This window comes from Schistocerca cancellata, chromosome 5 (genome assembly GCF_023864275.1).
Source record: "Schistocerca cancellata isolate TAMUIC-IGC-003103 chromosome 5, iqSchCanc2.1, whole genome shotgun sequence".
In the NCBI taxonomy this organism is placed as follows: Eukaryota; Metazoa; Arthropoda; class Insecta; order Orthoptera; family Acrididae; genus Schistocerca; species Schistocerca cancellata.
The window spans coordinates 207415853-207560031 of NC_064630.1; the positions used below are offsets into that span (position 1 = coordinate 207415853).

The 144179-nt window shown below is 39.9% G+C and overlaps 1 protein-coding gene across 1 annotated transcript; it reads left to right on the forward strand.

Annotated features, from left to right (window-relative positions):
* The first annotated feature begins 7361 nt into the window (after positions 1 to 7361).
* On the forward strand, positions 7362 to 114019 carry LOC126187820 (isoleucine--tRNA ligase, mitochondrial). The gene is made up of 17 exons (XM_049929112.1): positions 7362 to 7638; positions 17706 to 17828; positions 33066 to 33225; positions 51046 to 51194; positions 59415 to 59464; positions 62920 to 63242; positions 74630 to 74799; positions 86616 to 86852; positions 86941 to 87107; positions 87188 to 87317; positions 87399 to 87556; positions 93515 to 93649; positions 96681 to 96897; positions 96992 to 97098; positions 97179 to 97324; positions 111461 to 111645; positions 113639 to 114019. Exons 1-17 carry the CDS (start codon positions 7429 to 7431, stop codon positions 113882 to 113884), a joined length of 2913 nt encoding a protein of 970 aa, XP_049785069.1. The 5' UTR covers positions 7362 to 7428; the 3' UTR covers positions 113885 to 114019.
* The last annotated feature ends 30160 nt before the right edge of the window (positions 114020 to 144179 follow it).

The following is a 144179-nucleotide window of genomic DNA, read 5'->3' on the forward strand; positions in this document are numbered from 1 at the left end:
CCTCAGTGTTTTACAGTAATCATTAAGTCTTTCAGTCTATATTAGTGTAACAGATTACCTTCTTTTATTATGAGTGCTCTTACAGTATCAAAAAGATAAAATTTCAAACAGCCACTTCAACTTACTATAGGAGAATTAATTAGCAAACTTCTTGATCTACAAGCCCCCATGTACATCTGTGGTCTCATTAGTTGTCTCAAACATATATTTCAGTATCCCTGTGGATCTGGTCAAAATATTGTCAGTGGCAGTTTCAAGCATCATAGTGGCAGGCCACTAGAGGAACTAGAGGATGTCTCATACTCATGGATTTAGTTTTAAATTTCAGTTATTTCAAATTTAGTGTTGATGTCTACATTCAGACCCATGGCCTTGCTGTGGAATCCTCTTTGTCGTTTTGTTTGCACACTTTTTAAGACTAACATGGAACATTATATTTCCAGTGAGTAACCTGTGCACTATTTTATGACTATTGACATCAGGGAGTAACCTGTGAACTATAATAGAGTCATGCTTTGGTAACTCTATGTCGATGCCAACTTCCTTCGATGTAAGGATTCACCCTGGAGTGTGACGACTCCCTCCATCATCTTAGTTGTTTCAATGAGCTTGTAAAATTCACAATATAACATAGTGTAAATGGGATTTACGATTTTTAGACATATCACTCACTTTTTCAGGGAATTCCTTTCAGTATGACATTCATAGCAAACCATCAACCACGGATTTGGCCACCCACATCTCTTCCTCCCACATTCCAAAGTATAAAAAAACAGCTTTTCAGCCAATACTCTGTAGAGTACATAACACATTACTATCTAAAGTAGCATATGAATGTAGATATAGGGTCATCCAGTTCATAGCACATTCTAATAGGCACTAAGCTGATTTTGTACCAGATATTAGCAAGTGTCTTTTAAAAAAGAAAAGGAAAAAGAGCCATAAGACTAATCTGGCCCAGAGTCAACAGGATATTTAACCTACATTACTCCCCATACAGGAAAATGACCCTAGGATAGTTTCTTATCATAGGATTCCATACTATAGAACAGTTTCAAATAGATTGGATAGACAGTTGGCTACAAAAGATAATGTCCCAGTACATTTCATTCCTAGGAATAATGGGCTGGAAATCAAACACATCAGAGGACAGAACGGGAGCCTCAAGATGTCAGTTATTTATGACATCACCTGTGATGATAGGCAGTCTAAGTATACATGCCAGACTGGAATATCCTTAGAAGTTAGGTTTAAGGAACATATTTCTGGTTCAGGTTCCATGTCTACCTTGAGTTCACATTCATCTGAAACAGGTCACTCAGTTTCTTTTATTACATCTGGTGTTACAATTTCACATACGAATGCACAGGTAACGTTTCTAATATCTTGGAAAGGCTGGAATTTTTTTCTGTGCTAGAAAAATCTTCAGACCAGATACTTAATTCTCAAGCTCAATTAAGGCATAAAGCCATTTTGTCCAACTTTGATTACTTAAGGGAAAAGTGTCGTTCGTTTGCCCTCTCGTCCTTACCTGCTTTACCTTGGTACCTTTACTAGGGATATTCCCCTTTTTGAAAAAAAAAATCCTTAAAATTTTTTGATTATCAATGTTATGATTATAAATATAGCACACAGGATCTAGGCTTTTTTCCCTGTGAATATGACTTATTCACTTGACATTTGATATCTTTTCAACTTGCTTATTTTTGCATGCCCAGTTTCTGTTTCCTTAAAGTTTACCAGATATTATGTATGCTTCTGCACATGTACCATTTTGCTCAGGGCCTATATCTTGATATCATGCTGGATCGTGTTTGGCAGTTGCAGCCCTCCATTTTGGTGCAGCTTCAGTTGAGGTGTTATTTATTCTACACTTTGTCTTTTCCATCCCTTCCCCTTCTTTCTGGCGTTTTTTCCAACCTTTCCTCTTGTTCCATTATTTCATAGAATCCAGTTTCGACAGCGTGTTTTAATTAATGATTATCACTTTTGCAAAATTACCCAGATTTTAAAAAATTATTAGGATCAGTCTGTAAATCTCTTATAATCTCTGTGACACTGTCTTTGCGCAATACTGTTTATAGTCTATGTTTGCTTTTTATTCAGATTTGCACCTGATGATGCAATTTAAATTACAAAACCTGCCTTTAATAAAAGATTTACAATGCCTGTAGTAGATTTTAATGAACATCTAAAAATTTATCTGTGGATGCCTGTCCAATAAACTGCATATTTACACATTAACAACAAAAACATGAAAAAACTCAAATATGTTGTACACTGGTTTGTGGTAGTCCATAAATTGCACAAAAAATTTATTTACAATGCAAGATACTTCTCATATTTCAGCATTTGTTTTATTTCCTTAGACAGAGTGTATTCTTTACCAGAAGAATAGAGGGGGATGGCAGATTGAACTTTTTGGCTGCACTGCATCGAATTTGCACTCATAACAATTTATTATGGCAGGGTTTTTATTAAAAACATGAATTTAAATGGTTAGAGTGTCTTTCAGGTTGACATTCTGTTTATTATTACTGTGTCTCAATGCAATAAGTCCATTTGTAATGGCCATGGTTAAATCATTGACAGACCAAGAGCCTGCAGTGCAAAAACGATTGCCTCCAGTTTTGGTCCCCATTGTCATTACCTGTATCCTAGTACAGAACTGGATCTGGCATTAGCTGAAGTTAGTAAGTCTGTCTCTATGATGTGGCTGGCCAGTTGTAAGACAAATTTTACTGCAGAGAAGTCTACTATCAGCTACTAAGCTGTAAATGACAAGGGGTATGTGTTTTACATACCTGTCCTTTAAATCTTATTGTCAAACTGGCCTGTAGTTTTACTGTCTTACTTCACATACTTGCAGTACCTTATATTCCACATGTAGTGACTGGTAATGTAGGCACTATTTTCTTTTCAGAAATCCTTGTGGAAAGGCGGTCAAAACTGAATCAAATTTGACTTCAGAATTAATTATTTCTACGTTATTTATGTCCACTATCTGAATAGCAGTAGCCAGTTGTCTTTCAAATGTCCTTAACTCTAGAGAGTAGTCAATTTAGCGACTACAAATTATTTCAATTGTGTCTATTTAGCCACCAACACATTATTTACTTTTCATTTAAACAGTGATCCCCAATGTTGAGAACAAAAACGTGTAAATTCATGTAAGCCACATGAAGATTTCAGAAGCTGGAAACTAGTTGTGTGTTAAATAAAATCACCTTCTATTGTGACTGGTAGTAGCTACTGTTCTACACTCTATGTGTCTGTGCGTTTGTGTAGGCTGTGAGCTGCGTATATGAAACCCTTAACATTTTTCAAAGTAAGAGAGTGCCAGTTGCAAAAGAGTTAAATAAAATGATATCTATCTTCAATTTACTGGCTCAGTTATCACTGATCTGGACAGTTACATTTTAAAATACATGCATATAGCATGTGTAGAAAACATGCCACCAAGATTTTTGTATAAAAAATTATTCATAGAACAAAATTTATCTACTGTTCCATTGCTTTATGTATTTGAAACAGCCATATGGATAAAAATTATCAATGCTGTTTTGTTGAACAGACATACATGCACACATACATACTTGTAATATAGGGTTTAGTGTGGTGTCACCGCCAGACACCACACTTGCTAGGTGGTAGCCTTTAAATCGGCCGCGGTCCGTTAGTATACGTCGGAGCCGCATGTCGCCACTATCAGTGATTGCAGACCGAGCGCCGCCACACGGCAGGTGTAGAGAGACTTCCTAGCACTCGCCCTTAGTTGTACAACCGACTTTGCTAGCGATGGTTCACTGACAAAATACGCTCTCATTTGCCGAGACGATGGTTAGCATAGCCTTCAGCTACGTCATTTGCTACGACCTAGCAAGGCGCCATTACCAGTTACTATTGATACTGAATCATGTACAGTCAAGAGTGACGTTCACCATTAATGGATTAAAGTTAAGTATTCCACCAGCTACGTCCATTTTTCTAAATTCTAATTTCCTTGTCCTCTTCCAGACCTCAAACCAGCCTGCGTGAGCTAAAACGCATGCCTTTTGGCTTCCTCTAGTAACCCGGTATTGGCTCTCCTGCCAACCAAAACATTTAGAAATATAATATATGTGCGAGACAACTTCATTTGACTAACAAGATACCTATAAATGCCACTCGCATTTTACGAAACAGACTTCCAAACTGTGCAGAATGATAGACATTACTTCAAAGGTAAATAAAAATGTTGCTTAAGTAAGTATTTAGAGCTGAGTTATCAAAGAATTATTTAGAACAAATTAGAATCCTCCAAATATTGAAAAACGTTCAGCTGAAAAAGTAACTAGTACTGTAAGATGGGTGAAGTGATAGTTTGCAAATTAAAATGTATTAACACATTTAATTTTTTTTAATTTATTTATACCAGTGACTTATTAGATCTATGATAGGAGTATCTGTCCATACAATCTTTTTTATTTTTGTATTTTTTTATCTATTATTTTTTTAAAAACCCCTTTTATCACTTCACCCCAGTTAAGGGGGTGAAGTGACACAACATATGGAATGGCTGCTGTATCATGTTCTGACAGTGTTGGGGTGAACTGAGACACATAGCATATTTCTAAAAAACTATTTATTCACAAAAAATTATAAAAACTTTTTTTTTTTTTTTTTTGGAAATGAAGGCAACTATAGTGAAGAGTCGCTGGCTTTGGGAGATATGCAATAACTTCATGAGGATATACAACACCTGACTCCTTAATTTCTGGCCATACAAAACCGTCTCTATGGCATCTCTACTGTTTTAGAAAACTTACTTCTATAACCTTATTACTAGCACTGCTGGTTTGTGACACACCTGAGACTTGCAAACAATATAACTTGTCCGTTTTGTTATTTGGTATTTTAGTTTTACAAGTGAAAAGTTTCCTACAGTGAGGGTCACGTAATCAACTTCTGTGATTGGCTCAACCACATCAGTTTCTTTCTCACTTTCTTCTGAGGCAGCCATATAGTATTCCTCATCCTCATAATTGCTGTCATGAGACGTTTCCAACTCTCCTTCTGATTCTGGTTCATCTTCCCCAACATTCTTGACACTTCTTCTTGGTTCAATGTGGAGCTTTTCCATCTGCCTGGTTATTTGTCTCAGTGTTTCTTTCCCGTAGCATAGCTCCCAAAGCAGACTTTTTACAGATTCATCCATTTTTTCTTCAATACCAACAGGATTTGAGTTCACTCCTTTGTTAGGCAGCAGATTCAGTATTTCCTGGTGACATAGTGGAATAATACCCATTTTTCTTAAACCACTCTCCACTCTCCACATCTTTCACTCAGCTCTTCAATGAGTTTCTTCAACATAGGTGGAAAGTGTATCTTAGACCAGAGAGCCTCAGCTACCCTGGTTTCTCCACATTTGGAGGAAATGACCCACTCTTCACCTGGTAGATCATTTTTTGAAATTCTTTACAATCCTGCCCTTGCTTGTCCAAATATCCTTTAACAAGGTCATGCAAATACATGTACGTTAATGGAAAACCCCATTCTCTGAGAAGAATGATTTTATTTGAAAATGCAAAATGTTTAAATAGCATTGTATGTTTGTGTTATTAGATAATTTAATTATAGTATAGGACACTTGGCCTAGTTGGATTCTACCTAAACATGGTATCTACAATGTTGATACTGGTACTGTAATTATCTACAGTAACTGTTTAATAACTTAGAATGAAACTGGTACTTTACTGTACTTCAGCGCAGCAAATTACTAGGACCTACGTTTCAAAACAGACTCTTCCACAGAACTCAAAATTGTCTGCCCACTGTGAGAGTTTTGATGGATGTTTTTGCATTTTCGATATATTTTCATCTTGTCTATGTGATACTTTTCTGGAGCAGCACGCAAAGTTAATTTTCCGCTTTTTACTTCATTCACAGCTTTAACTAAATCAGCATCATTGTACTGATTCGACGGTTTTGTCCCAGGGGTCATCTTGTAATTTAGGCATCTTTTCTAGCCAAAACAATTAAAAACATAGAATTCGCAGAATTTAGGTTCAATGGAGTGAAATGATACATGTGCCACTTCACCCCAGGCAAGACGATTTCTTTTTAAAGTTTTAAAGAAACCTTTTTTTAAATGTGTAATAACAATAGAAAGTTAATGATCTTAGATGTATTCCTCATCTTTAACAAGAACTTCAGCTTTATTCAAATGCAGGATATGTGTTAGTTGAGTAAAGTTTCCAGTACTTTAGGGGGAAAAAAAGCACAATATATGAAACTTCCTGGCAGATTAAAACTGTGTGCCCGACCGAGACTCGAACTCGGGACCTTTGCCTTTCGCGGGCAAGTGCTCTACCGACTGAGCTACTTTAGCACGACTCACGCCCGGTACTCACAGCTTTACTTCTGCCAGTACCTCGTCTCCTACCTTCCAAACTTTACAGAAGCTCTCCTGCGAGCTTCGGTAGCTCAGTCGGTAGAGCACTTGCCCGCTAAAGGCAAAGGTCCTGAGTTCGAGTCTCGGTCGGGCACACAGTTTTAATCTGCCAGGAAGTTTCATATCAGCGCACACTCTGCTGCAGAGTGAAAATCTCATTCAAGCACAATATAACCTGTCAGAGTAAATAACACAACTGAGCAGCAAAATTGGCGGGAAAAAACAGTAGACTGTCTCAGCTTTAGAATAGACCTAAATGGTCAGAGAAACATCATTGTTGCCAACATTTAATTTGTATTGCTAATACAGAGTTATAACAAAAGTTGTATTTTGTCTCAGTGCACCCCATTATATCACTTCATCACAGATTACGGTACGTATTTTCGTTTCTGCATGAGACTGCAATATAGTACTTTATACGGTTCGAGACGATAAAATGATTGTGCTTTTCGTGACGTGTATCTGCTCCAAAAATTGTGGCTAAATTTATGCAAAATTTAGTGTTTATGAATTAAAATATAGCTACAAATACGTAAGAATATGATTTCGGTTCACGTTGCACAAGCCAGAGTCTTCAGGCTGTAATGTCGTACCAGTCATGTGAAATGCAAGTCTTATCGTACATTTTAAAAACAAGCTGTGCTATTCTGTAATAACAGATTTTATTATTGGGGTATCGCGTGTGCACGAGAACGATTCACTAATATAGACAAGATTAGAATGATTCCATTATTATGAAACGCCAAAAAATTACATTGTGTGTAAAACTGGGTATAATTAATGCGTATGCAACTGAAGTTGGTGATTTCTGTACAATATCGGTCCAAACGTCGAGTATCACAATATATCAAAGATGAAAATACAGGCCAAGGGGGTTTAATGTTCTTGAAACTCTTTGGTATAAATGTGTATGTGTCTTTCTTTCAAAGACTTTGCCAAGTGTAATTCAAATCCAAATGTAAATATTTTGGTTTTGTGATGTGCTATGCATCAAAATGACTGGATTTAATTACTTAGTGAGGAGGCCAGCGCATTATCGTTGTTTCAAGAAGTTGAACCGTTACAGTTCTTCAGATACAAGCGTCAAACACGAAGGAAAGGCTGTTAGAAAGAAGTATTCGGACACAGTGAACCTTCCTAACACAAAGTTTCCAGCAAGGATAGAAGGCAGAAAAAGAGCTGAGCGTGACAGGTTTATTTACGAAGTACGATACATATTGCCTTATAAGCGTTAAAAAGAGGCTTATTGTTAGCTATATACTTCAAATGTTTCTCAGTTATTCTTGCTTGAAGCAACAGCCATGGTGTAATGTTCGTACCGGTGAATTCTTCCTTCGTCTAGACTCACCTGAAAATGTTGTATCCGTATTGCGCACTTCATTATTTTTCTGTTATATTTGCGTCAATTAGGCTAGACTACAAAAGACATTATGTAGATACGCCTAAAGTCATGTTTCATGTTATCACATGGAACATGTTTCGTAAGAAGACAAACTGTGTCGTTTGTTTGGAATTGCAGCTGTTGGTAATTGCACTTGACATGTTAAAAGATGCTGAACAGCATTTATCTTAGTTGTGGGTGGCCCGGGAATGTCACGGTGGGAATAAATCATTTGCTCGCACTACATTTGATTTTCAGTCAACGGAAATTGTGACTTGCTACCCAATTACAGAACATTTCACTACCATAAATGAATAATGCATCGAATATTATGATGGCGACTACATGCTTCTTTAATTTCAAAATACTAATAAAGGGCGGAGAATTTGAATGTTCAAAGCAATTATTATATTATTAATTTAAAATACTAATGAGGGACAGTGAATTTGAACACCCACCAGAAGATGGTATGTTTTTATTTTCACCACTGTGCTTGTATTTATACTGGATAGGACTTTGTGATATTTTTGTGTTGGTTTTCCCCGTTTGCTGAACTGCAATGTAGCTTTGAGTGTGAATAGTTATTTAACTGCAATATTCAAAAGGAAAGAACAGAATGATGCCTAATAAATGCAATTTACTTCTCTTTAATTGTTTTCGTATGACTGGTTTGATTCCCACCTCTGCATCTTCAGTCAGCATCACACGTTCTTTAAAACTAATAAACTACTGGCCCAATTTCTGTAGTTGTTGTCAAGGAAAGGGAGACTTATATAGATTTAGTACAGTGAATAATCTTGGCTTATTCCTTTTGTCAGTCACGATATCTTTTTTTTATTGGGTTTAATATTACATTGCATTACATTATTGTACAGACAATTTAACTTTCTGGGATTCTTACATTTTGCTGCCATAGTTGTGGATGGAATTAAGGAAGTGTTTGCAAGTTACCGATATGATGCAGATATAAATGTTAGTCTTCACTACTGGTCAGTTTGTTACTTCAACCAGATTTTCTGCTTTCACGTGCATTGACTTTGCCAATTCACAACCAAATTGTGACCTTCCACTGTATCCTAGCCTGGGCTGCACTACAGATCAATATGTCACCACAACTAAGATTTCAGAGTTGGGCCAATATCACACTTTAACTGATAATTCCAGATACTATAACATGATAAAAAATATCACTGAAGCATTAAAACTGTGTTTAAAAATGTGATAATGGCCCACCAGTGATAATATTTAGATCATAATCTTCATTAGATACAAGTTTTTTTTCCAAGTGATTGTCATTTGGTAGGGTGATCTGTGGTAAATTTGAACTGCTTACAGGTGTAGTTTGTATTTCACATAACTGACCATGGTTAATTTGTGCATTAGCTTGCTGGCTCTACAGTATATTCAGTTTAGGATCCTCTTACAGCCATTTCTCATCCATGTAAAGTCCTAGGTGTCTACTGGTAGTTGTTTATTTTGGAAACATTTCATGTAATGGATGTTCCCAAAGTTTCCCATTCAGTACCAAAGATGCAATTTTGTGCCGAATTTCTTCTAATTTGTTCCAGCTCACCATTGGCATGCTCTCATAATATCACACTACCAATATATCACATGTATTTTTAGCGATTTCTTTCATTCCTTTGTCCTTATCGATTTTTAAGGAGGTTACCAGACCTCAGAAACATGTTCCACATATTGTTCTTTATGAGCACACTTTTGCGATCTGCACGATAGTTTTGTGCAGTCTGTTCTATCATGTGACCTTTACAATAATCTGTGAAGCATTGATACTATGTTGTGGTAATCAAGAATATGCCAAGAATCCATAGTGGTGGTGGTGTGGGGCGGGGGGGGGGGGGGGGGGCAGTTAGTTTCATAGAGCTTAGAGAATGATGGAATTGGTCACACACTTCATCCTGGCTCCTCTATGATTGGTGGAAGTCGACTGACTTCACACTGCTCTGGAGTGTTTACACTCATTGCCAACCTTAGCTGTGTAACACTATTGTGTGCCGTAACAATAAATAACCGTTGAGAATATAGTGTCGATCCATTGTGGTGTTGTGCATAGTGGTTTTTAATATTATTTAACAAAAATATGAGCTAAGATGCTGTAGCTGGTGCTTTTAACGACTTAACCAACATCCATGTCAATTCTGCCATGAGCTGCCTGCTCTGGGAGAAGTTGGGGCTTGTCTCAGTAGCCAATGTGCTAAGAGCAGATTGCAAGCTTCCACTCGTAGTACCCACTGCTCAGGGGCCAAGTAAAAGCTTGTGATCAGTAGTTGTGGTATTTCACAAGATATGGCTCTGTGTACTCTTGCTACTAGCCAGTATCCATTACCTACTGTAGTTTTCTTCAGACTGATACTGAACTGATACATATGCCTGTTAGGCAGAGAAGTTACACACCATCTACAGAATAATGATACAGGTCCAAGGCTGTTATGTCAGTGAGATTCTGAAATTAGTAGTAAGAAAAAGGTAACTGGATAATGAGCAAATTCAGTTTCAAGAAAAACTTCTGTCTCCTTTTTTGAAGCTGAAGTAACTGACAGTTATAGATTCACATAACTGTGCACCATTACTTTTTGTTGACAACAACTTAAGTGGATCTGATACCCGGTTAACATATGCCATCACGGCACTAGAAGCAAACAGGATTTTAATATGGCAAGGCAGAGACTAACAAAGACTAGAAACTCGCATGAAATAACATGTTAAAATTTTTCAAGTAACTTCTAGGTCACTGACCTTATATTTCTAAAGTTAATATTTACACCTATGATTTACTGTTGGAATACCTGCTCTGCAAGATAGCAGAGCTTTTTGAAATAAACACTATTTAACATGGGTTTTTAATACTATTGATACTGAAGTAAACTGAATTTTTAAGGGTCTTCCTGTAGGGAAAACCACTGCTGACAACTGTGTGTTTAATAGCCATGCAAATATTCTCCTCTGAATGGTCAGTGTTTTCTTATTTTTTCCTGATTCATTCAGTCTTCGCGTAACACTTATTTTGAAATGCTCAGCTGCCACTGACTGTTTCAATTCATGATGCAGGTCTTCTGTTTTTAATTACCTACGTTCTGCAATTTCTCCAGTTTTAAGCTATAGTCTACAAGCAGTAAATTATGATCAGAGTATACATCTGCCCATGGAAATGTTTGCAGTTCAAATTGTGTTTTACCAAAACATAATCTATCCAAAGTCTTCTTGTATCTGCAGGTCTCTTTCCATGTGTACAACCTTCATTCACAAATCTTTTTTTAAAAAAAAGTGCTTGAATTAATTAAATTGTTATGTATGGGTCTGACATTCTACTAGGTTTAAAACGTATTATGTATAGGCCTAACATTATATTAGGTTGCTTGCCCTTTCATTTCTTTACCAACGTCCATGTTCTCCCATTGTTTTTCCGTTCCCTTATTTTTCCTGCTGTTGAATTGTAGTTCCCAGACCACGGTTAAATTTTTGTCTCTACTAATGAATTGAATATTTTTTTTTAATGACATCATACATTATTTAGTCTCATCATAATATGCAAAGCTAGTAGGCATATACACTTGTACTACTGTGGTTGTTATTGGCTTTGTGTCTGTGGTGGCTATGATAATGTGTTGACTCTGCAGGTAATAGGTCACCTGCAGTTCTATTTTTTATTCGTTATTGGTCCTACTCCTGTGTTATCCCTATTTGATTTTGCATTGATAACGTTATATTCGTCTGACCAGAAATCTTAGCCATCCTGTCTCTGCTCTTCACTACGTCCCACTATATTTAACTTCAACATATCCATTCCTCTTGCAAAAGTTCTGTAATCCACCTGAATGGTTAAGAATCTGATGTTCCACTCTTACAGCCTATAGAAAACCAGATTTATTTTTTCTGGTGGAAACTTCTTACCAAGCAGTTCTCACCTGGATATCAGAACAGAGGACTTTTTTTTACCTCCAGAGTATTTTATCCCAGAGGATGTGTAATCATTAAGCCACACAGCAGAGTTGCATGCCCTCAGGAAATATAATGGATTCAGTTTCTCTTTGCTTTCAGATGTTCAAAGTAACAATATAGCAAGATCATGTGGACTAAGGTTACAAGTTCAGATCAGCCAGTCATCCACTATGTTGCTATTGCAGGTACTGAAAAGGCTGTTAGATATACACAAACACCTTTCTCTAAATACCAAAAAAATATATGTTTAGTGGGAGATCTGCTAAATCACACACACATACACACACAGATATCTGGTTTGATGCAGCTTCTTCATATCCCAGTAACTACTGTATGATTTTGACCCTCCATGCTGCCTTCCAATACCAAATTGGTGATTCCTTGACGCCTCAGAGCATGTCTTACCAACCGATCCCTTCATCTACTCAAGTTGTGCCGCAAATTTCTCTTCTCCCCAATTCTATTCAATACCTCCTCATTAGTTGTGTGGTCAACTCATCTAATCTTCAGCATTTTTTTGTGGCACCACATTTTGAAAGCTTCTGTTCTCTTTTTGTCTAAACTATTTATCATTCATGTTTCACTTCCATACATGGCAACACTCCACACAAATACTTTCAGAAAAAACTTCCTGACGTTTCAATCTATACTCTATGTTAACAAATTTCTCTTCTTGAGAAGTGCTTTCCTTGCCATTACCAGTCTACATTTTATATCCTCTACAATTCGACCATCATCAGTTATTTTGCTCCCCAAATAGCAAAACTCATTTACTACTTTAAGTGTCTCATTTCCTAATCTAATTCCCTCAGCATCACCCAATTTAATTCGACTACATTCCATTATCCTTGTTTTGCTTTTGTTGATGTTCATTTTATATCCTCCTTTCAAGACACTGTCTATTCCGTTCAGCTGCTCTTCCAGGTCCTATGCTCTCTCTGACAGAATTACAATGTCATCAGTGAATCTCAAAATTTTTATTTCTTCTCCATGGATTTTAATTCCTACTCCGAATTTTTCTTTTGTTTCCTTTACTACTTGCTTAATATAATAGATTGAATAACATTGGGGAGAGGCTACAACCCTGTCTCACTCCCTTCTCAACCACTGCTTCCCTTCTTCCCTTTCATGACCCTCGACTCTTATAATTGCTATATGGTTTCTGTACAAATTGTAAATAAATTGTAAATAGCCTTTCGCTCCCCGTATTTTACCCCTGCCACTTTCAGAATTTGAAAGAGAGCATTCCAGTCAACACTGTCAAAAGCTTTCTCTAAGTCTGCAAACGCTAGAAACATAGGTTTGCCTTTCCTTAATCTATCTTCTAAGATAAGTTTTAGGGTCAGTATTGCCCCATGTGGTCCAACATTTCTACGGAATCCAAACTGATCTTCCCCGAGGTTGGCTTCTACCAGTTTTTCCATTCGTGTGTAAAGAATTCATGTTAGTATTTTGCAGCCGTGGCTTATTAAACTGATAGTTTGGTAATTTTCACATCTGTCAACACCTGCTTTCTTTTGGATTGGAATTATTATATTCTTCTTGAAGTCTGAGTGTACTTCGACTGTCTCATACATCTTGTTCGCCAGATGGTAGAGTTTTGTCAGGGCTGGCTCTCCCAAGGCTATCAGTAGTTCTAATGGAATGTTGTCTACTCCCGGGGCCTTGTTTCAACTTACATCTTTCACTGCTCTGTCAAACTCTTCATGCAGTATCATATCTCCCATTTCATCTTCATTTACATGCTCTTCCATTTCCATAATATTGTCCTCAAGTACACTCATGCTCATAAATCTAAGGATAATTGCAGAATGTGGTGCCACACAACGTGGCACTACACAAAACTGGTGCGAATTGCATAGGCACATAGGGAACACACACACCACAGATCTGCAAGTCCACAGTGTTAGTGATAAATTGAGAAAACCGTACTGAAACACATGTGGTACAAAAAGCCATTGTTTCCTGCACATGTACCCCGACATCAATATGGGATATGATCACCAAGCACACGTACACAGGCCGCACAACAGGTTGGCATACTTTGGATCAGGTGACTGAGCAGCTGCTGGGGTATAGCCTCCCATTCTTGCACCAGTACCTGTTGGATCTCCTGAAGTGTCCTAGGGGTTTGAAGACATGCAGCAGTATGTCGACCGACAGCATCCCCGATGTGCTCGATGGGGTTTAGGTCTGGAGAACAGGCAGGCCACTCCATTCACCTGATATCTTCTGTCTCAAGGTATTCCTCCATGATGGCAGCTTGATGGGGCTGTGCATTATCATCCACCAGGGGGAAGGTGGGACCCACTGCACCCCTGAAAACGCAGACATACTGGTGCAATGATGACGTCCCATTAAATCAGACCTGTTACAGTTCCTCTGTCAAAGACATGCAGGGTTGTACGTGCACCAATCATAATCCCACCCCACACTATCAAACCATGGCCTCCATACAGAGCACTTTCAACGACATTAAGTGGTTGGTATCTGGTTCCTGGTTCATGCCAGATGAAAACTCGGCGTGAATCACTGTTCAGAGTATACCTGAACTCGTCCGTGAACATAACCTGGGACCAATGTTCCAAATACCATGTACTGTGTCGATACCAGGCTTTGCGGGCTCTCCTGTGTCCAGGGGTCAGTGGAATGCACCTTGCAGGTCTCCAGGGAAATAAACCATGTCTGTTCAGTTGTCAGTAGACTGTGTGTCTGGAGACGACTGTTCTAGTGGCTGTGGTAAGGTCCCGAGCAAGGCTACCTGCAGTACTCCGTGGCCGTCTGCAGGCACTGATAGTGAGATATCGGTCTTCTTGTACACTGCGGGCGTCCCATACTGTAGCTCCTGGACATGTTTCCTGTCTGCTGGAATCGTTGCCGTAATCTTGAGATCACACTTTGTGGCACACAGAGGGCCCATTCTACGACCTGCTGTTTTTGACCAGCCTCCAGTTGCCCTAGTATTCTACCCCTCATAACGTCATCAATATGTGTTCTTTGAGCCATTTTCAACACACAGTCACCATTAGCACGTCTGAAAACATCTGCACACTTACTCGCTGCACCGTACTCTGACATGTACCAACACACCTCTGCATATGTCGACTGCTGCCAGCACCACTGCGCGACAACCACAGGTCAAATGCACCGCATGGTCATACCCGAGGTGATTTAAACCCGCAAACCGCCCACCAGAATGTTGTGTCACAATGTATCAACATTATCCTTAATTCATGAGCATGAGTGTACATCGCCCTTGTACAGATCATCTATGTAATCCTTCCACCTATCTCCTTTCCCTTCTTTGCTTAGAACTGGGTTTCCAACTGAGCTCTTGATATTCATACAAGTGGTTCTCTTTTCTCCAAGGTCTATTTAATTTGCCTGTAGGCAGTATCTGTCTTACTCCTAGTGTTATATGCCTCTACATCCTTACATTTGCCCTCTAGCCATCCCTGTCGATCTCATTTTTGAGACATCAGTATTCCTTTTTGCCTGCATCATTTACTGCATTTTTATATTTTCTCCTTTCATCAGTTAAATTCAATATTTCTTCTGTTACCCTAGGATATCTATTAGCCCTTGTCTTTTTACGCAGCCTCTGCTGCCTTCACTATTTCATCTCTCAAAGCTACCCATTCTTGATCTACTGTATTTCTTTCCCCCATTCTTGTCAATTGTTCCCAAATCCTCTCCCTGAAACACTCTACAACCTCTGGTTCTTTCAGTTTATCCAGGTCCCATCTCCTCAAATTCCCACCTTTTTGCAGTTTCTTCAGTTTTAATCTACAGTTCATAACCAATAGATTGTGGTCAGAGTCCACATCTGGCCCTGGAAAAGTCTTACAATTTAAAACCTGGTTCCTAAATCCCTGTCTTACCATTATATAATCTATCTGAAACCTTCCAGTATCTCCAGGCCTCTCCCATGTATACAACCTTCTTTCATGATTCTTGAACCAAATGTTAGCTATGATTAAGTTATGCTCTATGCTAAATTCTGCCAGGCAGCTTCCTCTTTCATTCCTTACCCCCATTCCACATTCACTTACTATGTTTCCTTCTCTTCCTTTTCCTACTATCGAATTCCAGTCACCCATGACCATTAAATTTTCCTCTCCCTTCACTATCTGAATAATTCCTTTTATCTCATCATACATTTCATCAATCTCTTCGTCATCTGCGGTGGGCTTCGTGTCTGTCTTGGCCACAATAATACATTCACTACGCTGTTTGTACTAGCTTACCTGCACTCCTATTTTTTTAAATTCATTGTTAAACCTACTCCTGCATTACCCCTATTTGATTTTGTATTTATAACCCTGTAGTCACCTGACCAGAAGTCATGTTCCTCCTGCCACCGAACTTCACTAATTCCCACTGTATGTAACTTTAACCTATCCATTTCCCATTTTAAATGTTCTAACCTACCTGCCCGATTAAGGGATCTGACATTCCACGCTCCGATCCGTAGAACGCCAGTTTTCTTTCTCCTGATAACGACATCCTCTTGAGTAGTCCTTGCCCAGAGATCCAAATGGGGGACTATTTTACCTCCGGAGTATTTTACCCAAGAGGACGCCATCGTCATTTAACCACACAGTAAAGCTGTATGCCGTAGGGAAAAATTATGGCTGTAGTTTCCCCTTGCTTTCATCCGTTCACAGTACCAGCACAGCAAGGTCATTTTGGTTAGTGTTATATATACACATGAAAACTCCACATATTTGGAGACCTGGGTAGTAAGTATAGATAGGCAACAATTATTTTAAGAGGAAAAAAACAAACAAACTAGAATTAATTGTGAAACTGGTCAATTTTTATATTGCTGGAAGGCAAATGTGTATATCTTAGATTGTTGATAGAAGCAACATGGCATTTTTGATCACAGAATTGCAACAGCGTAAGGAGCACACCCAGTGTGCTCAAGTTTCATCAGGTTTAAGGAGATATCCCCTGTACTACAATCATTGCTGTTATTTTTAAGGGCAGGGTGTTTATAAATTAGGTATACAAAAGTAATCTTTAATTGTGAAAAAGGTAAATAACTTACAGAATTGTGTGATACAGCACTGAATGTTGTATACATTTAGGTTTTATTTCCGTGTAACACTATTAGTTCCCAATGTTCCCACCAGGTGGGCAAGCGTGAGTAAGTTATTCCAACAGTTGTCATGGAGTCATATAACAGTGCAGAATGAGCACAGTGTTATTTATGCTTTCACAAATCCAAATCTACTACTACGCTCCAGAAACAGTTCAGGACTAAAAATAACAAGCCACCACCTCAAAGACAAGCTGTTATTTGTGAAATTGTTTCACTGAAACTGGACGTACATCTCATAGCATGCTGCATTTGGGACATTAGGATCGGTCAGCACTCTCCAACGATTGTACCAGTTAGTAACAGTTTGTCTTTGAGGTGGCAACTTGCAATATTTAGTCCAAAATTGTCTCTGAACAGTAGCACTGTTGTACAACTCCATGATGACTGTTGGAATAATTCATTTGCACATGCCACCTATCAGGGATGTTAGGAATTAACAGTGTTAGGTGGGAATAAAACCTGAAGATATATTGCTTTCACTGCTGTATCAAACATTTTTGTGTTATTTACCATTTTCACACTTAAAGGGTACTTTTGTACAAGTAACTTAATAAACCTTATATTCCGCACCTGTCTCAAATTATAGATAGATACATAGATAATGAGAATGTATATTTTGGTTATTCTGCTGTGTTGACAATTCCATTCTTCTACAGAAAATTTTGGCAACTAGATGAATAATCAAATATTGTGTTGAACAATGAAAATGTTATCTCAGCTATGCAGCTGATAGTATAAACTGTTTTAGGTACTATCTTTTTGAAGATGACCAGTGTTCTGTATCATCTTTGTTCATCATACTCATAATATATGGTTTTATTTAGAAATGCAGATTCTCCTCATTATATTCATGGCAAAGAGAACACACTGAGGATCCAGAATTCATACTGCATGATGGCCCTCCATATGCCAATGGAAAACCACATATGGGACATGCCATTAACAAGGTGGGGATATTAAGTGTGAAAGAGAAAATATTTACTTATCATTGTAGCAAAAGTATTTTAAGGCTAATTAAATCAGGTGAAATAATTTATTTATAAAATACTTAAATTAATTAAATGTAAAGCAACTGAAAGTATTGCTTGATTTTACTTGCATTACAATAAGCAGACATGTAGAACAGTCTCTTCCAAAATAAATGCTACTTTATTGTTAACTTAATTGTCATTGTATTTATTTACTTCCTTGACCTCTAACAAGCATGTAACTATATTTTTGTAACAGCATAGCTGTTAAATGTCAAACTAATGTTTCTCACTTTGTAGAGTAAACATATTTGAAAATTAAACAGTGGAAAGTCCATATTGGGATATCAACAACTTTTCATATTATTGTAGATATATGAAAATTATTTGTGTGTACAACATCAAAAGTTATTGTAAAATGTTTAGGATAGTGGTCCCTTTTTTGTGGAAAGTAAAAAGTCATGAAACAAAAAAATGGTTGTTGAGAATTACACTTCAGTAGTATTCAGACCAAATTACATTAACAAAATATAATCGAGGTTAAATTAAAACTCACTGTGTTTATGGGGGGCAGTTTTTAAGTATAATTGTATGAATAGGATTAAAAATAGTGTGTTTGTTAATGTTAGCACTAACATTATATACATATTCTGTAAACTCACTTGTTCCACATCTTTTTGATAAACAAATTGTTCAAATGTTCTATGGTACATGTAACTGTCTAACTCTCATTTTTCAAAAGACTTCAACCTTTCACTCATGTAATTTGTAGCCCTTGTTAGGCAGACAACCAAATTACAATCATGATTATTTCATTAGCACTCTTTTTCATTGTGCTTTAGTATTTTGTTGTGTGATACCTTTCTTTTATTTTCATCATTGCTTCTTTGAAGTACAGATTGACTACGTACCTGTCTTTACCCTTTGTAATCCAAGCTTTTCGTTTTTCTTCTTCCACTCGTATTATTCCCTCTTGGTTCTTGTACATATTGTATATTATCCATCTCTCCCTATAGATTACCCATATTTTTCTTAGAATTTCGAACATCTTTCAAAATTTTACATTGTTGAACACTTTTTCCAGGTTGACAAATCCTATGAACATGTCTTATTTTTCTTTGGTCTTGCTTCCATTGTCGACTGCAACATCAGATTTGCCTCTCTGGTGCCTTTACCTTTCCTAAAACCAAACTGATCGTCATCTAACACTTCCTCAATTTTCTGTTCCATTCTTCTGTGTATTATTCTTGTCAGCTATTTTAATGCTTGAGCTGTTAACCTGACTGTGCGATAATTCTTGCACCTGTCAGCTCTTGGAGTCTTCGGAACTGTGTGGATGATATTTTTCCGAAAGTCAGACGATACATCGCCAGTCTTGTACATTCTACCCACCAATGTGAATAGTCATTTTGTTGCTACTTCCCTCAATGATTTTAGAAATTCAGATGAACTTTTATCTATCACTTCTCCCTTATTTGATCTTAAGTCCTCCAAAGTGCAGTGTATTGTCATGTTGTGGCCTGCACTTAAAGGAAGACATATGTTGCCGATGACAAAAGAGGTCCTGACTATTATTCATTTATTGAGAATCATACACTGCATTTTATGTTGCACTCTTCCAATACATATTGCATTTGTGTAAGAACAGACTAATTATAAGTGTAAAAATAATGGCAAGAAATAAATAGCTAAGGGCTCATAAATACTTGAGTCATACGTGGAGGAGAGAGTATACAGTCCTTGAATATACAGTGCAAGGAAAATGGTGTAGTTGGTGTGATTTGACCCAGGACAGGCATATTATTGGTTTCACCCAACATATTATTTAATCATCCTAAATCATGGTGTGAGGTTGGAACTGTGGCAGGTCACGGAAAGCACTCAGTTCTCCGTCATCTATACAGAAATCAAGAATAACTGGTAGCTACAAAAAGCTGAAGAACTGCAAAAATTATCTGATGACTGTGACCTACAAAACTTCTATGCAGGTGTGAAGGAGATATATCACCCAATTCAATCCTCATCTAGAACACTGAAGACTGCTAGCAGTTCCATCATTTTAACTGAGAATGAAAACTTAGGGTGTTGGAAGGAACATTACTCTGTGCTCCTAAACTGTGCCTTCAATGTTCTATATAATGTCTCTCAGCAACCCCAGCTATCATGGATGGTGCTTCCACCCACATACGGAGACTTTATCAAAACACTAAATCAGTCGAGACCAAGAAAGACTCATGATCCTGACAACATTCCTCTGGAACAGATACAAAGTAGAGCTACACCCTTCAAGATTAGACTTTTTATACTGATCCTATTAATTTGGGAAACTCGAGAAGTACCTGATGACTGGAAGAATGCTACTATCAGCACTATCTCTAAGAAAGGTGACCGTAATGTGTGTGGGAACTACCATCGTATATTGCTGTTGTCAGTTGCAGGTAAAATTCTCTCAAGAATTCTATTAAATAGGTTCCAAGATAAGATTTTGGCAGAATCTCGGTGTGATTTCCAAACCTCCAGAGGCATGACAGATATGATATTTTGTGCTAGACAGCTCCATGAAAAATGCAGAGAGCAACAGTAGTACCTATATTTAGTTTGTATGTCCTTGAAAAATCCTTTGATTCAGTGCCTAGATCTGCCATGTGGAAGGTAATGGACACTTTGGATGTCCTGAGCACTATGTGGATATGGTTCAAGATCTACTTGATTTCGTGTCTGGGCAAGTTCTTCGTGGTAACACTGCACTGGGTTTGTTTCCAGTCAGTCAGGATTTGAAACAACACTGCATGCTTGCTCCAACCCTCTTTTCTCTGTTCATGGCTACCATGCTGTATTAGTCATCTGCAAACAACCCAGGCATGATGATTAAATTTCGTTTTTATGGAGGTCTCTTCAATCTGGCAATACTTTGTTCACAAAGACGTGTTCAGGTTACCTGGGTGACAGAACTACAGCATGTTGATGACACTGCATCTCCTCCTCTAACACCGCCAGAGTTACAGCTGTCAGTCAGCTGCTTTAAAACTGCATATGATTGCTGTGGTTGAATCATCAATGCTGGGAAAATGAAGGTACTCAGAATTAACTCTCCCTTAATTCAATACCTCTATCGTAGACACAGCACTAGAGCAAGTTGAGCACTTGTCATATGTTGGAACCATCTTTTCTAAACCTTTACCTCTGAAGATGTTGATAAAAGAACAGGGGTTGCCCATGCAGCGTTTGGACAGTTAACAGACAGAGTCTTCATAAAAAAAGACCTAAAGCTGCATACCAGACTCATGGTGTACAGAGCTGTTGTCACTTCTGCGTTGCTGTACAGCTGTGAAACTTTGACACTCTATTGCCATGATATCAAGAAACTTGAACACTTCCTCCAGCAAAAAGGCACACACATCTTGAACATTAAGTGGGAGAACCATGTTACCCACAATGCGGTTCTTGAGGAAGCGCATCTAAGCGGCATTGAGGCCACCATCATCACTCAACAATTGAGATGGTTAGGCCATATTCATCACATGAGTAATGCGAGGCTTCCCTGCCAAATCCTTTATGGTGAACTCTGCTCAGGCAGTAGCGCTTTAAGGACCAGATAAAACACATCACGAGGACAACTGGCATAAAGATACAAACATGGGAAGAATGTGCTGTGGACTGCTTACTATGGAGGATCAAGACATCCACTGCTGTCAACTTTTTTTGAAGGAAAATGTGGCGAAGAGGCCAAGTGACAGGCAAGGAAGCTCTGTCAGTTACAACTCTACCCTCCTCCAACTATTCTGTGTGATGTATGTGGATGAATGTTTTGTGTCAGGATTGGTCTGTTCAGCCACCAGAAACACATCCATACACTGAATCGAAATGCTCATAATTCACAGGAAGAAGCTTTGCATACTTGTAATCAAGTTGCAGCCGACTCGACCTAGGGTGTCATATGTGGTTAAGTTATCTTGATATGTCTCTTGGTCTGAACTTGCAGCTGCCTCCCACCTATTGCGCCACAAAAACCCTCCTGATAATTTACACTTAGCATCCAGTGGATGAAGATAATGTCAAAATTGCCAGATGCTTTTGGGCTAATTGCAGAACAAAATTTCTTGTTTTACTGATCACATCATGGTCAGGCAGAGATTCTGAAATCAGATGCTGAATTGTAAGGCATACCCGGGAGCAGATATAGATTCAGAACACAATGTAGTAGTGATGAAGATTAGGCTGAAGTTTATGACGTTAGTCAGAAAGAATCAGTATCCAAAGAAGTGGAATACAGAAGTACTAAGGAATGACAAGATACTTTTTAAGTTCTCTAAGGCTATAGATACAGCAGCAAGGAACAGCTTAGTAGGCAGTACAGTTGAAGAGCAATGGACATCTCTAAAAATGGCATCACATAAGTTGGAAAGAGAAACGTAGGTGGAAAGAGGCTAACTGTGAAGAACCCTTGGGTAACAGAACAAATACTTAAGTTGATCAATGAAAGAAGGAAGTACAAAAATGTTCAGGGAAATTCAGGAACACAGAAATACAAGTCACTGAGGAATAAAATAAGTAGGAAGTGCAGGGAAGCTAAGATGAAATGTCTGCATGAAAAATTAAACGAAATCAAAAAAGAAATGATTATAGCAAGGACTGACTCAGCTTGTAGGAAAGTGAAGAAAACTTTCGGTGAAATTAAAAGCAAGGGCAGTAACATTAAGAGTGCAAGAGGAATTCCACTGTTAAATGCAGAGGAGAGAGCGGAGAGGATGTACATTGAAGGCCTCTATCAGTGTGAAGAAATGTCTGATGTGATAGAAGAAGAAACGAGAGTCGATATGGAAGAGATAGGGGATCCAATATAAGAATCATAATTTAAGAGCGCTGTGGAGGTCTTAAGATCAAATAAGGTAGTAGGGATAAGTCCATCAAAATTCCTAAAATCATTGAGGGAAGTTGGGGGAAGTAGCAACAAAATGACTATACACGTTGGTGTGTAGCATGTATGAGACTGGCGCTGTACCATCTGACTTTCGGAAAAATGTCATCCACACAGTTCCAAAGACTCCAAGAGCTGACAAGTGTGAGAATTATCACACAGTCAGCTTAACAGCTCAAGCATTCAAGTTGCTGACAAGAATAACATACAGAAGAATGGAAAAGAAATTTGAGGATGTGTTAGATGACGATCAGTTTGGTTTTAGGAAAGGTAAAGGCACTAGAGAGGCAATTCCGATGTTGCAGCCAATAATGGAAGCAAGACTAAAGAAAAATGAAGACATGTTCATAGGATTTGTCAACCTGGAAGAAGTTTTCAACAATGTAAAATGTTGCAAGATGTTCAGAATTCTCAGAAAAATATGGGTAAGCTTTAGAGAGAGACAGGTAATATACAATATGTACAAGGACCAAGAAGGAATAATAAGATAGGAAGACCAAAAACGAAATACCCAGTTTAAAAAGGATGTAAGACAGGTATGTAGTCAATCTGTACTTCGAAGAAGCAATGATGAAAATAAAGGAAAGGTTCAGGGGTGGAATTAAAATTCAAGGTGAAAGGATATCAGTGATACAATTCACTGACAACATTGCTACCCTGAGTGAAAGTGAAGAAGAATTACAGGATCTGCTGAATAGAATGAACAGTCTAATGAGTACAGATATGGATTGAGAGTAAATTGAAGAAAGATGAAAGTAATGAGAAGTAGCAGAAAGGAGAACAACAGGAAACTTAACATCAGGATTGATGGCCACAAGTAGATGTAGTTAGGGAATTGTACTACATAGGCAGTAACTAATGACGGATGGAACAAGGAGGACACCAAAAGCAGACTAGCACTGCCAAAGAGGGCATTCTGGCTAAGAGAAGCCTACTAGTATCAAACATAGGCCTTAATTTGAGGAAGAAATTTGTGAGAATGTATGTTTAGAGCACAGCACTGTATGTCAGTGAAACATGGACTATGTGAAAACTGGAACAGAAGAGAATCAAAGCATTTGAGATGTGCTACAGACGAATGTTGAAAATTAGGTGAACTGATAAGATAGGGAATGAGGAGGTTCTGTGCAGAATCAGAGAGGAAAGGAATATGTGTAAAATACTGACAGGGAGAAGGAAAAGGATGATAGGACATCTGTTAAGACATCAGAGAGTGATTTTTATGGTAGTAGAGGGAGCTGTAGAGGGCAAAAACTGTAGAAGACAGAGACTGAAATGCATTCAGAAAATAATTGAGGACACAGGTTGCAACAAGTGCTGCTTTGAGATGAAGAGGTTGGCACAGAAGAGGAATTCATGGTGAGGCTCATCAAACCAGTCAGACGACTGATGACTTAAAAAAACAGAAAAAGTATATATTCCACTCTTTATCCACCACTACAATTCTTGTTCTCTATGGCTCGCTCTAGTACCATAGAAGCTATTCTCTGGTGCCTTAACATAAGTCAGTGGTTGCATCAATGACTACAAGTGTAATAAGAAATGCCAAGAAAGGAAGGAAAATATATTTGCTTAACAAGAGTGATAGGGCACAAATCGCAGAATATCTGAGTGACCACCATCAAACGTTCATTTCTGAGGAAGAGGATGTGGAACAAAAATGGAAAAAATTCAGAAACATCGTCCAGTACGCCTTAGATAAGTTCGTACCGACTAAGGTCCAAAGCGAGGGGAAAGATCCACCATGGTATAACAATCATGTACGAAAGGTACTACGGAAACAAAGAAAGCTTCATCATAGGTTTAAGAGTAGTCGAATCATAGCTGATAAGGAAAAGCTGAACGAAGCGAAAAAGAGCGTAAAGAGAGCAATGAGAGAAGCATTCAACGAATTCGAACATAAAACATTGGCAAACAATCTAAGCAAGAACCCTAAAAAGTTTTGGTCATATGTAAAATCGGTAAGCGGATCTAAATCCCCTATTCAGTCACTCGTTGACCACGATGGCACCGAAACAGAGGACGACCGAAGAAAGGCAGAAATACTGAATTCAGTGTTCCGAAACTGTTTCACTGCGGAAAATCGTAACACGGTCCCTGACTTCAGCCGTCGCACGGACGCCAAAATGGAAAATATTGAAATAAACGATATCGGAATTGAAAAACAACTGCTATCACTTAGTAGCGGAAAAGCATCCGGACCAGACGAGATACCCTTAAGATTCTACAGTGATTATGCTAAAGAACTTGCCCCCTTTCTATCAGCAATTTATCGTAGATCGCTGGAAGAACGTAAAGTACCTAGCGACTGGAAGAAAGCGCAGGTCGTTCCCATTTTCAAGAAGGGTCATAAATCAGATGCGAATAATTATAGGCCTATTTCGCTTACGTCAATCTGTTGTAGAATAATGGAACATGTTTTGTGTTCTCGTATTATGACGTTCTTAGATAATACAAATCTCCTTCATCATAACCAACATGGATTCCGCAAACAGAGATCATGTGAAACTCAGCTCGCCCTATTTGCCCAAGAAATTCACAGTGCCGTAGACACTGGCGAGCAGATTGATGCCGTATTCCTGGACTTCAGAAAGGCATTTGATACGGTTCCGCACTTACGTTTAATGAAAAAAATACGAGCTTACGAAATATCGGACCAGGTTTGTGATTGGATTCAGGATTTCCTAGAAGAAAGAACACAACATGTCATTCTTAACGGTTCAAAATCTGCAGATGCAGAGGTAATTTCGGGAGTACCGCAAGGAAGCGTGATAGGACCTTTATTGTTTACAATATACATAAATGACTTAGTTGACAACATCGGTAGCTCCGTGAGGCTATTTGCAGATGACACGGTTGTCTACAAGAAAGTAGCAACATCAGAAGACTCGTACGTACTCCAGGAAGACCTGCAGAGGATTAATGCATGGTGCGACAGCTGGCAGCTTTCCCTAAACATAGATAAATGTAATATAATGCGCATACATAGGGGCAGAAATCCATTCCAGTACGATTATGCCATAGGTGGTAAATCATTGGAAGCGGTAACGACCGTAAAATACTTAGGAGTTACTATCCGGAGCGATCTGAAGTGGAATGATCACATAAAACAAATAGTGGGAAAAGCAGGCGCCAGGTTGAGATTCATAGGAAGAATTCTAAGAAAATGTGACTCATCGACGAAAGAAGTAGCTTACAAAACGCTTGTTTGTCCGATTCTTGAGTATTGCTCATCAGTATGGGACCCTTACCAGGTTGGATTAATAGAAGAGATAGACATGATCCAGCGAAAAGCAGCGCGATTCGTCATGGGGACATTTAGTCAGCGCGAGAGCGTTACGGAGATGCTGAACAAGCTCCAGTGGCGGACACTTCAAGAAAGGCGTTACGCAATACGGAGAGGTTTATTATCGAAATTACGAGAGAGCACATTCCGGGAAGAGATGGGCAACATATTACTACCGCCCACATATATCTCGCGTAATGATCACAACGAAAAGATCCGAGAAATTAGAGCAAATACGGAGACTTACAAGCAGTCGTTCTTCCCACGCACAATTCGTGAATGGAACAGGGAAGGGGGGATCAGATAGTGGTACAATAAGTACCCTCCGCCACACACCGTAAGGTGGCTCGCGGAGTATAGATGTAGATGTAGATGTAGATGTTGTATTGGCTCTGACCCTTTCCCTTATTCTAGTTTGTTTTCCACATGTTTCTTTTCTTGGAAATTCTCCAGTGAACCACATTTATCATCTTTGTTGTTGCTGTAGTCTTCAGTCCTGAGACTGGTTTGATGCAGCTCTCCATGCTACCCTATCCTGTGCAAGCTTCATCATCTCCCAGTATTTACTGCAATCTACATCCTTCTGAATCTGCTTACAAGGGAACCTCCCCATCGCACCCCCCCCCCCCCCCCCCCCCTCAGATTTAGTTATAACTTGGCACGGTGGATAGGCCTTGAAAAACTGAACACAGATCAATCAAGAAAATAGGAAGAAGAAGTGTGGAACTATGAAAAAATAAGCAAAATATACAAACTGCGTAGTCCATGTGCAACATAGGCAACATCAAGTATAGTGAGCTCTTAGGAGCGCCGTGGTCCCGTGGTTAGCGTGAGCAGCTGTGGAACGAGAGGTGCTTGGTTCAAATCCTCCCTCGAGTGAAAAGTTTACTTTCTTTATTTTCGCAAAGTTGTGATCCGTCCATTCGTTCATTGACGTCCTGTTCACTGTAAAAAGTTTAGTGTCTGTGTTTTGCGACCGCACCGCAAAACCGTGCAATTAGTAGATGAAAGGACGTGCCTCTCCAATGGGAACCGAAAACATTTGAACCCAAGGCCATAGGTCAACCGATTCCTCCACAGGAAAACACGTCTGATATATTCTATACGACACTGGTGACGGCATGTGCATCACATGACAGGAATATGTTGTCGACCCACCTATCTTGTACACTTGGCAAATGAGTAAAAAGATTCTTCTACCTCACCCGATTTAGGTTTTCTTGTGGATGTGATAATCACTCCCAAAAAAGTGATAAAAACGTAAGAGTTTGTCACATAAACTGCAACAAATGAATGCAACAGTTTCACAGTCGCACAGTTTTCGCTGTGCTCTGTCAAAACAAATGTTTTTAACGTTTTTAAATTTTTCCGTGTGTAGACCGTCAAATCCTGCATATGCCCAAGCAAATTTGAACATGTCCTGGAATTTTGGAGAGCGAAGTTGATTATGTGTGAGTGCCTGAACTTTGATAATCGACACACGATCATGTAAACAATACTGCTCTGTGTACCTGTGCAGCTTCGCAAAATCATAGAATCTTTTCACAAAGTATTTCACTTGCGGGGAAAACCAAACACATCTAACGGTTGCACAAGAGGTGTACAACCTGGAGGAATGGCAATCACGTCTACTCCCACACTAAAATTGTACGGACAGATTAGTCTGAAAATAAAAAATTAAAACTTTCACCCGAGAGAAGATTTGAACCAAGGACTCCTCGTTTTGCAGCTGCTCACGCTAACCACGGGACCACGGCGTTCCTGAGGTCTGCCTATCCTTGATGTTGCCTATGTAGCACATGGACTACTCAGTTTGTATATTTTGCATGTTTTTTCATAGTTCCACACAACTTCTTCCTGTTTTCTCGATTGATCTGTGTTCAGTTTTTCAAGGCCTATCCACTGTGCCAAGTTATAACTAAATCTGAGGGGGGTGCGATGGGGAGGTTCCCTTGTTAGTATATTCATCTCTTTGTCCTCCTCTACGATTTTTACCCTCCATGCTGCCCTCCAATGCTAAATTTGTGATCCTTGATGCCTCAGAACATGTCCTACCAACCGGTCCCTTCTTCTTGTCAAGTTGTGACACAAACTCCTCTTCTCCGCAATTCTATTCAATACCTCCTCATTAGTCTTGTGATCCACCCATCTAATCTTCAGCATTCTTCTGTAGCACCACATTTCGAAAGCTTCTATTCTCTTCTTGTCCAAACTATTTATTGTCCACATTTCACTTCCATACATGGCTACACTCCATACAAATACTTTCAGAAACGACATCCTGTCACCTAAATCTATGCTCGATGTTAACAAATTTCTCTTCTTCAGAAATGCTTTCCTTGCCATTGCCAGTCTACATTTTATATCTTCTCTACTTCGACCATCATCAGTTATTTTGCTCCCCAAATAGCATAACTCCTTTACTACTTTAAGTGTCTCATTTCCTAATCTAATTCCCTCAGCATCACCCAACTTAATTCGACTACATTCCATTATCCCCGTTTTGCTTTTGTTGATGTTCATCTTATATCGTCCTTTCAAGACACTGTCCATTCCGTTCAACTGCTCTTCCAAGTCCTTTGCTGTCTCTGACAGAATTACAATGTCATCGGCGAACCTCAAAGTTTTTATTTCTTCTCCACGGATTTTAATACCTACTCCGATTTTTTCTTTTGTTTCCTTTACTGCTTGCTCAATATACAGATTGAATAACATCGGGGAGAGTCTATCACCTTATACCTCACTTAATGTTCATCATCCTTCTGTAATCCTGCATGTAAGTGATTTGATTCTTTTCATTTCCAGCTTTCTCATATTCTGTGATCCCTTTCTATAGAACACTGCACGCCAATGTACAGTCTCAGAAAGTTATTTCTCAAATTAAGAACTATGTTTAATGCTAGCTGACTTCTTTTGTAAAGGAGTGCTTTCTTTGCCTGTGCGAGTCTGCTTCTTATGTCCTCCTTACTTCATCTGTTACATGTAATTTTGCTTCCAAGGTACCAGAATTCTTCACTTTTTGTCAACTCTGCGCGCCAGTTTTGATGTGACATTCAATGCTAATCTCTTTTCTGCTACTTCTTAAGCCTTCCCCATGCTTTTTTGTTTTGTTTACTATTAATCCACATTTTGTGCACAGTAGACTGTTCATTCCACTGTGCTTGGAATTCTTCCTGAATTTGAAAGAGGATATTGATGTCTTCAACAAATTTTATCAACAATTTCTTGCTGGATTTTGATCCCACTTCCAAATCTTTGCTTCATTTCCCTCATTGCTTCTTAAATATAGATACTGAATAGTAGAGGAGAAAGACCATGTCCCTGTCATACACTCATTTAATTCAAGCTCTTCTGCCTTCGCATTCCATTTTTGTTGCCACTTTTGTTTCTTTCAGATGTTGTATGTTACTTGTCTTTTTAGTGGTGTATACCCACTTTTCATATGGTTTTGAACATCTTACACTACTACTTTGTGGTATCAAATGCTTTTTCCTTTCACAGCAAATAGATTGTCAGAAAAGTCTTGATTTTTGTGATTATCATATGTAACATTAGAACCACCTCTCTGGTGCCTTTAAATTTTCAAAAGTGAAACTGATCATCATCTAACATATCCTTAATTTTCTTTTTCTTGTTCATTATATTTTCCTCGTTAATGACATGAATGCTGGAATTTCCAAGCTCATTGTGCCACTGTTCTCACGTTTATCTGCCCTTGCTATCTTCCAGATTACATGAATGATATTATTTCTGAAGTCTGATGATATGTCTATAGCCTTGTACATTCTACATGTTAACTTGAGAAAAATCGTTTGGTTACCACTACCCCCACTGATTTTAGAACTTGTGGAGAAGTGTTGTGACCAGAAGTCCTCCATATCTCTGTCAAATGCTGATTCTCATGCTAGACCCCTTAGATTCTCCAAACTGACATCAGTTTCTCATTTTAGAATATCAGCAATGTCTCTGCTTTTAAATTTTCTGAAATTTATTGTGACTTTCCTACAGGCTGAATCTGTCCTCCTGACAAACATTTTCCCTTAGCTTCCTTGAACTTCATATTGATTGCATGATAAGTTCACACTAAGTAACTTACTCTGCTATTTCACTTCCTTTTCCAGAACTTTTTTTAATTGAAGTATTTCTTGTGTTGCTCAGTTTCTGGGCAGTAACACATAAATTTGTCCATCCAAGTTCTGTTATCACCCTTTTTAGGGATGTCCATTCTTCTCAACTGAATTGTCAGCTCTCATATTCATTTCTTTAGTACCTACAACCTGAGAGAACTTAAAATGCACTTAGTCATTCCTCAATACTTCAGTTTACCACTTCATTGTATGTTGAGTCTTCCTCACAATTCTTGAAAAAATGCTCTTCATTATTATTAAATTATGATCTGAAATTCTGACAGCTATTGGGTAAATCTTACAATGTAATATCCAATTTTGGAAACTCTGTCTCCCCATGACGTAATCCATCTGGGATCTTCCTTTAGCTCTTAGCCGTATCCGAATTTACTCCCTCCTCTTGTGATTTTTGCATTTTTTATTTTTTATTATTAACTGACATTTATTACAGAGCTTAAGGGGTCTTACTCCTCTCTAATCGTTATTCCAAATCCTGTATTCTTCCACATTTCTGCTGTTCCTTCCCCTAATGTAGTGTTTCAGTTCCCCTCTTGTACTCACTCTTTCTCATCATCTTCTGCTGTTAGTGTCAGCATGTATACTTAAGTGTAGCTGTTGGCATTGGTTTGATTGTGATTCTGTTCTGAAAAATCCTTTCACTGAATTGTTTCCAGTAACTACGTCTTTGCCCTGCCTTCCTGTTTGTAGTGAATCCTACTCCCATTGTATAATTTTCTGATGCTACTGCTATTAACCTATATTCACCTGACAATTTACCTCTGTCTGCTTACCATTTCACTTCACTGACTTTTATTACATGTAGATTCAACCTCTGCATTTTCCTTTCTAGATTTTCTAGCTTCCCTACCACAATTCAGACATCCGACAGTCCACAATTTGACTTATTCTGCAGAACACATTACCTTACTGACTTTTGTATTTCCAAAGGCTACATAAAACTTTCATAAATATGAACACCTAAATGCATAGTACTTTCTGCTCTGTTTATTGTTCTTTGTTCATATATTTGATTAATAAGACGTGTGATATTTTTGACTGTGCAAAACTGAATAAGCCGTGTTTCTTCAAAGTTCAAAGGCAACATATTTGTGTAAATGCCTGTGGAAGCTCTCTGAGCTTCTGTGTCATACAACACTAGACCTGTTATATGGGATTCCTTGGAAGAAAGTGATGTCCACCACAGGTGGCTCTTTGCTGCAGCACCATGGATGCAGCAGAGAGTGCTAAATAGGTGCCAACATTTCTGAAATGCATGTTGCAATCGAATCAACTCAGAAGTAGTGCTCACACTTATAATTGTAGTGCCATCTTTTCTGAGAGTCAGGCTCAAGAATTGAAAAGAGCTGGCAGAGATTATGATTCATAATAATTAATAAGGTGAAATTTATTTCCATGTGAGTAAACATAAAATTTATGTGCATGGCACAAATTGTTACCAGGTGCTGTTTTGTGACAAACACATAATTGACTTGAGCTGCATTTCATGTTTTTATTGTGAATGCAGTGGTTTGTTTGGATTTATTGGCGTTTGCATGGAACAATATATGACACCCATGCAGTAATGTGTGATGCATCCATCACATATTAAAAGTGTGCAGTAATGTCCATGGCTAAATATGGTGCATATTAGAGTTTAGACTTGAACATAAAGAATACCTTGTCTCCTCATTTATTAATGAGATAAATTCATCTGTGTCCGCTTTTACAAACAAAGACTTTCTTAAAGTTTGTTTGGCTGTTAACAGGTTTGTGAATTCAGAAGTGTAAAAATGTTCAGGCCAATGCCAGTGCAAATGACTGCAGAACAGTCAGGACTCAAAGTAAGAATGTCAGGTACACTGTAGGTGGTTGACTATAGGAGTTCAAATGCAGGTAGTTGTAAGATAATGCAATAGCCTGTGGAGTTGAGTGCAAATGAATACTGAAGTCACAGTTGTTAGTGAAAGCATGTGTCAGGCTTGCTCAGAAATTGTTCCAATGACTGTCCGATGCCCAGAAAATACAAATGTTGTGTCTGTCTACTTTCATGTCCTTGCAGCTTCCTGCTTGTCGTTCTGGGAATACCTGCATCTAGCTTCTTCTTCTTCTTTTTATGATAGTGTCTGTTGGTGGTTGACTTTGGAACTCACTAATCGGTCTTCTTCTCATCTCCTGAGGCTCTGGTATTGCTGCTCCCTGCAGATTACTTCTTGGAGTCTGCTGTGTAGTATTTCTAAATCCATTGGTCTTTACATGGTTCTTGATCTTGGCCAGCAGCCAACGTTGCACTTGAAGATTATTTGTAAAAATGGGAGGCAATGGGAACTGCTGTTCAGGCCACTGTTCCTGACATCTGCGTGCAGTTACAGTGAGTAAATTCCAAACTTGGTGGTTCCTTACTGTTGCCAAACCAAACCATAGTGGAGTGCTGAAGCAAGTTAGATATTACATGACAGTGGATTCACAAGCGTATGCTTCCTATGCATATACGTTGTAAGTAAAGTAATGTGGATTATTTCATAAATTCTTGTTGCGAGCATTTGATGATGATTCTTGATTTCTGAACATTGGTATCAACGGACATTGCTAGACAAGAAAGGGATGTGTCAAGAACGAAGTATCGTACACTCTAGAAGTAGTGCTAATTCAGAGATGAAAATTTATGCAGACTTCAACCCAAAACCCAACAGTTCTAGTAGGCCTCCCAAGCTTGCCTCCTGAAGTAATTTTGACTTTGTTGCAGTTTTCATATCCAAAGAAGTGTTTGTAATCAAGCAGCTTGTATCAACAGTAAGAGATAGCAAAATTGCCAGACATAGTAATAGTTTTAGTTTTAATTTGTTAAAAATATCTCATACTATTAATTCTATGTTTTGCATTTACAGATTATGAAAGACATAATATTGCGTCACAAGGTACTTCAAGGTCAAAGAGTGCATTTTATTCCGGGATGGGACTGCCATGGTTTGCCCATTGAACTGAAAGCAGTATCCAATTCATGTGGAAAAGAAACAAAGCTTACACCAGTTGAAATAAGATATAAAGGTGATTTGAATAGCTGTTAATGCATTACATTGTGGCTTCAGATTATCTTTAGTGATGAACTATTTGGCAATCTAAGCATGTTATCGCATTTTTGAAATGCTGCAGTTACCAGAGTTTCCATGAAAGTAGCAAGTATAAGTCACATAGGCATTAGCAAATAATATTGCAGAATGTAGGAATAGTTAAACATGTATTATATTTTTGCTGGAGATTGCAATTACAGATTGACCTGGAAACTGCTCTTCATATTTGCTTGTTACGTTTAGGTTACAGAATCAAGAAACAATAAGAAAGGCTGGATTTTTGGAACATGGGGAATGAGAGGGGGCAGAATAAATGTGAGGCAGTAATTGCCTTTTTATGGTAGTGTTACTTCTCTAGTAAGCTCAATCACAAAATAATTTTGAGTCATTTGTTAACTACCTTGTTAATGTGTAGGGACTCCTTTTATCACTGTTTTGGTGGTGGCTTTGAAAGTTACAACCTTACTAAGAGTTTTACATGAAAGTTTGATATAAAAGTGGCATTGATGTGTACTTGACATTGTATACCTCCAGTTATGGCCTCTTTTTTTTTTAAAAAAAAAAGAAAAAAAAAGAAAAAGGAAAAAAGCTTTACTAAGGCCTAAAATGTTCCTGAAGTGTGCATGCCCCATTCTACAACACTGTGTATTTCATGGTCCGATAACAATAGTGGCTGTGCTTGGATCTTTTGTTAATCTATTCTGTGATAGGCAAGAATTTCAGGCCTTGAGTGGTGGACGGACTGCAAAAGTGGTCAGGTGATTGTCTGAACGCTCACGTTTAGACATACATTTCCACACTCCTAAAACATCCCTAGGTCCACTGTTTCCAGTGTGATAGTGAAATGGAAATGTGAAGGCACATACACAGCACAAAAGCGTAACGGCTGATCTCATCTGTTGACTGACAGAGACTGCCGACACTTGAAGAGGGTCGTAACGTGTAATAGGCAGACGCCTATCCAGACCATCACTCAGGCATTCCAAACTGCGTCAGGATCACCTGCAAGTACTATGACAGTTAGGCGGGAGGTGAGAAAACTTGGATTTCATGGTCAAGCGGCTGCTCATAAGCCACACATCACATCGGTAAATCCAAACAATGCCTCGCTTGGTGTGAGGAGCGTAAACATTGGAGCAACTGAACAGTGGAAAAACATTGTGTGGAGTGACAAATTATGGTACACAATGTGCCGATCCAATGGCAGGGTGTTGGTATGGCTAATGGCCGGTGAGCGGCATCTGCCAGCATGTGTAGTATCAACTGTAACATCAGGGATGGTGGTGTTAAGGTGTGGTTGTGTTTTTCATGGAGGGGCTTTCACCACTTGTTGTTTTGCATGGCACTATCGCAGCACAGGCCTACACTGATGATATTTTAAGCAGCTTCTAGCTTCCCACTGTTGAAGAGCAATTCGGGGATGGCGATTGCATCTTTCAACATGATCGAGCACCTGTTCATAATGCACAGCCTGTGGCGGAGTGATTACATGACAATAACATCCCTGTAATGGACTGGCCTGCATAGAGTCCTGACCTGAATTCTATAGAACACCTTTGGGATGTTTTGGAACGATGACTTCATGCCAGGCCTCACCGACCGACATCAATACCTCTCCTCAGTGCAGCACTCCGTGAAGAATGGGCTGCCATTCCCCAAGAAACCTTCCAGCACCTGACTGAACATATGCCTCTGAGAGTGGAAGCTGCCATCAAGGCTAAGGGTAGGCCAACACCGTATTGAATTCCAGCAGTACCAATGGAGGGCGCCACGAATTTGTAAGTCATTTTCTGCCAGGTGTTCTGATACTTTGATCACATAGTGTATTTTATTGAAGTTGAGAATTAGTGACATGGACATATAATTTGAATCTCTTTTATTACCTGTTATGCCGTGTCATAGACACGCTTATTTTTAAGGCACTTGCAGTCACACATATATCCCTTTACCCACCACATCTGAGGCACCATACCAGCCAGATGAATGTCTATTCGTTAGCTTTTGTATTATGTTAAGTATCTCCTGTTCCTTCAACTTCACAAATTTGAGCTCTGCACAATGTATGGTTTAATTTGGTTTGTAGCCTACATATCTGTAATTACATCATTGTTTGGGACCTGAAAAGTCTGCATTTGTGATAAATGCAAATATAGTTGAGATTTCTAGTTGTCAACAAATGAGGTGATTTTAAATTCGATTACACTCAACATTTTATCTATCATTAATTCACCTTGTTGCTTGTGATTTTGTAGCCATAGTGGCCCTAATCACAGATTTGTCTGTTAGCTGGCATTGGTGGTGATCAGTAAGCAATCAGTATGGATCGATGTCATTTGATTTCTATTGATTCAGTTATTCTATGTCATTTGATTTCTATTGATTCAGTTATTCTGATAAGCCACCATGGTGTAAGTCCAGCTGGAATGTGCGCATATAATCCAGTTCAGTTCTACTTCTAACACCTTGTTGGTTCTATCTGTATTCTGTAGTGTTGTTAGATATGGTCCACAATACTTTGTATCACGTGAAAGCCCTTAGTGGTGTGCTAGTTAGGGCTTATATGCTACAGACGTGAAAATAGCATTGTGTAGGTTTTGCAATTGTGGAGTGGGGTGGGAAAAAAAGACAATCTTGAGAAACACATAAAATCAGAGAAGCACTCTTCACCAGTGAGAAAATGCTGCTGCTTCTCAATGCAATCGATCATTAGTTGTTGAAAGCTTGAACAGTGGTAAAAGAACAACACAAGACAAGAACAATTTTGGAAAAAAGCTGTTGAGGCCTCAAACATTCCATTAGGAAATTTGGAAAATCGAGCCATATTTTCATGGATAACTGAATTCTTGAAAAAAGATACTATGTATGAGGACTTTGTGTGCCAAGTATTTTTGAGGTAGATTATTTGCTTTCGAGGCCTCAGATTATCATGCATGTTAAAAATAACAGGAAAATCAGCCATTAGGTTTAGTGCACTAACTCTTATGCACAGAACAGACAATTTTTGTGTGCATCTCTTTGGTAGTGAATTAAAGTGCAGACATAAGTCTCCTATTTGCTTTTGGTACTCCTTAAATTTTGCAAACGAAGTTATCAAAGTGAGAGATACACAATCTAGAATATTCATTTTTTTGTGCATATGGGTACACATTTTTTACACGCTGTACATCATAATAACCGGTTTATCTTGCCTTGGGTCTCTAAATTGAGAAATACAAAAATCACCTACATACAACAGGAGCATACTGCATACATAATTGATGTTTCCTATGTTACTTCTCAGGTTTTTTATCTGGTACTTGTCACAATCTGCAGCACTGTTGATCATATAAGATCTGTGAAGAAATGTTGAAAGTTAGTTTCACAGTGCACAAAAAATGTGTATACTCGATGTACTATTGATGTACCAGCCCCTTATTCTCAAAATTAGTAGTTTCATACCAGTATTCGTACTTATTAAAATATTTTCTGCTACCAGTCATGATTTCTTTTTTACTTTATCCTATGTGCAATTCATTTTGCTAAATAAGCCCCATTGTAAAGTGTATGTTTTAAGTGTTATGCTTGATGCCATGTGTGTGAGCTGCTGCATTTTAGTGGTGACTTTAATGTAGTGTGAACACACAAAAATTATGGTGTGTGTTTTTCTCCATATACTGAAAATGGAGAAGTGATTGTAGTTACAAAATTTTGTACATCCTCTTATGCAGAAACGCTCATGCTGTCATCTCTTTCACAGTTTACTTAATGTTTCCTGATTACCATTACTTTCTTGTTTGCAACTAGCTATGAAAGATCAGAAACTGAGAAACTGTAAAACTTTCATGTTCTTGCGTAGCATTACGGTCAACACATTGCAGCAGTTCACACACAGGAAGCATCACACTTAAAGTGTCACAATACAGTCAGAAAACTTATCTGATGATGGGAATCAAGTGCCTTAATATGTCTTACACGAAGTAAATAAAAATTTGTAGGATATAATGAAACCATTAATTTTTATCATTGTAAGCTTATGTCATAGTGGATAAAATGAAATTGTAAAATCAGGCCTATATCAAATTTGCTGCCCAAGTAGCTTCTAGAGCTACTGAAACTTATGATCATCTTGTGGCTGTTGTGTCAAACGTGTTGTGTGATAACGCTTTTTTTGTATTCCTAGAAATTGCTTCCAACTACAAGAAATTTATCATTGAAGCTGTAGATGGAAGAAAGATAAACATTGTGGTGAAACTACAGACAGAATGGGACTGTGTTTTCGTTGTTCTTTTTGAAGTATCAGTGCAGATGAATGGAAGTTACTCGCTAAAGATGTAAAATTCCCAGAATCAGCAAATACAACAAGCTGTTCTTTGATAATAATAGATATATACATGAACACAAGATGCCATATGGTGCTGATGGGTGTTTGTTAATGATAGTGCTCCATATATGACTCTGTGTTACGAAAAACAAGGTCGTCATTGGAAATCATATGATCCATGTGCAGTGTTTGGCACATAATCCCAGTTTGGCTGGCAAATGGTAGCAGGAAATGCAAATACAGAATTCAGTTTTTGAAGTTGAAGAATGAAAATTTAAAGGAAGCTAAACTTTTTCTGTACTTGTAGTCACTCGATGGACCAACTTGTTCGAAGCATTACTCTTACGTAAAGTTGTTTTTTTACATTGTATGCTTCTTTAAGCTGTCAGAAGTAAGAGACATGAATAACTGTAGTGTAAATTTTATACAGTATTTGACAGAGACATGACTAGGATTGACACCCATACGGTTTTTATCAAAGATCATTCCAGGCAGGCTTGCAGAGCTCCTAACTGAATCTGAGGGCTCAAAGTATCCAACATCACACGTACTTTATTCTCAACATGATAATCTAGAATTAAATTTTGGAATCATACGTGGAGGTTATTTTTCAGAAGCTGCACAACAAGCATTGCAATGCTTGACTAATTTAGAAAAAGCTACATACAAAGATATGTTGGGCGATGCAGTTAATTCTGCATAAAGCAGCTGGCTGTAATGAGAAGCAAAGATCCAGATTTTAAGGCGTTTGAAGGTGTAACTCAGACATTTCACCAACACAATGTGATTTTGTGAGTTTTAAATAATACTGAAAAAGCATCTCAAAGTGAGACACTTTCCAGCTGTACCACGCCATGCAATGTGTAATGGCAATGACTTCTTCTTCTTCTTCTTCTTCTTTTTTTTTTTTTTTTTGACTGAGTGAGACCATGAAATGTTTGGGAACTGTTGTTTAAATTTGTTGTGTACACCAGAAAGCAATGTTGACAGTGAGTGGCTTTCAACTCACTACAGCAGTGCGTTCATTTGACCAGTAAAAATACAGGTTTTAAAAAAGGTTGTGTAAAATACTAGTTTTATTTCCTCAAAGAGATTGATTAAACAATAGTAAAACTAAGTTAAAGGACTGAAGCCGGGTGACACCATCAACAACCGTCAAAATTTTGACAGGTGCACATCCTGCCATTTTCAAGGAAAAACTGCACCAAGAAAGCACGTGCAAGGGAATTTAAAACCTCAATTTTCAGAGCAATTCTGGAAAAAGAACCCCCCCCCCCCCCCACACACACACACACACCAGCGATGTGGCCAAAGCTGGCCAACAGCAGCAGTTATCAGTAGTGAAAATTAATAACCAACAGTTAATGTAGCATTAACTCTGTCTCGCTGCTTTTTTGGCAACAGAGAGAGCAGAATACCACACAGAATTTAAGCAAATACCTCCATCTTTGTTTATAAGCTTACTTGCTAATTTAATTTTAATTGCTTCCGTAATAATACTCTGTCAGTAGCTGGAAATGCATGCCAGAATTCTGTGTTGTTATATCCCATAGGATAACTGGTGCCAAGATAATATTCTGGAATAGCAGATACATTGAAGAGCCAAAGAAACTGGTACACCTGCCTAATATTGTGTAGGTCCCCCACGAACATGCATAAGTGCCGCAACACAACATGACATGGACTTCACTAATGTCTGAAGTAGTGCCGGAGGGAATTGGCACCATGACTCCTATAGGGCTGTCCATAAATTTGTAAAAGTGAGAGAGAGTGGAGATCTCTTCCGAACGGCATGTTGCAAGGCATCTCAGATATGCTCAATTATGTTCATATCTGGGGAGTTTGGCAGCCAGTGGAAGTGTTTAAACTCAGAAGAGAATTCCTGGAGTCACTCTGTAGCGATTCTGAGTGTATGGGGTGTCACATTGTCCTGCTGGAATTGCAGTCTGTCAGAATACACAGTGGACATGAATGGATGCAGGCGATCAGACAGGATGCTTGTCGAATGTAGATGTATCAGAGGTTCAATATCACTCCAACTGCACACACCCCACACCATTACAGAGGGTCCACCAGCTTGAACAGTTCCCTGCTGACATGCAGAGTCTTTGGATTCATGAGGTTTACCTGTCCATCTGCTCCATACAATTTGTAACGAGACTCATCTGACCAGGCAACATGTTTCCAGTCATCAACAGTCCAATGTCAGTGAGAATGGGCCCAGGCGTGGCGTAAAGCTTGTCCAATGTCAGTGATGAAAGGCCAGGTGAGGTGTAAAGCTTTGTGTTGTGCCGTCATCAAGGGTACATGAGTGAGCCTTCAGCTCTGAAAGCCCATATTGATGATATTTCGTTGAATGGTTCGCACGCTGACACTTGTTGATGACCCAGCATTGAAATTTGGAGCAATTTATGGAAGGGTTGCACTTCTGCCATGTTGAACGATTCTGTTCAGTCATCATTGGTCCTGTTCTTGCACGATCTTTTTCTGGCTGCTGCAATGTTGGAGATTTGACGTTTTACAGGATTCCTGATATTCGTGGTACACTCATAAAATGGTCATATGGGAAAATCCCCACTTCATCGCTATCTCAGAGATGCTGTGTCCCATCGCTCATGCACCAACTATAACACCATGTTCAAACTCACTTAAATCTTTTTAACCTGCCATTGTGGCAGCAGTAACTGATCTAACAACTGCGTTAGATGCTTGTTGTCTTAAACAGGCATTGCTGACTGCAGCGCTGTATTCCGCCTGCTTACATATCTCTGTATTTGAATATGCATGCCTATACCAGTTTCTTTGGCACTTCAGTGTATGCTCAGCTGTTGTAGTCGCGTGTGTCACTTATACTCGGTCGCAACTGCTATGGTCGCAGGTTCGAATCCTGCCTCGGACATGGATGTGTGTGATGTCCTTAGGTTAGTTAGGTTTAAGTAGTTCTAAGTTCTAGGGGACTGATAACCACAGATGTTAAGTCCAATAGTGCTCAGAGCCATTTGAACTTATACTCGGTACATCAGTCCTCCACAGTCCTGATAGTTTGACCAATATATGACATGCCACAACTACATGGAATACCGTAAAAATCCAAATTTCACAACCCAAGATCATCTTTTGAGGAAGCTAAAAGAACCCTAATCTTAGATGGCAGTCAAAAAACTTATTTAACTTAATATTTCTGCAAAATATGACCAATCCTGTTGGAAATGTTCCCTGAGTAAGGCAGAAAAGCCATAGACCTTGGTGCCACCTCAGTATTATCACCACACACCTGGTGCATGGTTGGTTGATATTGCAACACATATGTGATCTGCCTTTCGCTTTAACCATTCTGGCGGAAGGTGGCCTCAAGATGGGCTAACTCAGTTGACAAACTCTCAGGGTCCTAGGTGATGTGGGTCCTGTGAATCAAGGTGCGAAGTACCCCTTCACACTGAACCGAATGGTGACAACTATCAGCCTATAGATACAAGTCGGTGTGAGTAGGCTTCCCATAAGTGGTATGCTCCAATGTACTATCAGTCTTTCTACTGACCAAAATATCAAGAAATGGAGGGCAGCCATCCTTTTCCACTTCCACCATGGAACAAATATAGGGGGTCGCTTGATTCAGGTGTTCTAAAAAGATTTTCAAATTCTAACTGCCATGAGGCCAAACAACAAAAGTATCACGTACATATCTGAAAGAAACATGCAGGATTCAAAGCCACTGACTCCAAGTCATGTTCCTTGAAGTGTTGCATAAACAAATTTCAGCTATATGTGACAACAAGCTTCCCAGTGCAACTCCATCTGTCTGCTCATAGTACTTGCCATTGAATAAGAATGGAAGTCAATATGTCTAAATAGGGTTATTAATTCAACACCAAACCTAACCTAATTTCACTTTAATGAATCAGTCAGAGGAATGAGGGTGAAGAGAGAGAGACCAGATCAAAAGTGGCTAGAGTATCAGAGTTATTCAAACACATTTCTTATAATCAGCATAAGAACTCTCCTGCATTCTTAATGTTATGCTCACACCAACCTATTAGTGGATTCAACAGATTGCAAGATACATGATTATATGAATGTGTGGTGTCTGCTCTTTTGGACATGTTCGAAAGAACACATACCACGCATTCATATAATTGATATGTCTAGATGGGCAGTGGATCCAACTTCTTCAGTGTGGATGCACAAGTTCATCCAATCGCCTGCAGGATTCTCAGAGTGGCAAGCATGGAGATAATGGACAAGGACTGCAGATAGATGGCACTCGGTGGGAATGTGAGTTGGCCATGAGACATGCTGAGATATTCTGTGCATTTGCAATAAACAGAGTGTCCCGGGTGGCACATTGGTTAATGCAACTGCCTAGTAAACAAGTGATCCCAGGTTCAAATCCCGGTCCAGTACACATTTTCACTCATCACCATTGATTCTGCACAATGTCCCAATGCAGCTGACATAATTAATTCCTTTCCTTCCCTTTATCCACCCTTCTCCTTCAGTTCAATCATATATAGATTAGAAGGTGTTTTGCTTCACGATACATGAGAGCACCAATGTGACAATCGACCTAAGGGGAACCCATTCCTTGTGGACCTTTGGAAGGCATATAACATAGAAACAGTACAATAAGCGTTAAGACTCTTGATAGTCTTATGCAATAAGGAACTTTTCTGGAGGTCACTGTTAGTCTTTCCCTCAACACTTTTCGTGGGATCAGCACCATCCTGCAATATTCTGAATCAGATAGCAAACACTGTGTCTTTTGAACGTAATTTTGCTTGTCCAAAACAATAATAGCATTGCCCTTGGCTGTAGGTAAAATAACAATATCTGGATCAACTTTAAGTGAATTTAAAGCGGTCCACTCCTTTACTGTCATATTACTCTGAGTGGACGTGCCCCTGTCAATACACAACATGCCTCCCTCCTAGACTCCTCTGCAACATCCAGAGGTAGTTTAAAAATGGCCTTTTCAACAGAACTAATGAAGTCAACCACTGTCAAGTGCTTGGCCACTGGTGTAAAATTCAAACATTTCCCTAGTGCGGATAAAGCTGTGTCATCAAAACTTTTCACCATGAGATTTATCATAGAATGTCAAGATACAGTATTAGACTCTGAGCCATGGAAACGTTTAAACTTTGCCAAATGCCGAACAGTTAAAGAATGAAATTCCCAGTCAGATTGCGACCATAAAGCACTGTCCAGCCAATCCCAAGAAAAAGCCAAAATTTTTGAAACAATCATTAAATGAAGCCAAAACAATCCCTTGGAAACGAAATCCAGATGCCATGAGTGTAATGGATCCTTCCATGAACAAGAGCTAGGCCAGATCTTTGCTTGATTTGATTGGTAGTAGGAGAATTAATATGATGCACAACTTTGGCAAATGTTGGAACAAAATTTGTATCATGAAACATCAATGAAAATGACAATGCACATTGCAGTCTTACTCTAATGCTGTGAAGTTTGTTCAACCTGTGCAAGCAGTGATAAATTTCCTCTCCTTACAGAAAAACGATGTGAAACCTGAGATTCTCCTACAGGTACACACCCAGTCATTTTCAAAGTGAAGCTGCAGCAAGTAAGTGCTAAGGAAGTGTAAAACCTTGGTTTGCAGAACAGTTCCAGAAAAACACACACACACACACACACACACACACACACACACACACACACGACCACAGTCTGTGGCTGCTGAGGCCAGACTGCCTTTCATAATATTGTCATTATTCCATCCTGGATTTTCCGTACTTTGGTTATAGTGAAAGATAGATCAGATGTGTATTGCTCTATCAACCTACTGTGCACCAGGTCAGTGATGATAATACTGAGGTGGCTCCAAAGTCTATAGCCCTTTTGCCATACCGAGGAAACATTTCCGCAATGATTGGTTGTATATTGCCAAAGTATGATGTTAAATGTGTCTTTTTGACAACCATCTAATGTTAGGGTCAGTTAAGGTTCTGTGAAAGATGATCTTTGTTTGCATAAGGCAGGTCCACAGTACTGCACCTAAAATATTTGATCATTTACCCAGTGATATAAAATGTCTGACAGACACTAAAATAAAATTTGAAGAGAACCTGAAAAAATTTCTCCTTGACAACTCCTTCAGTTCCATAGAAGAGTTTATATTATTGTATTTAATAATTATAAATAAAACAAAAACTTGACCAGCATGTAGCATATTTACAAAATAATTTGTGTTGTAAATGTAAAATGACTCATTTCACATAATTATGGTCTATTATGGAAACACACTAACTACTTAGTGTGTCCAGAGAATTCATTCTGTCTTTCCAGATAACATGCCACGGAATGGAATAAACACAATGACCATTTCGTCCTGAGGTTCTTGTTTTGTTTTCACTGGTTGTACCTTTGGTATAGGATGTAAGGCTATCCGAATTTACCACTCTGTGTAAACATTCTAGGATGAATTCTCTGGAAATGCTAAGTGAAGATAGTTCTACACCCACTAGCTGAAACACAGCACTGCTTGGTTTTGTATTTAGATTAACTTGGACCACAGAAATCAGATATGCTCCCATTGTGGCATGACATATATATATTAGATGGTGCATACTGCTAAGGGTTGTTGCTGACAACACCAATAGTACACCAGAATGCAGTAGCTTATCAAGTCAGTAATCATGGAACATTGCCTATTGGTATTACACAGAAAGGATGACGACCATCCTAAGGTACTGACAGAGATTTCTTAACTTGTCACTAAAGAATCTGTTAAGATTTGAGTAAGGAAACCGCTGAACAGTCACGATAGTGGCTACATCCTTGGTAAGGACTGAGAACCTACAATCAGAAGAAGGAGATATTCCACAGTGAACTGACTTTGGGGCAGGTGGAGGAGCAGCGGAGATGCCGCCGCACATATTCCTTGTCACAAAACATGGACAGTGTGATTTTGTTATGGGAGGAGATGGAAGAGATACTGGACATGCAGCCACCCCTGGTTGTGGACTGTGAAAAGAGCAGCACGTCAGAGGGATGGGGGTTATGAAAGTGCTGCCTCAACTCCTAAGCAGTCAGTTCATCAGCACGCACGATAATAGCAACATGATCGTCTGCAGAAATAATGTGCACCTTGGACACTGACATCTTGCTGTTCAGCAATGAAATGTTTCGTTACACAGATAATGGTCTCCCTTAAGGTTTCATTTCCATTGCTCTGTAGTAATTATATTGGTGACACGCCTAACACACAATCACAGAAATTAATTATACCAATGACTGGGCTGTCAGTACTCGTGTATTATTATGCCACCATAAGATCAATCCCGTCACAGCTTTTCATGTCCTGCATAGCATTGCCCACTTGAGTTAAACCAAGAAATTGTTCTTGTGAGAGAACACATGATAATTGTGAGTGGTCAGACCTTCCCAATTCATCAATATGTTCTATATCTTCAGGCTAAAGACTTTCATTTAGGATAGCCGTTGATCTTTTTTTTAGTCTTCAGTCATCTGACTGGTTTGATGCAGCACACCATGAATTCCTTTCCTGTGTCATCCTCTTCATCTCAGAGCAGCACTTATTGCAACCTGTGCCCTCAATTATTTTCTGAATGCATTTCAGTCTCTGTCTTCTACAGTTTTTGCCCTCTACAGCTCCCTCTATTACCGTGGAAGTCATTCCCTGATGTCTTAACAGATGTCCTATCATCCTGTCCTTTCTCCTTGTTGGTGTTTTCCACATATTCCTTTCTTCTCCAATTCAGCGCAGAACCTCCTCATTCCGTACCTTATCAGTCCACTTAATTTTCAACGTTTGTCTGTAGCACCACATCTCACATGCTTCAATTATCTTCTATTCTAGTTTTTCCACAGTCCATGTTTCACTACCATACAATGATGTGCTTCAGATGTACGTTCTCAGAAATTTGTTCCTCAAATTAAGGCCTATGTTTCATGCTAGTACACTTCTCTGGACCAGGAATGTCCTTTTTGCCAGTGCTAGTCTGCTTTTGATGTCCCCCTTGCTCTGTCTGTCATTCGTTATTTCGCTGCGTATGTAGTAGAATTCCTTAGCTTCATCTACTTTCTGATCATCAACCCCGATTTTAAGCTTCTTGCTCTTCTCATTTCTGCTACTTCTCATTACTTTCATCTTTCATCAGTTACTCTCAATCCATATTCTGTACTCGTTACACTGTTCATCCGATTCAACAGATCCTGTAATTCTTCTTCATTTTCATTCAGGATACCAATGTAATCAGTAAATTGTATCATTGATGTCCTTGCACCGTGAATTTTATTTCTACTGCTGAACCTTTCTTTTATTTCCATCATTGCTTCTTCAATGCACAGATCAAACAGTAGGGGTGTAAGACTACATTCCTGTCTTACACCCTTTTTAATCTGAACACTTCAATCTTGGCCTTCCAGTCTTATTATTCCCTCATGGCTCTTGATATTACCAATCCCTCCCTATACCTTACCTGTATTTTTCTCAAAATTTTAAACATCTTGCACCATATTATATTGTAAAATGCTTTTTCCAGCACAACAAATCCTATGAACGTGTCTTGATTTTTCTGCAGTCATGCTTCTGTTATCAACTGCAACACCTGAATTGCCTCTCTGGTACCTTCACCTTTCCTAAAGCCAAACTGATAGTCATCCAACACATCTTCAATTTTCTTTTCCATTCTCCTGTATGTTATTCTTGTCAGCAGCTTGGATGCATGCGATGTTAAGCTGATTGTGCGGTAATTCTTGCACTTGTCAGCTCTTGCAGTCTTAGGAATTGTTTGGATGATATTTTTCTGAAAGTCAATTGTTATGTCGCCAGACCCATACATTCTACACACTAACATGAATAGTTGTTTTGTTGCCACTACCCCCAATGATTTTAGAAATTCTGGTGGATGGTTATCTATCCCTTCTGACTTATTTTATCTCAAGTCTTCCAAAGCTCTCTTAAATTCTGATTCTAACACTGGATCTCCTATCTCTTGTAAATCGACTCCTGTTTCTTCTTCTGCCACATCAGACAAATCTTCTCCCTCATAGAGGTCATCAGCATACTCTTTCCAGTTCTCTGCTCTCTCCTCTGCATTTAAGAGAGGAATTCCCATTGCTCTCTTAATGTTACCACCCTTGCTGTTAATTTCACCAAAGGTTATTTTGACTTTCCTATAAGCTGAGTTAGTCCTTCCAACAATCATTTCTTTTTTCATTTTGTTTCATTTTTCATGCAGCCATTTCATCTTAGTTTCCCTGCACTTTCTACTTATTTCATTCCTCAGCAACTTGTATTTCTGTATTCCTGAATTTCCCTACATATTTTTGTACTTCCTTCTTGCATCGATCAACTGAAGTATTTCTTCTGTTACCCAAGGATTCTTCACAGTTAGCCTCTTTGCACCTATGTTATTCTTTCGATCTGAGTCTGTATTTACTCCTTGGTATGCCAAACAATCCAGTATCTGATTTCAGAATATCTGACTGACCATGATGTAATTTTAGAACTTCCTGTAACACCCCTATTCCAAGTGTACCTCTTCCTCTTTCAATTCTTGAACAGAGTATTCGCTATTACTAGCTGAAGTTTATTACAGAACTCAATTAGCCTTTCTCCTCTGTCATTCCATATTCCAAGCCCATATTCTCATATAACCTTTTCCTGTACTCTTTCCCCTGCAACTGCATTCAAGTCCCCCATGACTATTAGATTTTCATATCCCTTTATTTACTGTGTTACCCTTTGAATATCCTCATATGCTTTCTCTTCTATCTCTTCATCTTCAGCTTGCAGCCTGAACTATCATTGTCTGTGATGGTTTGCCGTCAATTCTGATAAGAACGACCCTACCACTGAACTGTTCACAGTAACACACCATCTGCCCTACCTTCCTATTCACAATAAATCCTACTCCTGTTATACCATTTCCTGCTGCTGTTTATATTGCCCTATATTCATCTGATCAGAAATCCTTGTCGTCTTTCCATTTAACTTCACCGACCCCTACTACTTCTAGATTGATCCTTTGCATTTCCATTTTCAGATTGTGTAGCTTCCCTACTACATTTGTGTCATTGATCACAAGTTTATAACAACTGAATACCAAGGAAGAGCGAATTCTAACCTTAATGGTACATAGGAGCTCTAGTGGGAGCTTTATTGCACCCATTGTCAGCACATGTTACGGTATCTACTATTGTGCCTCCTTCTAACTTTGACTTGCCCTGTAGGATAAGGTTTAAAAAAAAAAAACAAAAAAACAGGTGAAATACACGAAGTGCAAGAGAGAGGGATAGCATACCCAGTATGCCCACCAGTATTCATTTGTTACTTGTCACACTTACTAAATTATTTCAATACTTTGGATGTTACATGTCAAATTGAATTCTTTGTAGCAAATTAACACAACAGTAGCATTCACATACTTTGAATATCAGTTGAATTTTTTAAGAATAATTTTTTGACAATAGAAAGGTTTTTCACATGGTAACCATGTACTGTTAACTATATGGAAATTCACATTGTGTAGCCTGTTATTGACTGAGAGAGGTGGCGCAGTAAGACGATCTTGTGAAACCCAGCTTTCTCTGTTCATCCACGAGACCAGTAGATACAAGCGGACAAATTGATGCCATGTTTCTTGACTTCTGGAAGGCTGACTAATGAACAAAATACAAGCATATGGAATGTCAGTCCAATTATGTGACGGGATTGAAGAATTTCTAGCAAACATAACGTAGTGTGGCCTTCTCAATGGGGAAAAATCTTCAGTTGTAAAAGCAACTTCCATCTCACCCCAAGGATCTTTATAGGACCATTACTTTTAATGATACGTATAGATAAATGATGATGTGGATAAAGTGATAAAGTCAGCAGATCCATGAGGTTTTTAGCCAATGGTATGGTGTACAGAGAAGTTGCAAAGCTGGAGGAGTGTAGCAAAATGCAGGAGGACTTTCAGAGTATTGACGCTTGTTGTAGCAAGTTGCAGTTGACCTTCAACAAAAACAAATGTAACATATTGCACGTATATAAACAGAAAGACTCAGTATTTTAATATGATTACATGTTTACAGAAAAATTATTTCCATAAAGCATATCTCTCTCTCTCTCTCTCTCTCTCTCTCTCTCTCTCTCTCTCTGTGTGTGTGTGTGTGTGTGTGTGTGTGTGTGTGTGTGTGTGTGTGTGGAGTGATTTGAAATGAAACAACCACATAAAATTGATTGCGGGTTAGGCAGATGCCAGAGTGTGTTTCATTGCAAGAATCTTTGGAAATGTAGACTATGAGCAAAGGAGGTAGACTGCAAAACACTCATTCGACCGATACTCAAGTACTGCTCATCAGTCTGGGATCTATACCAGATAGGATTGATAGAGGAAATAGAGAAGATCCAAGGAAGAACAGATTATTTCATTACATGTTCATTTAGTAAGCGCAAGAGTGTCACAGTGATGCTCAGCCAACTGGAGTCGCAGACACTGCAAGTGAGGCATTCTGCATCATGGTATGGTTAATTGTTAAAAGAGCGTATGTTCCTGGAACAGTCAACCAATATACTTCTTTCTGTTACATGTGTCTCATGAAAAGACCATGAAGATCAAATCAGAGAACTTTGAGCTCACATGGAGGCTTACCAACAATTGTTCTTCCCGCAAACTGTTCATGACTGGGACAGAAAAAGGGTAAATGACACTGGTATCCAAATTACCTTCTGCCAAACACCATGAGTGTTTTGTGGAATGTAAGCTCAGATGTAGATGTAGACGGTGCACTAGGATTTGGGAGGACTGCAGTTCAAATCTCCACCAGACCATCCAGGTTTATGTTTTCCATGTGTTTTGTCTGAGGCTAATGGGTGCTGAAATGCGCAAGTGTGGAAACAACTGTTTATTATTGATACAAGAAAGAGAATTCAGATACAATGTCCATATACAATGTCCATGGATGAATGTTCACACAACTAAACTAAAAGCAGTAATGTCTCTCCTAGATGTTGCCTGTGATATGCCTACACAATGAGGTCCATGAATGGTGGTAGGAGGCAGAGCAAGGGGGGGGGGGGGGGGGGTTGGGGATGATTGATGGCAGGATCCAACCTGACATTCAGAGTATGTCCTCGAGAACAACAGGCTTCAGAGACATTGGATTTCTGCATGTGTTGGAGTCATAGGTTGACGACAATAACTGCTGGTGGGATGACAGTACTTCTGGGATGCTGGGCATTGGCAGATGTCTGAGGCGATGGCTCGATGATGATAGTTGCTGATGTTGGGCGTCGGTAGTTGTTGGAGGCGAGGGCTTGATGACGGTCATCGCTGGTGAATGGGAAAACGTGTGGTCAGATGTGGCACCTGAGAAAGGCAGACAGCAGTCCTGCTTAGCATCGGCAACAGGTGCTCGCAATAAGGTTAATGCCTCCGATTGGTGGCTGCTGGTGCAGCCAGTGTGAAGCTTGGAGTGGTAACTGACCGCAGCATGGTTCTGCATTGGCCTAAAAGTCACATGTAGAGGGGGGTGGGGGAGGAGGGGGCGGCTACCTACCTGGTGCTGAATAGGCATGTCACTTGGTGTAAGGAAGTGGTGCCTGCTCTCTGCCACGGTAGACATGCTGCCTACTGGTGAGGTTGGTACCACTGGACACCTCAGAGGCTATGTGAAGCTACAAGGTAAGCAATCTGAGCTGTTTGAGACTAGGCATGTAAACAGTTCAGTGACTTGTATTGATGTGGGCTGTTTACTTGCATCTTTCTGGAAAGCCAGCAGCCCACAATACTGGCCTGGTATGCAGAGCAGTATAGTCCCAAGCTCCCGGCAAGGTCTGGGATTTTCTCTGCCTCGTGATGACTGGGTGTTGTGTGATGTCCTTAGGTTAGTTAGGTTTAAGTAGTTCTAAGTTCTAGGGGACTGATGACCATAGCTGTTATGTCCCATGGTGCTCAGAGCCATTTGAACCATTTTATAGTCCCAAGCAGATGCAGTACCATGATTTCCTAAAATCGATCTAGGTGAATGCTGGGATGACCGCTTTCAAAAGATACAGCTGTTTTCCTTTCCCAGTCCAAACATGTACCTCATCTCTAGTGACCTTGTTGTCAGTAGGGCATTAAGCACTAATCTTGCATTATTTCCTTTTGCTTATCACTTTGTGATGTTGTTCTATTAGTTCAGTTGTTGACAATAAGTTGTATATTTCCATGATAAACTTTTTGAACACCAGCAGACATTATTGTGTGCAGTGCTAGAAGCTGAAAACAGGGAAGTTCCTGTGCATCCTCTTTGTAAGTGAAAAAGCTTCTGCAGAAATGCAGTGAGAAATCTGTACAATTTTGCTGTGAAAATATGAGAAAGAATTTCAGTTTTCAGAAGAAAATAGTGCATGTTATTTTTTTTATTTGCACAATTTTTTTCTTCTCTAGATAGTTTGTGGAAATCAGTAAAAGTTCTTTATGCACTGAAATTATTTATGCTGACAATAAGAGCAGCATTTGAGTATATATTATCTCATTTCAGCAAGGAAATTTGCTGAAGCTGCTATTGCAAATCAGAAGACAACTTTTAAATCATGGGGAGTAATGGGTGATTGGGACCATTCTTATCACACATTTGACAAGAAATATGTGAAAAACCAGATTAAGAAATTTTACGATATGTTTGAGAAGGTATGTTATTACATAGTGTATAATTTATTGTTTAAGTTCTCATAAATGTTGTTTATAGTCATGTGAAATTTTGTAAAAGGCATCGTGGCCAACTTTGACCATAAAATTCTTTATTTGAACTTCTCACTATTACAGTTTTACTTGTATGGCCATTATCAAGGGGAAACTGTATGCTTTAACTTGTGTCAAAACTTAAAAATCATCTGACATATATGCACATTGTCAGAGCATTTGTGTGTTGTGTCTTTTAAGAATAAGACTACATCTCCATTAGATAAGAGTGAAGCTAGGCACATTGTGAAAATGATCCTCGTACTGTTGATTTGTAACATCAGATTGTTGCCCAGTACACACTCTCATCAGCAGCTAATGAAGTAATATTGTTGTTGTTGTTGTTGTTGTTGTGGTCTTCAATCCTGAGACTGGTTTGATGCATCTCTCCATGCTACTCTATCCTGTGCAAGCTTCTTCCTCTCCCAGTACCTACTGCACCCTACATCCTTCTGAATCTGCTTAGTGTATTCATCTCTTGGTCTCCCTCTATGATTTTTACCCTCCACACTCCCTTCCAGTACTAAATTGGTGATCCCTTGATGCCTCAGAACATGTCCTACCAACCGATCCCTTATTCTAGTCAAGTTGTGCCACAAACTCCTCTTCTCCCCAGTTCTATTCAATACCTCCTCATTAGTTATGTGATCTACCCATCTAATCTTCAGCATTCTTCTGTAGAACCACATTTTGAAAGCTTCTATTCTCTTCTTGTCCAAACTGTTTATTGTCCATGTTTCACTTCCATACATGGCTACACTCCATACAAATACTTTCAGAAACAACTTCCTGACACTTAAATCAATATTCGATGTTAATAAATTTTTCTTCTTCAGAAACACTTTCCTTGCCATTGCCAGTCTACATTTTATATCCTCTCTACTTTGACCATCATCAGTTATTTTGCTCCCCAAATAGCAAAACTCCTTTACTACTTTAAGTGTCTGATTTCCTAATCTAATTCCCTCAGCATCACCCGAGTTAACTCGGCTACATTCCATTATCCTCATTTTGCTTTTGTTGATTTTCATCTTATATCCTCCTTTCAAGACACTGTCCATTCCATTCAGCTGTTCTTCCAAGTCCTTTGCTATCTCCGACAGAATTACAATGTCATCAGCAAATCTTAAAGTTTTTATTTTTTCTCCATGGATTTTAATACCTACTCCAAATTTTTCTTTTGTTTCCTTTACTGCTTGCTCCATATACAGATTGAATAACATCAGGGAGAGGCTACAACCCTGTATCACTCCCTTCCCAACCACTGCTTCTCTTTCGTACCCCTCAACTCTTATAACTGCCATCTGGTTTCTGTACAAATTGTAAATGCCTTTTGATCCCTGTATTTTACCCCTGCCACCTTCAGAATTTGAAAGAGAGTAATATTAAGTAGTATAACATCTGCACTTTTAACACTGGAAAGTGACACATGTTGAGAAACACCACCTGTAACTTACATGTTGTCAAAAGTGTCAGAGATAATTGTGACCAGTGTTGTTCAGAAAGCCCGGAATACCATCTTGTCTGCTTCATGCAATTTGAAAGATGAAATTACCATATTTAATTAGATATTATGCTGGAAGTGTAAAAATATTGGCAGAAGTATAAGAATTGATTAATGAATGTTGAGCTCTACTTAAAATCAAACCATAAGAAAAGAGGCAAGAAAAATAAGATAGGAGGGAAGAAGAAGGAAGGAAGAAAAGAAATGCACTGGATGCTGCATCCTTGCCTTGCCTATGGCTCTAGATCTTTGTAGCTAATGTGCATCTGTTGTTTCATCTGGGATGGAGTGACAAGTACCTGTACGCGCAGTCACTCTGACATCTCTGGATGCAGTGGCCCCCTGATGTGAGTAGCAGTCTCAGCTGAAGTGGGTACAGGGGACACAGAAGCAGCAGGGAAGGAAGGGGGTGGCATAGCAGGCTAGGGGTAGGGTACAATACTGTAGTATGTAGTGCGAACCGTGTGCAGGGATGTGGCAGGGACAGTTTGGTGGGCTGCTAGATGCAGTATTGGGAGAGTTGTGCTTGAGAGGGAGCAGGGGGGTAGGTGTAGTGGTAGTGAGGAGCAGAGAAAGAAGGTACAGGACTATGCAAGTGAGTTGGGGGGGTGGGGGATATAAAAGGTGTATGTGAGACTGGAATGGGACCAGGGAAGGGGACAGAAGCAGATGGAGGATAGGGTCGAGTACACGTGCTGCTCTCAACCTTTGCTAGCTGGTCCTCTCACTCGACTCACTGAAATCTCAGTGTCAGAGTTATTTTAACTGGAGTATAACTATTGTTTTGCATGTTATATTGTGGATTCCTCCACTTAGGCCTACTTGCAAGTCACTGTTTTTGCTGTCACTCTAGCTTATTTAGTTATCATCTCCTATTTTTGCTAAGTTTGGTTGCATTGTAAACACCATGTATATCACATTTTTTTATGATCTAAATACATCTGTGTTGAGTCTGTTTTATTCATAGAGGGGTGTCTGAGATAAACTGTGAGCTTGTACCTGACAAGGGATTATGTTCAGGGGAGGAGAAAGATGAAAAGAAGGAAGGAAGTAGAGGGAGAGGTAGACTGCAGTAGAACTAATAAATTGAAGTAACAAATGATATCATTGTACTAGAATTATGGTAGAAGGTTGACGCATTTTTATTTATTATTTGTTCTGTTTTTGTGTGTTTAACGATTCAAACTATATTTCCTTTCTTCACTTTTATTTCTTGCTCTCCAGCTAATCTCGTCATTTCAGTATAGCTGCTGTATCCTACCAGCATGAACAGTCTGTCTTATATAGGCCCTGCCCAGACATTTCTTTCCTTCCACCATCCATTCAAATACATTTTTCAGCATCAGCTCATGTTTTAACAGAGCCCAACCATTCAATCTCTGTGATTCATTGTGTTATTTACTAGATATTTTTTCTTGCCATCTTCTTCACTCTCAACTTGATCAATCCACTTTGCCCAAACAGTGTCCTGTAAACAACATTTCTAAGGCTTTCCGTCATTCATTTGTCTTTGCCATTTGTCCACATTTTGCACCCACACAGAGGCATGCTCCAAGTGTAACTTTTTGTGAATCTCCTCTCAGTGTTTATATTTTTGGATATCGGCAGCTGTTTATTTTTATAGAAATTTCTTTTACTTGGTGCTTTCCTTGCTGTCATGTATTTCGTATATCTTCATTGTTTATTTTTTTGACTTATGTGAGGTATCAGGTCTTGAGCATGTTCATCATTTAGCCATTCATTGTATCTACTTGGGATGCCCACAGTTAACTTAACAACAAAAACAATCAATTATTTGACACAATTATTTTATTGGATAGATAAAATATCTACTCACCAAATGCCGGCAGAACACTCACATAAAATATGGTTGTAATTAGCAAGCTTTCAGAGACAGTGCCTCCTTCTTCATGCAGAAGGGTTGAAAGGGAAGGAAGAATGATGAAGGAAAACGACTGCAGATGTCCAGGAAAAGGGGTAGATTTTTGGAAAGTCACCTAGAACTGTGGGTCAGGGGAGATGCAGGCTGAGAGGGAAAGTCCGAATGTTGGGGACTGCATCTGACGAGATTTAAAACCTGGGAGCTTAAAGGTGGAAGACAGGATAATTGCAGACTGACATTAATGCTTAAACATCAGATGTGAGTTAATCAGAGTGGAAAGCTAAGTGCGTACGTAACAGATGTGCAAGGGGGGCAATGAAAAAATAATGAAAGACATAGAAAACTGAAACGGAGGGAAGCAAAGAGTAGTTACAGTGAAGAAGCACTGGGATAGAAGAAATTAACATAAATCAACACCAGGTAGGTGGCGAGAACTAAGGACATGTTATAGTGCTAGTTCCCACCTGTGGAGTTCTGAGAATCTGGTGTGTGGGGGAAGAATCAAGATGGCGCGTGTGGAGAAACAGGTGCCAAGGTCACGAATGTCATGTTGAAGAGCATGCTCTGCTACAGGATATTGCAAGTTGCCAGTATGCACCCTCTGCCTGTGCTCCTTCATCCTAATTGATAATTTGGTGGTAGTCATATTGATGTAGAAGGCCAAAAAGTGTTTACATAACAACATTTCGTTTTGTAGGTGGCTCTCTGTTTGATAGTGTATGTTTTACCAGTTACAGGGCTATTATAGGTGGTGGTAGGACAGTGCATAGGGCAAGTCTTGCAGCAGTGACAGTCACGGGGGTAGGGGCCATACAGTAGGGAGATAGGTGCAGAAGGAGCACAAGCTATGAAAAGAATATTGTGGAGATTGGGAGGGCAACAGAAAGCTATTCTAGATGTGACGGGCAAAATTTCAGATAAAATGGATCTCATTTCAGGGCATGATTTTAGGGAATCATGGCCCTGTTGAAGTAGCTGATTAACACGTTCCAAACCAGGATAATACTGAGTCACCAATTGTGTGCTCTGAAGCTGTTTTTTGGAGAGATCAGAAGTACCAGGATTGGATGTGATGGCCTTTGATATCTGCTTTTTAACTAGGCTGGTGGGGTAATGAATACTGAAGTGAGAATGGTGGTGTAAAGAATCTGCATCCGAGCAAATACATTTGCCTTGTGTGCCATGACTGTATTGGAGGGAGCATTTGACATGGAAAGGTTGGCAGCAGTCAGAATGTAAGTACTGTTGTTTGTTGGTAGGTTTAATGTGGACAGAAGTGTGTAGCTGCCCTTTGGTGAGGTCGACATCAACATCAAGGAAAGTGGTATGGGATTTGGAATAGGTCCATGTTAAATTTTTGATTGGGAGAAGGTATTCAGAGATTCCAGGAATTGTAGTGGGTCAGCCTGACCATGAGTCCATATGGTAAAGATGCCATGTTCGTATCTGAACCAAACTTGGGGCTAAAGAATAACGGATTGCAGGAAGTCCCTACCAAGTGACCCATGGAAAGGTTGGCATAGTAAGGAGCCATCATTTTTACCATGGCCGTACCCCTGATCTGTTTGTATGTATGCCCCTCAAAGGTGTGGTGGTTGTTGGTAAGTATAAAGTTGATTAAGGCGAGTAGGAAAGATGTCATAATTTTTGAATCAGGTTGGTACTGACTGAGGAAATGTTCAGCAGCAGCAGACCATGTACATGGGGCGTATTGGTGAAGAGGGAGGTGGCATCAATGGTGACAAGCAAGGTGTGTGGTGGGAGTGGGATAGGCACAGATTTCAGACGATTTAGGAAATAGTTGGTATCTTTGATGTATGTGGGGAGTCTTTGTGCTATGGGTAGCAGGTATTGGTCAAAAAAGGCAGATATATATTCGGTGGGTGCTTTGAAGCCAGCAACTATAGGACGGCCAGGATGGTTGGGTTTGTGGTCCTTAGGAAGAAGGTAAAAGGTTGAGGTGTGTTATTTGGGTGGGGTGAGAAGATCTATGGATTGAGGTTTTAGTCCTTGTGAGGAACCTGAGGTTTTAAGGAAGGACTGCAGGTCACTTTGAATCACAGGGATGGGATCTTGATGGCAGACACTGTATTGTAGTGGTGTCAGACAGCTGGCATAGACCTTCACTAACATACATCTTTCGGTCAAGTACTACTGTGGTAGATCCTCTTTCTGCTGAGAAGATAATGGTGGAGTCATCAGCTTTTAGGGAACATAGAGCCTGGAGTTCTGCAGAGGACAGGTTAGGGTCATGTTGTAGGAACCTGAGGAAGGGTTGTGAAGCAATGCTGGATGTGAAGAATTTTTGGGAGGCTTGTAAGGGATGATTTTGAGATAGTGGTGGTGGATCAAGTTGGGATTGTGGTCTGAACTGTTCAAGGCAGGGTTCGATATCAGGTTTGCTGTTGTAAAGGTTTTGGAAATGAGTTGCAAAGTGATATTTCTGATGGATATTATGTGTGAAGGAAAGTAGGTCCTTCAACAAAGCAGTATGATCAAATGCAGGTTTAGGGCTGAAGGTGACATGCTTAGATAATACAGATAATTCAGGAGTGGAGAGTGCTTTAGATGAGAGGTTAAGGACACTGTAGTTTGTGACTGGTTCTTGGGATTATGGGTTATTCTTGGTCTGGGAGGTAATGGTGAAGAGCGTAGGATGTGAAGGTCATTGGCCAAGCTCGGTTTGTAGGAGAGGATTCGTGGTTGATGGTAAGGCTGTGTAGGGAGCTACAGAGGGACAGGAAGGGAAACACCACTGTTCAGGCAGTTTAAGAGAAGGTGGGATAGCTTTTTGAGGTGAAGTCTGGCATGTTGTTACAGTCTGAAGTTGGCTAGGCAGATGATAGCATTCAAGGAAACATGAGGGGCAGGATTTTGTAGAAGGAGAGAAGTCTGATAGAGTGTAAATTTGCCTAATGAGGCATATAGGTCACTTACTAGACTTCTGTCCACATTAAACCTACCAACAGACAACAGTACTTACATTTTGACAGCTGCTATCCTTCCCATGTCAGACGTTCCCGCCCATGTAGCCTTGGCATCCGAAGCAAATGTGTTTGTTTGGATGCAGACTTTTTACAGCAATAAACCACCATCCTCAACTCAGCTTTCACTGCACGTAATTACCCCACCAGCCTAGTTAAAAAACAGATATCCTGGGCCATGACATCAATCCTGGTACTGCTGATCCCTCCAAAACACATATTCAGAGCACACTATTGGAGAATCAGTATTATCCTGGTTTGGAACGTGTTAATTAGCCATTTCAACAGGGCCATGGTTTCCTAAAATCATGCCCTGAAATGAGATCCATTTTATCTGAAATTTTGCCCGTCACATCTAGAATAGCTTTCCGCCGCCCACCCTATCTCCACATTGTTCTTGTCAGGCCCTATGCTCCTTCTGCACTCATCTCCCTACTGTATGGCTCCTACCCCTGTGACTGTCACCACTGTAAGACTTGCCCTATGTGCTCTCCTACCACCACCTATAACAGCCCTGTAACTGGCAAGATATATACTATCAAAGGTAGAGCCACCTAATAGACAACATGTCATATAGCAGGTGTTATATGAACACTGTTCAGCCTTCTACATTGGCATGACTACAACCAATTTATCAATTAGGATGAATGGGCATAGGTAGAGGGTGTATACTAGCAACTTGCAATATCCTGTTGCAGAGCATGCTCTACAACATGACATTCATGACCTCAGCACTTGTTTCACCACGTGTACCATCTGGATTTTTCCCTGAGACACCAGTTTCTCAGAACTCCACAGGTGGGAACTAACTCTACAACATGTCCTTGGTTCTCAACACCCACCCACCCTTAATTTACATTAATTTTTTCCATTCCAGCACTTCTTCACTGTAACTACTTTGTGCTTCACTCCATTTTAGTTTTCTAGCCTTGCATTATCTTTCCCATCTATTTTGCACCAACCCCCTCGCACCTCTGTTATGTACAACGCTGCTGCTAGTTGATGAGTAGATTTTTTACATATCCAATTACACAATTAACTTAGAATTTTTTTGGTTTATGGAGATATTATAGCCATTTTTCACCATTGATACACTTAACAATGACAGTTTTATTGTAGTGCAATTTGACATGTGATGTTTATCCCTGGTTTTGTTATGTAAATGCTAACATGCGCCCTTGAAAAAATACAAGTATTAAAACAATATGTTTTGCACAAGAAATGTTCACACATCTCTTGTCAGTATTTCTTTTTTTTTTTAATTTTGTATAAAAGTCTCAAAACATGGCTGTGGTTGTGATCTAGGCCATTGTGTGTGAATAGTGCAAATTAACATGTAGTAAGCAAAATTTTGCTGTGGCCATTAGGGCATAGGCAAAGGTAGACGTAGGTAACAATCTGCAGAAAAAGTAGTTAAATTCAAAGCTATTGCCCTGAACTGTGTGAAGAATACATAATGTCATGACTGTACGTAATTACATGTGATTAAAATTGAGTGTTTCTAAAAGTTGGTGGGCTTTCAATTTATCAGTGCCACAGGCTCTGTATGTAGGGGCTAAGAACAGCTAAAAGTTGGATGAAAGAGAGAGAGAGAGAGAGAGAGAGAGAGAGAGAGAGTGAGAGTGAGAGTGAGAGTGAGAGAGCGAGCGAGCGAGCAGGAGCAGATACACACAGTTTTATTCTTTAACTTCCACACGTGGTCAGGTACTTACTTTCAATACATTTGAAAAATATTCAGTTAAAAGATCATGTTGTTAAATGTTATTGCATTTGCTTCATATGGCAATATTTGTTTTCAGGGTTTGATCTATAGAGCATATAAACCAGTTTTCTGGTCTCCATCATCAAGGTAAGTAACTTCTTCTTTTTATTATATGTGTGACATTTAAGCTAATATATGAGATAAATGGTGTCAGTTACATATTAAGACAGTTTTAGCATTAGCCATGAAAGTGAAATAATTTTTTTTATGTTTCTCAGTTTTGTGTAGCTGTAGCTTTTATTTGTTACTGCTTCTTAATAAAGTAGTTGTGTGGTGCTTAAGTTATGGCTACAAATCCAGTCTCCAGTTAGTCTTATGATTATTTTTTCTATCACAGATTGCTTTCTTTCACAACTGATAATACTTTGTGTGTGTGTGAAAAAATGGTAGGATATATCATGGCTCAATGTTCATACGAAACTATAGGCTCCATTATAACTGGCTGGTAAATCAGTTCAGAGAATGGAGGAAGGCAACAGCATATCACCTCCGATAGGGCCTTGGCCAGTGAAGCACTGAGGTGCTCATCCAACCTATAGGTTGAAGACAGTTTTATTATTATTATTGTTATTATTATAGTAGGAAAGTTCTGGAAAAATGTACATAATTTAATACAGGAGAGTGTCTGTTTATGACACAATGCTTCTGGTATTCAGGCAGTGGTCTAGTTTACTCCTAAATTATTTTTAATAATAATAGTGATATCATTTTTATTATTGTAGTATATGGAAAACAAAAATTAGAATTTTACTCACTGCAGATCCCTCATTAGTGATACCTGTTTTCACCTATTTTTTGTGTTCCTAATTTGTGAATGTAAAAACTTCTCATTGATTTTTTATAACATCTTTATTTCGTCTACTGCTTTTTGTATTAAAGCTAATTGTAAGATTTCTTCATCTCCTCAAACATGTCCTGCTCCACAGTCTTGTAAGATTGTAAAAACTTTCTTTGCTCTGTACTTACGGTCACTTTTATATTTTGTGACCTGAAATATTAACTCAGTGCTATGACCCATGTTTTATTTTCTAGCCCAACTTTTTATTTAGTTTTAATTTATAGAATTTGTGAATAACTTTGAATGATATGACCTCTTACCAGATGATTTTCCTCTGGCAGTAACAGTTACATACAATCCACTGAGCAGTAAATAATGTATGTCTCAAGTCGAGAGGGTGCTGCTGTGTGCAGTTGATGATATGTATAAATAAAACCAGGATGCAAATGTTATTGGACCACTGTTATTTAGATCTGAATTCTCTTAGCTGAATGCTGGGGACAGATTCTTCAGTTAGGACATTTCTCTTTCTGGTCTCTTGCCTTGACATTTTGACTTCATGGTTGTAAAACAAGCTTCCTATTCTGCCATGAAGTAACCCTCTAAACGAGTGCCAAATGGGGTGATAAGAAATGGAACTTGTAACTGAGAAGATGAAGGTTCAAATACCCATCCAGTCATGCACGATTTGTGTGTTTTATGGTTTCTGTAAATGGAATTAATCAAATGCTGGCATGGTTCTGTGAACAAAGCAATGAATGATTTCTTTCTGCACTCTTGTCTGTCCGACATACTGCACCTGTTAGATGACCTCTGTCAGAGAGAGGTTACTGTTTGTTAAGCTGTACTTTGACTTAAGTTCAGAGAAAAGGGCATTTCAGTTTGTATGCTAACTCTCCACAGTATGGATCCCCAGTACAGAAGGAAATAACCCAATGGAAATCTTCTGTGTTGGACAGGATTGGTTGTTATTGATGCAAGTTTTGATCTCCCAAGAAAGTTTAAATTGTTTAGATTTCCCAAGGAAGTTTAAACTAAAGTAAATGGATTCAAAAGTGGTCTTAGATGTTATAAATATCTTCTTTACAACCAAAAATAATTGAATCAATTAATGTAACTATTCTTCATATGGTTGAAGCATTGAGCAGTTGACAGACATGTAAACAAGACTGAAATCATCCCTAATATTGTGGACGATGTTATTTCTTGAGGGGGGGGGGGGGAGGAGGAGGAGGAGGAGGAGGAGGAGGAGGAGGAGAAGATTAATGCTTAACATCCCATCAACAAAAAGGGCATTACAGATAGAGCACAATTGGATTAATTGGATTAGGGAAGGATGGGGGAGGAAATTAGCTGTGCCCTTTCAGAGGAACCGTACCGGTATTTGCCTGAAGGTAGAATGGAAAATCATGGCTATTTCTTGAAGCTAACAGACTAACACACAAACAATTGCTGTGACACTGGAGTCAAACTGGGATAGTTGCAGTTGACCACTTTATTCCTCAACTATATGGTGAGTAGTTACCTTTACTTTTTGCATTATTGTATTCCACTCAGAATTTTCTAGAGTAATGTACAGTAACTGTAATGATGATCCACTGTGTGTTTCAGAGAAGACTCAAAGAGTGGGCCATGTCACTCAGTTGGCAGATCCAAAATTTTAAATAACCAGACAGGGATGTATGTGTTTTAGTAGACATGAAACTTCATTTTGTTGCTGTCTGCATAGTTGGATGCATAATGAGACATTGCACAGTAAAAAAGTACAGCAGTGTTAGACAAAATTATAGTTATTATTGTGAATGCATCAGTCATTTATAGTATATAATTTTTTAATTTTTAAAAATACTTATTGTTCCTGGTAGAAGTCCCCCTTTTAGCCTGTACACTTAACAGAGTATGCTGAGTGAGGTGCATAAGACTGAGCCCACCTCTATCACACCCTCCATCTTATCAGCAATGAAATCCACATCCATACTCAACCCAGCCTTCTCAGATGTTGCCTATGTTTGTAGTCTAGGTCCAGTGTTCTTCGTATTATGTATTTTAAAGTTCTATGTACTGTGCTTCATAACCCAATTTTTGTGATTTAGATGCTTTGGTTGCATACATCACAATAATTTAAAAATAAATTGGGAAACTTTCCTTGTTTCTTTAAATTTGTAGCCTCATTTCATTTTAATGTTTCTGAGGTAAACATTTGGAGCCCAGGATGATTTGAAATTAATACACTTCTCTACATAAAAACACAAAGTTCACTCATATTGAATAATTACCCTCAGAGATATAACTCCATTTACAGATATGTGTTGAATCTGTTAAAGCAAAAGTTCTGGCTGGCATGAATGCCAGAGCAGTGCTGGCATAGACGTTTATCCTTCCTCTTTAGAATGGTGACACTGTGCCATTTTTAGCTGAGTTATTGAAATATTAAATTACTTTAATAGAACTGTAGATTATTTGGAAATAGGTACCTCTCCAGCCTTGGCACTGATTTTAAACTAAAAGTTAAAGTGTTTACTCTGAGAGGTGCCTTCATAGGGGTTTGACTTTGGTTTGTGTGTAACTGCACAGTTGTGCATGTGACCCTTACATGATGAGAATAATTCTTCTATGAGCCAGGTGTCAATGTTGAACTCTCCTGCCTGAAAGTCCCATGTTACTACCAAACTGCAGAAGTCATCCAAGTGAATATTTTGTCTTTAGATAATACTGATCAAAGAAAACTTCATTTTTATTTAGTTTAACACCCAAAAATTTTCAGGACAGCACTGGCAGAAGCTGAGCTGGAGTACAACCCAACTCACTGCAGTCAGGCTGTTACGGTACGCTTCCTGGTAAAGGACCTACCACCACAACTGAAAGAAATTACACCCCAACATGTATCACAAGTGTATTTGTTAATATGGACCACAACTCCTTGGACTCTGCCAATGACAAGTGCAGTATGTTATAGTCCAGAGATGACATACAGTGCAATTCATTTGGACAATTCAAAAGATGAACTGTACATTTTAGCTTCTGAATGTATGAAGGACTTGCTAAATAAGACTGGAGCACAAGCAGAAGTTATCTCATCTTTTAAAGGTAAATTAATTCTCTGTACTTTCTATACTTGCTTTTTAACAGGGCCACAGCTGCAGAATCGAGCAGATGTGTTAGGAGCAGCACCAGTTTCTGTTTATATGCAGAATTTGGTTTAAATTTTGTTCTCACGTGCCTCGGAAAGGAAGTGAATAGCATGTGTGTATAAAACTGTGTTGACTAGTGTATATTAATTTACTCATATTCTAATTTATTGTAAGTTTTTCCACAAATTTTAGTACATTTGCATTGTGTGAGTTAACGTTGGAGTGCTGTGAGAATGTGAAAGGCAGAAGTAGCACAGCAACATTACTCCTTGGGTTAGTGATATGTTCTTTGGTATAGACAAACACTGATGGATAGAGAATGCATCTGTTGTGTATGGATGCAGGGGAGAATTGGCCACTGTCCATAAACAGTAGGAAGCTGTATTGTCCACAGTGGATGGGCCTCATTGTGCTGTCCTGGGCTGCAGTGGTGTTGGGTAGCCTGTGACAAATGTTATGGCACCTGGGTGCCTACAGCATCACATGGGATCCCTGATATCACAGAGACTTGTAGCATCCTTGTTCTCAGTCAGTGTTCACCTGATGGTGAATGGTGAACAGTGGCAGGGCTGCGAATCTCTGTGTTATAGGCGACAGTTAGTACTGGCTGAGCAGCTGTCCCCTTATACGTTAAAAACAAGTTTGAGTTATTGCCCTCTGCTGAAAGTACATCTGAGGCAGTATGGAATGCCTTGCTCATTTGGACTGTAGACAACCTTCGTGAAAGGCCTGAACAAGTGTAGAGGGTGGGATTGCTTGTAATTGGAAGCTCAAGAGTTGGGTGGGTGGTGGAGCCCCTTAGGGAAAAAGCAGACAGGTTAGAAAGGAAGGGCGGTGTCAACTCTGTTTCCTTGTCAGGTGGGAGGGGGTGGGGATTGCACCCAAGATGTGGAGGAGGCTTTACCAGCAGCAGTTGAGCATACTGAGTGCACATAGCTGCAAATCATTGTTCATATCAGCATGAATGACACTTGCTTGTTGGCATCAGAGGCCATTTTCGAGTGCTGCAGGCAGCTGTCTGCTTTGGTGAGGACAATTAGTCTTACGCATGGCATGAAACCACAGTTAGTATTTTGCGATATGTTTCCAGAGCTGATCATGTAGTTTGGAGCCGAATGGAAGGCTTAAACCAGAGGCTCAAACAATATTGTTATTACCATGAATGTTACTTTCTTGAACTTTGCTGTTGAGTGAAGAATTGTAGGAATCTCCTCCCCCCCCTCCACTCCCCCCCAGCGCTCCCCAACCCAGCACCCTTCGTAGGTCAGGTGTGCACTATATGCAGGAAGTGGCTATATAAGGTTAGTGAAGTATGTGCAAATGGTTGTTTTCTTTAAAAGGGTAGAAAAATTGCTCCACCAGCTCAGTATGATCCATTCTCACTCCAGAAATAGAATAATACTATCTTCTTCTTCTTTTTCTTGTGCCTTTATTCTGTATAGTCATATGGGGGGGGGGGGCTTGTTTAAACATGTCTTGGCTTTGTTAATGGATTAGGTGCTGGGTGCCCTTCCTGTCACATTAGTGTGTGTGAAAGAAGTACTCCTATTCCAGTGGCAGTGTACTGTAGATGTCTGGAGGAATGAAGTGTTCCTAGTGATTGGAAATAAGTGCAGGCTATTCCTGTTTTCAAGCAGGGCTGTCGAACAGATGCACAAACTACAGGTCTGTACCTGTGATGTGATGTGAATCTGTCGTGGAATTTTTTATTATGTTTTACACTCATGAAAATATCCTCTGTAGGAATCAATGTGGATTTCAGAAACAAAATCTGTGCCCACTCTGTTTGTCCACTAGACCAAGAAATCAGAAGATATCATTGCCCTGGTTGATGCTGTGTTCCTTGTCTTCACATACCAAATTAAGGAAAGTTTTAGCAACAGTTGGAATATATATCAGCAAGTAGTATAAAGCCACCTCCCAATCCGATTGTACAGGCAAGGCATATCTGTGCTACAAAGTTGATGATGATGTCTTGAAATGACAATATGGCTGATGTTTGTGAATCAGGTGGCCATTGCAAACAGCCAATCATTAATTTAAATTCACCACCTCTCCTGTTAATCTTGTCCACAAGAGTTTACCTTTAAATTCATTGCAGATGTTGTTGGTATAACACTACACCTCCTGGAGAATCTAATATTTCTTTCTGATATTCGTGGTAACTCTGATGAAGCCGTATTTGAAATGGGGGTGCACTGTTTATGTTGACAATTGGTATTGAAGCCCAGGCCTGTTCCTCTGGCTTCATAACCATGGAATGGCCACATGTGGTACTGTTTTTAGGAACATGCACAACTAAAATGAGGAAGGATCTAGTTTGTGTTCACCAATATAATGCTTATGCCTAAGTGGTGGGACTAAAGAGAAATGTAGATGCTGACCATGTGTAATACCGTATAAATGTTTCTGGTGAAAATCTCAAGAAACCTCAACATATTACAGATTATAACTCAAGCATAGGAACACTTGATTGTACTGATATGCTAATGAGTCCCCCAATCAGCGTGAAAGATGGTGAAGAGGTATAAAGAGTTCCTTTCCCACTTACTCTACTCATGTGTTTTAAATGCTCATGCTCTCCACCGAGTAGTAACAGGGCAGAAAATGTCAACAGGAGACTTCCCTTTGCTCTGGGAAGAGAAATTATAGGCTTATGCCACAGAATGGAGGCAACGTGGCAGGGGGAAGTGCTTTGATGACAAGAATCCTCTACAGTTTACTTGGAGGCATCGTCCAAGTATTATTGAGAGTGAACATTCAAAGAAGAGTATACCAATGCAGAGATGCACTGTTTACTTTAAACAGAAAGTGCACCAAGAAACAAGGTAAAAATGCAAACATGAAGTTTACACTGTCATGTCTCTAAAATTAAATGAAAAAGAAAATATGAGGACAGAAAAATGTTACTAACCACAGATAAATGCACAGGAAAGGTAACATTACATTGAAATGCCTCTAAAACTCAATGAAAAACAAAAAAATGAAAACGAAAGAATGTTATTAACCATGGATACTGACACAGGAAAGGGACAATACACTGATATGTCTCCAAAACTAAATGAAAAACAAAAAATAGACACAAAAAAATTGAAAAATATTTTTAACCTTATTAGTGTTGGTTCAAAGCCTGGATCCAAAAGAAGGATGGAAAATATATACAGATGGTGTGGAAGCTACTGTAGCATTTGAAACATTCTTACTTTTTAAACTTCTATGCAGACGAATTGCCACTTTCACAAGCAAAACAGTCACAGTTTCCAGATGCTTTAACATTGATTTTGTATGTAACATATAAGAATTAAAACTGCAGCTTTCATTGTGTCAGTGTAACAAGATTATATACAATTGCCAGTTCTCAGTATGCAACTATTATTTGGACACAAGTGAAAAGCATTTAGAAACCATGGTTTATGGCTTTGGAGATTGCCTAGAGAATTGTGTGGGGTATCACCAAAGACAGGTAAAGAGTCCTCTTCCAGTGACAAAGTAATCAGTTTGCTATCGTGTGTGAACTAATTGTGCATGAAATTACCAAAGATGTCTCCTAACATGGGATCAACAGACATGAAATGAAAAAGTTTTTACTGTAATTCTAACAGTAAAAAATCCAGGATGGAACGTAACAATATTATGAAAAGGAACACGAACACACACACACACACACACACACACACACACACACACACACACACACTCTGTCATGCAAATGCAACTTACACACGTGACTGCAGTCTCGGGCAACTGAAAGCTCGCAGAATGTGAGTTTTGTTTGCTTGATGGAGAGAGAGAGAGAGAGAGAGAGAGAGAGAGAGAGAGTGTGTGTGTGTGTGTGTGTGTGTGTGTGATCTACTTTTGACAAAGGCCTTATGGAGGACAGCAGGTGTTATGGGAGAGTAACTAAGAAAGAACACTCAGATTAATCGAAAGTGACACAGACCTTTCATCACAGACTACTAAAATTGTACTAAAAACTACAAGAAAGATTTAATTCTTAGGCACAGTGCAATATTGACATACCTTTGTGTTTGTCTGTGCAGTAATTCATTTCTAGAGGAGCTTTAAAATGACAGTCTTTAGGTGTCAGAGTAACTATATTTTGTATCAGAGGGGGGGGGGGGGGGGGTAAAACCCAGAGTGGCAGACAATCATCATCTCCAGTGCTCCAAAAATATGCAGCTCAGGCGAGCCGGTCTGTGCAACAAAACCAATCACAGGAGTGGCTCAGATGCCATCTCTCAGCACAGGTAACAGTATTAGCAACAACAAAGCTGCCCTCAGCATGGAATGCAGCAAGCATGTTTGTTGTAACAGTCAAAGGCTTAATTTCAGAAGAAACTGTGAAAGACTTTGGAAAACATATAAAATATAAACAGTCCTAACTATGATAAAATTCTTCTGCAGTGTTAATTTTACCCATTGTTGCATTCTAGAAACACAGAGACTTCTCTCAGACTATGTAAATGGTATTGCTATAATATGGTGAAGAATATGGTCATAGCACAATTCAGTATTAATATCATAAGTACTTTATGTGTGGCTTGGTAGCTCAGTGGATAGGTGTCAGATTACAAACCAAAAAGTAGTGGCTCAGTCCTCAGTCATACCGTGGAATTTCTTTCACGTCTTTTACCATTGAGTTGTGTGTGTGTGTGTGTGTGTGTGTGTGTGTGTGTGTGTGTGTGTGTGTGTGTGAAAAACTGGCTGGGTAAGCTAGTTTAAATGTTTGGGAGAGGAGGGGGCATATTGCCCCCTACAGGACCATGCCCAGTAAAGCATTGTGTTCAAACCTGTCTTCAGGTTGTCAACAGACTTATTTTTTTAAGCACCTTGTGACAGATTCTGTACATCTGCAGTTTTCATGTGTGTATCATTGTTATATAAAGATTACTAACAAATTAGATACACAGCTACATTTATTTTGTTGTTGTTGTTGTTGTTGTTGTTGTCGTCTTCAGTCCTGAGACTGGTTTGATGCAGCTCTCCATGCTACTCTATCCTGTGCAAGCTTCTTCATCTCCCCGTACCTACTGCAACATATGTCCTTCTGAATCTGCTTAGTGTATTCATCTCTTGGTCTCCCTCTATGATTTTTACCCTCCATGCTGCCCTCCAATGCTAAATTTGTGATCCCTTGATGCCTCAGAACATGTCCTACCAACCGGTCCCTTCTTCTTGTCAAGTTGTGCCACAAACTCCTCTTCTTCCCAATTCTATTCAATACCTCCTCATTAGTTATGTGATCTACCCATCTAATCTTCAGCATTCTTCTGTAGCACAACATTTTGAAAGCTTCTATTCTCTTCTTGTCCATACTATTTATCATTCATGTTTCACTTCCATACATGGCTACACTCCATACAAATACTTTCAGAAACAACTTCCTGACACTTAAATCTATACTCGATGATAACAAATTTCTCTTCTTCAGAAATGCTTTCCTTGCCATTGCCAGTCTACATTTTATTTTCTCTCTACTTCGACCATCATCAGTTATTTTGCTCCCCAAATAGCAAAACTCCCTTACTACTTTAAGTGTCTGATTTCCTAATCTAATTCCCTCAGCATCACCCGACTTAATTCGACTACATTCCATTATCCTCATTTTGCTTTTGTTGATGTTCATCTTATATCCTCCTTTCAAGACACTGTCCATTCCGTTCAACAGCTCTTCCAAGTCCTTTGCTGTCTCTGACAGAATTACAATGTCATCGGCGAACCTCAACGTTTTTATTTCTTCTCCGTGGACTTTAATACCTACTCCGAATTTTTCTTTTGTTTCCTTTACTGCTTGCTCAATATACAGATTGAATAACATCGGGGACAGGCTACAACCCTGTCTCACTCCCTACCCAACCGCTGCTTCCCTTTCATGCCCATCGACTCTTATAACTGCCATCTGGTTTCTGTACAAATTGTAAATAGCCTTTCGCTCCCTCTATTTTACCCCTGCCACCTTCAGAATTTGAAAGACAGTATTCCAGTCAACATCGTGAAAAGCTTTCTCTAAGTCTACAAATGCTAGAAATGTAGGTTTGCCTTTCCTTAATCTATTTTCTAAGATAAGTCGTAGGGTCAGTATTGCCTCAAGTGTTCCAACATTTCTGCAGACTCCAAACTGATCTTCGCCGAGGTTGGCTTCTACCAGTTTTTCCATTCGTCTGTAAAGAATTCACGTTAGTATTTTGCAGCTGTGACTTATTAAATTGAAAGTTAGGTAATTTTCACATCTTTCAACACCAGCTTTCTTTGGGATTGGAATTATTATATTCTTCTTGAAGTCTGAGGGTATTTCACCTGTCTCATACATCTTGCTCACCAGATGGTAGAGTTTTGTCGGGACTGGCTCTCCCAAGGCTGTCAGTAGTTCTAATGGAATGTTGTCTACTCTCGGGGCCTTGTTTCGACTCAGGTCTTTCAGTGCTCTGTCAAACTCTTCACATAGTATCGTATCTCCCATTTCATCTTCATCTACATCCTCTTCCATTTCCGTAATATTGTCCTCAAGTACATCGCCCTTGTATAGACACTCTATATACTCCTTCCACCTTTCTGCTTTCCCTTCTTTGCTTAGAACTCGATTTCCATCTGAGCTCTTGATATTGATACAAGTGTCTCTCTTTTCTCCAAAGGTCTCTTTAATTTTCCTGTAGGCAGTATCTATCTCACCCTTAGTGAGATAAGCCTCTACATCCTTACATTTGTACTCTAGCCATCCCTGCTTAGCCATTTTGCAATTCCTGTCAATCTCATTTTTGAGACATTTATATTCATTTTTGCCTGCTTCATTTACTGCATTTTTATATTTTCTCCTTTTATCAATTAAATTCAATATTTCTTCTGTTACCCAAGGATTTCTACTAGCCCTCATCTTTTTACCTACTTGATCCTCTGCTGCCTTCACTACTTCATCCCTCAGAGCTACCCATTCTTCTTCTACTGTATTTCTTTCCCCCATTCCTGTCAATTGTTCCCTTATGCTCTCCCTGAAACTCTGTACAACCTCTGGTTCTTTCAGTTTATCCAGGTCCCATCTCCTTAAATTCCCACCTTTTCGCAGTTTCTTCAGTTTTAATCTACAGTTCATATCCAATAGATTGTGGCCAGAGTCCACATCTGCCCCTTGATATGTCTTACAATTTAAAACCTGGTTCCTAAATCTCAGTCTTACCATTATGTAATCTATCTGATACCTTCTAGTATCTCCAGGATTCTTCCATGTATACAACCTTCTTTTATGATTCTTGAACCAAGTGTTAGCTATGATTAAGTTATGCTCTGTGCAAAATTCTACCAGACGGCTTCCTCTTTCATTTCTTTCCCCCAATCCATATTCACCCACTATGTTTCTTTCTCTCCCTTTTCCTACTCTCGAATTCCAGTCACCCATGACTATTAAATATTCGTCTCCCTTCACTACCTGAATAATTTCTTTTATCTCATCATACATTTCATCAATTTCTTCATCATCTGCAGAGCTAGTTGGCATATAAACTTGTACTACTGTAGTAGGCATGGGCTTCATGTCTATCTTGGCCACAATAATGCGTTCACTATGCTGTTGGCAGTAGCTTACCCGCACTCCTATTGTTTTATTCATTATTAAACCTACTCTTGCATTACCCCTATTTGATTTTGTATTTATAACCTTGTATTCACCTGACCAAAAGTCTTGTTCCTCCTGCCACCGAACTTCACTTATTCCCACTATATCTAACTTCAACCTATTCATTTCCCTTTTTAAATTTTCTTTCCTACCTGCCTGATTAAGGGATCTGACATTCCACACTCTGATCCGTAGAACGCCAGTTTCCTTTCTCCTGATAACAACGTCCTCTTGAGTAGTCCCAGCCCAGAGATCCAAATGGGGAACTATTTTACTTCCAGAATATTTTACCCAAGAGGACGCCATCATCATTTAACCATACAGTAAAGCTGCATGCCCTTGGGAAAAATTACGGCTGTAGTTTCCCCTTGCTTTCAGCGGTTTGCTGTACCAGAACAGCAAGGCCATTTTGGTTAGTGTTACAAGGCCAGATCAGTCAATCATCCAGACTGTTGCCCCTGCAACTACTTAAAAGGCTGCTGCCCCTCTTCAGGAACCACACGTTTGTCTGGCCTCTCAACAGATACCCCTCCGTTGTGGTTGCACCTACGGTACGGCTATATGTATCGAGGCACGCAAGCCTCCCCACCAACGGCAAGGTCCATGGTTCATGGGGGTAGGACTTTTACTTTTTACAAATAATCTTCATTTAGCTCAGTGTATTTATCTGTCCTTGTAAATTTCCCACAAAACATGTACAGTGAAACCCCATTTTTATGTTCCCACATTTTGCATTTTCCCACTTTCTGCGTTCATTTTTGTCGATCTCAACAGAAGTTGTCTCAATACGCTTTCCCATCATTAATGATTCTGTGTTACAACATTTTCCAGGTTTTAGGTTTTCTTTGATGATATCACAATGTTTAACACTGATTTTCATATAGATTTCTGCAAAACGAGCATTGTATTCCTACTCAAAGTTAGCCTTGGAATAAAGCAGAAAATGCAGATTATATGCAAAATTATTGTTCACATAACATAGCGTTATTGCGGCAATCAAGATTTTCATTGTTAGATTGTTAGGACATGACCACCTGCATTATAAGTTCATAATGTTTGGAAGGGCGGGAAAGTATGCTGAGTCACTGCCTTATGATAATCACAATTTGATGACAGTGACTCCAGTAGCAAACTTCGTTCTGTTCATTGCATTGTATTACAACTGCTGTAATTTAGTTTCACAGTCATTTATACAAATAAACGTTGCTTTTGAACATCGCTGTCTCTGTAATGATCTTATACGAATTGTTGTTACTTCCACATGAAGTATGCTAATCTGTACTAGGCATGCAGTCTTAGGGTAGTATGACCTGATGGCTGATGTAAACATTTGTCCTCAAGATGGCCCATAACATGACAAGAATTTCTGCCCTCTCTCTCACAGGGGATATCCCTAAACCAAGTGACCTTGTCAGCAGCAAGCTGTAGGTTTCACACTTCTTGTTCCTGTTTTCTGTTAATTTTAGTGTTATAACCAGTATTGTGTTGCAAGTTGTGTTTACCATAATTTTATGATGATTATCGGTAATAAGTCCCATATGAGAACACAAGTATCTCTTTAATGTGGCCTCACAAAAGACTTCTCCTTCCATTATTTACACCATTGGACAGTATAAGAACAAAGGGGGAAACCTCTGCGCGTGTTTGTTTGTGTCAGCACTCAGCCACTGCTATTGCGACTATGACGAAGGTAGTGGCTGAACGCTAATACACACAAAAACACATTTCCTACTTCGTTCCAGTCATGTCCAATGGTGTAACTAAAAGATAGAAGCAAAACTCTTTTGTGACATTAGGTCTACATTCCAAAAATATTTGTGGTTTACTGCGAGGCTTATTATTGATAATCATTATAAAATTATGGTAAATAAAACTTGTAACACAATGTTGGCTAAAACACTGAAGTTGGCAGTCTTTGTAAATGGAGAACATTAGGCACAAAATCTCCAGCTTGTTTTGTTTCCTATGCTTTCCTGTATTGTGCACTTTTGTGTGTTGTACACTTTTTTGTGCCAGTATGCTGAAATGTATAAAACGCAAGTTTTACTGTATTTTCAGATAGCATTTGGCAGCTGAAGGGGGTCTTCATTTTTAGAAAATTTGTCTTTTTAGGTATGTTTTACATTCAGAAAGAAGAAAAAGTCACAAAGAATCAGATAAGATTTATGAATATGATGACCAATAGCTTTTGAAGCAAATTGTAGTCTGCCAATATACATCTTGAACCATTACAGTGAGGTGTTGCCCTGACAAACGAACCATATTTTGAGCCCAAGTCTTGGCTGAATGGTGTTAAGGGTCTCTGTCACAGAGGCAAGCATTGTTGCATGTTTCATATTTCATGTTACTTTTGTGTGCAATATCACAAATATCAAGGCTCCTCTTATGATAAATAGGTCTCTACCTTTCTCTTCTCGCCAGACAAAGAATATTTGATTACAACAGGTGCACTGACCAACTTTTTGTTTCACAAATGAGTTGGGGCATCAATTTACATTGTCAATGCCTGTAATAGTGCTATTCACATTGCAAGAGACAAGGTTTCCGAACTTTATGAGCAATACTTTGTTTTGAGAGATGCATGTTCTGGTATCAAGCTGCGCAGAAGTTGAATGCCTGCCAGAGCAAATGGATCTCGATGGACAATAGAGGACTGTGTTGCTACAGCACTGCACTCACCTAGTGAGTGCGCCACCATCTCACCACTTGAATACATTGGCCCATAGTGACCCTCTTAGCTGGCATAAATAACACTGCACCTCAACCACTCACTCAGTCATGTACTTCATTTGATAGCGTTTGTCACTATCTCCACTGTACTGCTGTCTATTCATTGAGAACTTCCCTTTGGATTGTGGCTCGTACTTGTCCTGTTGACAGCATTGTATTGAACTTAGATTGCACATTGTTGTTGCATAGTTGCTATTGACTTGGACTTGTTGTCTCAGGTCTGCCGTTCAGTCAGCCTGGTTGCTCAGCTCCGGCGTGGGTTTGAGTTCCATTCACAGGCGGTCTTCTCGCCTTGTGTCATCACCGTTTCTCTCCTGTTTTTGGTTGTATCCGGCCACCTGCTGACATAGCACCTGTTTCTCTCTCACACAGTGTGGTGTCCATGAAGGTCATAGCTTCCTCACTTTAAACTGATCTTGCGGAGAGGACCAAGTATAATTGTTTCTGGTGGTTAGGCAGGCACAGATCTTCAGTGAATAATGAAGAAGATTGACCTGCACAATGTGTATCCTCAGTAAATCTAAAAATACATTAGAAGCTCCTGAATATTGTAGAATTGTATGTGTTGTATGAAGTCTCCTGCAAGGATGGAAAACTTACCTAGAAACACTGAAACACATAAATCAATCCCAGCCTACCTCCCCCCCCCCCCCAAAAAAAAAAAGAAGAAGAAGAAGATAAGTAAATTCTCCAGTGTGATGTTTCTTGTTAATAACTGACTACAATAGTCCCCAAGTTTCTCTCTGTGCATGATGATAGTTTTTCATTACTGAATTGTTTTACATTAATTTTGGCAACAACTGTTATCTGTCCCTGGCTGCAAAAGTTATTTACAAAATCACCTCAAGTATTAAAACTCATATTGTTATCTAGAATTCCTAAGACAAGGTAAATTTCTTTGGTATTCTCAAATTACTTTTAGATTTACATTTTGAAACTCAAGTGATTATTATTTCTTTTTGCACACTTCATATCAGTTTTCAACCCTTTTGTCTCTACTGTTGTAGGTGACATGTTGAGGAATACATTCTATGAGCATCCTCTAAAGCAAGGATGCAACTTGCCTTTGCTTCCTTCAGACCATGTCTCAACTGGCAAAGGCAGTGGATTGGTGCATACATCTCCAGCCCATGGCCACGATGATTTCTTGGTTGCTTTAAAACATGGAATTTCCTTGGTTTGTTGTTACTTTTTCGTTTTTGGATGCTGCAATTTAGTAGTATAAGTGGCAAGAAAATAAAAAAAATGTATTATTTACTGTTTAAAGTTATGCCCTCTTTTCCATTGATTAAGCATTTCACAAATCACAATATGTTTCACCTTGACTGGTATTAAATTTGTATACTTATGGTTGCAATTTTGGCATGTGGACCATTGTCAAGTAATAGTTCACAATGAAATGTTGAGGCGTAATGATCTATTTTAAGAGGACATCGTCCTTGTATCAACCATATATCATACTTTGGTATGGAAAGTTCTTGCAAAATGTAAACAATTTAGGAGTTAATAAACTAAATGGCTTATAGAACAGTAGGAGTGTGGAGTCATTAACAGGCACACAGAACTTCACGAGTTTTTGTGTGAATCCTTCTTGAGGTAGAGTACACACACACACACACACACACACACACACACACACACACCTCTACAGGTACATTGTGCTGGCTGAATATATATATATATATATATATATATATATATATATATATATAATAGAAGGACCTGCCAGCACTTTCATTTGGTAAGTCACATCATCTTTGTTTTTAAGTATATATATATATATATATATATATCTAAAAACAAAGTAGATGTGACTTACCAAATGAAAGTGCTGGCAGGTCGACAGACACGTCGACCTGCCAGCACTTTCATTTGGTAAGTCACATCTACTTTGTTTTTAGATATATTTTTCCTTCGTGGAATGTTTCCTTCTATTATAACTATATATATATATATATATATATATATATATGGTTATAATAGAAGGAAACATTCCACGAAGGAAAAATATATCTAAAAACAAAGTAGATGTGACTTACCAAATGAAAGTGCTGGCAGGTCGACAGACACACAAACATACACACAAAATTCAAGCTTTCGCAACAAACTGTTGCCTCATCAGGAAAGAGGGAAGGAGAGGGAAAGACGAAAGGATGTGAGTTTTGAGGGAGAGGGTAAGGAGTCATTCCAGTCCCGGGAGCGGAAAGACTTACCTTAGGGGGAAAAAAGGACGGGTACACACTCGCACACACACACATATCCATCCACACATATGCAGACACAAGCAGACATATTTAAAGACAAAGAGTTTGGGCAGAGATGTCAGTCGAGGCAGAAGTGCAGAGGCAAAGATGTTGTTGAATGACAGGTGAAGTATGAGTGGCGGCAACTTGAAATTAGCGGAGATTGAGGCCTGGTGGATAACGGGAAGAGAGGATATATTGAAGAGCAAGTTCCCATCTCCGGAGTTCGGATAGGTTGGTGTTAGTAGGAAGTATCCAGATAACCCGGACGGTGTAACACTGCGCCAAGATGTGCTGGTCGTGCACCAAGGCATGTTTAGCCACAGGGTGATCCTCATTACCAACAAACACTGTCTGCCTGTGTCCATTCATGCGAATGGACAGTTTGTTGCTGGTCATTCCCACATAGAATACATCACAGTGTAGGCAGGTCAGTTGGTAGATCACGTGGGTGCTTTCACACGTGGCTCTGCCTTTGATTGTGTACACCTTCCGGGTTACAGGACTGGAGTAGGTGGCGGTGAGAGGGTGCATGGGACAGGTTTTACACCGGGGGCGGTTACAAGGGTAGGAGCCAGAGGGTAGGGAAGGTGGTTTGGGGATTTCATAGGGATGAACTAAGAGGTTACGAAGGTTAGGTGGACGGCGGAAAGACACTCTTGGTGGAGTGGGGAGGATTTCATGAAGGATGGATCTCATTTCAGGGCAGGATTTGAGGAAGTCATATCCCTGCTGGAGAGCCACATTCAGAATCTGATCCAGTCCCGGAGAGTATCCTGTCACAAGTGGGGCACTTTTGTGGTTCTTCTGTGGGAGGTTCTGGGTTTGAGAGGATGAGGAAGTGGCTCTGGTTATTTGCTTCTGTACCAGGTCGGGAGGGTAGTTGCGGGATGCGAAGGCTGTTGTCAGGTTGTTGGTGTAATGCTTCAGGGATTCCGGACTGGAGCAGATTCGTTTGCCACGAAGACCTAGGCTGTAGGGAAGGGACCGTTTGATGTGGAATGGGTGGCAGCTGTCGTAATGGAGGTACTGTTGCTTGTTGGTGGGTTTGATGTGGACGGACGTGTGAAGCTGGCCATTGGACAGGTGAAGGTCAACATCAAGGAAAGTGGCATGGGATTTGGAGTAGGACCAGGTGAATCTGATGGAACCAAAGGAGTTGAGGTTGGAGAGGAAATTCTGGAGTTCTTCTTCACTGTGAGTCCAGATCATGAAGATGTCATCAATAAATCTGTACCAAACTTTGGGTTGGCAGGCCTGGGTAACCAAGAAGGCTTCCTCTAAGCGACCCATGAATAGGTTGGCGTACGAGGGGGCCATCCTGGTACCCATGGCTGTTCCCTTTAATTGTTGGTATGTCTGGTTTTCAAAAGTGAAGAAGTTGTGGGTCAGGATGAAGCTGGCTAAGGTAATGAGGAAAGAGATTTTAGGTAGGGTGGCAGGCGATCGGCGTGAAAGGAAGTGCTCCATCGCAGCGAGGCCCTGGACGTGCGGGATATTTGTGTATAAGGAAGTGGCATCAATGGTTACAAGGATGGTTTCTGGGGGTAACGGATTGGGTAAGGATTCCAGGCGTTCGAGAAAGTGGTTGGTGTCTTTGATGAAGGATGGGAGACTGCATGTAATGGGTTGAAGGTGTTGATCCATGTAGGCAGAGATACGTTCTGTGGGGGCTTGGTAACCAGCTACAATGGGGCGGCCGGGATGATTGGGTTTGTGAATTTTAGGAAGAAGGTAGAAGGTAGGGGTGCGGGGTGTCGGTGGGGTCAGGAGGTTGATGGAGTCAGGTGAAAGGTTTTGTAGGGGGCCTAAGGTTCTGAGGATTCCTTGAAGCTCTGCCTGGACATCAGGAATGGGATTACCTTGGCAAACTTTGTATGTGGTGTTGTCTGAAAGCTGACGCAGTCCCTCAGCCGCATACTCCCGACGATCAAGTACCACGGTCATGGAACCCTTGTCCGCCGGAAGAATGACGATGGATCGGTCAGCCTTCAGATCACGGATAGCCTGGGCTTCAGCAGTGGTGATGTTGGGAGTAGGATTAAGGTTTTTTAAGAAGGATTGAGAGGCAAGGCTGGAAGTCAGAAATTCCTGGAAGGTTTGGAGAGGGTGATTTTGAGGAAGAGGAGGTGGGTCCTGCTGTGACGGAGGACGGAACTGTTCCAGGCAGGGTTCAATTTGGATAGTGTCTTGGGGAGTTGGATCATTAGGGGTAGGATTAGGATCATTTTTCTTCGTGGCAAAGTGATACTTCCAGCAGAGAGTACGAGTGTAGGACAGTAAATCTTTGACGAGGGCTGTTTATTGAATCTGGGAGTGGGGCTGAAGGTGAGGCCTTTGGATAGGACAGAGGTTTCGGATTGGGAGAGAGGTTTGGAGGAAAGGTTAACTACTGAATTAGGGTGTTGTGGTGCCAGATTGTGTTGATCGGAATTTTGAGGTTTTGGAGGGAGTGGAGCTGGAAGTGGGAGATTGAGTAGATGGGAGAGACTGGGTTTGTGTGCAATGAGAGGTCGCTTAGAGGAAGCCTTCTTGGTTACCCAGGCCTGCCAACCCAAAGTTTGTTACAGATTTATTGATGACATCTTCATGATCTGGACTCACAGTGAAGAAGAACTCCAGAATTTCCTCTCCAACCTCAACTCCTTTGGTTCCATCAGATTCACCTGGTCCTACTCCAAATCCCATGCCACTTTCCTTGATGTTGACCTTCACCTGTCCAATGGCCAGCTTCACACGTCCGTCCACATCAAACCCACCAACAAGCAACAGTACCTCCATTACGACAGCTGCCACCCATTCCACATCAAACGGTCCCTTCCCTACAGCCTAGGTCTTCGTGGCAAACGAATCTGCTCCAGTCCGGAATCCCTGAAGCATTACACCAACAACCTGACAACAGCCTTCGCATCCCGCAACTACCCTCCCGACCTGGTACAGAAGCAAATAACCAGAGCCACTTCCTCATCCTCTCAAACCCAGAACCTCCCACAGAAGAACCACAAAAGTGCCCCACTTGTGACAGGATACTCTCCGGGACTGGATCAGATTCTGAATGTGGCTCTCCAGCAGGGATACGACTTCCTCAAATCCTGCCCTGAAATGAGGTCCATCCTTCATGAAATCCTCCCCACTCCACCAAGAGTGTCTTTCCGCCGTCCACCTAACCTTCGTAACCTCTTAGTTCATCCCTATGAAATCCCCAAACCACCTTCCCTACCCTCTGGCTCCTACCCTTGTAACCGCCCCCGGTGTAAAACCTGTCCCATGCACCCTCCCACCGCCACCTACTCCAGTCCTGTAACCCGGAAGGTGTACACAATCAAAGGCAGAGCCACGTGTGAAAGCACCCACGTGATCTACCAACTGACCTGCCTACACTGTGATGCATTCTATGTGGGAATGACCAGCAACAAACTGTCCATTCGCATGAATGGACACAGGCAGACAGTGTTTGTTGGTAATGAGGATCACCCTGTGGCTAAACATGCCTTGGTGCACGACCAGCACATCTTGGCGCAGTGTTACACCGTCCGGGTTATCTGGATACTTCCTACTAACACCAACCTATCCGAACTTCGGAGATGGGAACTTGCTCTTCAATATATCCTCTCTTCCCGTTATCCACCAGGCCTCAATCTCCGCTAATTTCAAGTTGCCGCCACTCATACTTCACCTGTCATTCAACAACATCTTTGCCTCTGCACTTCTGCCTCGACTGACATCTCTGCCCAAACTCTTTGTCTTTAAATATGTCTGCTTGTGTCTGTATATGTGTGGATGGATATGTGTGTGTGTGCGAGTGTGTACCCGTCCTTTTTTCCCCCTAAGGTAAGTCTTTCCGCTCCCGGGACTGGAATGACTCCTTACCCTCTCCCTTAAAACTCACATCCTTTCGTCTTTCCCTCTCCTTCCCTCTTTCCTGATGAGGCAACAGTTTGTTGCGAAAGCTTGAATTTTGTGTGTATGTTTGTGTTCGTTTATGTGTCTGTCGACCTGCCAGCACTTTCATTTGGTAAGTCACATCTACTTTGTTTTTATATATATATATATATATATATATATATATATATATATATATATATATATATATATATATATATAATAGAGGGACACATTCCACGTGGGAAAAATATATTTAAAAAGAAAGATGATGAGACTTACCAAACAAAAGCGCTGGCAGGTCGATAGACACACAAACAAACACAAACATACACACAATTCTAGCTGGAATTTTGTGTGTATGTTTGTGTTTGTTTGTGTGTCTATCAACCTGCCAGCGCTTTTGTTTGGTAAGTCTCATCATCTTTCTTTTTATATATATATATATATATATATATATATAGAAGGAAACATTCCACGAAGGAAAAATATACCTAAAAACAAAGATGATGTGACTTACCAAATGAAAGTGCTGGCAGGTCGACAGACACACAAACGAACACAAACATACACACAAAATTCAAGCTTTCGCAACAAACTGTTGCCTCATCAGGAAAGAGGGAAGGAGAGAGAAAGACGAAAGGATGTGGGTTTTAAGGGAGAGGGTTAGGAGTCATTCCAGTCCCGGGAGCGGAAAGACTTACCTTAGGGGGAAAAAAGGACGGGTATACACTCGCACACACGCACATATCCATCCACACATATACAGACACAAGCAGACATATTTAAAGACCAAATATGTCTGCTTGTGTCTGTATATGTGTGGATGGATATGTGTGTGTGTGCGAGTGTATACCTGTCCTTTTTTCCCCGTAAGGTAAGTCTTTCTGCTCCCGGGATTGGAATGACTCCTTACCCTCTCCCTTGAAACCCAAATCCTTTCGTCTTTCCCTCTCCTTCCCTCTTTCCGGATGAGGCAACCGTTGGTTGCGAAAGCTTGAATTTTGTGTGTATGTTTGTGTTTGTTTGTGTGTCTATCGACCTGCCAACGCTTTTGTTTGGTAAGTCTCATCATCTTTCTTTTTGGATATATTTTTCCCACGTGGAATGTTTCCCTCTCTCTCTCTCTCTCTCTCTCTCTCTCTCTCTCTCTCTCTCTCTCTCTCTCTCTATATATATATATATATATATATATATATATATATATATAGAAGTAAACATTCCACGAAGGAAAAAAAATATATCTAAAAACAAAGTAGATGTGACTTACCAAATGAAAGTGCTGGCAGGTCGACAGACGCACAAACGAACACAGACATACACACAAAATTCAAGCTTTCGCAACAAACTGTTGCCTCATCAGGAAAGAGGGAAGGAGAGGGAAAGACGAAAGGATGTGGGTTTTAAAGGAGAGGGTAAGGAGTCATTCCAGTCCCGGGAGCGGAAAGACTTACCTTAGGGGGAAAAAAGGATGGGTATACACTCGCACACACACACATATCCATCCACACATATACAGACACAAGCAGACATATTTAAAGACAAAGAGTTTGGGCAGAGATGTCAGTCGAGGCAGAAGTGCTGAGGCAAAGACGTTGTTGAATGACAGGTGAGGTATGAGTGGCGGCAACTTGAAATTAGCGGAGATTGAGGCCTGGTGGATAACGGGAAGAGAGGATATATTGAAGAGCAAGTTCCCATCTCCGGAGTTCGGATAGGTTGGTGTTAGTAGGAAGTATCCAGATAACCCGGACGGTGTAACACTGCGCCAAGATGTGCTGGTCGTGCACCAAGGCATGTTTAGCCACAGGGTGATCCTCATTATCAACAAACACTGTCTGCCTGTGTCCATTCATGCGAATGGACAGTTTGTTGCTGGTCATTCCCACATAGAACGCATCACAGTGCAGGCAGGTCAGTTGGTAGATCACGTGGGTGCTTTCACACGTGGCTCTGCCTTTGATTGTGTACACCTTCCGGGTTACAGGACTGGAGTAGGTGGTGGTGGGAGGGTGCATGGGACAGGTTTTACACCGGGGGCGGTTACAAGGGTAGGAGCCAGAGGGTAGGGAAGGTGGTTTGGGGATTTCATAGGGATGAACTAAGAGGTTACGAAGGTTAGGTGGACGGCGGAAAGACACTCTTGGTGGAGTGGGGAACTGACCTGCCTGCACTGTGATGCGTTCTATGTGGGAATGACCAGCAACAAACTGTCCATTCGCATGAATGGACACAGGCAGACAGTGTTTGTTGGTAATGAGGATCACCCTGTGGCTAAACATGCGTTGGTGCACGACCAGCACATCTTGGCGCAGTGTTACACCGTCTGGGTTATCTGGATACTTCCTACTAACACCAACCTATCCGAACTCCGGAGATGGGAACTTGCTCTTCAATATATCCTCTCTTCCCGTTATCCACCAGGCCTCAATCTCCGCTAATTTCAAGTTGCCGCCACTCATACCTCACCTGTCATTCAACAACGTCTTTGCCTCAGCACTTCTGCCTCGACTGACATCTCTGCCCAAACTCTTTGTCTTTAAATATGTCTGCTTGTGTCTGTATATGTGTGGATGGATATGTGTGTGTGTGCGAGTGTATACCCATCCTTTTTTCCCCCTAAGGTAAGTCTTTCCGCTCCCGGGACTGGAATGACTCCTTACCCTCTCCCTTAAAACCCACATCCTTTCGTCTTTCCCTCTCCTTCCCTCTTTCCTGATGAGGCAACAGTTTGTTGCGAAAGCTTGAATTTTGTGTGTATGTTTGTGTTCGTTTGTGTGTCTGTCGACCTGCCAGCACTTTCATTTGGTAAGTCACATCTACTTTGTTTTTATATATATATATATATATATATATATATATATATATATATATATATATATATAAACAAAGATGATGTGACTTACCTAATGAAAGTGCTGGCAGGTCGACAGACACACAAACGAACACAAACATACACACAAAATTCAAGCTTTCGCAACAAACTGTTGCCTCATCAGGAAAGAGGGAAGGAGAGGGAAAGACGAAAGGATGTGGGTTTTAAGGGAGAGGGTAAGGAGTCATTCCAGTCCCGGGAGCGGAAAGACTTACCTTAGGGGGAAAAAAAAAATATATATATATATATGTGTGTGTGTGTGTGTGTGTGTGTGTGTGTGTGTGTATGCACAGCTCACACTTAACCAAGAATGTCTGTTAAATTTATGTAAAACTGCGCCCATATGTATCACTGTTTGTGCACCAGGTGTAAGTGCAGTATTTATGTAAATTTGATAGTAACTATTGTATGAAGTGCTGTGCCCATTTATGTAGATGACAAAGATGCTAGAGACTAATGATTTTACTTATTGTCTCAACCTCAAGCGGCACTATTGCTGGTGAAGTTTTGTTGTGCAACTTACATAATTGGATATATTGTTGTTTTCCTAACAAATTTATTAATCATTTCTTCTGTTGGTGTACTTGATCTCACTTGTACTATTACCACAGTTGTGGCAGTCTGTATTACCCAGAACATATCTCTTTGTTTTTCATTGTGGAATGCAACTGTTTACTTCAATAGTTTGTAAAGAAGAAACCGCAAAATGTCAAACCAGAGGTCTACAAGGAATCTGGGACGATTAACCATTTATCGTAATATAGGTCTTCTGTGGTTTCCCAAAATCAGTTCATCCAAATACTGGGATGATTTTCTGCTTTTCTGTTTAGGACGACATGGTATACGTCTGTATATCTACAATAGAATCATTTCAGTACTGTACTTTGGTAGTGTAAGCTGTAATATTTAAATAATTATAATAATATGAGTGCGTAGGCATTTGTAGGCAAACAAGTTTTATAAGTGTGGACTAGAATCATGTTGTAATGAATATGGATAAAACTGATGTTTTGGCTGTGTTTAAGAGAACTTTCTCTTTATTCATGTGAAGGGCCTTTACAAAATATAATTGGGGTCTCAGCAACATTGAAAAGAAGTTTTCCCATTAGTAGACCCGGAGGAGAGTTAGTACAGTTGTGACCAAAACATCAGTTTTGCCCATCAAGTGTCAGTTGTTTCACATGATGTGACTCTTCACTCAAAAAATGTTATGAAAAACAAAGAGGGAGATAAATTTACTCACAGATTAGATGGTTAGTGTCAGTATAAAATCTCTGTTTATCAGCATGCCGTTAGAGTAAACTGTTCATGTACCAGCCAGTCACATTTGATCTGGTTCAGTTAGATCTGTCAACATCTGTTAATAACAGGTATTTTGTCAAGGGCTACCCATGGCTATAGGTTGTTGGCTGGGAATATTTCTGCTAAGAATATGCAGCCTTAAGCATAATATTTTATTTTCTTATATCAATGCAATGCTTTTAAGAGCTACCTTCCAATTTCCAGAACTACAGTGACGTTTTTTGGGTGTCACTTCTGCTTAAGTTTATCATCTTCACTGGTACATGAAGTGTTCATCTTCTAGGTCTGTGAAAAATTTCCACAGTTGCAGTTACAATTACGATAATGTAATGTACACACATGGAAGTTTTTCACCGATGAAGGAAATGAACATTTCATGTACAAATGATGATGATAAACTGAAGTATATGTGACATGCAAAAAGAATGTCACTGTAGTTCTCGAGAATGGAGTTGTAGCTATGAAACATCTTGACCTAAAGCAAGAAAATTAAATACTACGACTGAAGATGATGTACTAATAACAAAAATAGTCCTAACTTGTCATCAGCTTACTTCAAATCATCGTCATCGTCATCATCATCATCATCATCATCAGTGTTCTGCCAAAAGGCAGGTTTTCACATGGTAGTTCTCCAAGCTGTCCAGTCTTCTGCCATCCTCTTCAGATCTGCACTTCGAATGGCAGAAAAAAAACTACGACATGACAGATGTTAGTAGTGCTTCCTGCCATATCTCCATTAGGCATCTGACATATTGACAGTGAACTTTGGATCATTGATGCTGAGTTTGATTCCATTACACCCACACAGCTCATTCAGGTCTCTGAACAAAGATTCAATTTATGGTCAAATGGTGTATCAAAGCTATATAATATTCACAAATATTTGCATAACCTGCATGGAAAGATTCAGTTCATGTTTGAATTAGAGGAGCATGATGTGATTCCATTTCTAGATGTGAACACATGTAGGACATTGGATGGCAGGCAAGGGCACTGACAATACCAGAAGCCAATACAAACACACACACATATAAGTATTTAGATGCCACATCCCAACTGCACCTAGTGCAGAAGAATTTGGTGATCCACTCGTTGATGACTCGTATACAGAATCTCAGTGGTGTTCATGATAGAACACAGGAGCTTAAAATCGTGTGTACTACCTTCTTGGTCAGTGACTGTACAAATGCTTTGCTCACTGCAGACATGTACAAGATGTGAAGAAGAATAATTAAAGGCCAATAGCAACACAAATCCTGGAACATGAGCAGTATTTTCAACTGCCACTACAAATCAGCTCTGATTGATACTGGAAAGAGCAATCCAGGTAGATAAATTTAATCAGACATGTGTACTTGCCAAACATCCAAGAACGATGAAATGTATAATCAAGGAGGCCATTGACATACTAAAACTTCCTAACAGTATGGATAGAGAAGAATGCTGTAGGCTTGCACCATACCGTATGGCAGCCACCAGAGTCCAACAAGCCACACTGATAATTTGATTTATAAGTGTTACTGGCAAGGAACTGCATCTGCGTGTCCAGTAATCCACATGAGGAAAATGACACTCATAGTAGTCAAAATCCTATTCGTCAAGTGACTGTCAGTCGTTTCTTGTATTGAATGAGGCAATCAGCAACACCAGATCTTCACTCTGACCACTAAAGGAAACCAGCCGGATATAAGATTCCCATTCCCTCCAGCCCAGTAAGCCAGTTTGGCAATTTTTGAAACTGTGACATGATGCCATGTGCAGAAGAGGAATCATAACAGAACATTATTGGGCATTCACTAATACACGTCATCAGTTTTTACATTAGTAGACCCAGAGAAGGCCACTGCAACTGGGGTCAAAATGTTGGGTTTATCCATATAATGACAGCCATTTTATAACATGATGTCCCTCTACACCCAGAAAGCTTTTATATTAATTTACACTAATATTTAATATATTACATATTATGTAAACTTCACAGAGTAGGAGCAATCCCTGTAATTTGTCGAAAAGCACAACGTAAACTTTTATAACAACTTCTTGTCCCAGGCACTGTTTATCCTTCAGTCCACATTATATTACATATGGTAGATAATAAGCTTGTACTAATGAAGTGTAACATTTCTATCATTTCCATCAACTGCAAATCCATTAACAAAATTTGTGTGATCTTCGGACATTCCGTAGTTTCCTTGAGTTGAATGTGAAGTTAAGATTTTGGTTTGCAAATGGTATGGTGCTAATACCAGAAACACTGAAACTCTATGTTCACTCCTAAAACTTGACAAATGCAAAACTACAGTATTCAGTTGTACTTGTTATGGGGTCCAAATTATAACTATATCTCCATTCTGGAGGATTCTGCACAGTAAATGGCAACCACTGCATAGTGGGTGACAGAGGGTTGGCCTGTTACGTATCAGTGGTACTCATAGCCATTCTTGCCCCCGTTAGTAAATGGAATTAGATAAATGTGTGTTTCTGTACATGGTGAGTATTGTTTTTTTCTACTTTTATATTTGTCTGTTGACAGAACTTGAAATTTCACTTCCTCAAGATAAGTAGTCATCAGCCATTCAACTTACTTGTGAAAAATAAATGTTCATACCTTTTACCAAATGAGCATCTTAGCAAAACAATGTTTCCTTCAGTGTGTTAGTTCATACAGTACGTTTGTTTCTCTTATAGGAGTGTTTGGTTGATGAAGATGGCTGCTTTATGTCTAAAATTGGGCCAGAGCTTGAAGGTTTACCTGTGTTGTCTGCAGGCAATGAAAAAGTGTTGGTATTGTTGCAGAATGATATTTTGCATCAAGAAAAGTATACACATAGTTATCCCTATGACTGGAGGACAAAGCAGCCAGTTATAATCAGAGCTAGCAAGCAATGGTTTATTGACACTGATGCAATTAAACAAACAGCAATTGTAAGTCTTAGAGCAAAACATTTTTTAAAATTCGTTGTCTCACATTAAATGTTTTACACAGTCTCTGATTGATGTTATTAAATATTAGAACAAACTCAGAGCTGTTAACATATTGCCAGAAAAATTCAGTGGAAGTGGTCAGCTAATATCGCAGCTGGACAGGCGACCGTACTGGTGTATCTCAAGGCAGAGAGTTTGGGGTGTACCGATCCCAGTTCTTTACCGACAGTCAAATCAGGAAATCTTGGTAACCAGGTAGAGCCTAAAATTTTGAACATGTTCATTATACATGACCTAATAATTAGTTTGTAATATTATTATACAATAATTTTTAGACCACTGACCGATCACTTCTGTAATCTTTTGGAAGAACATGGTCCAGATTTCTGGTGGACACTGCCTACTGAGAAACTTGTTGAAGGTTGTGTCTCAGATGTAGATGTACAAGACATAGAAAAAAGTCAGGTGTGTAACATATAATACTGCACTTCATTAGCACAATTTATCTTTTTTTGATACATTTAATATTTTCTTTTTCTGTTTTAGGACATCTTGGACATCTGGTTTGATAGTGGAATATCATGGTCTTCTGTTTTGGATCAAAGAGTGGCTGACTTATATTTGGAAGGTGTAGACCAAATCACTGGTTGGTTCCAGTCTTCACTAATGACATCAGTTGCACTGCGTGAGGAGCCTCCCTATCGGTTAGTGAAATAAAGTGCTCCCTCTGTTTCCTGACACATAAACATTGCTCTTCATTCAAGTTTATCAGTACTAATAATGAAACTGTGGAACCATCGCATCTGTCTGTTTGAACATGCTAATCTCCAAAAACTACTAGCTGAATTTTCATAGGGCTTTCACGGGTAACTTGAGTATAGCTCCAGGCAATGTATAGGGCTTATTTCATCAAAACCGGAACTTGCAAAAGAAATATACCATAATTTAAAGTTCTATGTAAAATCATCTGCTTAGCTTAGTAATTTAGATTCTTAATTGTAACAGTATAATACACAAAAGAACCAGTAGGTGATGCTGCTAGTTTTGTAGTACACCAAAGAACCAGTAGATGTTGCTCTTAGGTTTTTTTTTTATTTATTTATTTTTAATTCAGTGCGAAGACGCAAAGTAGACCTAGCTATGTTTATAGTAATATGCCTTTTATGTTTTATACACGTTCCTGTAGAAAAGTTAGTAATGATGAAAAAATTCATGTATGGATGAAAGGACTTGGTGTACTTGCTGAAAATGTAACTCTAACTGGAGATATTACTTTGTATTATAATTATTCATAAAGGGTGATCCTTGACTCCTGTAACCACTAGTCGTACATCGCGAACCGGGGGCTCAAGGATGCAACAGTTTGAAAAAATTACCAAGCATAGTGCCGCACTGCCTGCTGAGTGCCTAGCGAGTCGGTGATGCAACGTTCCCGACTTGGCTCAGCGCCACATGGACCAGCGGAGCGTGCTGCTAGAGCTACTACAGCGTGCGTCCGGGTAACACACTCCCGCTGGTGTGCGCTAAGAAAAAAAATAGATTGCTTAAGTTTGTTTTGTGACTTGGGTGCCAACTCATAACATTTTGATTTAGTGTTGTTTGTGAAAAAAATATGTAGAGAACAGTTTAGTCTTGCTGAATGCATAAGAATGGCTGAAAAACTGGGGACAGTGCAGTCTCAAGAATCCATTGGAGATCATGAGGTGAGACTTACAGCAGCTCGAGAATATCAAGCTGTAACTCGCTATTTAGAAACTCCTTCCAGTAGCAGGGCACAACGTAACTTGAATCAAGAGCATCATGAATTATCTCACCCATCAGAATACTTACCGTACAGCGGAGGTGCTGAGTTGCAGATAGGCGCGCGCGCGCGCACACACACACACACACACACACACACACACACACACACACACACACACACAAACTGCAGTCTCGGCAACTGAAACCACACTGGGAGCAGCAGCCCCAGTGCGTGATGAGAGTGGTGATGGGGTGGGGTAAGGAGGAGGCTGGGGTGGGGAGGGGGGGGTAGTATGGTGGGGATGGCAGACAGTGAAGTGCTGCAGGTTAGATGGAGGGCAGGGGAGAGGTGGGTGGGGGAGGGGGGAGTAGTGGAAAAGGAGAGACATAAAAAGCCTAGGTGTAATGGTGGAATGATGGCTGTGTAGTGCTGGAGGGAACAGAAAAGGGGCTGGATGGGTGAGGACAGTGACTAATGAAGGTTGAGGCCAGGAGGGTTATGAGAACATAGGGAAGGGAAAGTTCCCACCTGCACAATTCAGAGAAGCTGGTGTTGGTGGGAAGAATGAATTTGGCACAGGCTGTGAAGCAGTCATTGAAATGAAGAATACCATGTTTGGCAGTGTGTTCAGCAACAGGGTGGTCCACTTGTTTCTTGCCCACAGTTTGTCAGTGGCCATTCATGAGGACAGACAGCTTGTGGGTTGTCATGCCTACATAGAATGCAGCACAGTGGTTGCAGCTTAGCTTGTAGATCACATGAATGGTTTCACAGGTCGCCCTGCCCTTGATGCGATAGTTGATGTTAGTGACTGGATTGGAGCAGGTGGTGGTGGGAGGATGTATGGGACAGGTCTTGCATCTAGGTCTATTACAGGGGTAAGAGCCATGATGTAAGGGACTGGGAGCAGGGCTTGTGTAATGATGGACGAGTATATTGTATAGGTTGGTGGATGGTGGAATACCACTGTGGGAGGGGTGGGAAGGATAGTAGGCAGGATATTTCTCATTTCGGGGCATGACGAGGTAATCAAAAACCTGGAGGAGAATGTAAGCAGTTGCTCCAGTCCTGGGTGGTACTGAGTTACGAGAGGAATGCTCCTCTGTGGCTGGATGGTGGAACTTTGGGATGTGGTGTGAGACCGGAAAGATAAGGCATGGGAGATTTGTTTTTGTATAAGGTTGGGAGTATATTTATAGTCAGTGATGGCTTCAGTGAGACCCTCAGTTTATTTTGAGAGGGACTGCAGATACGATGACCACGGGTGGCTAGGATGTACAGAAGGGGCTTCCTGGTATGGAAGGGGTAGCAGCTGTCAGAGTGGAGGTATTGCTGGTGGTTAGTAGGTTGATATGGATGGAGGTTCTGATGTAGTCATCTGTGGGGTGGAGGTGAACATCTAGGAAGGTGGCTTGTTGGGTTGAGTAGGACCAGGTGAAGCAAGTGGGAGCGAAGTTGTTGAGGTTCTGGAGGAATGTGGATAGGGTGTCCTCACCTCCGATCCAGATAGAAAAGATGTCATCAGTGAATCTGAAACAGGTGAGGTGTTTAGGATTCTGGGTTTCTAGCAAGGATTCTTCTAGATGGCCCATGAATAGGTTGGCATAGGATGGTGCCCTGGTGGGTGCCTGTAGCCATACCCAGGATTTATTTGTAGGTAATGCCTTCAAAGGAGAAGTAATTGTAGTGAGGATGTAGTTGGTCATGGCAACTAAGAAGGTGGTTGTTGGTTTGGAATCTGCCGGCATTGGGAAAGTTAATGTTCAGTAGTGGTAAGGCCATGGCCATTAGGAATGTTAGTAAACAGGGAAGTGGTGTCAATAGTGATGAGCAGGGCACTGTGTGGTAAAGGCCCAGGAATTGTGGAGAGTCGGTGGAGGAAATGGTTGGTATCTTTTTCATAGAAGGGTAGGTTCCGAGTAATAGGTTGAAGGTGTTGGTGTACAAGAGCAGAGATTCTCTCAGTGGGGGCACAGTAACTGGCCACAGTGAGGCATCCTGGGTGATTAGGTTTATGGACTTTGGGAAGCATGAAGAAGGAAGGAGTGCGGGGAGTGGTCGGGGTGAGCAGAGAGATGGACTCTGGGGAGAGGTTCTGGGATGGGCCTATGGATTTGAGTAGTGACTGGAGATCCTGATGGATTACCGTATTTACTCGAATCTAAGCCGCACTCGAATCTAAGCCGCACCTGAAAAATGAGACTCGAAATCAAGGAAAAAAAATATTTCCCGAATCTAAGCCGCACCTGAAATTTGAGACTCGAAATTCAAGGGGAGAGAAAAGTTTTAGGCCACAACTCCAAATCGAAACAAAGTTGGTCCATTGTAATATGAGACACAATTTAGGTCGAATGAATGACAATACAGCTACAGTAGTTTGGTTCGAGTCGTAAGCTTAGCAGTTAAGCTTTACCACGTAGCCATTGCTATGCGTCAGGCGCTCCGTCCGTATTTATACGGGTACCCTTCCTTTTTCACGTGCTTCGTCTGGTTTGAATCGATTGCCTATTTTGCTTTGATCTGATAAGTGCCGTTTTCTTTGTTATAGGTGTTTGCGTCACTCTTAAGCTGAAAATGCATTACTGCACTGTGTCATGCATTGTTTGTCGCATTCTGATAGTGCGTGTTTACGGCCTGTCGCGGCTCGCGGCATGGCTTGCTTTTGTGCGCGCTACCGCCGCGTACAATTAAAACAAAAAAGAGAGGAATCGTCTCATTAGCGAAACAATGGCAAGGGACTGCTATTTGTTGTTACTTACACTGCTGCTTTCTTTGATAATGATCAACAAGAATCAAATAATAGACTGCGTATGATAGAACATGTTCTGAACGAGAGTTAGGCGAAAATTTTTCTCCATTTGAAAATCTTTGCGGCCGCTTCTTTATTACATCAAATTCTGCACAGAAATTAGAGTCATCTTAGATTTAAAAATCTAGTCAATTGCCGTGCTTCATTTCAGACTGTATCATTATTAGGCATAAGAATAAAACGAATATAAACATGACACGATACGCATATTCTTCCGCGTTTGCTGTTGTCTCACTCTAGTTTCGTAGTTTATTAGGCAGACAGGATTTAAATGAGATAGCAGCAAACATGAAAGAATACATGGCAAAATGTTTATATTCGTATTATTCTTATGGTGAAGAGAATAATGTATGTGATTCAAATTTCATCAGGTTCCTATTAGCAACCATCTCTTCTCACAGATAGGAAAAAATTCAGAACGTGGAGTTGGCCATATTGACAAACATCCCAAACAGTCTTGCCAGTCAGATTTTCTTAGTACACTGAAATTGTGCTACATTCGAAGATGAACAATACGGAATTTGTATTTACTTCGTTGGATAATGTATGAAAATGCAGTGGTCGAAACTCGCGGCGGAGAAAAAAAAACTCATCTTCCACTTTTTTTTTTTTAAATAAATTTACTAACGCAGAGGTTTTGGTGCCAGTATTTATCTTTGTGCCTACAAAGCATGCCTGTGTCGCGCTACATATATTCGACAGCAGAAGTTAGTTGTGGCGGCATGTACCAACATTTTTCATAACTTCCGCTTGCTTTGCACTCGATTCTAAGCCTCAGGCGGTTTTTTCGGATTACGAAAACCGGAAAAAAAGTGCGGCTTAGATTCGAGTAAATACGGTACTGGAATGGGGTCACTGTGGCAAGATTTGTAGGTGGAAGTACCTGACAGCTGGCGGAGTCCCTCCACCAGGTAATCCTTGCGGTTCAAAACAACAGTGGTGGAAACTTTGTCCGCAGGAAGATTATAAGGTTGGGATCAGTTTTTAGATGGTGGATTGCGGTTCTTTCTACAGACATAGTGTAGTCTGCATGTTGAGGGATTTGGTGAATGATGGTGAGGCAAGGTTCGAGGTTAAGAAATTCTGAAAAGTTAACAGAGAGTGGTTTGGGGGCAGTGGGGGTGGATCACAATTGGATGGAGGAGTGAACTGAGTTCCAGCCTGGATTTTCCATTGTTTGATCTTCAGAAAACTTCAGCCACAAGGCTTAAAGTTTTTTCCCCTCTTGTACTTTTCTCCAGTGTAACACCATAGAAGCAGAAATTTTGATGAAAAGTAGCACAGGCGAGTGAGTTTTTATACCCCAAATTATTCTTATTCCTAACAATTCACCATTTTACTTTAAATGTGTACAGTTCCTGGTGAGCTTATGTTATACCATAAACTAAGACCAAGGCCAAACAATGCATGTTTTGTGTTTGGAACTTAGTGTCAGTTGGTTTTCCTACTGCCATCTCCCCTTTGTTAGTGAACCAATCAAGATCGTTGCTCATGTCCTAAATCATACAACTTCAAACATTTTACTAACAAGCTTTATAAGTAAAAAATAAACTACACATGTACGAAGTGTCAGGTACAGCTTTAAATATATACCTGGGCAATGCCAGATTTCTCAGCTGGTGAGTTAATAATTTCATAACAGGTTCTTGGGAGTCTTCCATAAAGGAGATATTTTTTAATGAAAATAACAGTTTGTGTCAAAATTCTAAATTCAGTTGTGGTTTACACACACACACACACACACACACACACACACAAGGTTAATCGTGAGTCTTATTGTAGCCACAAGTAGCTCTGAGCTCTGTATGTGTGGTGTTTTGCTTTTTCTTCCAGTGCTTCAATTATATGACAAGTGATTACATTTATTCCTTTCGATATGATTGTTGCTCAGTAGGGTACATGATCCTTTCACAAAATTTTTATTTTACTTTCATATCATACATGAAACTAGTGTTACTAAGAAATATTACAGGGTTTCATTAAGCAAAGAGGTCATTCTCTTTTATGGAACAGATTACATAATAATTATGTGTAGGATTTAGACAATCAGAATCTAATTGTTAAAGGCTGAAAAAATATTGAAATGTACCTTTGTTTTGTAATTCACAGGGCTATATTTGTTCATGGATTTGCAGTTGATGGAAATGGTCGAAAAATGTCAAAGTCATTGGGAAATGTTGTAGATCCTGTTGACATTACTGAAGGCAGCAAACACATACCAGCTTATGGGACTGATGTTCTCAGGTATCAGATCATATCAACTGAAACAATGAATCAAAACTAAAAATTAAATGCAGCACATGCCTTAAGGTCTGTGGTTGGATTTTGAAGATTACTGTAGTTTGATAAGTGATGGTGCCAATATTGGAAATATGAAGAGTGTTCAAGAAGTATTGCAGCAATTTTTTTTTTTCTGAAAGCAGGTTGGTTTTATTCAGGAGGATTCCAATACACAGTATTACTCCCCACTCTTTTGGCTACAAAACTCTTGTTCTTGACATAATCTCCATTCAGTGCACACTATCTAACTGCAAAGGGCTGTATGGCCACATGTTATTACTCTACTGGTTGAGGTCGAAGCCAGTGTCATATTTCATCAGTTATGTCCCTAAAATCCATGTACTGCTTCTCGTGGAATACATCCTTCACTGGGCCAAACAGATGGAAGTCAGAAGGTACAAGATCTGGGCTGTAGGATGGATGAGTAAGAACATTCAAATGAAGTATTGTGAGCTCCTCTTAAGTGCACAGACTTGTGTGAGGCCTTGCATTGTCATGTAGAAGGAAAAGTTTATTTGCATTTTTGTGACCACAAACACACTGAAGTCATTATTTCAATTTCCTAATGGTAGCAAAATACACTTCAGAGTTTATTGTTGCACAGTGAGGGAGGACATCTAACAGAATAACCCTTCAGAGTCCCAGAAGACTGCTACAATGACTTTATCATCTAAGGGGGTGACCTTGAACTGTTTCTTTGGAGGAGAGGTGGTGTGATACCACTTCATGGATTGCTATTTTATTTCCAGTTCGAAGTGATGAACTCATGTTTTAAAACTGGTCATGATGTTTGACAAAAAATTGTTATGATCGTCCTCATAATGTGCAAGCAGTTCTGCACAGATGGTCCTTTGTTATTCTTTATGGTCTTCTGTTAGGAGGCGAGGAACTCAGCGGGCACCTTTGAACAACTCAACAGGTGGATGAGTGTTTCAGCACTACCAACAGAGACATCCAGTTGAGAAGTGAGATGTTTGGTTGTGATCTGTTGATCACTTCAGTCAAATCTGTCCACACACAGCTGTGTACAGCTGGACGACTCACGGGAGATTGGGCAGATTTGTGTGGAATTGTTGTGATGATAAGATACCTCACCCAAAGACTCACCATGCTTTTGTTTGCTGCAGGTGGTCACAGCAGTCATTCTGCAAGCATGTATGAATGTCTGTGATACTCTGTTTGTCTGCCAATAGAAACCAAGTGACAGCTCTTTGCCTGGAATGCATGTCTGTTACAGATTCCATTTTGGAGGCTACTTTTAGTGCCACCACCAATCAGAACTTAATGAAACTATAGGGGCTGAAATGGGAATATTCCACCCTATCCTACAACAAATTCCACATTTTTTCTACTGAAATTGTCCAAGAAAAGAACGTGTTGCAATACTTATTGAACACCCCTTATACATTTCAGTTATCAGTGTAAAAATATGCACTAGCAGTCTATAATTTTTCAGGCAGTATATGAAAAAAAAACTATAAAAATGTTCTAGTTATGTTGAACTTACTGCTATTATTGTCATTTGTGTAGATGCATTATGAGCAGACCTCTAGTGCATTAACTTTAAACCCATCGGAATAGTCCATGGGATAAGGGTTATTGTTTAAACTGATTACACACATGTTATGAAATGTTATGGCCTAATGTAAATAGTGTAAAATTAAAGGTAACAACTCACAGAATAGTGGAGCATTAATTTGAATCAATGCTTCAACTATTCAGTGATTTGTTACCTTTACTCCTAAATTTTCTGTAGTACACATGTCGTATTTAGAACTTTCTGTTGGAATTGAATTTCTGTTGTGATCCACTGTTCATACCACAAAATGATATTCTTCTCATTGCAACAGTGATGATGCACTTAATAATAAAGTAGCAGTTAAATGAGACCTCAAATAATTTTGGAGGGTCAAGAAATGTTGTTTCATACATTGGGCATTATCGTAGGGAATTAAAACTGGGAAAGGTCCTCGGAGGGAACAATGCTACAATTGCTGGTGAATGAGCTTAGTTCAGATCGATTGCACAATGTATAACAATATAAGGTGGTTGGGAAGTCATGCTGCTAATGAATTTCAGTGGTGTACCTAAGTATCATACAGTATGTAGAAATTTGTGCTAGTACCTTGCCTGCTTTAAGTTTTAGTATTGTGATCTGATCGCTCACAGCTTATGTATGGGAAGATAACACTTTTTCACCACAAATTGTATTCATTTTGTGTTTTGGATTCTACGAATTGAATGAATTCCTTGGATTTAGAGCAATTGTAAGTAACTGACTGTGTCTTCCAAAATTAAAGATTTCAGAAATTTTAGTGCTCTGGTAATGGCTTTCTATTTGAAATGCAGTTTAATTACTTTATTGTGGAGATGCTAAGTCACAATTATTCTTACATTCCATCCTGGATTTTCGATTGTTTGAGTTAATCACTTTGTAATACCACCTGTCTTGAGGAAGTGTCTTGTCATTCTCTTATGATTTGTCCTGTATTAGGAAAATTGTGATTTTCTTTTGAAAACATCCCTGAGTTTACATTAATTAATTGGCACCCACTTCTACACAATGCCATGTACATCAGAGATATTCGTTATTCGAGTGTGTTTATGAAGGAACAGAACACATGCCTCCTCCAATCACTTTCTTAACAACCAAAGTGCACATTCATTTTTAGGCACCAGTAGCAGTTTCTTTTCTTACAAAAATGTTCGTGTGTAATGTTTGACAGATGGCATATTGCACAGTGTGAATATCTAGAAGGAAAGTACTCTTATATGAAGGATTTTGCCTTCCATGAAAAAACATTCTGAGTGAGCCTCATATCCAGCAATTTGGTACCAGTTGAAGAAATGTGTTTAAACTGTAAAAATTGATCAATTGGTCATTATTAGTAATATGTGATACATTTTACAGTGTTATTTCACTTACTCATCATATTGATTTTATGTTGTGCAATAATTACATCTTTTTCCCCAAATACTGTACTTTCAATTACAGGTGGTGGGTTGCTTCACATGGTACGCATCATGGTAACATAAGTATAAGCAACAATTTGTTAGACAGCTCTGCAGATTCTATCCAAAAAATACGCCTTGTGCTGCGCTTTATCCTTGGGTCCATAAACGATTTCCAGAATAAGAGTGACAATGATGCTGTACATTTATACAACTTGGACAAGTACTTGCTCAATCTGCTCTTTGGTTTGGAAAAAGAGGTACTTGTTCTCAACTAAATTGTTTATTGCGGAAGTTCAACTTTTGACTTAAGATCTGTTTATTCTGATACATACAAGGATCATCATGTTTTAGGTTGTGGCAATGTATGATGCTTATCAGTTCAACCATGTTTGTAAACTCATGACAAACTTTGTCACCAACGATCTATCAGCACTATACTGTCATCTGATAAAAGACAGGTGAGTGGTGAAGTCCTTTTCTTTGTTGTTTATTTTTATCTCAAACTAATGGTAGAGGCAATAATACAAATAATTTTCAGACTTTATTGCGAATCGCCTAACTCTCCTAAGAGAAGAGCTTGTCAGTTGGTGCTGAGCCACATACTGGAAGGTGTTACACATATGATTGCCCCAGTTTTACCATTTCTTGCAGAGGAAGTTTATCTCCACCATCCCTATTTTGTTGGTGAGTTCAATGACTAACTTTCTGTTTGCTTTCTTCTTGTTGTATTTCGTGATGCAGTGTGTTGTTCAGTAATTTCTTCTTCTTGTATTTTGTGATGCAGGTTGTTGTTCAGTAGAGGCCATGGATTAGCATTATTTCTCTGGAGAGAAATTTCTCCATGGGACAGTGCATTATTTACTTGAACTTTATCTTTTTTTGTTCTGCATGTTTGATGTAACTGATTGTTCATTCCCCTCCCCCCCCCTTTTTATTAATGTAACATGTGCTTCACAAGAAACTTGTTTGAAGTAGATTAGTTGCAACTAAATTAGATTGTGTGTAAGAACAAATGGCAATAATTGTATGTTCACAGTTCACAGTATTCAGTCATTCAGTTAGCTAAGGTGGACTAAAATGGAGTGTTTCCACAAACTGCATAAATATGGGTGTAATAAATGCCATAAAATTACGTTACGAAAAGGATAGGTTGCTACCACCACATATAGAAGAGATGGAGTCACAGACAGACACAATGAAAAGACTGCTAAACTTTTAAACCTTCAGACAAAAAAGTCCTCCTTTGGAACACACACACACACACACACACACACACACACGGCCACTGTCTCTGGCCTAGCCGTGTGTGTGTGTGTGTCTTTATGTTGTACTTGTGTTAATATTTCTGTGTTCTCTGTTTCCATAAAGTCTTTTTTTGTCAGAAAGCTTAAATGTTTAGCAGTCTTTTTCATTCTGCCTGTCTGCGACTTAATGCCACCTCTATGTGGCGAGATGCTGTATATCCTTTTCATAATATTGTTATGATTCTAACATGGACTTGCATTGTTTCATAAAATGATGTGGTAGTTTTGAAGTAATGCTGATGAATTTTCATTTGTTCTCTAATTAAAAATGAGCTTCAGTTACACTGTTGTTGTTGTGGTCTTCAGTCCTGAGACTGGTTTGATGCAGCTCTCCATGCTACTCTGTCCTGTGCAAGCTTCTTCATCTCCCAGTACCTACTGCAACCTACATCCTTCTGAATCTGCTTGGTGTATTCATCTCTTGGTCTCCCTCTATGATTTTTACCCTCCATGCTGCCCTCCAATGCTAAATTGGTGATCCCTTGATGCCCCAGAACATGTCCTACCAATCGATCCCTTCTTCTAATCAAGTTGTGCCACAAACTTCTCCGCTCTCCAATCCTATTCAATACCTCCTCATTAGTTACGTGATCTACCCATCTAATCTTCAGCATTCTTCTGTAGCACCACATTTCTAAAGCTTCTATTCTATTCCTTTCCAAACTATTTATCATCCATGATTTCAACAGCTGCTTTAATACTAGTTCCAAGTCCACCTTAGTACTAGTTCCAAGTCTCCAGCACAAGTCCTCCTGTATAGTAATCTGTCTCTTGCTTAATTCCCATGGGCATACAGCCCTTCTTGTTCGAACCTCTGCTAGTCTCTGTCATCCTGCTACTTTGTCTACTCTTCACTCACCTAACTGTGTTCTTCCATTCATCTATTTTCCATTCTTCATCCTTGCTGGCCTTAGACTTTCCTTTTTAGGAATCTGTAATCAATCAGTAAAAACAGAAACCTTATAGGATCACTTTGCTGTCCATCTGTCTGCCTGTCTGTCCAACTATTAAGAATTTTTTCTCATCAGTAGGCAGACTTAGAAGTTCAAATTTATGTCACTCACTGTGGTCTACAATCCCTTGATCGTGTAAGAAATGTAAGTTTCTAAGTCACTGCAACCAAGAGATACAGTCATTGTGTATACTCACAAACTCATTCATCAAAAACCTATAGGGTACTTCTCCTTGATCTAGAATCATGAAATTTGGCAAGCAACAAGGTTTTACAATAAAAGTAAAGGAAAAATTCCCAAAATAGTTAATTTGTTATTATATCACATGAAAAAAAGTTTTTTGTCATTTTTTAGCTGACTGGCTGTCTGCGTTTCCAAATGTTGTTGTTGTGGTCTTCACTCCAGAGACTGGTTTGGTGCAGCTCTCCATGCTACTCTATACTGTGCAAGCCCTTCATTTCCAAGTAACTACTGCACCATACGTCCTTCTGAATCTGTTTAGTGTATTGACTTCTTGGTCTCCCTCTATGATTTTTACCCTCCACACTGCCCTCCAATACTAAATTGGCGATCCCTTGATGCCTACCAACCGATTCCTTCTTCTCATCAACTTGTGCCACAAATTCCTCTTCTCCTCAATTCTGTTCAGTACCTCCTCATTAGTTACGTGATCTACCCATCTAATCTTAACATTCTTCTGTAGCACCACATTTCAAAAGCTTCTTTTCTCTTGTCTAAGCTATTTATTGACCACGTTTCACATCCATACATGGCTACACTCCATACAAATACTTTGAGAGAAGACTTCCTGACACTTAAATTTATACTTGATGTTAACAAATTTCTCTTCTTCAGAAATGCTTTTCTTGCCATTGCCAGTCTACATTTTATATCCTCCCTACTTCTACCATCATCAGTTATTTTGCTCCCCAAATAGCAAAACTCATCTATTACTTAAGTGTCTCATTTCCTAATCTAATACCCCCAGCATCACCTCATTTAGTTAGACTACATTCCATTATCCTCGTTTTGCATTTGTTGATGTTCATCTTATAGCCTCCTTTCAAGACCCTGTCCATTCTGCTCAGTTGCTCTTCCAGGTCCTTTGCTGTCTCTGACAGAATTACAATGTCATCGGCGAACCTCAAAGTTTTTATTTCTTCTCCATGCATTTTATTTCCTACTCCAAATTTTCCTTTTGTTTCCTTTACTGCTTGCTCAATATATAGATTGAATAACATTGGGGATAGGCTAAAACCCTGTCTCACTCCCTTCCTAACCACTGCTTCCCTTCAGCCCCTCGACTCTTACAACTGCCATCTTGTTTCTGTACAAATTGTAGATAGCCTTTTTTCCCCTGTATTTTACCCCTGCCACCTTCAGAATTTGAGAGATTATTCCAGTCAACATTGTCAAAAGCTTTCTCTAAGTCTACAAATGCTAGAAACATAGGTTTGCCTTTCCTTCATCTATCTTCTAAGATAAATCATAGGATCAGTACTGCCTCACATGTTCCAACATTTCTATTTAATCCAAACTGATCTTCCCTGACGTCAGCTTCTACCCGTTTTTCCATTCGTCTGTAAAGAATTTATGTCAGTATTTTGCAGCCTTGACTTATTAAACTGATAGTTTGGTAATTTTCACACAAGTCAACACCTGCTTTCTTTGGGATTGGAATTATTATATTCTTCTTGAAGTCTGAAGGTATTTCGTCTGTCTCATACATCTTGCTCACCAGACAGTAGAGTTTTGTCAGGGATGGCTCTCCCAAGGCTATCAGTAGTACTAATAGAATGTTGTCTATGCATGGGGCCTTGTTTCAGCTTACATCTCCTACGAGGTGCATTCAAGTTCTAAGGCCTCCGATTTTTTTTCTAATTAACTACTCACCCGAAATCGATGAAACTGGCGTTACTTCTCGACGTAATCGCCCTGCAGACGTACACATTTTTCACAACGCTGACACCATGATTCCATGGCAGCAGCGAAGGCTTCTTTAGGAGTCTGTTTTGACCACTGGAAAATCGCTGAGGCAATAGCAGCACTGCTGGTGAACGTGCGGCCACGGAGAGTGTCTTTCATTGTTGGAAAAAGCCAAAAGTCACTAGGAGCCAAGTCAGGTGAGTAGGGAGCATGAGGAATCACTTAAAAGTTGTTATCACGAAGAAACTGTTGCGTAACGTTAGCTCGATGTGCGGGTGCGTTGTCTTGGTGAAACAGCACACGCGCAGTCCTTCCCGGACGTTTTTGTTGCAGTGCAGGAAGGAATTTGTTCTTCAAAACATTTTCATATGATGCACCTGTTACTGTAGGGCCCTTTGGAACGCAATGGGTAAGGATTACGCCCTCGCTGTCCCAGAACATGGACACCATCATTTTTTCAGCACTGGCGGTTACCCGAAATTTTTTTGGTGGCGGTGAATCTGTGTGCTTCCATTGAGCTGACTGGCGCTTTGTTTCTGGATTGAAAAATGGCATCCATTGTCACAACCGACGAAAAGAAAGTCCCATTCATGCTGTCGTTGCGCGTCACCATTGCTTGGCAATATGCCACACAGGCAGCCATATGGTCGTCCATCAGCATTTGTGGCACCCACCTGGATGACACTTTTCGTATTTTCAGGTCGTCATGCAGGATTGTGTGCCCAGAACCCACAGAAATGCCAACTCTGTAGGCGATCTGTTCAACAGTCATTCGGCGATCCCCCAAAACAATTCTCTCCACTTTCTCGATCATGTCGTCAGAGCGGCTTGTGCCAGCCCGAGGCTATTTCGGTTTGTTGTCACACGATGTTCTACCTTCATTAAACTGTCGCACCCACGAACGCACTTTCGACACATCCATAACTCCATCACCACATGTCTCCTTCAACTGTCGATGAATTTTGATTGGTTTCACACCACGCAAATTCAGAAAACAAATGATTGCACGCTGTTCAAGTATGGAAAACGTCGCCATTTTAAGTATTTAAAACAGTTCTCATTCTCGCCACTGGCTGTAAAATTCCATCTGCCGTACGGTGCTGCCATCTCTGGGACGTATTGACAATGAACGCGGCCTCATTTTAAAACAATGCGCATGTTTCTATCTCTTTCCAGTCCGGAGAAAAAAAATCGGAGGCCTTAGAACTTAAATGCACCTCGTATTTCATCTTCACCTATGTCCTCTTCCATTTCCATAATATTGCCCTGAAGTACATCGCCCTTGTATAGACCCTCTATATACTCCTTCCGTCTTTCTGCTTTCCCTTCTTTGCTTAGAACTGGTTTTCCATCTGAGCTCTTGATATTCATACAAGTGGTTCTCTTTTCTCCAAGGGGTCTTTAATTTTCCTGTAGGCAGTTGGTATCTTACTTGTAGTGATATATCCCTCTACATCCTTACATTTGTCCTCTAGCCAACCTTGTTTAGCCATTTGGCACTTCCAGTCGATCTCATTTTTGAGACATTTGTATTCCCTTTCACCTGCTTCATTTACTGCATTTTCTCCTTTCATCAATTAAATTCAGTATCTCTTCTGTTACCCAAGGATTTCTACTAGCCCTCGTCTTTTTACCTGCTTGATCCTCTGCTGCCTTCACTGTTTAATCTCTCAAATCTGCCCATTCTTCTTCTGTTTCTCCTATTTCTTTCCCCTGTTCTTGTCAATCGTTCCCTAATGCTCTCTCTGAAACACTCTAAAACCTCTGATTCTTTCATTTTGTCCGGGTCCCATCTCCTTAAAGTCCCACCTTTTTGGGAGTTTCTTCAGTTTAATCTACCATTCATAACAAATACAATTTAAAATGTGGTTCCTAAATCTGTCTTACCATTATATAATATATCTAAAACCCTCCAGTGTCTCCATGCCTCTTCCACGTATACAACCTTCCTTTATGAGTCTTAAACCAAGTGTTAGCTGTAATTAAGTTACGCTCTGTGCAAAATTCTTCAAGGCGGCTTCCTCTTTGATTCCTTACCCCCATTCCATATTCATCTACTACTTTTCCTTCTCTTTCTTTTCCTACCATCGAATTCCAGTTCCCCATGATTATTAAATTTTCTTTTCCCTTCACTATCTGAGTAATTTCTTTTATCTCATCATACATTTTTTCAATCTTTTCATCCTGTGCTGTTAAAAACCGTTTTTTAGGGACAGATAGAAGTATTACATTGAGATTGATGCCACATAACAGGGTCTAAGATCCCTTGGCGATGTAAAGAAATTGAATCTTCTAAGTCATTGCAAGCAAAAGATATGGCCATTTATGTCACATATCTTGGGGCCATTTATGTCACATATCTTGATACTTGCAAACTCACTCATCAAAACCTATAAGGTACTTCCTCTTGACTTAGAATCATGAAATTTGAAAGATCCATTGTTGGTTTAAGAAACTGGAACTTCTAAGTCACAACAGACACCACACATTTATATAATTGATAAGCCTGCCTGGAGAATGGAACCATTTTCTTCAATGCAAATGCATGAAAGATGTCCAACCTCCTGTGGGGATCTGAGTAGCAAACAGGAGTATAATGGACAGGTACTGCACATAGATTGTGTTTGGTGGGAGTGTGGATTGGCCGCAAAGCTTACTGAGGTAGTCCGTGCAGTTGCAATAACACTGTGTCCCGGATGGCGCAGTGGTTACCGCACCTGTCTAGTAAGCAGGAGATCCCGGATTAAAATCCCAGTCCAATACACATTTTTGTTCATTACTGCTGATTCTGTTTGATGTTCTGCTTCAGTTACAGCAGTTATTCCCCTTCCATTCTGACTCATCATACCTGTAAGGTAATTTTTGTTGACTTAGAATCATTAAATTTGGAGGAAGCAGGGTTTCACAATACAAATAAAGGAAAAAAAGTCATAAAATTGTTAATCTGTAATTACATCACATGAAATGTATATTTATTTTGTCATTTTTCATCTGACTTCAAACTTAAAATATTCTCAAAAGTCTTGGTATTTCCAGAACTGATATCTTCTTAGTAACAATGTTGATAACAGGCAAAATTCCTCAAGACTCTCAGTGTCCAAAATGGATGAACTGCCTGTATACGTAATTAAGTTTTTACAGAAGCCTCAGAGTGCAAGTCCTGCTCGCACCTGGACGATATTTTTTTTCTTTGCCTTTGCGTCTTTATCATCATTTATCTTCAATTATTCATTTATCTTCAGTCAGCTTATGAGGTTGCTTGTGTAATTTGACCTCCTCCTCCACTGTGCCTTTCAACCCCTCCTTCTCCCTATTCTAGGCAACCTTCTATGAACTTCCTCTACCTTTCATTCCTGCCTTTCCAGTCTTCAGATCTCAGACTTCAGCTCATGCTAGTTTTGCTGTAGACCAGAGCATGTGTACATTTCTGCATTTAACCCTCCAATTCTGAAGACAGCAGATGTCAAATGCATAAATAAACAGTCATTTCCACCTTTTTTTCAGCATCTATACCCCCCCCCCCCCCCCCCCATGAACCATGGACCTTGCCATTGGTGGGGAGGCTTGCGTGCCTCAACGATACAGATAGCCATACCGTAGGTGCAAACACAACGGAGGGGTATCTGTTGAGAGGCCAGAAAAACATGTGGTTCCTGAAGAGGGGCAACAGCCTTTTAAGTAGTTGCAGGGGCAACAGTCTGGATGATTGACTGATCTGGCCTTGTAACACTAACCAAAATGGCCTTGCTGTTCTGGTACAGCAAACCGCTGAAAGCAAGGGGAAACTACAGCCATAATTTTTCCCAAGGGCATGCAGCTTTACTGTATGATTAAATGATGATGGCATCCCCTTGGGTAAAATATTCTGGAGGTACAATAGTCCCTCATTCGGATCTCTGGGCGGGGACTACTCAGGAGGACGTCGTTGTCAGGAGAAAGAAAACTGGCGTTCTAGGGATCGGAGCGTGGAATGTCAGAGCCCTTAATCGGGCAGGTAGGTTAGAAAATTTAAAAAGGGAAATGGATAGGTTAAAGTTAGATATAGTGAGAATTAGTGAAGTTCGGTGGCAAGAGGAACAAGACTTTTGGTCAGGTGAATACAGGGCTATAAATACAAAATCAAATAGGGGTAATGCAGGAGTAGGTTTAATACAGAATAAAAAAAATAGGAGTGCGGGTAAGCTACTACAAACAGCATAGTGGACGCGTTATTGTGGCCAAGATAGACACATAGCCCACGCCTACTACAGTAATACAAATTTATATGCCAACTAGCTCCACAGGTGATGAAGAAATTGATGAAATGTATGATGAGATAAAAGAAATTACTCAGGTAGTGAAGGGAGATGAAAATTTAATAGCCATGGGTGACTGGAATTTGAGAGTAGGAAAAGGGAGAGAAGGAAACATAGTAGGTGAATATGGATTGGGGCTAAGAAATGAAAGAGGAAGATGCCTGGTAGAATTTTGCGCAGAGCATAACTTAATCATAGCTAACACTTGGTTCAAGAATCATGAAAGAAGGTTGTCTACATGGAAGAATCCTGGAGATACTAAAAGGTATCAGGTAGATTATATAATAGTAAGACAGAGATTTAGGAACCAGGTTTTAAATTCTAAGACATTTCCAGGGGTAGATGTGGACTCTGACCACAATCTATTGTTTATGAACTGTAGATTAAAACTGAAGAAACTGCAAAAAGGTGGGAATTTAAGGATATGGGACCTGGGTAAACTGAAAGAACGAGAGGTTGCACAGGGTTTCAGGGAGAGCACAAGGGAACAATTGACAGGAATGGGGGAAAGAAATACAGTAGAAGAAGAATGGGTAGTTTTGAGGGATGAAATAGTGAAGGCAGCAGAGGATCAAATAGGTAAAATGACGAGGGCTAGTAGAAACCCTAGGGTAACAGAAGAAATATTGAATTTAATTCATGAAAGGAGAAAATATAAAAATGCAGTAAATGAAACAGGCAAAATGGAATACAAACGTCTCAGAAATAATATTGTAAGGAAGTGCAAAATGGCTAAGCAGGGATGCCTACAGGACAAATGTAAGGATATAGAGGCTTATCTCGCTAGGGATAACATGAGATCGACAGGAAGTGCAAAATGGCTAAGCAGGGATGGCTAGAGGATAAATGTAAGGATGTAGAGGCTTATCTCACTAGGGGTAAGATAGATACTGCCTACAGGAAAATTAAAGAGACCTTTGGAGAAAAGAGAACCACTTCTATGAATATCAAGAGCTTTGATGGAGACCCAGTTCTAAGCAAAGAAGGGAAAGCAGAAAGGTGGAAGGAGTATATAGAGGGTCTATACAAGGGCAATGTACTTGAGGACAATATTATGGAAATGGAAGAGGATGTAGATGAAGATGAAATGGGAGATATGATACTGCGTGAAGAGTTTGACAGAGCACTGAAAGACCTGAGTCGAAACAAGGCCCCCCCGGAGTAGACAACATTCCATTAGAACTACTGACAGCCTTGGGAGAGCCAGTCCTGACAAAACTCTACCATCTGGTGAGCAAGATGTATGAGACAGGCGAAATTCCTCAGACTTTAAGAAGAATATAATAATTCCAATCCCAAAGAAAGCAGGTGTTGACAGATGTGAAAATTACCCAACTATCGGTTTAATAAGTCACAGCTGCAAAATACTGACGAGAATTCTTTACAGACAAATGGAAAAACTAATAGAAGCCGACCTTGGGGAAGGTCAGTTTGGATTCTGTAGAAATGTTGGAACACATGAGGCAATTCTGACCCTACGACTTATCTTAGAAGAAAGATTAGGGAAAGGCAAACCTATATTTCTAGCATTTGTTGACTTAGAGAAAGCTTTTGACAATGTTGATTGGAATACTCTCTTTCAAATTCTGGAGGTGGCAGGGGTAAAATACAGGGAGCAAAAGGCTATTTACAATTTGTGCAGAAACCAGATGCCAGTTCTAAGAGTCGAGGGGTATGAAAGGGAAGCAGTGTTTGGGAAGGGAGTGAGACAGGGTTGTAGCCCATCCCCGATGTTATTCAATCTGTATATTGAGCAAGCAATAAAGGAAACAAAAGAAAAGTTCGGAGTAGGTATTAAAATCCATGGAGAAGAAATAACAACTTTGAGGTTCGCCAATGACATTGTAATTCTGTCGGAGACAGCAAAGGTCCTGGAAAAGCAGTTGAACGGAATGGACAGTGTCTTGAAAGGAGGGTATTAGATGAACATCAACAAAAGCAAAATGAGGATAATGGAATGTAGTCGAATTAAGTTGGGTGATGCTGAGGGAATTAGATTAGGAGATGAGACACTTAAAGTAATAGATGAATTTTGCTATTTGGGGAGCAAAATAACTGATGATGGTTGAAGTGGAGAGGATATAAAATGTAGACTCGCAATGGCAAGGAAAGCATTTCTGTAGAACAAAAATTTGTTAACATCGAGTATAGATTTAAATTGTCGTTTCTGAAAGTATTTGTAAGGAGTGTAGCCATCTATGGAAGTGAAACGTGGACGATAAATACACTCCTGGAAATGGAAAAAAGAACACATTGACACCGGTGTGTCAGACCCACCATACTTGCTCCGGACACTGCGAGAGGGCTGTACAAGCAATGATCACACGCACGGCACAGCGGACACACCAGGAACCGCGGTGATGGCCGTCGAATGGCGCTAGCTGCGCAGCATTTGTGCACCGCCGCCGTCAGTGTCAGCCAGTTTGCCGTGGCATACGGAGCTCCATCGCAGTCTTTAACACTGGTAGCATGCCGCGACAGCGTGGACGTGAACCGTATGTGCAGTTGACGGACTTTGAGCGAGGGCGTATAGTGGGCATGCGGGAGGCCGGGTGGACGTACCGCCGAATTGCTCAACACGTGGGGCGTGAGGTCTCCACAGTACATCGATGTTGTCGCCAATGGTCGGCGGAAGGTGCACGTGCCCGTCGACCTGGGACCGGACAGCAGCGACGCACGGATGCACGCCAATACCGTAGGATCCTACGCATTGCCGTAGGGGACCGCACCGCCACTTCCCAGCAAATTAGGGACACTGTTGCTCCTGGGGTATCGGCGAGGACCATTCGCAACCGTCTCCATGAAGCTGGGCTGCGGTCCCGCACACCGTTAGGCCGTCTTCCGCTCACGCCCCAACATCGTGCAGCCCGCCTCAAGTGGTGTCGCGACAGGCGTGAATGGAGGGACGAATGGAAACGTGTCGTCTTCAGCGATGAGAGTCGCTTCTGCCTTGGTGCCAATGATGGTCGTATGCGTGTTTGGCGCCGTGCAGGTGAGCGCCACAATCAGGACTGTATACGACCGAGGCACACAGGGCCAACACCCGGCATCATGGTGTGGGGAGCGATCTCCTACACTGGCCGTACACCACTGGTGATGGTCGAGGGGACACTGAATAGTGCACGGTACATCCAAACCGTCATCGAACCCATCGTTCTACCATTCCTAGACCGGCAAGGGAACTTGCTGTTCCAACAGGACAATGCACGTCCGCATGTATCCCGTGCCACCCAACGTGCTCTAGAAGGTGTAAGTCAACTACCCTGGCCAGCAAGATCTCCGGATCTGTCCCCCATTGAGCATGTTTGGGACTGGATGAAGCGTCGTCTCACGCGGTCTGCACGTCCAGCACAAACGCTGGTCCAACTGAGGCGCCAGGTGGAAATGGCATGGCAAGACGTTCCACAGGACTACATCCAGCATCTCTACGATCGTCTCAATGGGAGAATAGCAGCCTGCATTGCTGCGAAAGGTGGATATACACTGTACTAGTGCCGACATTGTGCATGCTCTGTTGCCTGTGTCTATGTGCCTGTGGTTCTGTCAGTGTGATCATGTGATGTATCTGACCCCAGGATTTGTGTCAATAAAGTTTCCCCTTCCTGGAACAATGAATTCACGGTGTTCTTATTTCAATTTCCAGGAGTGTAGTTTAGACAAGAAGAGAATAGAAGCTTTTGAAATGTGGTGCTACAGAAGAATGCTGAAGATTAGATGGGTAGATCACATAACTAATGAGGAGGTATTGAATAGACTTGGGGAGAAGAGGAGTTTGTGGCACACCTTGACTAGAAGAAGGTATCGGTTGGTAGGACATGTTCTGAGACATCAAGGGATCATCAATTTAGTATTGGAAGGCAGCGTGGAGGGTAAAAATCGTAGAGGGAGACCAAGAGATGAATACACTAAGCAGATTCAGAAGGACGTAGGTTGCAGTAAATACTTGGAGATGAAGAAGCTTGCACAGGATAGAGTAGCATGGAGAGCTGCATCAAACCAGTCTCAGGACTGAAGACAACAACAACAACAACAATACCCAAGATCACTAATGTGTGCCACTGAGCTGATGTTCAGCCTTGTGTGTTGATGAAAGATATTTTCATCACCGGTATTTAGCCAGCTGTGGGAAGAGGTTGCTATTTGTCCTTTATTTTTCAGAAGATTCTGAGCAGTGTAAGGTTCACCATTCAATTCCATTTTACTGGTTTGCCTAGAATGAGTGCACTTCATCCAAAAAAGGTCGGAAGCACCATTTTTGAGAAAAATGGTTGGAATAGCTGGTCTGAAGCACTGTATACATGTGAATAGGAATACTCAGTGTTTGTGGGGTTGGTAAAGGGGGGGGGGGATGTCTAGCAGTTCCTTAATAACAGGTGTAGTCTAACTGCTTTTTGTCTCATGTAGTTGTAGTTTTGAAATACTAAAGGCAGTTATGGGATAACTTTGTCATGACTAATGGCAAATATATTTATATACTTTTTGTGAGCTTCAAAATTTTCGTCACCACATATCTTTTACAGTAGCTGTGTTTATTATGCAGTAGCTGTTGTCTAGAACCAAGGTGGTTCATCTTGTATGCCTGCATATGGAAGTAGGTGTGCAAGTATGAATAGCTTTGGATAACCGATGAGGATTATTTGGAAATATAATGCCGTTTTGGTATTCAGTCAATTCATATCTTACTAAATTGGAATTATACAAAAAAATGTTATTTTGAAACTATTTGATACAACCGTTTGTAACTGTTGTAACTGAACAGTTTTCGTGTGGTAAGACAAATACCAATACCAACATTCAACTACCAGATGAAGACTTCATGTGTATTTCTACTGCTAAACCACAGTCTCAGGTACAGACAATGCAGCTTACAAGAAAGAGAATGTTCTTGGAAAGTTTTCACACTTAGCACATTAGTTTTTATGACCTCAAACTTTGGTTGTTGAAATTGTTTCCCTGGTGAAACACTGCCACACAAAATCTGTTATTTCTCATGATATGTGGAGGCCAAGTTGTTGACCCTATTTATTTATTTTATCTTATTTATTTCCCCAAAGCAGCTGAAAAAATGATACAAAGTTGATATTTGGATACTACAACATCCTATTTAAAATAAACAAAAACAACACGTCCATATATAAGGGACCAATGACACTATTTATGGAGTGAATAGTGGCTCACTATGAATGCTCCACGTGAATGCTGAATAAGTGATTCAGACAAACTACTTTTGCATCCTTTGAACAATTAATTCTTTGCACCATACATTATTTGGAAATTGCGTGAGTGGTGTTCATAGGAGATAAAATGTGTAATTAACAGGTGTTTTCTAAGTGCTTTTTTTTACCTTGTTTTAAGAGTAATTTGTGCGAGTACAATGTATCAGCTATAAACCGAGATCCTTTGTTATTGTTTCTTCACTTTTATGCATCACACTGCATTTTTTACACATATGGAAACACCATTTGCACACTCATGGTAAACTTAAAAAAAGGTAACAATTTTTTGGTTGATGTATTTTAGACATAAGCTAACAAACACTTTTCTCTAATGATGAGATGAAACAAAAAGTCAGAACTCATACAGAATATTGAAAAGCAAAAGATTTTTTAAAAAAAGAAAAAGAAATTTTTTTATAATGTTGTTTCACATGTACATCTGCAATCTGCAAGCCACCACATAGTGTGTGGTGGAGTACATAGAAAACTACTTAGGCCTACACAAAATTTTAGAGTGTTTAGAGGAGATAAAAAGAAACATTTTTTATTTAAATGTCACAGGTACATTGTTTTCTCATTAGGAGTCCTTGAAGTTTTGATGCTAGTCAGAGGCAGTTTTCCAACTGCTATGTGATGAATATTGTTTTAGAGATGGTGCTGACCGTCTATGGGTTTCTTTTTGTGGGAGGGAGGTGAAGTGTTTGGTGCACAGGACATCGGTATACAGTCAAGAAGACCCTGTGGCCCATTTGTCTGAAGCTGATCCATTATTTATTGTAACATCTGGCTGTTCTGAGCATTGTAGACAATCATTAGCACACAGATGCAAGTTGTGCTTTACTATAGATGGACATCATCTCTAAAACAATATTCATCAAATGACAGTTTGAGCACTTTCTCTGATCATCACTCGTATCAAAACCTTTGTATACTGCTAGCACTGAAATGAAACACCTACTACAGTTTCATCACACAAAAATTTGTTTCTTTTTATCTAATCTAAACATTAAAACCTTGTATACATAGTTGTTTTTCAATCTACATACTATACTAATATTATACTATGTGTTCTAAATTAAAAACTGCCTAATTTAATACAATTTTGTTTTATTTTTGTTCACAACAGGTACAGGTGTTTTCCGATCTGGAGTTTGGAAGCCTCCAAAAGAGTGGGAGAAAGTTGACATTGACGATATAATGTCAACAGCATTGAAATTGCGTGACTTACTTCACAAAACCTCAGAAGAATCCAATACTTTGAAATTAAATGTGAAAGTTTCGGCAGGAGATAAAACTTTGCAGATATTGAAGGTAATTTTTGAAGTTGATTATATGACTCATAGCTGGAGATGCCTCAGTTGTTTTAAGAGTAGTTCTTGGTTATTAAACTAATGTAAAACAGATCTTAATGTACCTGCTGGATGAGAAGATGACTTCGGCAACATGCAGAAGGCACAGTTGCCGTTGATGTTTGTACTGTGATCTCTGCTCCAGTCATGTGCATTGCACTTTTACCTCAGTTCTAGTGCCCTCAATTACTTTCTTTTAAGTTGTTAATTTGCTTGTTCTTTTGCATATCTTCTCTGTTAATTAAGATTTCGTCTGAAGCACTGAGCTCTGTAGTGGTCTTTGTCTTGAATAGGTTTGCCAGTTTGTTATATCAAAGAAGGCATTAATTAGTAAGTGAGGTAGTTTTCTTTGAGCTGTCTTTGATATGGTCTTTTGTTGCGCCTTGGGTGTGATGTCTCAAGTTTTTCTAACATGGTTACATGATGGTGTGCTTTCGAGTGTTCAGCCAAGTTGTTGTTTCCATTTTATCCACAATACTATTACAACTAACCTAGACATCTTTTTCAGGTGCTGTAAGTTTTGTTTGTACTCGCAGTCCTGAAGATGATGACTGCATTGATCATCAAAACATTACACTTAAAGTAAAACCAGTAACATGGCTGAGCACCCAGAAGCACACCAATTTAAAGTTAATTATATTGAACAATGTGTAAGGATAGTTGCCAAATTATATAATACGCAAACCAGGTTTCCATGCTGGTGGGTTGGGCTGATGTATGACATCTAAATTGAAATCACTTCACAAAACTGAAATCACTCCACAATCCCCACTCCTTCATACATCAGACAGCATCAGAACTTACTGTCTGAACAGCCTTCATAGTTCAGCATTGAATTATATGCAGGATTAATTTGGTTTGTGATTTGGAATCTAAGTACAGAAAATAACATGTTAGTCAAATTTGTTAGTAATTACTGCAGAGGCTGTTAGAAGTAATGTTGCTCTTCAGAAGACGTTTTTCTAATTCTAATTAGCTGTTACAATAATTGTCCTGGCAGTGGGATCTTTCAGCCGTTGTAGTGGCAGAGTCCCATTATGCCAGTAAACCTCCTAATTAAAGATAGCCAGAGCTGGTGTCAATTTAGTATTTGACATCTCCCATGTTTATGCATAATGACAGCATTAGTTTTGTTGGCATCTTGACCTGTAGTTGGTGATCAGTTGAATACTTTGCATGTGGACCATCTGTTGTTGTGTCTCAGATTTGCTGAGGTACACAGTTTGCCAGGTTCATAGGTTTGTTGCAAGTGAAACAATTAATTTTGTGTGATAATGCGGACAACAAAACAGTCTGGATGGAATTTACAAGAAACAGTTTACGTGGGACGCAATGTGGGGACAGTGTGTTCACTTGTTATTGGTGTTTGAACTGATAGAATGTCAACCATCACTCCAGCATGATGAAAGTGATTGACACAGAGGACAGGGGGAGGGGAGGGAGGGAGTAGCAGTAACTGCTTTCCCTGCTTACAGTTGTCAACGTTGGGGGAGAGCAGCTTTTTGTTTACACTCCATCTGCTCTACAGGCTCATTGTTTAACTGTGCACTTTTACTTTACTCATCTGTTGACAGGAAGGAGGAGTCAACTGACAACTATATTATATGCATATAAACTGGATTCTGACGAGGATGATGAGTACTGTCACCCTGTGAGAGACATATGTAACACTTTCTAATGTTACTACCTTCTGAGCAAATACAATATCAAAACACTGAGAATCACTGTACATTTTCCCTGTTAGCTGTTTGTGTATTTGACAAACTTTCTATGGGAGAGATATATGTCCTTTGCTTCAGGAGTCATATGCTTGTAGTATAAATGTGAGAATTGTGCTTCTGTTAGTTTTTGACATGTGATAGCCATGAAAATAATTTGTTGATTTGTGCAGGAAAAATTGCTTTGAAGTAAAGGGACAGACTTGTTGATTTAATCTCATTGCACATAATTTGCAGTTGTTCCAGGAAGAAGGTCAAAGTGATTTTTCCGAGTTGACAGAACTACTGCAGGTATCAGCTGTGGAACTGATCAAGTCTAGTAAGCAGCTATTAGATAATGAGTTTGAAATTGTATGTGAAACATCAGAATGTCAGCTGTGTCCAAGGTGCCGACGTTATACCTCTAAAGAAAAAGATGTGCTGTGCTCCCGCTGTGAGAAAATAGTAGCAAAACAACCCCTAAAACAAGTTTTATGCAGCTAACAATATATTTATTTGTATTTTAATCAGTCTCATGAATAATACACTGTCTTTTTGTGTTCATTGTGTTATATAAGCAGTTGTGTATTCACTATTTTCTCTTGGAAAAGTTATTCTTTTCTGTAATTTGATGTTATTCTTTTTTCTAAAAAAATAAAAGAATAAAATAAAATCTGTGTGTTTGTGGTCTTGGTAGCAGAGAGGTTAAGTGATGAACCACAAATCCAGACGTGCAATGTTTGATCCGTGATTGCCCATAGAATTTTGCCTGGTAAGTAATGTGACTATCACCTGCCATAATTCAGTGTGAAGCTGTAGAGATATATTCCCTTAATGGTTTGGATTCCATGCTAAACTGCAAGTCCCCATTTGATGAACTGGGTGAATCAGTTCTCAGATGGAAGGAGGACATGGAAGTGGAGAAAGACAAGAGTATACCACCTGCAGTAATGTTTTAGTGTCAAAGAATGGCAGCATACAATCTTAGGTTAATTTGGTGTTGGGAGATTATGACTCACTAGTGGCTAGACGTAGCTTATATCTCATGCCCCTCGAGCAGTGTGCAAGTGCAAAATTCACACCATAGCACAAGCAAGAACTTGCTGCCCTCTTAGTTGCTTGTAGTGTGCTGTGTGATCCGTATTGTGTCTACAGTGGATGCTAATTCATCAACTACTATCATGTAATGTTTGTATTTCCCATGTGCCAAGTGGAATATGGACTCCATAGGGGTTACAGAGATATTTTCAAAAAGCACGTTCTTTGAAAGAAAAGAAATTGTGCCAAAGAAAATAAAGAATGAAAGAGAGGGTATGCAGTTTGTGTAACAAAGGATTCAGTCAGGTGTCAGCTCTATGGCACCATGAAATTCAGATCTATGCCAGAGATTCATTTTGTGACTGTAGAATTGCTATTGGCCACAGTATTGGCATCTTTTCTGCTTTGGGAAAAGTGAACGTTCTTGGACATTTTAAAATTATTCAAAATGTTCAATCAGTGTGTTAGGAAATATAATTTCAGTCAACGACCTATATAAACAACATAGACTGGCTATGGCACTGCCATCTTTGAAGCAATTTGAAAACTGAGCCGCCATGTCTTGTAACGTCAAGGTGCAGCCTACTTATCGTTTGCTAATACTGAATGATGTTATTGTTTACTAAGGGGAAAAAATCTGCACTGACATTCTGATTTCTTTATTGTAAAACATATAGTGATGAAGGCTAAAAGAAATGAAACACACTTCTGACATCGATTAATTGAAAAGTTTCACTGCAATGTCATAAAGATTAGCTCAAAAACAATTTTAAATAGTTCAGTAGGTCCAAAAATGATCACAATGATCAATTGACAATGCAGGACCTTTCATTGACCCTTAAACAATATGAGTTTGTATATATTTGTTGAATATGTTTCCCTCTTTCCTCCATTGGCCTGGTTTTTGTGCAAATGGTGTAACCTACAATTAAAATACTATTTTAGCAGCATCCTGACTAGAAAAGAATAATGTGACTCTTCTCCAAATTCAGCTGGCACCATTAGATGGTCAAAATCGAGTAAATAAATTCGGCCTGTCACCCAACATTCTGAACAATTCCACACACAACTACAGAAGGAAGTTTTTCTTCCATATTAAGGTTTGACAGTCCCTGAAAACCCTTTCTGCCACTGTTAACAATTTGAATACACCATTTGGAGCAGTATAAAAACTATTTTTGATGTATTTTATTGCAATGAAACCTGTTTTTCCATCAGTTTGAGCAGAAAGAACTAAAAAAAAGGTGCACATTTACCTTTTTTACAAACTTGCCTGACAACACTTCCAGAAATGTACTCCACCTGGTTTTGCACAAATGGTGCAAGCTACATTTAAAACACTGTTTTGATGCATCTTGGTCACAAAAGAGCAATGAGACCCACCCGCAAATTAACACCATTATATATTCAAAATCAGTAAATAAATTGTGCCTGTCATCCAACTTCCTGAAAACTTCCACATAAAATTGCACAGTATAGTTCTTCCATATTGAGGTTTGCCAGTTTATTTTATTGCAATGAAATGCTTTTTTCTGTAAGTTTGAGCAGAAAGGAGAACTTTTAAACAACCTACACATTTAAGTATTTTACAAACTTGCCTAACACACTGATGTCTCTACTGTAAAACAAATGGTAAACGATATCAGTTTTGTATACATTTGTCTGATGTGTTTCTCCCATTCTTCCACTGGTTTGGTTTTGCACAAATGGTGTAACATACAAGTAAAATACTGTTTTAATAGCATCTTGACTAGAAATGAGTAATGTGACTCTTCTCCAAATTCAGTTGACACCATTAGATGGTCAAAGTCAGTGTATAAATTTGGCCTGTCACCCAACATTCTAAACACTTCCACATACAATTGCAAAAGAAAGTTGTTCTTTCATATTAAGTTTTACAGTTCCTGAAGACCCTTTCTGCCACTGTCAACAATTTGATTACATCCATAGAAGCAGTACACAAATTATTGTTGATATCTTTTACTGCAATTAAACCTGTTTTTCCTTCGGTTTGAGCATAAAGGAGAACTTTTAAGCAACCTACACATTTAACCTTTTTACAAACTTGCCTGACAACACTTCCAGAAATGTACTCTACCACCCTTTCCGAATATAGAATTAACCTTTCGTACTCTGGAATGTAGTAATCATGGTCAAATTCCTCAACACCATGTGAATTTTCTACAGGATTTGATATTGGTACCAAAAGTGTCTCCAAATCTCCTCCAGCGCCGTTAGAATTTTTTAAAGGCTCTATATGTGTTATTAAGCACTTTCTGTAAGCTGATCTAAACTGCAAGGCATTGGGCTTATTCCTATTGCCCCCACTTCTGCGAATGCTAGAGAAGAATTGTCTCATCCTCCTTGTCAAAATAAACTTAAGCACTGGAGATTCAGTCTACACATACCTTTCAGCCACTTGTTTTAAACTTAAGAGATTTAACACAATTCCAGGAACACCCATTTTCCTACCTGATAAATATAGTAGATCACCATTACAAAGTTTCAATTTCATAAAATACTGAATGGATTTTTCAATAATTTTACAGACTGTTGTTTTTTTATCTTTAGACACTGGTGTTTTGGTGCCTTTGTTCATAAGGTTGCACGAATTAAGTAAATCAAAAGCAGTAACCACCATTTTTATGAACTTAACAGTGCCCTCACAATTGAAAAACTCTGGTGACTATAAGTCTCTGCAAAAAATCATTGCATCAGCAACAGAATTACTCAGAGTCTGGGCAGCCAATGGTACCTTCATTTTATTTGCCACATGCAACCCTTCCTGTTCTTGCAATTCAACTAGCCTATTAAAATATTCCCACTTAATTACTTGACCATCCCCATATAGTAATTCTTTTTTTTTCACATGAAGTGTTCCTCATTAATTTCAACATGTGAGCAGCATCAAAAAAACAAAATACTTTTTTGTCATCATTTGAGGGATGAGGAAACCAGCATTGGGAGTCAATTACACCTACCTTAATTCCTAATTTGTCCATAACAAACCTCTTAGCTGCAGCTCCATTACAAACAACACCAACTATATGCACTCCTGTTTGCTCCAATTTACGGAGGTACTGCTGCAGTAAATTAAGTTTCACACTTGCTGTTAAACGATTAAGAAAACAATAGCCAACAGGAATTTTCCAACGCCTATTAATCCCAGTGACCATAAACACTAGAGCGTCTTTTGCTATTTGGCTATCATCACTTTCCTCACATCCTTGCCCTAAGTCAACATAACCCCAGACCTTATTACCATCCCATATTAAGTCTTTTTTAATAGCCACCTCATCGAATATAAGTGCAGCTAAAATCGGTCCCGAACTACTTTGAGCCTCATCTGCTAATTTTTTAAAGCTTTCTTCTGTGAATCCAGGACTGCCAGTTACTGTGTTGCCCACCTGCGGAGTGTTCGAGGAAGGGGTAATTTAATAAACTTCCTCAAATAATTATAAGCTTTGGAGGAGTAAAAATTGAGTGTAAAGGCAAACTGTCTTATTTCTTTAGGATATTCAGGAACTGAACATTTGTTTTGCATTGCAAAAAGTTGCTTCAGAATATCACTATTTTTCTCACATCCTATCACTTCAGAAGCACAGTCTTGAAGTCTCTTATTTAGGCCTGCAACCACTGTTTTATATGTCACAATTTGTTTCTTCTTTCTTGAAACACTTTACCTTGCATGTTTCACTTGCTTCTTTAGCTTCTCAGTCCTGTTCTGTAGTGCCTCATAACTCTGTTTCAATTTTTTGGGGCTAGGCAAACAGTAAGAATGATCTGTATGATCATTCTGATTCACTATTTCACCTACAAAAATGAAGTATTATCATTAAGCTTTATTTTTCTTTAAACATACATTGCTTAGTAGTAAAATTCACACATAACCCATATAATAAATAAATAACAGGAAAACTATTTCACTGGGTTTATTTGATAAGGAAGCTGATTCTTCACTGACAGGCCGTTTCCTTGGTTGTCTCTCTACTATAGTTGTTTTCTGCAGATGGTCAGGAAACATAAATATTGTCGGTACTGCGTTTGCCAGAAGTCACCTTTTCTCGTTTGTACTATACATGTATCTATCTATCTTCAAAGTGAAATGAGTGTCTGTAGCTATATTGAGTTGGCTGCCTCTTATCTTGCCTCATATTGGCTACCCACCGACTTGACAGCTCTTTCTTTTTCAGAGGAAATCTAAAAATAAAGAGACATGTATACAGTAGCTTATTTATATTTTGTATACAGCTTAAACACGAAAATGATGCACAAGACGCTGAGTACAACACACATTTAGATACTCACCTGAAATATGATATTCCAGTTGTTTTATCACTTCTATTAGCGCAATTGTACGCTGCCATACACTGGGCATGATTCGTGATCAGTCAATAAGACTTTTAAAACAAATTACAACCGGAAAACAGTGATTTTCTAACACCAGTACTATATACCAAATGTAAAATGGCGGCCGGTGTTGCTTTTTGCTGCCACTGGGAGTGCTGTTACGGATAGCCACTCTATGTAGTTTATATACCTCCTTGAATTTCAGTCATTCACTGACTTCAGGTCATGGAGAGAAGACATTGAAATGGAGGGTAATGTTTCATACATCAGATTGAGGGGTGTTGGAAACACCGATAGACCAAAAATTTACATTTTCCATTGTCACTGTCCAGGCACTTATGCTTCAAAATCTGCCAATAAATGGCACACGAAAACACAGCAGGCATCAAAGTGGAGGGATTTATGGATGGAACCTGTCATGCTTCCTATCAGTCCAATGTGATTTGTGTTATTTGCTCCTCCAGGAGCAAGAGAAAAGAAACTGCTAGTAAAATTGCACCTTTGTTCCAGCAGATGCAGTATTGTAGGAAATCATAAATTTAATTTTGTGATAAAGTTATAATAGAAGGAAACATTCCACGAGGGAAAAATATACCTAAAAACAAAGATGATGTGACTTACCAAATGAAAGTGCTGGCAGGTCGACAGACACACATACGAACACAAACATACACACAAAATTCAAGCTTTCGCAACAAACTGTTGCCTCATCAGGAAAGAGGGAAGGAGAGGGAAAGACGAAAGGATGTGGGTTTTAAGGGAGAGGGTAAGGGGTCATTCCAGTCCCGGGAGCGGAAAGACTTACCTTAGGGGGAAAAAAGGACGGGTATACACTCGCACACACACACATATCCATCCACACATATACAGACACAAGCACATATGTCTGCTTGTGTCTGTATATGTGTGGATGGATATGTGTGTGTGTGCGAGTGTATACCCGTCCTTTTTTCCCCCTAAGGTAAGTCTTTCCGCTCCCGGGACTGGAATGACCCCTTACCCTCTCCCTTAAAACCCACATCCTTTCGTCTTTCCCTCTCCTTCCCTCTTTCCTGATGAGGCAACAGTTTGTTGCGAAAGCTTGAATTTTGTGTGTATGTTTGTGTTCGTATGTGTGTCTGTCGACCTGCCAGCACTTTCATTTGGTAAGTCACATCATCTTTGTTTTTAGGTATAATTTTGTGATAAGCTTGACAGAATCCACCTATTTACGAAAAGACCTGCAGTAATTGTAATGTTGTTGAACATCAGGACATTGGAGCAAGTGTATTTGCAAGAGGAAACAAAATGCAAGAAAGTAAACATTCATGTGTTTTTTTTTTCTTCTTTTTTTGTATTAACTACCAGGAGACGACTTCTCTACTCTTTTGCATTAACCAAAATGGGCGATGTAGGATGTAGCAAGCTGCAGAAGTATGCTGGTGATTGCATCTGATGGGTATTAAAAAAAAATGCATTATGTTAGCAGAGCGTCGATTATCCGAAGTAATTGGGGGACATGGGTGTTTGGAAAACTTGTTTGTTCGGATAATCGAACTGTATATGTTTATTTGCCAAAAAGAAGTACTGTACAGTAATTTTATTCATAAAAACAGGCATCTCTTTTAGTATTACAAAGTAACATACAAAGGCAACTTTAGTAGGAATATATAGTATGTGGCACAGTTTATTAAACAAAAATATATGCATATTACATACGCATTTTGCATGAACAGTACACACAGTATACAAAATTAACGTTTAAAAAAATCCTTTATTTTGGTCTGTCTAAGCAAGCCTACATGCTTATGAGCAGCTAAGTCATGTACTCTTTTCATTACGGATATCTGAAACTGGTCACTTTCATCTTGGGCTTCAAACCACCGCAAGGCAGTATCTAAACAACTGAATGCCTCAGAAGCTGTTGGCATACTTTCATCTTCACTTTCTGGAGCACTGATTGATGAGATGCTGGCGGCGTCATCTTTATCAGTGACGACGTTTACAATCTCGCTGTCCTGCATGATTTGGTGTCCTGGATCTGCATCATCGATATTCATCCATTCATGAATGTCTTCTTCATCACATTCATGGCAATCTATTTCTTTTAGCATACCGAGAATTTTGGACATATCATTCTGTTTGTCATTTTCAATCATACCTTGTGAATTTTCTTCTGTGTCCAAAATTTTATTCCAGGCTTTCTTCAAATTCTCTTCCTTTACACTATTCCATGATGCGCTGATCATGTAGGACGCTTCTTTCAAGTCAATATTCTTAGGATTTCTTAAGAGACTTTCTTCTCCATCCTCTTCTCTTTCTAACAATAACTTACGCAACAATTATTTCCTGTAATATAATTTGAAGGTCTCAATAACATCTTGATCCAGGGGCTATAATAAGGAGGTTACGTTAGGTGGAAGAAATATTACCTTTATGAAATCGTCTTTTTTGTTTAAAATATCACATGATGGATGAGTTGGTGCATTGTCAAGGAGAAGTAGTGTTTTCTCCCTCTTCCCATTCTTTAGCTGATGAGCTTTAACAGAGAGTACAAAAACTTCCAGAAACCACTTCATAAAAATCGTACTCTCCATCCAGGCACTTTTTTGTGAGGTTTACACAACAGGCAAGGCTGACATATTAACATGCTTGAAACAACGTGGATTTTTACTTTTACCAATGACAAACATAGGCAGTCGGTGACTTCCAGTAGCATTAGCACAAGCCAAAGCTGTAATACGGTCCTTGCTTGTTTTAAGACCAGGTGCTGCTAATTCATGACGTGAAACAAGAGTTTTTCTCGGTAATGCTTTCCAGTTAAGTCCAGTTTCATCAGCATTGTAAACGTTTTCGAGAGCATAATCTTCTTCCCTTAATACGTCCCTTAGTTTGACTTTCAAAGAATCAGCTGCTGAAGAATCAGCCGACATTTTTTCTCCCTGTATTGTAAGCTCACGAATGCTGTGTCTTGACTTGAAGCATTTTAATCAGCCCGTGGTCACTTTAAAGTTCGAAGGCCCTCCAAGTTTTTCGTTGAACTGCATTGCCTTCTCACACAGAATGGGACCTGAGATAGGTTCTCCTTCCGATCTCTTTTGTGTAAACCACTTGTAAACAGCATCATCTAGATCTGTGTTAGTGGCAAGCTTTATAGTTTTACGGCTTATTGATCCATCAGTAGAATCAAGCATAGCTATAAAATTTGCTATGCTCATCTTTTGTTTTTTTATATCCTTAATTGTCGACTTCCCCACCTTGTACTCATTGGATAAAGTGGTTGCAGATTCACCTTCTTCTAACCTTTTAATAATCTCGTACTTGTCCCTCATAGAAAGGACAACACATTTACATTTAAGCATTTTGTATCGTCAAGTTCACTTCTTCATGCAGCAGCACACAAGTGGTCGTAACAGAGAACAGAAGGTGACTGTTTGCACCGTGAGAAGCTCTTCTTGGGGGCTTGCAATTCTTCAAACTGCACGGAGCAGCACACCTCAACTCTAAGCTGGCGCAGCTGTTGCTGTGAACAACTTTGATACTGCCGCTACTTCTACTGCCAGTGCCAAGCCGACAGAAGTGTGCTGATTGTTGAAACACAGCGACTGGCGGCTTGGCCGGTCAGCAGCGCCTTGTGAAGGCCCCAATCGAAGCAATGTTCCGCCAGCGGTGGCCCTGTGTGGTGACTACTGTGGGAAATGGACAGTAGGGTGGGAGAGTAACAAGTGCGAGCAAGTACACAGTTCGGTTAAACGGTCATTCGGTTGACCGATGTTCGGATAATCGATGCTCTACTGTAATTATGTTTATGAACTTGTGGCTACACTCTCTGTAAAAGAGCTGAGACAGGGTTTCCCATGTGCACTTTTTTATATTAAATAGGACATACCAGACAGTGTGGCCTGTATTTTTGGAGAGATTGCACTAGGAAAAACATAAATAAAATTGTTGCAAACATATTTATGTGTGACATGGAAGGTTATTTTTATAGTGCATAGCATGCTGTCATGGGTGTGCTGAAAAAGATACTATTATGCAGTTGGCATGTAGATGCTTGGAGGAAAAACTCTCTCTCAAGAGTCAAAACAAAGGAGAAGCAAGTGGAAATGTATAAAATTGTCCAAACACTAATGGAAGAAAGAGACCACAATGTGTTCCTACAGTTGTCAGAAGCAGTCATAAAGCTTTTATATGAAGACACTGATGCTTCAGAATGTGGACAGTATTTTATAAACGTGAATAATAATCAGAAAGAAAAATAGGCATACTGTTATTTTCTTCACTCTAGTGGTGACACTAATACTCACATAGAACAAATGCATAAAACTATTAAATATGTTTATTTCCATGGCAAGAATGTAGGATGACTTGATAAAGCTTTTAATGTCATTATGACTTTCATGAAAGATGGTTTGTGAGTGCCTCATTACCATGCATAAAGAGAAATAACATCTAAAGCAAAAGTGTAAGCTCGCAATGTTAACTACTATGGTTGCTGAAATTAGTGACTCTTGGAAAGTAGTGGCTTCCTCAGAAGTGAAGAAGATATACACCATTTGGCATGTGAAAGAGTCAAGTGAAATCAAAATGTTATGTACTGAGTAGGTGGCATGCATTTATCAATACATGTGCAACTGTCCTGATTCAGCAAACAAGTGTAACGTGTGTAATATGCTGAATGAAAAAGAACATTTCTGTTGAACATAGCATAGCTGAAAGAGATGCCAATGATTTATTAGTGATGGGAATTGATGTAAGTTGTGAGAAACAGATATTGATACACTCAGAAACACTGAAGAGGCAGAACATTACATTACTCATAACAGGAAGAAGAAACTAATGCTTAATTGGCACAGCTGTCCAAATTGAGAATAAAGACAGATTCTGAAGAGGAGATTAAAGCAATCAAAAAGAAACTAGGGTGCTTAAATTTAATCTCTCAGTAATGCGGCAAAGCAGATGCAAGTGCTTACAGGCATTGATACTGGACCTGCCAATTACAAAATTATCTCCAAGAGGTTATGTTTAGTAAAGTAAACGAAGAAGCAGGTGCAGAAGATAATTTTGATATTGTCTACTTAAGAAAACCTCTGTTTACAGTAGTCTCTTGTAAAAAGATGACAGGAATGATACTACATCCAAATAAACATTTGTCTTATGTAGATGGGATTGAACAGTGTGGAATGAAATGAATTACTTGTAAGTGATTATGTGTAGTGAAAAGTATTGTTTGATTTTTGTGAAACGAGTTGTGAACAAAAATGGAATTGTGCTGTCAGAAGATTTAGCTTTGTTCATTCATTCATTTGCTCATTCACACATTAGAAGTAAATCCCACTTTGCTCATGATGAATTGGAACAGTAAAGTATGTTTGAATATACATTTTCTCGTATAAGTTTTGAAAAGGTGAAATGGATGTTTTAGCAAGTAAATAGCAAGCCACATGTCAGTGTATTCAGTGCATTGTCTAAAGCTTAAAAAAGTATCAATGTGTAACACTTCCTTACCTTAAATATGTGGACCACGTTCAGAGGTTGTCACAGCAAGATCAATTTTGAGGTTGATTAATGACAGAAGCACTGAAGTACAACTAGACTTTTTATTTTATTAAGACCTTTTCATTACACAGTTCGTATCATGCCATTAAACAACTGCTTAAGAACAAAGAAAATTTTCTATGAATATTTACAAAGAGAACTCTACAGAAAGTGATTCTAACATTTATTTATTTATTTGCTCCTTTCTTTCTGTCTATTGTCTATATACAAGAGCAGACCAAACGTTGCATGTGAATTAGTATATATGAGAATAAAAAAAAAAAAGAGTTAGTATAACTAAGAATTAGGGTGTTCAGGGGGAAAAATACAGTGTGTACTTAAAAATAACAATAAATGTAAATAATTCAAAAATTTATGTCACATTTGGCCATCTGGCTCACAGGTATGTTTATCTGGAATCCAAAAGACATATACTACTGGCCTACTGCACTATTCTACACTGCTACACTGCCCTACTACGCAACACTGTTGTACTTGGTATCAGAACAAAACTAGATTTAATCATTTGTCTGGGTAGTTAGGCCTGGCATGCTGAAGCACAAGTCGGGAATCACAAGGACTGTGCTGCCATGCAACCCAAGGTGAAGAGATTGGGAGCCATCTGTCAGCGTCTCAGGAAGTCCTCCGTGGTTGTTCCCAAGGCTCAACCTCTAGCTGCTCCCAAAAGGTGGTTGTAGGTGGATGTTCTGCTATGGTGTGGTCTTCTTGTCTTAATCTACGGCCCCTTCTTGTTTTCTTTTCAGCGTGTAAGGTTGGAGTTCATAAACTGATATTTTGGTTGCCATCAAGTTCAGCTTGTGCCAAAGCTCCTCATTCCTTTTTATGTTATGAGTAGACTGACATATTGCCAAAGACATTCCTATCCTTGTCTGTTACAACTTGTCTAATGGCACATTCCCAGGTGATGTGGTCTGGACTGCCATTTGCTCCATATTCACAAGTATTTGTGTTGATTGTAATATTAAAACAGGACCATGCTTGACAAAGACAAGAGTCAGTGAAAGATGATACAGGAGAACTCAAATAGAAGTGACAAAAGTGTGGAGCCACTCCTATACTACGCATTGTTTACACAGCAATGGGTACTTCCTACATTGCTGGTACAACTTCACATATTCTCTTGTGCAACATTATGATTGTGAGATGAAGCTACATATCTTACATCTCCCCATAGCAAAAAATGTAATTTTTCTGAAAGAGATTTTGGTACAAAATAATTGAAAAATAGAAACTCAGTAAATTCTTCTACAATTGCAGAAGAGTTAATTACATAAGTTGTAGATATTCATCAATATTGTTAAAATTGTTCCCAAACTTCTTAGGAGAGATTACTATTCATACTCAAGAAACAAGACATATCAGAAATATATCATACAAAATCCTAATTCAAACAATGGAAAATCCAGGATGGAAGAATGACAGTATTGTGAAAAAGAGTTACTACTCACCATATAGTAGAGATGCCGAGTCTCAAATAGGCACAACAAAAAGACTGTCAAACAAAGCTTTCAGACAAACCGGCCTTCATTAGAATTAGATAACATACATGCACACACTCATGCAAATGCAACACACACACTTGTAGTACCCTACTTGCTACTCACCACAAATGACATCACAAGATACGATGACATAGGTCTATGACAGTGCATTGTGGACAATGCCGCCACACTATACCCAGCCTGGTGAAACGTGGCACTTGACAGCTTGCGTGTGGTTGGCTACACTGTGATTGCGAGGTTGCAATAGCTGCCACCACACGTGCCCACAACTCCGAAGTACGTTTTGTAAATGTAAGCTACAGTCAATGTTTATACGTAAGTGCAACAAAGTACGTTTTTCGAACAATGGAGAGAACAATGATGGAGACTAAGCATTTGATAGTATATGGAACTGGGAAATAAAAATGCCTGAAGTTAATGACAATATCTATGAAAAGTCGTTCCAAATTGTTACAGTAATAGCTGCATGTAAAACGTCGTATAATAATGTAAATCTAAGCATACCAAATAACAAGCTATCCACACTCATAGAAAGAAATAAAGCAAAACATGCATGGCCTACCCAATTGCAGAGAGAAAAAGAATTAATTCTGTATACATTTACACTTACCAAATTACGACGTCAGTGGTGCCATTCCATCCAGTTCTCCTTCACTATCATCGGAATCAGTGCCAAAACCGATGTCTTCGTCATCATCATCATCATTATTAAGAGAAATCATTAATTGTTCATTTTCATTTATAATGCCATCTGTAGTCTGTGCTTCTCATATTAGTTTAGCAGCATGGTCTACTTTTTTCCTCCATGAGGTAGTGTCTACAGTAGCAAGACCTTCACATAGCAGTCTTTCCACTTCTGTTATAGTAAAAGTCTTGTTGTTGCTTCTACTGTATGCCTTTTGACTTCACTCCAAACCAATTCAATTGGATTAAAATAGCAGTGATAAGGCAGTAGCCTAATTACCAAGTGACCCTGTTCTCTTGCAATTTCATCTACAACATATTTAGGTGCCACAGGCTTATTTTGTTTCACAAGCCAGTATAACAGCAGCTTTGTCATGCTCGTGTCCGCAGCAATGTCTCTCGCCTGCAACCACTGCACCATAGTTTCTTTATGGTCATTAGTGGTGAGAGTTTTATCTAAAATCACAGAATGGTACAGTGCTTTGTCCATCGCAAAAACTGTCGGAACACTAAACTGGAGCAACAAATTTTTAAACCACGGTAGAAACCGTGTGTGGTCCATATCCTCATGATATCACCCTTTCTTTTTCTTTTTTTTTTTTTTTCCCGATCGAAAAACTAGAAGTCCTTCAGGCACAAAGCTGTTTGAAGATCCTGCATGGGCCTCAGTTAATCGGGGTCCTCTTCCCGTTGGCTGATGACCACTGCTATTCGGAATATCATCTGTCCAGCATTTCTCGACTGATTCTCCAGTGTTGACCCAGGTTTTGTCCAACCATATGACTGAGTGTCTGTCCTTTCCTACAATTTTGTGTAAGAAAATTGTACAAGCTGCAGTGACATGAGATTTTTCTAGTAACAGTTTTTGTCCATCTAACTTTTTAAAATGGATGCCCATACTTTTTAATATCATCTTACATGACATTTTCCCCCCTGAGAAAAGTTCACTTTCTTTTAAAGAAATTAGCAACTTTGCTATACTGGGTTATTCTTTCCTTTTATTGTATCCATATATGTGCCGATAAATTGCATCGGATTGGAAAGAATCAATATCTGTAACAGGACGAGGCTGTGATTTTTTTTTTCTTTTTTCCTCTCCCTCCCTTAAAAACACACTGTTTCTTCTGCAGGGGCTTTCTTCCACACTGTTTACTTCACTGTCTTGTAAGTCTTGAAGTAGCACCCCTTTCCTTATAACTGTTCTTTTACTGAGTCCTAGAGTTTTCGAGGTATGCTCCAAGTTCTCCCCTACTGTCTGTAGAGCTCTAATGCTTTTACTGCATTCAGTAAATGTTAAGAGATTCTGGGGAGCCAGATGTTACAGGGATGACATTTTACAGATGACCAAGATGTGCCTGAATAATTATATTTCTGACACAATAAAGTGCATGCAAAATTCCCATAGTTTATTCATAAGCAGCTGCATTTACAGTAACATCTTGTACCGAACTCAGGTTCACCCTCCAGATAGCCTCGAAGAAATACATGTTTGTTATCAATTGACAAGAGTGGCTCTGCATTGATAGAGAATTCGAAGTTTTCCCAAAAACTGGAAAATGGCTCTAAGTTGACCGGTGGTAGTCAAACATTTGTGACTGCAGGACTGAATAGAAACCCCATAAGTCATCCTGTGAGCTATGGCATGTGACGGTCTTCCCTCAGTACTGTATTTTGCCTTCAGGATGGGCCGTTTCACTCACTTTGTATAAGCTTCGCATGCTAAGATGTCAGTTTTGTATTCCACATTATCAGGTAAGTCTTGGATAGTGTTATCAAATGTCATCAGACTAGCCAAAGTCTCCTGCAGTTGGCTGCTTACGTATTCTGTCTCATTTTTTGGTATGGAGTCGTCAAATGAATTTACTTTATTAATGAAGTGTATATCATTGTAACGCTGTGTTCCTCATTTACGTTTTAGCTTAGATTGGTAGCTGGTTGTTTCAATATATTTTGTGCCTATGTTTAGTCATAATTGTAGCATTGGTAAAAGGTGGTAGCACTTGACAAGCATTAATATTAAATGTTCTCACCAGAGATCAGATAGTTCTTGTTATGTAATCAAATTATTATTCTACATTTCACTCAGATATTATTCCAAAGCTAGTTTATGGGCAGTAAGTTAATTAATTTCAGTAGTGAATACAAATAAGCTGAAGATCACGATGTGTAAGTGACGTAACTGGGAGTGTGCATTGTACTTTAAGCGTGAAGGAATCCCGCCATGTTGTCACTCAGAATCGATGTGTAAGTTCTACGAAGCACCACAGATATCCCATAGGTCCCTAAAGTTCCCATCCATATCACTTTTTTCCAGTTTTAGGCACCATAAATTACGCGGGAACAATTAGAAAGAATTTTAATGTAACATAATGTACAACTTTGTTTGCACGGAATGCACATTATTTGAAAATTGCATAACGTGTCATTAGCAAATCAGAGATATAGTACAATTCAGAAATATCATTTAAGAATCCACCACGGTCTGTATTATCTGTTACAAAAAGTGCTTCACAATGTGGGGATAGCACTCCAGAGGCAACTTGTACTGTACACTCTGCTAATGTAGTAGCAACGTTTTGTTGAATCAGCACGTACTCCATTATAAAATATCCGATTCTGTTATATAGTAATTATAATTTATGGACTACATTGGTTGGTAGAAATACTTAGAAGAAACGTAACACGGAGGGAGTAATCGGAATTTACGGCATAATGAGGGGGCACTAGGTAGGCCTACATGGGAGAGATGACACCCAATATGTGTTCTTTAGGAAACATTCTAGAGCAGTAGTCGTTAAATGTTTTTGTTCAAGTGTCAATAGTGACATTTTTAGGCAGCACCTCAGGCAACATACGTAATAATCTCATAATTAAATGGTAACTCACCTAAATTAGGTGTTATGAGCTCCAATAGACTGGCCATAGTAAGGGTACGATAAGTCGACCACCAGCTCCCAAGTACTAATCGTTAAAAGTTGGCACCATTTGTCACACGTGCTGTCGACTGTTCTCTGTTTCAGATTGCTGCCTTCCTCAGCAAACCCAGAGTTGTGATACTGTAATTGCCTGACGAAATCATGATGTCTTCATGAGCGGATGATTAATTGATTAATAACAGTAACTGTACTTGTATTTAAAGGCATTATGCAATATGAGCCCACAGCTCGTTGTCTCGCGGTAGCGTTCTTGCTTCCTGAGCACAGGGTCCCAGGTTTGACTCCCGGTGGGGTCAGGGATTTTCACCGCCCCAAGATGACTGGCTGTTGTTGTGTTGTCTTAATCATCATTCATCCCCATTGCAGTCAGAGGAAGGCAACGGAAAACCACCTCCATTAAGACCTTGCCTAATACGGCAGTGCGGGTCTCCTGCATCATTCCCCTATGCTCTGTCAAGAAGCATGGGACTTCATTTCCATGCAATATGAGACATGATCATATGTATTTACTGTTGGAAGCTTGGATTAAGTCTCATTGCTGACAAAGTGAGAGCAGCTTAGGGGACAGCAATACCAGATCTATTTAACATAGAAACATTAGGCTTTCTGATCTGTCTGTCACTTTAGAGTAGACTGAGAAGAACAGACCTATGTAGTACCTTGAACACGTTCAGTTTTGTGCATACAAACAGGCATTTGTGAGAAGTGTTAGTCTTCTGCTTTCATTTCAAGAATTCTACTTTGAAAAGACATTGTTTGATAGTGGTAGCATAAGGAAAACAGACAATGATTTTGAACAGGTGACAGAATGCATCCTGGTCGGTGTGGTGTACCAAGAACTGCTGGAACCAGGTCAGATGGTGAAAGCTGAATGGTACAAAGCATAATTACTCAATTTGAAGAACACACTTAAAGACAAATGCCCACTATATACTCAGAGTCATGATGAAGTCATTCAGCTTCTTGACTATACCCAACCACATGTTGCAAACTGAGTGAAGAAAATTTTGAAGAGACTTTGGGATGTCTTACCCCACTCATCATCACCCCTTCTGACTGTCATTTGCTTTGGCCTATGCAACATGGCCTTTGCCAGCAACAATTCACATCTTTTAAAACTCAAAAAATGGCTCCATGAGTGGATAACCTCCAAGATCACAGAATCCATTTCTATCCAAAAAGTGGCAAAATGTTTGTTACATCTGATGACATTGCTCTTAAAATTAATATGTTTTATGCCCAACAAACTGTGAGAATTAATTAAAGTGCCAATAAATGTTTTGAATGTCATTTTTCTTCTACTCATTGCTTTATATTATAATAACCTGAATGTAATTTATCTGCACTGCTTCCAGTTCTTCTCTCTGTCAAAACAACTCTTCAACTGTTGAACTATCCAGACAAAGAATTGAGTAGATATAACTTGACGTGATTATATTCCTAAGAGGGTCATAATTTCTGATGCAACGAAATATTCAAGTTAGTTTTGAAAAACCAGAATAAGGTAATTGTCTGTGAACAGCGTCATGTAGGAAACTGCAGACTACTGATGAAAACGTGACTGACACAGTGCTATAACAATATAGGAATAAATTTGGTTTGGGTTATGCAATTTTAACACCAGTAACAAATAATTTTGATTATTTTGGTGGTGTGTAGAAGTAATGATTGAAAATAGGAAGGAATTAATTATTCACAATAGGCTTGTGGAAGAGAGTAACCGAGAAGTGTGACTGTTTTCCTAATGTGTGTGAATGAAATGGCAAGATGTGATTGCTGGATTAAGTCATGAATTTTGATGGGCAATACTAAAGGAATGTATTACGTATTTAGTAAAGTGAAGATGGAGTAGATGAGAATACAACAATTAGTGAGAAAATGGATGAAGTAAGATGAGCAATGATGATGGGAGGATTATGAGATAAAGAAAAACAGAGAAGAAGGAGATAAAATAAGAGTAATATATACACTCCTGGAAATGGAAAAAAGAACACATTGACACCGGTGTGTCAGACCCACCATACTTGCTCCGGACACTGCGAGAGGGCTGTACAAGCAATGATCACACGCACGGCACAGCGGACACACCAGGAACCGCGGTGTTGGCCGTCGAATGGCGCTAGCTGCGCAGCATTTGTGCACCGCCGCCGTCAGTGTCAGCCAGTTTGCCGTGGCATACGGAGCTCCATCGCAGTCTTTAACACTGGTAGCATGCCGCGACAGCGTGGACGTGAACCGTATGTGCAGTTGACGGACTTTGAGCGAGGGCGTATAGTGGGCATGCGGGAGGCCGGGTGGACGTACCGCGAATTGCTCAACACGTGGGGCGTGAGGTCTCCACAGTACATCGATGTTGTCGCCAGTGGTCGGCGGAAGGTGCACGTGCCCGTCGACCTGGGACCGGACCGCAGCGACGCACGGATGCACGCCAAGACCGTAGGATCCTACGCAGTGCCGTAGGGGACCGCACCGCCACTTCCCTGCAAATTAGGGACACTGTTGCTCCTGGGGTATCGGCGAGGACCATTCGCAACCGTCTCCATGAAGCTGGGCTACGGTCCCGCACACCGTTAGGCCGTCTTCCGCTCACGCCCCAACATCGTGCAGCCCGCCTCCAGTGGTGTCGCGACAGGCGTGAATGGAGGGACGAATGGAGATGTGTCGTCTTCAGCGATGAGAGTCGCTTCTGCCTTGGTGCCAATGATGGTCGTATGCGTGTTTGGCGCCGTGCAGGTGAGCGCCACAATCAGGACTGCATACGACCGAGGCACACAGGGCCAACACCTGGCATCATGGTGTGGGGAGTGATCTCCTGCACTGGCCGTACACCACTGGTGATCATCGAGGGGACACTGAATAGTGCACGGTACATCTAAACCGTCATCGAACCCATCGTTCTACCATTCCTAGACCGGCAAGGGAACTTGCTGTTCCAACAGGACAATGCACGTCCGCATGTATCCCGTGCCACCCAATGTACTCTAGAAGGTGTAAGTCAACTACCCTGGCCAGCAAGATCTCTGGATCTGTCCCCCATTGAGCATGTTTGGGACTGGATGAAGCGTCGTCTCACGCGGTCTGCACGTCCAGCACGAACGCTGGGCCAACTGAGGCGCCAGGTGAAAATGGCATGGCAAGCCGTTCCACAGGACTACATCCAGCATCTCTACGATCGTCTCCATGGGAGAGTAGCAGCCTGCATTGCTGCGAAAGGTGGATATACACTGTACTAGTGCCGACATTGTGCATGCTCTGTTGCCTGTGTCTATGTGCCTGTGGTTCTGTCAGTGTGATCAAGTGATGTATCTGACCCCAGGAATGTGTCAATAAAGTTTCCCCTTCCTGGGACAATGAATTCACGGTGTTCTTATTTCAATTTCCAGGAGTGTGTGTGTCTATATATATATATATATATATATATATATATATATATATATATATATATATAAGCCCACATCCTTTCGTCTTTCCCTCTCCTTCCCTCTTTCCTGACGAAGCAATCGTTTGTTGCGAAAGCTTGAATTTTGTGTGTATGTTTGTGTTTGTTTGTGTGTCTATCGACCTGCCAGCGCTTTTGTTTGGTAAGTCTCATCATCTTTCTTTGTCTTGAAGAGCATTAATATTTGAGGTATTCAGCATTCGTTTCTGTAGCACAATTTTTGTTATTTTAGGCACAACTGAATTTTTGTATTCTGTCACCTGACAGAAGTGGTCAGAATAAAGAAAATCTAAGTTACTGTAATTTACCTTATCTACAACATCTTTGTTGATTATAGCATAATCTATTCTAGTGGAACATGTGTCTGTCACTCTGGTATCAGAGTTCACTATATTTACAAGGTTGTATGAGGTCAGTACATCACTGAGTTTCAAGTTTACTATACTATTTGAGTTTGCGTCTATATTAAAGTCACCTAAAATAGTAAGGTCATTAGAACCAGCCTGGCCAACAACACTACTAACTTTATCCATAAACAGCATTACAACAGCATTTGGTGGCCTATACACTCCAATCACTTTATGCTTTGGTAACTTAAGACCATTACTGTGGAGTACAATATCTCTCATTTCAACTGATCCTTCTTTGGTGTGGTGTTCAAGAAAGGAATTTTTTTTAGCTTCTACATCCTTATTAACATAAATTTCTACACCACCACCTTTATGGTTTTGCCTACAATAACTACTTGCTAGTAAGTAGCCTTCTAGTCTGTAGTATATTATTTCACTGCATTTTAGCCCATGTTCTGTTATTACTACTACATGTGGCAAGTGTTCCTCTACGAATATTTGTAGAATGTCTAGTTTGTTTCTGAGATATTGCACATTTAAGTGCATTAACTTTAAGGGTGTTATCCCTTCTTGTTTATTTACCATTTTGCACGATTCAAAACTGTTTGAGTTACACTTTTTACGACATTTTGCATGCACTGGTTTTTTGGAACTGACCAGCAATGACTGAGCACTTACTTCACAGTCTGGCTTTTCTTTGCGCGCACGGCACTCAGTCATATCCGAAATACAACCCTGAAAACTATTGTTATAAATACAACCCTGAAAACTATTGTTATGGTCCTTTATTCTAAAAAAGTCTCGCTGTTGTAGCCCAGAGCAATTGGAGCTTTCTCCACACTGTCTTTCTCGCACAGTTTGCTTATGTGGGAAACTAGCTTGGCCTTCCCTTTCCTGTTTAAGTGGAATCCGTGTTTTGTATGTTCATCACAACTCATCTTACTTAAGTCTATCAAATGTACTTGGCTAAATTTATCACACAGTTTCTTTAGCTCGGAACTGTAGTGTCGAATCTCTTTGTTTACACACGACCACAGTGGTAAATCATGTCGCACTGGCACGTTTGTGATGACAATGTTCATTTCAAATAGTTTTGGTAATATGTTACGGAAGCCTCGCAGGGCTCTTTTGCTTCCGTTTTTGTATACGTCGTCGCCGCCGCCAATAATCACAACGTGAGCGTCTTTGTCCAATTGACTTATTTCTGTTGTAATATTCTCCAACACTGATGATGATGGCATACTTTCGCGAAAACGTTTGGATAGATCTTTTCCATGACTGTCGGCATACAGAAGAATCCCTTGGTGCATCTTAAGATTGGCAAGTTCTTTTTTGGTTCTTTAGCGGGAGTTTTGTGATTAGTTTCTGGTTTGTTTATGTCTATTGTGTTACCACAATCCGCTAAAAGTGCTGAGAATTTGTTTGATATACTATACTGTACAGTACTGGGGCTGTAGTTACATGTAGTTCTTGCTTGTTTGTTTTTTTTCGGCACACTCCACATTTTCTGCGCGGAATGACTATTCACAACGGCGTTGTCTTGATTTAGGCGATAATTCCGATCCATTGCTTTATATTTAGTTTCCAGCTCTTGATATTTTCTCAGAAGTTCTTGATATTTTATATTGATTGATACTAAATCATCTGTCAACACGCTTATTATTTTTTCTTTTGTCTTTAGCGTATTCGTTATTTCGTTTTCCGTGGCATTTACGAAGCACTGTCGGAATGTCCAGTCATGTTCGTCTTTTATATATTTCAAATTGACTTTGACACATTTATCGTGGTACCAGTACTTGCAGTCGGCACACAGGATACCTCTTTTGACCTTCTTCACGCAAATTTTACAAATCTCACTATCACTTTTAAAGAAACTGGGACATCACTACATGAAAAATGTTCACTCGACGCCATCATTATATGTAATAGTGGTGGCCTGTAATATAGGTATGAGAACTGACTAAGTACACTTCATTGTTATCATATAAATTTATTTTTTGTAGTTTTTTTGTTTGATTCTGATTTGGAACCTGTCATACTTAGAGATAATACTGAGAACATAATCATTTCTTTCATTATTTGGTTTCTTGAATACCATTACTCTGTAAGAAGGTTATTTAGACAATGTTTTTTGTTACATGAGTTTCATAATGTTCCATGATACATTTGAGGACTGATTTTTAATGATATGAATATTATTTTTCAGTAGAACAAATTGGTACACTCAGAAGCATTAACTACTTATATGAAGTTACATGTCTTGTATGTAGCAAAGACTCTTTATCATAAGAAGTTCTGGGGAACACCTCATGATAAAACGGGAGGCACACATGAAGCTATTCCTAACTGCGAGTGATAATTTTTTTTCTTTCACCTCTTTTCACTTGTGCTTAGACCTTTGATGGTTTGACTATTTATAATTTTGTCTTAGAGAACAAAATATAGCTACGTTTTACTTTATTTATATTACAACATGAATTTATTTTTGAGTATGCAAATATTTCAATTTTTTTCTTCACATTATTAGCCATTATCATCTTTAGTTTACATCGTATACAGGGTGGATCACCAAAAACTTGCACTGAAAAAATTGTGGAAAAGGAACGGGCTGTTGATGTGCAGTTTTCACAGATTGGGTGTCAGGGGCTTGTATTGTTAGCCAATCAACAGAATGGAATAACACTGGGAGATGTGGCACACTTCTGTAATCAAAGTTACTAGGTGGCCGTTGTACCAGGGAGAACTGTGAACATACCCACCGTTTCGATTATTTTGTGAACACCAAGGAGTATGTTGTGCCTTCTTGTGCATTTGGGAAGGCGTTTTGGCCTTTCCTTGGGATACATATGCGGTTTTTCACATCTTTGAAAGCGGCGTGATGATCGGACGATGACGTGATGATGGTGTGCAAGGTGCATAAAGCAATTGATAAAGTTAATATGATAATCCAGGGGTTGGAACTTTAACAGTGGCAACTATTTATTTACAGCTTTTACAAAATAGATATGTGTTTCAAAGTTTTACTGACCTTCAAAGCAGTAACCAGCATTGGTATAACCCGTTGCCAGTGATGTGGAAGTCGTAGGATACGCTTAGCGGTGCCAGTTGTGTTGACAGTTAGAATGACGCGGTCTGTTACCCGACGAATTTGTAGCAGTTCTGAAGCGAATGCTGTGAAGTATTTCCCTCAGTTTAGAAATCGAGTTGAACTTACGAGTGCTTTAGTTAGGGGAGTGCTGTAGGTGTTATAGCACTTAGCAGCCAAATCAGTCAAACAAATCCAGTAACAGCTTACACTCTATCTAAGCTGGTCGTAGGTCGTGTTCCAAAAATGAACACAATAGAGACAAAAGTGATGACACTTTCTACTGGACCTGACCATCATTTTGCAGGACAGTGCTCAAGCACGTACAGTGTAAGCTGTTACTGATTTGTTTGACTGATGTGGTTCCTAAGTGCTATACCACCTACTGCACTCCCCTGACTTAAGCCCTTATGAGTTCAACTCGATTCCTAAACTGAAGGAAACAGTTCATGGCATTCGCTTCAGAACTGCTACAAATTCGTCGGGCAATAGACGGCGCCGCTCGAACTGCAACAAAACTGGCACTGCTAAGAGTATCCTACGACTTCCACATCGCTGGCAACGGGTTATACACAATGCCGGTGACTACTTTGAAGGTCAGTAAAACTTTGAAACACGTATCTATTTTGTACGAGCTGTAAATAAATAGTTGCCACTATTAAAGTTCCAACCCTCGTATATATCTGATGAATGCTGAAGATGATAATGATTAATAACGAAAAGATAGTGAATATTGAAAATGAATTCATTCCAGTTAATTCGTAATGAGTTTAAAATAATCAAATGTTACTTCATTACTTTTTGCCAGTTTCAGTGTTCAGATAAACTCATGCTCCAAAATTCGATAGTTAGATCTCTTGGAAGCGGTTTCTTTACACGCCTGATGTGGAAAATATTGTGGCTTTAGAAATCGCCGTCTACGAAAGGACTTCAGAAAGTAAGTTACACATTATTGTTGCTGACCAGCAAAGATTTATTGAATACTGCTCCACACATTTCATTGACACAGATACATGACATGCTTTCTGACACAGTCACAGTCGAAAAGTTCCAACAATCGCTTAGATCCTCGACGACAGAAAATTGGTCCTTGGCAGTGGAGCCATTCGAGAAACGCTCATTGAACGTCGCCGTCGTCGTAAAACATGCAGTTGCCTCGAATCAGTTCCTGGAGTGCCTGCATACAGTCGCCTGTGATCGATGTCGATGGCCTCTCTCTCCAGATAAGTATCAGCCACGTTTGCGCAGCCTTAGTCAAATTGTTGCAACCATTTCACTACAACTGGACGTGACATTGTATTTTGTCCTTACTCTGCCAGAATTTCATGGCGAATATGCGCGAAACTTAAACGTTTTGCCCACAAGAATTGTAGTGTTGTATGTACTTCAACTTTGCAGTACGTTTCCAGTTGCCACGCCATTTCACTCCCACACTGTGGTGCACCTGTTCTCTGTACCACAACAGAACTGCCTCTACAGGAAAAACAGAACATGTACTATCTTCTGACAGAGCGCCACTCTTATTGAGTCGTTTTAACGTGGAAAGACGTGTAATTAACTTTTTGAAGTCCTCTCAACACATGACTTTCTTTGGTTGTCAGGCTGTTTACGAAAATGCAAAGGCATTTTCGTTGCTGTCCTGAGATAAAAGTAGATGCGAATCTTTGCAGAATATTGGAGAAATAGAGCCCCAATCCTTTCTCTGTTAGTTCATCTTCCATCGTTTGATGAGCCACTAAAGAGATTGTTTCAACACCCTGATGCACAGACTTCGACAACAATTCGTAGCACAAAATAAAATCTTTGCTGTACGCTAACCGACATCCATCCCTAATTCCCACAAAAACGCTTGCTGACCTTCTTCCCCCTGCTGTACAACATGTTCATAGCAATATATTATCATCCATCTAGACGAAAGAAAAAAGTGTAACACAGCAACTCTTCACTTCTTCAGTCTGAGTACAGCTGGTGAGTGAAGGGTGTACTGGTAGGCATTTTCTTCATCTTCAGTGGGGTGGGAAATGTGTTAATCTTTATTTTGGTGTGTAATACTGGACAGTAATACTGGGAGAGGTTTAGGAACTTAATTTATTTTCAGTTACTTGTTTCTTCAGTGCATCGTCGTCTTAAGGTTACGGTGCTTCAATGGTCGAGCAGCGCAACTGGTCATCGGTGACGTTCTCAAGGGCGATGTGGTGCTCCCAGGTTTTGGATGAGGGGTTGCTGGACACGCGCGTCTTCTCGTAGAAATGTCATGTTATCTTCTGGTGATGTTGAAGGACTTCCAGTAGTTCTGCCACGGCATGCAGCTATTATTGCGGGAACTGGCACTGGACATGGTAGACCAGGCGAAGTATTTTATTTTGTAGCGACTGCAGACACTGGATGTGTCTTCGCAGCTCCTTCCCACACTTTGCAAATGTAACCAAAGAGGGAGCAAAGGTACAGACGGTAGACAAGAAGTCTGTTGGCAGTTGACAGTTCCAGTCGCTCATTAAGGATAGAGTACAGAGCTTCCAAACGTTGGTGAATCTTCTTGTGGACATCGGCAATGTGCAGGCCCCAGGTAAGCTTTTCATCCATGATGACTCCTAAGTACCGGACAGATGAGAGCCAAGGGAGCTCTGCCTCATAAAGGCGGAGTTGACATTGTGGCGTAGTGTGCTTCCAAGTGAAGATAGTGGCGTTTATTTTGGTGGGGTTGAATTCAATCCTCCAGTGGGCTGCCCAATCTTCAAGTCGGTTGAGGGCTCTCTGTAGCCATGGAATGAGGACTTTTCGCCATCTGCTGCTGGAGTACAACATGGTGTCATCTGCATATATTGCCTTCTCCACTCGTGGCACTGTAGGCATGTCCAAGGTGTAGATCGTGTAGAGGACCAGTCCAAGGACTGATAACCTGCATTAATGCGCTGGACTCGAGAGATGGCATAGTCGAGTTGGACCATGAATGTCCAATCCTTGAGATAAGAGGTGGCCAGCTTCACATATGTTCTGGAAAGTCCGAAGGTTTGCAGGTGCCATAACAGTCCAGTGTGCCAAACACTGTCTAACGCCTTTGTAACATCAAGCAGAACTGTGCCACAGAACTCGCACTGGTTGAATGCATCCTTGATGTATTCTACTGCTTGGAGAATCTGCTGTGTGGTGAAATGCTTGCTGCAAAACCCGAATTGCTCCAGAGCCAGGATGTGGAGCAGCATGACCAGATGTTGGAGCTGGCAGAGGAAGAGACGCTCAAAGAGCTTGCTGACATGCGGAAGCAAGCTTATTGGATGATAGCTAGTAGGGTGCTTCTTATTCTACCCTGGTTTTGGCACAGAAACGATGACAGGATGCTTCCACACAGCAAGAAAGGTGGCCGTCGTGATGATCCAGTTAAACAGGGTGGCAAGATGGACGATCGCCAACCATGGGAGCTGCTTCAGGACCCTGCCAGTGATGTCATCAGATCCAGGAGCTTTGTTGCTCGGCAGCATCTGAATGCCCACTTGGACCTCTTCAGGCATGACTGGAGTGATGGGGTCTTCTTCCTCAACATCTTCCCGAAGAATTGCAGCAATGTCTCTCTCAATAGCAGCAGTACGTTGAAGTTGTGCAGTGGCTGAAAGTTGGCCTCAAAGACATCCGCCAACATATCAGCTTTTTCACCTGGGTGGTATGCTGTTTGATCGCCAGTTGTCACGGGTGGTGTTCGCATGCTCCTATTAGTGAAGTGGCTGACAATTTGCCAGCCAAGTGGGTCTGGGGTGAAGCTGTGTAGTTTGTCAGCCCACCACAGGCTACAATGAGCTACGATGCCAGCCTGTATTTCACGTCGCAGCTGATTGATGTGGCACTTGAGAGCTGCATTGCGGGTGAGGCACTACTCACAGCATAGTCGATTCCTTGTCCAGATAGAGGCTAAAATGTCCAGAGGGAGGCTGGATGTCATGGGGCGAGGTGACTACAGTGGCAGTGTGGCCTCGTGAAGAGCATCAGTGATGATTTCAGCGAATCTGTCGAACGAGGCTTCAGTGGCAGCTTCCTCTTCCTCGATGACAGTGACCGCGACTGCAAAGTCGACATGATTGTGGAAGCAGACCCAGTCTGTGCGGCGCAGGTTGAGGCATCCAGGCAGATGTTCTGTTGCCACCTTGAGACAGAAGACGATAGGAAGATGGTCTGAAGTGAGTGCTTCGATAACCTCATCCGTCTAAAAACTGCGGAATCTTCTCGGTAGTGGCAATGCCAATGACATCAGGCACTCCTCGTGAAGGGTAGCATGTAGGTTCATCAGGGTCACAGGCATGGGTGTTGGCTTCTTCGAGCGCTCGAAGAAGGATGTGACCACTCCAGTTGGTGACAGCTGAGTTCCATGGAGCTGTTTTGAGTTCAGGTCGCTGGCAATGAACAGTTTCCCGGGGATGCGGAGGAGCAAGTGAGCATCTTCAAGGTGGAAGATCCTCTGTGGACTGTGATGAATAGCTGCAAAGCTGATGGGCCCAGTTTGTGTCTCTATGATCAAGGCTATTACCTCGATATGATTGGTGAGTGATGGTTGAACTTAGTGATGGTGGATGGAATTGTGAACAAAAGTTGCGGTGCCCCCTCCACGAGTTAGTCAGTCTGTCCTGCAGCAACGATAGTTGGCAGTATTGCTGCAGATGCCAGGCTTCAGGAAAGTTTCATTGACGAGGCAGATGTCTATGTTGTGTTCGAGAAGGAACTGCTGCAGCTCAGCAACGTCATGAGTGAGGTTGTAGCGAAAATTCTCATTTCTTCCAGCCTGGTTGCTACAGCCGTGCTGGGGTGTAGCGGTGACTCCAGTGGCTGCCTTGACGGCTCTGGAGACCGCCGATTCAACTGGAGTGGCGCTGGTGTTTGGTAGCTGCGTCAGCTACTTCGTGATATCTGCTAACGTGAGGACGATGTGCGAGAGGAGAGCGATGATGTTGCAGTCATTTTGCGATTTTGCGGAGCCGTGGATGGTTGGTGACGAGGCCTCTGAGCTGCAGGCTGTTGGGCCTGGGTAGCAGGATGATATGCCTTTGCAGAGGGTGCAGCCACTGACTGCGGGGGCGATGGTGCTGCAGAGTACGCCATCGTAGGCCGTACATGGGCCACACTGTATGCGTCTAGCGAAGGCCAGGAATGCCTGCCAGTGGAAGGCGGTGGCGGCGGTGGAGGTTGACGTCGATGTGGTGTCACGGAAATTTTCCAAAGCGGCGGAAGTCCTTTCCGTTTCCGACTGTCTTCTTTGTGCTTCGGACAGGACCAGAAGCTGGCTGTGTGAGGGCCACCACAGAGACCACAGGTAGGCGTCTTGTCCTTCTCAAGGGTGCATGTGCGGCTGTCGTGTGCACCGCCACATTTCACACACATCAGCGGCATTGTGCAGAGGTGGGCTACATGGTTAAAGCCCTAGCAGCGGAAGCATTGGATGGAGCCCTGGGTCTTGCAAAGCTTCTCCGCAGTGACTGTATGGTTGTAGAAGTGGGTAGTGTTGAAGATATCATTGTGCTGTGGGGTATCCTGCAGAATTACGACTTGGTCACTGGTTAGTTGATTCATGCCAGGTATTTGGTGGAATTCTGCAGTCCAATTGGCATGGCTGCATGGTAGTGTGTAGAACTGGGCACACGAGGATCATCATAGTTCAGTCGTAGTCCTAGGCTTTGCCGGGTAATTCGAGGGTTGTTTTGAAAAACTGCTAACACTCTATCCAAATAACCAGAAACGTAGCTTTCAGAATACATGTTTTGCAAATTTAATTCTGGTAATCAACATTAAAAAGCATTAAAACAACGCAATAAGAACATTAACGTGATCAGATTTGAAGTTTTGTAAGCATGCTGTTTTATAGATGCCATAAAAGTTGAATAAACATTTTTATCTTTTTTTTCTTTTTAAGAAAGTTCGTATCCTGTTTCAGCATTTTGAGTGGCATTGATAAATAACATTTTTATTTATATCAGACACGGTTGTCTCAGTGTCGGAATTTTTGTCTTAGAGAAGATCGATAGAGAATTTTCTAAAACTGGTCCACAAGGGATCCAGCTACAGGATGTGAACATTGCAACATTTGCCTATGCAGATGATGTAGCACTAATAAGTAGTTTCAAACCCGAATTAATTAGAACGATTCAAAACTACAACAAAATTACTGAGAAAACAGGATTACATGCTAATGAAGAAAAGACAGAATACCTGCCCATAAGTAAGAAAACCAGAAAAGATGCACCATTGACTGTAGATGGATTGAGCTTCAAGACTGTTGATCACTTCAAATACCTAGGAAGTCTTTTTGCTAAAAACAATAGAACTGATACAGAAATAGATGCCCGTTTAACAACAGCAAATAAGACACTTTTTAGTTTCATCAAAAATCTAAGAAAAAGATCACTTAGCAGTAACTTCAAAATCCGCTTATATCAATCGACCATTATACCTGTGATGTTGTATAGATGTGAAATATTAATATTTAGAAAGAAAAATGAAGAAAAACTGTTAATATTCGAAAGGAAAGTATAAAGGAAAATTTTTGGACCTGTATACGATGAAAATAACATGGAATGGAGAATAAGAAGAAATGAAGAATTTAGAGGGCTGTACAAACACTGTAACATCGTCGATGTGCTCAAGAGCAGAAGGTTGAATTGGGCAGGCCATATAGCAAGAATGAGAGAGATAGACTATCTAGAAAGGCATTCAGCAGAACAATAGATTGAACGAGGGGAAGAGGAAGACCTAGAATCAGATGGCGGGATAACATTTGAGGGGACACAACTAGGATGAACAGCAAGAGCAACTCGACAAACAGTGCATTTGACAGATAGAAGTGGAAGAGGCTCATAGAGCAGGCGTATGGTCGATAATGCCCTTGCGACATGTAAAGTAAAAGTAAGTAAGTGACAGCCTAATGTTATTGTTATATCGATAAAATATTTGCTAGTTTCGTGAATAAATTTTCACAGTACAGCCGAATGTGCGCTGACTTGAGTCTTGCTAGGCCGGATCTCGAAGTTTGAATGTAGGAGGGGACGTACTGGCGGGAGAAAAGCTGTGAGAGCGGTTGTTTCGATAGTTCAGTTGGTCGACCTCTTAACGACGATAGGCAAAGGTCGCAGGGTAGAGTACAAGTCCGCCGTACGCTACTAGCAAGTTTCCTTCCCCAGTTTAATTCCCCAATTTGTAATTTATATTTTAAAAATATATCGAATGAATAACAATCGATCCTTCGAGATAGAAACTGTATTCGGGGAGTATTACGTGTATACAGAGTCACCGAATGAGTTATCCAAAGAAAGGGGGAATTGGAATTTTATGATTTTGTCTGTTGGCTAAATTTCTGCAGATGGAAGGGGCGGCACGTAGTTAGAGACTCTGAAGCAGACGCACCCAAAAAGATACATTAAAATATTTTTCAGTTATATATTACAGAATTGAAGTGATCAGGAACTATTTCTAATATTTTCCATACGAATTTAAATGATGATAGTCAGCGTTTTTAGAACTGGTGATATAGAGTGATGCTTTTCAGAGATAGCAGCTAACTTTAAGGTTGCACCTTGAAATGCAGGTTGGTTCTTTGTAGCAGAGGTCTGGGGTTGTTGCTTTTTCAGAGTACAATTCTTACGGGCTTCTAGAAGGCACAAACAGCAGAGACTGAAGGACTCATAACTACCTGCATATGATTATCACGTTCCACTGTTTACGAATTGGGTGAATCTACAGAGTGACTGAATGTTTATTCCTCAGCCCATGTCTGTATCTCTCTATTATAATCCGAGCGTTATTATCGATGTTAAATATTAATGTTTTGATAGTGTTAAAGGTACTTTTATCTGGCATTTGCATTTCTATCTCCTGTACTAAAGATGAACTGAGTTTCTATA

Excerpts from the sequence above, each read along its gene's own strand:
- LOC126187820 (XM_049929112.1), top strand. The coding sequence starts at position 7,429 with ATGACTGGATTTAATTACTTAGTGAGGAGGCCAGCGCATTATCGTTGT. Across the intron at positions 59,465-62,919 it reads TTCTGGTCTCCATCATCAAG|GACAGCACTGGCAGAAGCTG; the intron begins GTAAGTAACTTC and ends AAAAATTTTCAG. Across the intron at positions 87,318-87,398 it reads AAGACATAGAAAAAAGTCAG|GACATCTTGGACATCTGGTT; the intron begins GTGTGTAACATA and ends TTTCTGTTTTAG.